The 121,896-nt window shown below is 40.3% G+C and overlaps 2 protein-coding genes and 1 pseudogene across 2 annotated transcripts; 2 read left to right on the plus strand and 1 right to left on the minus strand.

The window, feature by feature from the left end:
* Positions 1-51,063: 51,063 nt before the first annotated feature.
* On the plus strand, positions 51,064-100,649 carry ERCC6 (ERCC excision repair 6, chromatin remodeling factor). The gene is made up of 21 exons (XM_035539973.2): positions 51,064-51,336; positions 52,374-52,807; positions 55,210-55,330; positions 57,600-57,708; positions 59,616-60,342; positions 70,351-70,476; positions 74,874-75,032; positions 78,731-78,866; positions 85,600-85,770; positions 86,241-86,417; positions 87,753-87,869; positions 88,658-88,753; positions 90,512-90,730; positions 91,505-91,615; positions 92,115-92,234; positions 93,307-93,401; positions 95,262-95,407; positions 95,491-96,219; positions 96,824-97,025; positions 97,369-97,447; positions 97,820-100,649. The coding sequence occupies exons 1-21, from the start codon at positions 51,085-51,087 to the stop codon at positions 98,252-98,254; spliced, it is 4,761 nt and encodes a 1,586-aa protein (XP_035395866.1). The 5' UTR covers positions 51,064-51,084; the 3' UTR covers positions 98,255-100,649.
* On the minus strand, positions 54,667-54,817 carry LOC118247861 (uncharacterized; annotated as a pseudogene).
* A 5,249-nt stretch (positions 100,650-105,898) lies between the features above and the next one.
* On the plus strand, positions 105,899-110,806 carry LOC118246999 (bone morphogenetic protein 2-like). Its single transcript, XM_050711802.1, has 5 exons — positions 105,899-106,192; positions 106,250-106,387; positions 107,174-107,290; positions 108,496-108,697; positions 110,361-110,806. The coding sequence occupies exons 1-5, from the start codon at positions 105,899-105,901 to the stop codon at positions 110,804-110,806; spliced, it is 1,197 nt and encodes a 398-aa protein (XP_050567759.1).
* Positions 110,807-121,896: the final 11,090 nt, after the last annotated feature.

Genomic DNA, 121,896 nt, shown 5'->3' on the forward strand with positions numbered 1-121,896 from the left:
AAGTTTTAACATGAGCAAACTAACTCAAGAGCAACTTTGTTGCAGTTAGATCTCAAGTCTGATTGAAATTAAAATTTTTCCTTTTTTTTTTTTCTCACTGTATCTGCTCACTATACTCACAATGGCTTAGCTGAGTCCCTGCATCAGAAAACCAACTTGCTGCTCCAGCCCTGTGATATTCATCCTTCAGCTATCAGTGAGGTTGGTGTTCTGATGAAGTTACAGGTACTTCAGGGAGTGAGGTCACAGCCAACCTTTGTGAAGACCCAGGGACGTCATAGAACAGTACTCTCATGATATACCATACCCGATCCTCTTTCTTTTTCACCAGAGCTCAGCTATGGGTGGGAAATACACTGAGTGCCAGAGGTATGCAGAATACTGGAAGGATCCCAAAGAGCTTCATTTTTCATCAGGCTGCACTAAGGTCAATCCCAGCATCGCTGTCAGCTCCCTTTTCCTGGCTCTAGGAGGGTTGCAAGAGGAGCCATCTCAGTTGATCACTGCCCAAATCACATTCAAGAGCCCATAGAAAAGCAACAAAACTTTGGTAGGAAGCTGAACAGCATCATCTTAAAATTCTTTTACTGGCCTTTTTTTACTCCCTATTCAGCATAGTCCCAATGGCCTTCGCACACTGCCTTAAATAATCCCCCACCATAATAAAGGTTCCTTTCCATTGCTCTAGCGATAGCCTGTCAATTGGCTATGGCTCAGGAAAAGCAGGAGCTGGACACCCTCCAAATCTGCTGAACAGAGCACCAAGACACTGATTACAAGAGATGACTCCTCATAGCCTCTCCTTCAAAAGGACAGAGGCATCTGTGTGAGGGATCACACAGAAGGGTCTTACAGTCCTAGAACTGGAAGAGTTTGCACTCCGAGGTCCCTTTTCAGCCCCATCAATTACCCTCCATTACAGGGGCGATGATTCTCTGCAAAATCTGATCTGCCTCTTGTGAAAACCAGAGCTGCAGCAGCTCACTCCAGAATGAATTTCCACTTTACTGTGTTTCACTCAGCCCTGCAGAACCAAACACATAAAAATAATTGTGCTGGTGAGTTAACCAGCCCAAGAGCAGACAACCTGGAGACTATTCCTGCTTATGCACTGGCATGAGAATTGTCTGTTCAGTTTCGGTCAGGAAGAATGAGGAAAACCTGCCTCAGGAAACTGGCACATGTGGGTATAAGTTGTCTGTGCTCTTTTGTTGGTAACCTCTTTGTGCAAGCAATCAACCAGCTTGACTTTCAGCTCTATTTGCCTGACAGGTGGTTGGAAAGGACCGTATTTTCTTCCCAGTAAAGGGGACACAGGTGATTTGGGCTTCCTGGGAGCCATCCTCTCTGCCTCACTTTTCCAAGCACAACCTGAAAGCAGCCTCGATACCCTAGCCTCTCCCATCTGGAAAAGCCATAGAAGGCTCTGCAGGAAAACCAGCCACCCCACACAGAGGGAGCTGGTCTCTAAGAGCTTGCAAGTCACAGGACCTGCCATTCCTGCTGCCCCTCCTTGGCTATATTAAAGAAGGCCGCGTCTGTCTGCTCCTCTGCATGCACTCTGCACTTGGCTGCTGGCAAGTTACCAGTTGAAGCTGTGGTGGGAAAGCCTGAAATTCCTCCTTTCCATCTACATTTCCCCTTTGGTTTCTCATGCTCTCCAGACAGCCACTCCTACAGCTTTCCTTCCCTTTTGCCCCGACCCACTCAGCACCCCGTGAGGTGGTGACGGCACTCGGCCAGACACACTGAACCTCAAGGCTCTCCCCCTTGCCCAGCAGTCGCACAGGGAGGGAGGCAGTATTTATCACCACTCCATCGGCCTCGGCCAGACACTCTTGCCATTAAGATGTCAAAACAGGTTTCTCTCTGGAAATCCAACAGCCCTGCAGACTTACCCTCACAGGCAGCAGCCCCAGTTGGACATCTGTTCCCTTTCAACCTCACACGTGCACTTAAAATGCCGGTACTGTCCACTTCTTCAGGGCTTAGGCTCCTATTAAAGCTGCCTTCAGCATGATTCATTGTTATCTCCCAGTGTTGATCTGATTTATGGATTGGCTTGTGTTAATTAAGGTCATAAAATTGGGAGCAGGAAAAGGCTTCCAGCGCTGCGGTGCTGTTTAACATTGGGTTATTTTCCAGTCCCTATGTTATTTTACAGGGAATGGGAGACGGCAAAGCTGACAATCTGTGGTCAGCAATGAGACTTCAGTGGGATGAGCTGTCCTCAGCCTCAGGAGAGGAGGCAAGACACCAGGAAGGTGAAATCATCTCTGCTCATCACTGATTTGCAGACACCAGTGAATTGATAGTCCAAGCTGTTATTACGCAGATTAGCCTTGTGACTACAGCCTCAGCTGAGACTGGAGCTCCATTGAGTTAGGCACTGTACAAACATCTTGTAAAGCTTATCCCTGCTCTATGAAATTTGCTATCTGAGCACGAGAGCCCATGGGTTCTCTGCAGTCTCCTCTCCTCTGAGACTGCAGTGAAGACCATTTTGGTCAGCTTAGGAGTGACCAGCAAAGCAACCCTGGCCAAACACAGCTCCATGCAGGTTCCTGCTGCACTCCCAGGGCACGCTGGGCTCCGAGCTGCCGTGGCACAACTGTTACTCCTTCCTGAGCCACACAGGTTCACACTCGCTCAAGTGTCTAAACTGGTACAGTAGCACAAACCTGGTTGATGCACTTTTGGCCTCCTGCTACATACGAAAGGGACAGATAAATGCACACAGAAAGAATTGCTATGTATTTCTAGTTGTTTCACTAACATGTGGTAATTTGTATCTATTGTACTTTCACGAAAGTCACTTAACATTAATTAAAACATACTTGCACTCACTGGGAGTGCAGGTTTACTTCTGTCATGTGAACCTGACTTTCCCAGAAAGCATGATGTCTTCCTCTGTTTACTTTCCTCTTCTAGCCAATTTCATTACAAAGTTCCCATGAACTGGCTCAGAAATTCATGTATTGTGGCCATATTAGCCACTAGGGACTTCCTAAGCATATTCGTATTACAATTTTATTTTAACATCAAACTTGACCACTGTAAATCTGCTATGGTTCCACCGCCAGCTACAACAAAAATGTTTGCTTGATGCAAGCATGGTGCAATCACATATAATTCCAGTGCTATAAACAAATGCTTTATGTCCCAAAATAAAAATTAAACAATGCTAAATATTTCTATTTGTAATTTGTGAAATTTATTTTGTTTTTAAATCAAAAGCAGCATATAAATAAACTTAATTCTTCTGTTAAGTGTTTGCTGACTTTATCAGAGTAGGAAAACTAAACATGATAAATACTTCATCGCATGAAGTCTTTATTTAAAGAGTCTACATCTTTAAAAAAAAGGTACAATTTATAGACTTGTTGAAGGAATTTCTGGGCTAGCTTCTGTGACCTTTGTTATGCATGAGGTCAGATTGATTATCATAATGGTCCCTTCTGGCCATGAGCTATGAATCTGTTAATTTTAGCTCAATATCCTCTTTCTCTGAGGGCAAAGCTAACTGAAATGATATCACATTTTCCACTTTAGGACTAAAGGCACACATACGGTCACTACAATTGAGCTGGTGTGCACTGCTCTATTATCACACACTAACTTCTGTGTATATCTGAATCTTTACTCAGCTAGTTGGTAAATCACGTTGTCCTTATTGGAACATGAATTATTACTGATAGCCCAGATGATCCTATCCTCCAAAAACTAGGGCATTTAAAAGAATTAAATATTCACCTTCCTTCTGACACAAATGTTTAAGTTCCTGTTCTGGAGTTTCATTTGTATTTAATTCGTATATTACCATGGTTTCTTTCTGTATTTTAACAGCACCCAAAATTCTCTCAGTCACCCCATTCCCATAGGTGGAACTTAAAAAAAAGAGTAAACAGATACAATGGCACTTAGCAGTGCTGCAGAAAGCATTACAACTGTAGGTTATCAGAAAACAGATAGAACAATATTGCAATTAAGCACACCAATGTATTTCATGGCAGCAAGACTTCTCCATGGCCAAGTAAAAGCCACAAATTTCATTTCCAGATTCAGCTGTTCATACGATACAATGCTAAAAAAAAATATTTTTCAACACAGATAATCCACTGGCAGTTAGCTGAGAGCTGACTATTCCATTTCAGGCTCATTAAGCTGAAATCAAAACATTTCATCTTGGCCAGCTGAACAGAAGCATTCTGCATTAAGTCAACTTAATATTCCTTTGCCTTTGGCCCTGGTGCTTCCCAGCTGTTGTGCAAAATGGGGTGCAGCATGCTGAATGCTTTGCAGACTGGACCCCTCATCCACTTTAAGGTTTTTGACTCTACATTTTCCCTAATAGTAATTTCTGTGGGAAACAAGTTAATTATTTGGTCTCTTTCTCCCAGCTTTGAATGAAAACTAATATTGATATATAATTATTTCTCTTGAGAGAAAATATCCAATTTTTGCACAGTGTCTATCCAAGATGTTGAACTTGGATAGGGAAAAGCTTTGGTGAAAGCAGAGAGGAGGTTTTTAGCCCAGCAAAATTATATAATATTTAATACTGATCAGTTCCCCAATCTGCTCCTCTGCAGGGACATACAAAGAGCTATGCTGGTACAAAGGAAGGGAGATGGAGGATATGTTAGGGGCAGAAAAGAGTGGCATGAAGCCAGGGCAACTTAATCCACTCATGATACTACAGCCTCAGCAAAAGAAGGTCAAAATAGGGTTTATAACAGAAACGCAGACACAACATGATGATGGGGAGACAATCTGCTCTCCATAATATTCCTATTATCCTAAGCAAACAGAGGACAAGAATGAAATGTACCACAGGGCTGTTCTGTTGTGTTTGTGTAAGAATACCATTTTAATTCACTTTCACCAGTGCCTTTAAGTCAATACTTTTTTATAGCTACATTCTTATGTGAAATCTATATCCTGGCAATTTGAATCAAGATTGCCCCAGGTCAGACACCTGTAAAGCTGAACTGCAACAGGAAAGAATGGCACTTTTGTATTAATAGGCAGGAGACAATTCAGAGTCATAGTTTTTCCTGTTGTACCTTTAGGAGGCAGAAAGACAGAGTTGTCGTGTGGTTACATATGTCCATATCATTACACAATTTTTCATGAACTTTCCTCTTTCACTCGTCTCCATACCCACTTGTACAGAGGCAACTCAAGGCGATAGATTCCAGGGCAACAGGGCAAAAAATCAACTTCATGCTAAACATGTCTACAAACACGCTTGTAGTTTCAATCAGTTTTTAAAGACTTATGCTCCAGGTTCTTTCCCTTCTCCAAAATTTGGTCTCCAAGACTTATCTGGTGGGATTCCTGTGGCTTAGTCACTGAAAGCTGCAATCAGGCAGGGGTTTGAGAGGAAGGAAGAGGCTGGTCATCTCCAGTTTATGCCAGTACAAAACTACTGTAGATGTCCACAACACCCAGTAGAAGTCTGCCTTTATATTTAAAAAACCCTGCACTTTGACCTAATGATCCACAATTCAAAACATGTGCAGTGAATTCCTAACCATCTTCATCCCATCCAGTCCTTAAAGGATGCTCTCATGCACCCTGAGCTCCTGGATGTTTTAACAGCCAAAGTTAGGAATGCAGAAATTAGCCTTAGTGATGTCCCTTTACATCTGCCACCACCCCTGATATGTGTGGTGAAAGCTGGGAGACCTCACTCATGAGCAACAGTAAATGGGTTGGGGTGGCTGAGTGGGTTGCCCTTCCCCATCTTCCCCACTTTCCCACCCCCTTGTTCTCTCAGAGGTTGCAGCCACTGCAGTAGGAGTGGCTTAACTGCTCATGAAACTCTTCCTGAAGCACTACAGTTTACTGTCTGGTGCCTTAAAGTCTTTTCCAGATGCACTGGAAACAGCCTCCAATAGAGGGATGAGGCAAACAGCTGAAGACAGCAATTTGACCACCCATTCCAGCTGAACCCGTGGGTGCCCATGCTTTGAGGCCCACCCCAAAGCTGTTCAGCTTTGCTCAGAGGCAGGGGCATCCCAGCAGACAGCCCAGCAGTGCTTTAGTTCGAACAACAGCTCTTGAAAGAGCAGACAGGAAGGTGGCCCAGTGAAGTGCCAGTGACACCCTCCTGGTTGTGCATCTTCCAGAAAAAGCTAATGCTAATGGTTTGCAGGAAGAAGCTGCAGGGGAGTGAGAGGCTGCTGCTCAATCTGTACATCTCTGTAGCAGCTTTGAAGGTGCCTTCTCTTGCAACCAGTGGCTAGGATCCTCTGAGCAACTCCACTACAATTCACAGGAGAATTACTAATTCTCTGGAAGCACTAAAGAGTTACAGATCCTAAGGCATAAAACATCTATCAGTCTTAATTCAAACAAAAATTGCTGTATGTTATTACATAAGCTGAAGCCCTGTTATTTTCCCAATGCTAAGTGCCTCTTAATTGAAATCTATGATCGTTTTTTTCCAGGCCCCTCTCCAGCCCACGACCCAAAGATTAGCGTTGCATTTAGTAATGTGTCGTTAGCATGCAACACTGTGTGGTAGGGATTGCCCGTGATCATTCTACCAATTCCCTCTGTGGCCTGGTCTTCTTATAGAGGCAAAAGGGTCTTGCCAGAGCTAATTAAAATTAAATAAGAAGAAATTTTTCCAGAGGCCTCCCTCAACAAATTACAAGTCATATATACAACACTCAATTTTGCAGCCCATAATCACATTAGTAATGCCACTGAAGTGAACAGAGCTCCTTGGGTGAGTAAGAGTTACTTGTAAAAAATAGTACTTCAGATCTGGTTACAGCCTAAGCTAGACTCAGTCCAAACTGAGAGCTTCATACACCCTACTCCTATTCATAATTTTGGGGCAAAGTTCAAAGGACAAAGTTCATCCTTTTAAGAAGTGAAGCCAACTGCCTTTCTGATGAACATTGCTTTCTATTTAAAGATACATGAAGTGTTTCTAGCAACTTGATGCCACTGATGCCCTGTGATTACAATGTTAAAATGCACACCGTTTTTGCAGCTGACTGATCAGAAGTTAAATAAAACCAAAGTATCTCTTCAAGGTTGAGTCTTTTGGGCTGCACTGGATGGCATGCACACACACCTCCATGAGAAACAGTCAGAGATACATCTGCTGAACAGAACAGGACAGAGCCAGCTCTGGCACCAAATACTATTTGGCATAGTTCAAGTCCATGGAAATGATCAACCTGGGATGTTCAAGCTAAAATGAGAATTGGGCACCTTGCTTTCAGTGCAAATTTCAGACAGCAGAGCGTCCCAGGGCTGTGGGTTCAATGTTTGAAGCAAAGGCTCTATCTTCTATAGGCAGGATGCCTGTGGCATGTTTTGGGCCTGCACAGAGGAGTCATTCATAACACCAGAAGACATTCCACAGCATTTCAGTTGAAAATGGGACACTCATCTGGAGTTTGCTGACCCACTGAGCTCCTTTCCTGGACTTTGGCAGGCACCCCAGCAGCCCAGTAGTTCTCCTGCGCTACACCACTGCATATGGAGATGCCGTGGAGGTGGACAGGATGCTGTGATATAAACACAAGCCCTGTGGGCAAGATTCCATCTCCCTGAAGACCTTAATTCCCATCCCTATCATAAGGCATAGAAACCTTCTGACAGGGCTAACCGGCTGGCACTGTTGTCAGCAGTGGCTGAAACAGGGCAGAAAGGAGCACTTGGCTGTTTTATGGTGTGTTGTGGGGAGGAACTAGAGATACAAGATAACTCAGAGTGGTATTAAAAGCTAAAGGTAGTACAACATTACACAGAAAAATATTTTAAAGTGTGATTTTCATGAGAGCATAAAGGAGTTAAGTACCAAAGTCACACAAGCAGTGGGTCTTCTGGGAGCTAGTATCCAGCTCCTTTGGGATCCTTTTGTTCAAAGACAATACTGAAATAACTGGGCCATCATGGCCAATACCAGAGACTGTACAGAAACCAAACCACAAGGTTTCAGACTGACTTGAGCCACACAGTTAGTCTGCACAATGAATGTCTGCATACACCGCACATATCCACAAAGGGTCAGAGCTGAAAGGCCCCTGGAGAGTCATGAAACACTCCCCTGCTCACACGGACATTTGACTTTTGGTCTTAATTCATGTGCTCTTGGGCTAGGCGTGGTTGCTCTCTGAGGGAGAAACCCAGCACTGGCTCACACTGAAGGGAACCAGGCCCCCACAGTGTGGTCTCCCGTTCAGCACGAATTACATGTTATGCTACAGTTTTGGCATTCCTTGGTGGTTTGCCATACTGACATTGTATGGGAGCTACACATAGTTTCAGAAGAGAAGGGCTTTCCCCCACCAGAGGCAGACAGAATGGCCAGTTGGAGTTTCCAGAAAACCTACTACCAGGAGTGTCCTTCCCACACCCCAAAAGTCCTCCGTGATATTGCTACCTCCAGCAGAGCAAACTGACCAGCAAACAATAAGTAAAAGTTTACTTCCTATGAAGGATCTTTGAAAGTCCTTTGGGACTACAGTACAGATCAGGACAATATAAGTCCTCGGGATAGCAAGTGCAGGAAACAATGAAACAATGTTCATTTTTTAATTATTTTTTAATAAAATGAATTCCATATTGTATTGCAATATTTCTATGAGACTGCTCTTCAGCCACTCATGGCCCTTAGCACACCCTCTTCACCTTCCCTGGGGGCACCTGACATTTTTAACATCAGCAAATTTGAATGTGATTTATTCAGTTTCTTAAATATAGCGCTTACCTAGTTATAAAATACCGGCCCAATTCTTTTATATACAATAACCATTGTGCTTACGATGACTTAAGCCATGCATATTATTTTTTTAAAAAGAATTATATTTACATGGAATGTTTAAGAAAAGAATTTGCCAGATTCCGGAAGTACACCTTCCTTTAGAACAGGAAGGAGATCATTAATTTTTACCTTAAAACCCAACAAGTGTAATGGTTTATTACCCAGAGGGAAACCAGTGAGAGAGTTTCTTTTCAACTTGATGAGGTAGGTGTTTATATTAAGAGATTGTTCTGAAACCCTGGTGCCACCAGAGAGTAACAACACTCAGATCTTACCTCAAGCTCAAAGCATTTTAGCAATGAAGTCAGTCATATCAGGAGGAACACCTGAGGCACAAAGAAAGACAACGACTTACTCAAATCCACCTCAGAGGTCAGTAGCAAAGCTGAGCTTAAAATCAAGGCTCCAGTCCCTCTCTTCTACTTGTCTAACCATGATTCTTTCCTCACTTTCAAAGCATCAGTCAGAAAGCTTTTTTCTGTAGTGATTAACTCCTCCTTAATGGACTGAGCTTTAGGGATTTACTCTGTCATACTGTGAGGTTCTAGTATGCATTGTCCCTGGATTTTGAGCTCAGTACAAGGAGATTTGAAGAGATTGCCCGTAACTCAGAATTTGACAGCATTTTGGAAAGTCCTATTTAGAAATAAAGAGGAGAGGACAATAAAAAAGATCTATGGCCTTGCTGACACAGAACCACGATTTGCTCACGTCTATTCATGTCTCCCAAGTGACCCTATTTCTGGAAATGCCCAACAAGAAGTACAGGGATCTGAGGAGGGTGATATAACAAGGAGTGCATTTTTCAAAATAATTTCCAAATGAGTTATTGAAAAGGTGAACTGACCAAACTCCAACACAAATCAAGACTAAGAACCCATTCCTCTTCAGCCCTTGAGGATCCAGCCCACCATTAGGAGACTTGTGCCACTGCAAATACCTTCTTTCTGCCAATAAAGCCTTAAGTGTGCTGTCAGTGATCTTTTGACTCATGTGAGTAGCATGACACCAACATTGATATCCTGGCCACGTAATGATTAGGGAAGTGCTGTCTAGCCCCTTCCACATTCCTGCTGGTGATTCAGTTCCCTTCATACCCCTCCTTTGCTGCACAACCTTGCTGGTAAATAGGCTACCCTGCTATGTCCCACAGGTGGGGCTACATTTCAATAGTGGCAAAAGTAATTCCTGAACATAATTGTTTTCTTTTATTTCCAGGCTTCAAAGCAATTTGAGATCCCTCAGAAGCTGGGAAAATATTGCTCCTTCTATAGAATGTTACTTCTCCTGTAGACATGCACGTACGTACCCCTAGGACCCACTGGCAAACACAGGGGGAACTTCAGTCCTGGAGCTGAACTCCAGCTGCATTCATCACCTCATCTGTTATTTGATGGACTTTTGCCAATGGGCATTGTCCGCATGATAAAAAAGGAAAACAAGGAAGAAAGAAAAAAAAAAAGAAAAAAAAAAAAGAAAACAACTTTCCAGCTAGTATTTTAAGGTTGTGAATAATATGCCATTTCCAAGAAAGTAAAAGTACAGTCTTTTTGAGCATGTGTTTTGGCTCTAGTTGGACATGGAGAAGGTGTGCCCACATATGACTGGTCTTCCAGTACGGTCATTGCGTTTAGTCAGTGGGGAGGGTGGGAGAGGGGGGAGCTGCAGTTTCTTGGGCCACATCTCCCTTGGCAAATCTTCCCCTTTGGGAGAATGCAGCAAAAAGATAAGGAGTAGGGAAGATCTGATGACAGTGTCTCCTTCACATCCAGATATCACAACTTTAAATGATCTCCAGCTGATATGTGCCAGTGAAAGCAAGCTCCATGCTGGCAGTGACCCACCCTGTGCGAGATTCCTTGTGTCACCACTAACATCCATTCACTGCTGGCTAGGGAAATGGGTTGTGCAGCCCCTGGTCCCTACACTCAACTCTCAGACATCACTTTTAGAGAAGCTTCCCCCTGCCTTTAGGGCAAAATTGAACTTACAGCCCAAACACTTTCCTGGATGCTTGTGTTCACTACAAGCAGCACCTTGACAGATTTTTCCATTGTGAACACCCCTCACAATTTGTCACCTCGTACCAGTGAGTGGGCTGTCTTGAATCTGGTACTGGGCACGTGTATGCAGTTACAGACAAGAGCCTGCACCCTGGACTAGGTGAGAACAAGTCCAGAGAGCAGGGGCAAGTAAGATCAAACATACATTAAACTAGTGAGATATAATAGCCACCAGGCAGAGCTGAAGCCGCAGAGCAATATCTGCCTTCTTTTTCCCCCATCCAAACTGAGGAATTCTTGTCTAAGCAGAATTCAGATTCTGGGCAGAGACTAATCCATATTCATGATGCTCTGGGCTGGGGCAGAGTGAAGCAAGCTGCCAGATGCAGGGTGGAGGCAACTCCAAATGAGCTGCTCTGGGCCTCAAGGCCCCACAACTGTGCCACGGCGGTGCATGCGCTAACCTAGAGCTGCTGCTGCGAGCATGGTCACCCCTGGGCTCCCCGGGATCTGGAGAGCTGAAGTAGCACCCTCTCTTCCGCACTACAGAGCAAGTTGCTTGGGAGCTCTGAACCACTCCGTTGTACTTCTTCACAGGGTGGGAGAGGGGGCTTGGTAAATGGAGGGGGGCTTAAAATGGGCATTGCCCTTAAATGTTGCTCCCATACCCTGTTACTAAACCAAGAAACGCCTTCCCTTACCATGCTCCAGTTTTGACTCACTGTGGAATCAGAGGAAAGAATGTCTGTGCTTTCACCGGCAGATCCTCGAGAAACCACTGGAAAATACGTTTTCATAAATACATGCATTTTTCACAAAAGTGATAGGAACGTCTCCATCTAGTGGTCTGCTCAGGGAAGCCTGACTTCAGGCTCCAGCTTGCACTCCAGGCAAAGTCCACTCTGTTTCATGTACTTTGGCTTCTCCAGCTGTACATCGATACAGCAACATTTCCCAAACTTCCAGGGGGTCCCGCTAACGTCGGAGAAAGGCCTGGAGATTCTTGGCTGGATGCTCAGCTGTGAGCTGCAGTCCAGATTCCACCCACTCGGCTTAGCCAGAGTAGAAGGGGATCAAATTGTCATCCCAACATCTGTTTAGAATCCAGCAAGAAGGACACTACAGTGTCACACACATGCACACACACATCCTTGCGCAGATATAATGCCTACAAGTGTCAGGCCATGGTGACATCCCAGTGCTTTCAAAAGGGGGAGGTGTGGGTGAGGGGGAATTCTACCTGTCCATTAACCTCTAACTACGATTCGCTTGGTTCTAATTAACAGCGAGTACAGCAATAACACCAGCATTAATGTATTTATCTCCTTAGCATCCCTAAGAGGCAAGGGCAGTACTGTCAACCTCGTTTTACAGGGGGGGAACCAAGGGCCAAGAGTAGCCACAGTCAAGCCACACAGCAGAACAGAAGAGGTGAGTGTAGGCCCTCCATGCCTCAGTCTAGCCCACTTGCTGGCTTCACTTTTACCAATATCCCCAGAGCCTGCCAGAGGGTCCAGAGCAAAGTTGCAGCCCAGTATAAATAGAGCAATACAGCTTAATTCCCCAAGCTTTGTGTAAAGCAGTATCTCAGCCAGGGGACGCACTCGGATACCTCAACAGGAGAGCTTTGTGTTGTCACCAAGTACGGTGACGGATTGCCTGCTAGAAGGTCGATTTCATCCTGCGCGGCAGATGGGGAATGAGCCATAAAGATAGCTCACAAGAATGCAGAGGGGAGAAGGGGCCAGGTCCTCCTGCTGACCAGGCAAAGCGCATCGCCTGCCGCACTGTCTGGGCCCCAAAACTAAGCATTTTGAGGGGCAGCCAAAAGGGGAGAGTGGAAATGGACAGGGAGGTACAAAAAATGGCAGGGACTTCACACAATGTAAGCAGACACGTTTAAGATGGAAAAAGCAGCTCTAATCAAACGGAGCTCTGAATTTCCCTCTAGACACAGGGTATTAAAAATAATCCCAGCTGAACTTTACCCACCTCTCTCACAGCATCTTCCAGCAGCTTCAAAAATAAACAGCTCTGTCTGGGTGGAGCTGCAGCCATAGAGGATTACAGGCACTGGGCTAACCCAACATGAGTGCAGGGACCGTGAACAGCGCTTCCCTGGCCCAGCTGTCTGGGGGGTTCTGCCATGTACAGTTTGTGACTGCAAAGGCAATGGTCCTGAGGATAAGACACAGTGAAATGAAGCACGAGGAAAGGGCTGTGAGGCTACTCGCTGCTCCTCACAGCCAGCCCAGGCTGCAGGCTCACTCCTGCCCCAGCCCCAGCGCATCATGCCTTCCCACCCCGCTATGGGGCACCTCCAGCCAGTGCTGGGGAACACTTCATCCTCCCCCAGGACATTGGCCTTGTTTGTTCTCACTCCAAAACCCACCTCCTGCAGAAGCAGCCTCTGCTCTGCTCCCACATGCCCACATGCTCCCCTTTACACAGCGTTTCCAGAGCTCCCCCATCACGCCGGCACTCACAGCTCCCCGCAGCCCTCGGTCTCACACCTCCCTCATTCCCATGCACACATGCCCATGAGCTGTCCTCGTGCCCCCAACCTCACAAAGTCACACTCATCCCCCTTTCCCTGCAATCTTCACCTCATGGTGCCACTTTGCCTCAAAGCCACGGACAGTGCCCACTTGCTCACTCCCTGCACACCTCTGTTTCTTCCTTCTCTCCTCTTCCCAGGTTTTGGCATCTTGTGCAGATAGGTTTTATGGTAATCCTGTGTTTTTCCAGCAGTGGTGCTCCCCTTCATCCCACCCCAGCACCCACACGGGGCAGCACCTCGCCAGGTGTCCCAAGAAGAGGTGGCTTTGGACCTTACCCACAGTACCCCATGATAAAACCTCCACATTACAAGCTGCCAGGAAACACACACATCACATTTTAAGAGGCTTTAGCACAAGTTGAATAAATACCAGTGCCCCTGGGGTTCTTTTACCCACAGGCTCTCCAAGTCCGGGATGAACATTTCACCAGCAGGGCTGTGGTGCTGTGACATCAGGAGGACAAGGATGCCTGGTGGAATCAGGGGCAGGATGGGGCACAGGCTTGCTGGAAGACCCAGGGCCTCTCAAAGACCACATTTAACCACAAAACAGTTGTGACAGGCTTTGCATCTCTCCTCTGGAGTTGGGCCAGCAGCACATTCAGGCTAAGTCTGGCTGGGTGGGAGTTGGGGAGCACAAAACGGGAGCTGTATTGGCGCCAGGGAAGAGGACGCAGCTTTGGGTGTGAAACAGTTCCTGCCTGGCTCCTGAGTGGCTCATGCTTCAATCTCTACTCTTAAGCTATCTGAGGTTATTCAGGTAAACACAATTTCCTGCATTAGGCTCCACTGATCTTCAGACACCAGAAAGCTTTTCACTTCTCAACAATTTCTCTCCCAGGAACTGCAAGATCTAAGAGTACCTGGCAGATGACAAATTAGCCCATCCCGGGCTAGCACACTGCTCTCCATCAGTTGTCTTGCTGTTCCCCTCTCAGTCCAAAGACTGGAATCCCTTCCACCCTCGAGCCCTGCCAACTCCTAACACTGTACAGAAATGCCCAGGGGAGGTGGGAAGCACTGTCTCCAGCAGACTCCAAGTCTCTAGCAAGTTCCGAATTTTTAAAGGTGTTAACCTTGTTTGAAAGGGGAAGCAAGCAACAGGGCTAGGCTGCAGCAGAAATAATCAGACTGGGTGGGAATTACAGCTCCTTTTGGCTGGGCCACACAATCCACTCAGCAACAAAACCTTTGTTAATCTCCCACATATTTCCTGCCGTAACATTAATTGTTGGGTATTATTCAGGGGAGGCAGCAGGCATTTGGTAGGAATTCTATTCTGATCGAGCAATGGCCAGCACTCCCTCATTGTGCACAAACAATGCCTTTTTGGAAAGCTCCTTTCAAAGGGACTTGGCCAAAAGATTGTTTTCTAAACTGCCCTCCAGGCCGATTTTGACTGCTCTAATTCAGGCAAGACTCAGGCACTCACCCACTCAATATGTCATTGCAGATACCACCTTTTATCTCTCTCAGATTCTGCTCAGGCAAATTCTCATTGATTTCTGTCCTCCGGTACATCCTTCTCCCTTCTCAGAGGGGAAATCAAAGCTTACTGATGCTCTCAGGTGTGCTTAGGCAGCCTATGCCCTGCTCGAACTCAAGCTGCCAGGCAGCAATCCCCAAGGAGGCATCAGTTGGATGTGCAGCCACATGCTCCCACCCTGGTCTGCCTTGGGTTCACAGTGGGGGACTTTTTGCAGGGGAATCCCCCAAAGGAGGCTGCAGATGCTTCTCCTTCCAGGCTGCCCAAGTGCTGTGGGGGACAGGAACTAGGCCAGAAACCTTCCTGCTTCTAGAAGAGGTTTCCCCAGCAAAGACATGGTGAGAACACAGCTGGGCTAGCAAGACTGACCCAGCACAAGCATGCATGGATGTGCCAGGCCCGGCAGTATTTTCCCTTGGTATTTTTAGAAATGTCTTTCTGGCATGAGTGAGGAGCTTTTCAGATAGGACAGAAGGGGCATGGGAAAAAGCAGGCATACACATGAGAGAGAGCCCTCAGGCGGCATCTGACATGGGGCTTGAAGAATGTGGCAGAGAATGAAAATCTAACACTGGCGAGTTCACGAAGCAACAGAAAACCACCACTCAGTAACAATCAGTTCCTTCAAGTCCAAGGCCTCACAGATATTCCTGAGCCTGTCAGTCCTGCCAGCTGTATTCTGATGTGACAAACCCAAATTTTTAACATACCAGTGTGCTTTCCCCACCTTTCCTATATGGGTTGCTCATTGTTCTCTCACTCCTTGTGGCAGGCTATTGCTCCTTGCCAGGCAGTGTTCAGTAGATGTTAAAGAGTCACCAGTTTCCTGAAAACTGTAGCGAAGACTGTGAAACTAAACAACACGTGCTGCACAATAAGTCATAAAGCATGTGTGAGAAATAGTTGACACAGAAGCTGCCATGGAAACCAGTGCTACCAGAGAACACACAGTCACAGAGCTCCCATTAAAGGCTGCAAAGCTGAACTCCAACTCTAATCACTAAGGCAGAATATATTAAATTTACCCTCATGTCCCATTCAGCCTTCACAGCAGGTTAGCTGAAAACTGTAACCGTTTCCGCTAGCAGTGCTGGATGCTAGTTATTAGTAATTAAATCACCAGAAATCTTCTTATAGAGAAATTCTTTTCATCTTGCGTACACCAGAAACTGTTTTTACTGACTCGGCACAGCTCTTCTCCCAGCAAGCGAGCCTGTTTCAAACAGACTGCATGATTTCCCAGGTTTGGGTCGTATTCTACTTGGTTGCCTCCCAGCTTCCCCCAGCAACAACACCCGGCAAGTGAGAAAAAGCCCAAGGTGGAGTAAGAAACATGGTGAAACTAGATTAGGCTGGTCAGGCAAGACAGCGAGCGACGTCCTGAAAACTACACAATGCCCTGCAAGTATCACAGGCATCTCCCACACCACGATCAGCTGTGGTCATTAGATACTAGTTAGAAGGAAGTAAGTGACCCCAAGAATATTTGCATATGTACACAGCCTTTAACATCCAACAGGCAGAGGAGAGGTGTGGGAGGCTTTTGGCTGGCGCTGCCATCTGTAGTGGAGAAGAAGCCCTACAGGCTATCCTAATTCCTAAACCTGGAAGATTTCTCGGATGGCCTCGTTGGTTGGGTTTTGGACATGGCTGTTGCATATTCTGAAGCGATGGGGATATACCAGAATTTATCACCCACGGCAGCAATTATAGATGAGAACAACGCCGAGCTATTTGGTGTGGTCTGGATCTAGACGCAAGATTCTATTTATTCCCTCTGCCATTTGCTTCAAAAGATTTTGATGTATCCAAGGGCCAGAGCCGTGCATTTAGTGTATTTTTTGTGGTCTCTCTCAAGGCCTGGTCTTTATCTCAGTGACTTCAGAGAGCTTCAAGACTGCACTGGTTCAGTCTATGAGGAAAGCCAGCTTTTTTGCTGACTCTACAAACTTATAACAAGGCTTTTACTGACCTATAAAGGAAGCGTCTAGGCTAGACTTGTCAAAAATAGGGCACCAGCAAACTAATTTCACCTTATTTTAATCCACCTAAATACCATAGGTTAGAAAGTTCATCTCATACTCAGATGTTTATAGGGATCTTATTTTGCTCAGGAGGTTATAGAAACAGAAATGGTGGAGGAGAAAATAAAATCCTGATGAAGAAAAATTAGGACTGACTGAGAAACCCTGATGAAGAAAAACTAGGACTGGTTAAAAATTTGTAAAAATTCTTTTTTCTGGACAAAAGTTAGATCTTTGAGTAAGTGGTATTTTCTGAGTATGTGAAAAATGTGTGCTTTCTGCAGAAAACAAAGTGTGTGTCATAACATTTTGACTGAAAAGAAAGTTGGTCTGCAGGATTCTTTTAGCTAACATTTTTTGGTTTATAGGTGAAAAACAGACTTGTTCCAGAGGGAGAAGCAAGAGGAAGAGGAATGGTCAGGTAGGGAGGAGTCCAATTACAGCTCTGCAAGAAAAGAATTAAACTAGAGAATGCCCCACTACATATGAGAAAGGATGACAGATCCTGAAAAGGGAAAGAAACGTGAAAAACTAAGATTAAAGCACAGGTTCAGATTTAATGAGGCTCTTAAGAATGACAGTGTTCTTATAAGAGTCAGAATAAGGTCTTTGGCCAATGCTAAGGCCTTTTTTACACATTCGAGATCACAACTCAATTTTCCTACAGTGCTGTTCACGGTACATACCTTGTTATTATGCTCCAGCATATCAAACTACAATACATAAAGCTTTTAATGACATGTGGAAGGTGAAAGCCTATATAAAAGAGACGTGCATGACAGTCATGATGGGAAAATAACAATAATTGCCATTAAACAAATAGCCCTCAATGCATAAATATTGTGATATGAGATCAAATTGCAGTTCATCAGCTTGGGAAGAAACATTCATGGCATTCATGCAGCTTTCTCTTAGACTCACTGAAATCCAAAGTACTCCTGCTGACTCCAGGTTAGCCTAGATTTGTTTCTTCAAATGATGGACATGAATGTTATGGCACCAAAGAAAGCAACATCTCTTCATTTGCTCTTTCCTCACATGAGAAGATGGGGAAAAGGTTGTATTTTTGAAATTATCCATTTAATGTTAAAATACTTCCACTCATGCTGCCAGAACCTATATAGAGTATATGACATCAGGTCTACTGGTGTCAATTCAGTGGAGCAAATTTACACATAGGGAAATTATGATCCAAACTGATTCAGACCTCAGCATTCTTTCCTGTGAGATGGACCTCAGAATGCCAGTTTTATCTCCCAACCTCGACAAAAGCAGCTTAAAGGCTTTCCCATCACACTCAAAGTGAGAGCTGATAAGGCTCAAAATCCAGAAATTGCTTACTTTACAACTCTAAGTCCCTTTCAAGCTGACCTTCTGCCCTGAAAGCCTAAAATCCCTCACCAACAACTATATTTAGGCAACTGAAGAGCTGGAACATCTGGTAATAATAACAGCAGTCTCACTTGGAAATGGCATTTATATACCATTGTACAGAAAGCATCACGACACTGCAAAAACTTTGGAAAATCCCCTTTGTAGATTTCAGACTGGAAAATTACCTGCTAGACAATTTGTGTGTCACCAGAGGTGCAGAGTGACAATCATGTACAGGAATAATCCAAATATACGAAAAAAATTTAAACAAAGCTCAGCAATATGATCTGGCATAATAATTAATAATAATAATAATAATAATAATAATAATAATAATACTTTTTAAAGTATTTTTAAAAAGCATCTGAAACTTTATTTAACCAGAATGTCTTTCATGATCTTTCGAAGATGTATTTCAACACTTCTAGCACTGAAAATACAAAGCCATCAGCAATTAACCAATGCCTGAGAAAGGAAATAAAACTGACGGGTATTTTCACCTCCCAAGCTGAGCAGCATGTGAAAAAACAAACAAGCAGCCTTCAGGATCTCATGGTACTTTCTTTTGATTGCTTCCTTTTAAAGGGGGCTGCAAAGCTAAATGGAGCTCTGGGTCAATATTAGCAGCATTCATTGTTTGCCCTGCCTGCTCTTCATCACAGCTTGCCTAGGGCTATGCATGTTCAATACATAAATAAGCAAAATAACTAATCTCAGATAAAAGTTCTTTGTAGATATCCAGAATTCTGTTGGTCTACATTCTGATTCTTTGAGAATTCTAACAATGTTTTCGCAGTGTTGAAAAATAATAATTAAAAAGTCTATTTCATACAGCTGTGGCAGCAGAATTTAAGGTGGGATCTAGCGTGACCGAACACTAGATGCTCAGGAATGCAAGCTGGGTGCAGACCTTGTCTGCTGGACCTCTAACATCCTTGATAAAAATTTGTTAGGCTTTCTTTGCTATGCTGTCCTGTACCAGCAGTAGGTGATGATTGGCTGCTCCTCTAGACAGGACATCATATCAGTTGGCTCTCAAATGCAAGAGCATCCTTCCTCTGGTGAGGGCTAATGGCTGTATCTGAGATACTCAAACAGATTTACATCTCTGGCCCTGCCTGCTTGCAGTCATAGCAACCCATATGGTAATTAAGTGCCCATTACACTAGTGCACTAGTACTATTTCCTACACTAATGGGAACATCCTAAATTTAGCAGCACAGTATCAACACAGAGGGCAAAGAGTGTTAAGACTGCGATTAGTTAGCATTTGCAAAAGTCAGCACACAGGCACTTTAACGTACCAATATGTACTACATCTGAAAGTAAAGGCTGTGCTCCTCAGTCCAACAGCATGTCTACACTGATAACTGGGATTAACTTCAAGGTCACTGTTAAACTATGATCCAGTGACCAGCTGAGCTGGAAACCCCTATCTATATCCTTTGTCCAAGGCAGTCATGGGAGTTTTGCTGAATTCCCACATGTGAAGTTAGTACCATCCCCAATCTTGGTGCTCTCTGCTGTATTTGGAATTTACTCAGGAATGCAGGACCTCAGGCCAAGAAGATCCCCTGCAACTCCACCATCCCGGGTTCTCACTCCCAATCCCCCTGTACCTCACTTCTTTCACCACCCCACAGGCAGCAGCAAGTCTGGGAGGGGAAGTGAAAGATATTCGTAATTGCTTCCTAGAGGACAGCACAGACACCTTGGTGACTGTGCAGAGTCTGTGTGCTTGTTACATGCCTGGCAAGTGCTGAGGTCAAACTCAGTTCCTGCCGCCTCTCTGATTTCAGCTCTCGACTCACTTAAAAACCCAAAGCTGTATCATGTAGCATGCGTTTGTTAATTTGAAAATTAACTTCTGGGGGACAAAAGGTGAAATAAAGTAGGGAAGGGAAGAAGGACGGGGAAAGGGAAAGGAAATTGCTTTACTGGACCACATTTTATTAATTTTTGTGCTGTCTCTCTTTCAGCTGGCCAAATAATTGTCAAGGCTGTTTCAAATCCCGCAGAGGAGGTTGGGGAGCCTGGAGTGATGTGCACTTGTCACGACTCACCCAGCAACAAAGAGTTCCCAAGCACTGGACTCTGAGCCACCCAGCAGGACACTTTATGACTTGACTAACAAAACCAATAATTAGACTTACAGAGAATGACAGCTATGAAAAATAAACAGCAACAAAGATTAAAGACTCCAAAGCTGCCCAGCCAATGGGAGCCAAAGTTTATGTACTCAGACCTCTTAGAGCTCCCCTGTGGTCTTTTGGCAATTTGATTTAATTCAGTCTGTACTTCCAACAAATAATTTTAAAATTAAAAGAAAAAGAAAAAAAAAAAAGAACAACCCAAACACCACAATACTTTTGTCCAGTATGCACATTTAGTTGATTACAGCTCTACAGCTTCCAGGAAATCTTGGAAAGCTTTAATAGTCAGACAACTGTTACTGGATCCATTAATTCCTCTTTTTTTTTGCAGATGTTTTTTCCTTCACTTACAGCACAACAGGACTCACCACTTCCAGTCATAGTCAGCTAGGAAGATGGGAGTCCCCTGTCCCTGTGGGAAATGAACATACACACGGCCAACATACAGGACTCCACACATGTAAAGGAGGAAGAACTATTCCTGGTCCCGCCTCCAGCACCACTAAAGAAGTAAGAGAAGGATTTAAATACACACTTTCATCCCAAACAGTGGAGACATTAATTTCTGTATCAACTGCTACACACAGGTCAGTTAATAATACTGTTTTCCTCTGGTCCTCTTCTTTGTGCGCTACAATTTGCCTTTTTTTTTTTCTATTCATCCTCTGGTTAGACAAATCTTCTGCCCATTCAAAGGATTTATCTTTTTCAATTGTCTGCCTTTTGTAGCCTGCCTTTTGTCACCTCACTCCTCTGCAGACCTGTCCCCTCAATTTCCCCTTCAGTCCTGATCATGCCAAGGGGAATTCGAGAAGCCAGCCATGGAAGTCCCAGCTTCCTTCTGCTGCCCTTCCGGGTTACAGAGCGAAGTCACCTTTCTCCAGACCAAGTCTGCACCAATTTTAGTGTGGAGATAGGCACCGAAACCTTCTGAAAGGAGATTAGAGTCTAAAAGATAGAGTCCAGAAAACGGGTCTCATCTTGACAAGCGTACAAATCTCTGCAGATAAATATCACGCTGCAGTATGAAATCAAGCTCTTCAGATATGCTCTCAAACTGAAGGCTTATGCTAGCCTCAAATCAAGCAGGCTGAACTGTGTATGAGTGCTTGGTGCCTGCCAGGGAACTGGCACCAAGGGTGCTAGCCCACGGTTAGCAATAGCTTTGAATTTTCATGCAGCAAATTGCATATTGACTTTCATCCTCCCAGCCATGTTTTATGGACAAACACCAGTCACTCAATGTTGGATTGAGAAGTTTCACCTACCTGCACTCCCCCAGATCCTCCTTCAATAAATTTTGAAATATCTATCAGTATACCATTCTCCACTAGATATCAAAAATTCTTGATCTGTTTTGAGAACAATGTCAAAAGCTACTTGTTTGTGGTTTTTTTTTTTTGTGCTAATAGTTTAAGAGAAGGGAACTCCAATGCAATGGATCTGCGGACGGAAATTTAAGAAATGAAAACCCTGAATGATTTTTTTTTTTTTTTGAACTGGAATACATAGTATCTGTGTGACTCTGTAGTAAATTGGTGGTATTTAAATGATTGCTCATTTTATGCTAGAATGTACTTTTTCATATACTTTTTCTTATCGCTTCCTGCAAAGGAGATTCTCCACCCTTCCTTGTACCTTTGGTGATTTCAGGAACTTACTTGTGAGGATCTTAATTCTAGAGAAATGTTTTATCATGAGACCTCTCTCTCTCTCTCTCTTTTTTTTTTTTTATTCTTGTAATTTCCTTTTACTTAACTCTGGGTTTTCACACAATGAAAGGACAACAAAAAGACAAAAAAAAATTATGTTATCTTCCTGGTATTTTGTATATGGAAGATACCTTTCTACTTTCTAGATAACTTGGCAGTACTCAGAAGGCTTGCTGCTTAGATGCCAGCACACACACACACAGCTACTCTTTACATAATGGACCCAGCCCCTGTGTGTGGCCAGCTCCAGGCCAGCACAGGCTCAATAGTGGCTCTTAGGATTCCCACCATCCCTTGATTCTTACAAATTTATGTGTCTGATCCATTTGGCTAATGTTTCTTATAAACACATTTCAGCTTCCGGTCCGTTTGTGAGCAAATTGCACTGACCTGTTTTTTTAATCCTTCGGTATATCATCAGTCTTCTGAATCACAGAGCATTATACTAGCTACAGAGGGCAGAAATCAACAAGCAAACTCATGAGAAATTTTATCAAAACTTATTTGGCATGGATATTCAAGCAAATAAGTCTATGCTTTAAAAAGTGTGGTTTTCTTTCACCAGAGAAACAGGACTTAGGTGTTTATAGGTCTACCAAAGCAACTTCAGTAGCACAGTGACTGCAGCAGTTTGCTGGGACATTGATTTAATACATAAAATATCTCAATAAACCAACACCATTTCCTGAAACACCTGCTCTTGGCTGCTTCCCATCCAAGTTTTGGCGGAATTGACTCTTGCTTAGCATTGAGATCAGATGAGATAATAGCCCAAAGCAGTATGCTGAGAATTCAAGGGAAAAATCAACCAACATCATCAAAAGCCCTAAATTCTCATTCAAGTCAACACTGGTGGCCTGCATGCCCTTTGGAAGTAATTAGTGTATAGTTGTTGGCAAGGCACTTAAGAAAACACCTTTTGTCCTTCAATTCATTTTTATCAGGAAAATAACCAGAAGAGGAATGAGTTTCAGTTGTTCCAAGTCACTTATCTTTTTCTAGATTAAAATGGAATAAAAAGTGAAACAGTCATTTTTTGCAGCTCTTTGAAGGCTGCTCCATGCAGCAGGAAACAACGCCATCATTTTGAGGCAATGTTACAATAATCAAGTCCCTCACTATAGTAATGACTTGCATATAAGTATCACATTACATTCTCCTTCATATATTATATTCCTTACACCTAATCAATTCCACTGTGACCTCAATATAATTTGTAGAATCTCTTACTATTTGTTGGTGGGAGGGAAGGGCCACAGTCTCTGGGGATTGCTTTGTAGGCCATTAGAATACACATCAAATGGTAACATTTAGGAACTATTGCAATCAGTCTTTATAAATTCCACACTAATTGCTGAGCTGCCATTGAACATGCTGCATGCCAGCAGTTCCCTGTAATAGGCTTCTTCACATGAGGAGTGAGAGAGATCTGGCAGTAAGTGGTAGTAGTGTCAGTGGCTTTCCTGAGTAATTTCCTGAGTTCCTACAGAAAATGAACCTGTAAGACAGCTGTCTTAAAGTTCAAGAGATGTAATCAGACACAGATGTGAAACAAGGCCAGCTCTTTGGGCTCAGTGAAAGGAATACATCATTTTGAAGACACTCCTCCATCGACAGCTAATTAGTTCCAATAAAATTGGGTGTGTGCTGTTCGTCAGGGCTCTAAAAAGTGGTTCACTCCCTAGCACATAGGCAACAAAACACTCTGCCTGACCCACCTGTGCTGTTATGGCGGAAAAACTGCTCAAGCTGTGATTAATTTTTAAAGGTGTCTATCAAAACAACTATTTATTGCTCATGAGAACTATTTCCACCACTCTTTCTAACTACATCAGTCCTCCTCTGGCCACTAGGTACAGCCCAGTCCTGCTGCTGCTTCCTGTGTGGATTTTCAAAGACCAGACATAGCTGAGATAAGCAAGTCCAGTCCCAAGTTTTCTGAAAAGCCACCTTCACCTCTCCCAGAGATGGTGCACTGCTGAGTCAAATCAAAACCCCTTGGAAGACAGGGCACTAGGGTCAGAAATACCACTCTAACAAGGTCAAGCAGGCAGCTGCAGGGTCTTCCACAAGGGTCAGCTGAGAATTGCTTCTCCTTGTCTTAAGAAAATCTGCTATCCAGCATTTAATCAGGAAAATCAGAGGCTTGGAAGGGGGGGAGAAAAGAAGGACGGAAAGGACTGGTTAGGACTCTTTGGTACTTTATGGTGGAATTATTTTGTAGATAGGACCAACAATGTTCTATTTCCAGTTGCTCTCCAGCTGTCTATGTGGAGCTTCCATTTGTCTTTTCAACCATCCTGACAATGATATTGTAAAACAAATGGAGAGCCAGAGACACAGGACAGGGAGCTGAGTCCCTCATATCACACATTTGAACATGCATTTCAGCTAATTCCACTAGCAGGCACCACTAACAGTGAAACATTAATAATCTTCATGCAAACTGGCTGTCCTCCAATGAAAGACACCTGCAAGAGCAGTAGAGGAGAGGCTCAGACAAACAGAATATGCAGTGTCATACTTGGGAGATCCCTGCTGTCACAAAACAGTGCTTATGACCTCAGATAGAGGGTCTGCAAGCAATTCAAGTGTCTGAGACAAGTGTTGCCCACAGAATTTGATTTCTGATTATCCATGGAATGCTAATATAGCTGTAGCAGTAAGACTCATGATGATTGGGCTTTAAGCTCCTTTATATTAGTACTTTGGAAAAACATTGCTCTTCAAGAGCTGGATGGACAAAGCTTTTACAGAATGCCCAGAGGAACTCACTCTCTCAAGCAATTCTGATACTGAAGCAGTGTAGGAGGAAAACAGATTTTTTTTTTCCCCTGGTTTAATTTGAGCAGAAATTCACTGGCCTAAAAGGAGTGATCACTGGAGATCCCTGATCACTGATCATATGGGTAGTGAAAGATGATGTATGATAATAAGGATACAGAGCATCCTTCTGGATCCATGTAATAGAAGGTAAAGGTAATAAGTCTCAATAAAAACAAAAAAAAAGGTAATAAGTTTCAATAAAAAAGGTAATAAGTTTCAATAAAAAATTGTTATATAAAAAACAGACTGCCACTTGTTTTGCATAACCACCATATGTAGAAGAGAAGAAATAAAAAAACTGCAACAGAAAGATTTTGAGGAAACATCTGAGAGGAGTAACTGTAATGGTAGAAAAGCTCTCAAAAAGATGGCAAGGGAAACTGTGAAATCCCTATTAGAAGAGGTTTGAACAGCAGTTTAGCCAAATACTTTGAAGGGAGATCAAGGCAAACTTGATCCAGTATACAACCTGAGAGAGAGAACACAGCATTTTCATGCAAGCAGTCATTTGGTACACGGGAAGTTCAGATCCCACTGCCATTGAAATAAAACCAAGAACAAATACCCAATGATCCAGATGTTTAGATTCTACACATACATGAGCACTACGTTTTCACTTGAAATGATACTCAGAAAGTTAAAACTTTCATCCAACAAAAATTTCCCTAAATTTGGTACACCTACAAGATAACTTGGTTGCTACAATATTTTTTCTGAAAAGTTTACGGACAGCTCTAGATTAAAGTTTGTCATAGAGTTCTGCACCAAAACTGATAGCTTGTTTTCATTGGGGTGTTTTTTATTTTGCCTTTTCTGTTGTTTTGTTCTGCTTGTTGCTCATCCTTAATTGAAATGAGCAAAGATTTTTTCTAAGACTTGTTAGATTAAGAGAGAGAATTCCACTGAATATGAAGATTAAGGCACTTGGCTTTGTGCTAGGACACATCGTTGGTTTGATTCTAGTAGTATGAGCAGATTGAAGATGCTTAGTTAATATTTACAGAATGGTCTACTCCTTTGAAAAATTCCTGAATGAATCCTGTAATGCTCCACCTTTCTATGAAACTTACTTTGACATAAGAAAATTACTTTGATATAACCCCATAAAAATGTCTCTTCCTTACTAGAATAACCATAGCCTTGAATAAATATAATGAATTTGTACTTGGAGAAGAGATTAAACTTAGGTGTTTTGCTCTTGTTCAACCAGCACATTCTTCCGCAGCATTCCCCCTCCTCCCCTGCCTGTAAGTATAGGGTGGGATCTCTTTGCTGGGTTCTCTATTCACCAAGTAAAGGTACTGTTCAGGCACAGCACCCTGACATTGTGATCTTTTCACCGCAGAGATAAATAAGAGCAGAAGCTGCTGGCATTCCCTCCACTCAGTACTGCACTCCCTGAGGAGGCTAGAAGCAAGCCAGGTCAGAAGAGAGAAGCTGTGGTCATTGCAGGTCATGGGTGTACTTGGTTTCTGGCTTCCTCCCAGAGCAATACCTTTTCTTGGACAAGAGCTTATTTTGCGCTCTGAAAGTATTTTCAACAACACCATTTCCTTTTTCAAGTTATTTTTTGCCCAGCCCTTTGGGAAACACTAGCATGCCGGCCAGCATGTGTGCGTGAGCGCGTGCATGCCTGGTCTGACACCACCGCCCAGGACAGCCTCAGAGCTTTCCCTGCAGCTTCCGATCTCTGCAGCCCCTGTTAGGTTTTGAGTGGCTGCTGAGTGCCTAGGCAGCTGCAGACATAACTAGTGGTAACACAAACAACTGCTGCTTTAGCAGGTCTAGGCCTCTCCCTCAAACCATAATTTTTTCAAACATCACATACAGTTTATTGCATTGTAAAGTTAAATCATGCAGAATACTTGTTGCAGTGATTGAAAGAAAAGCAGTGACACTACCAATACAGGGCAGGCCTGTCTGGCATTCACAATATTGCTGTGTTCACACAGACCACATACATGAAGGGACACAGCACACCTTAGCCCTTCCCAGAGGTCAAACCACAGATACCACGCAGGGAGTGCGAAGAGCTACATGCCCATCTGACATCTTTGATCTAGGATCTCCAGGTCCGTTGCCATGCTCAAGCACCAGAGGATCCAGTTTGCATCAGCTGTGATAATTGGATCCCATCCTTTCCAATTCCGGTTGAGACACTAGACTTAGTAAACAGTCTCAAATCTTCCAGATGACAATAGTGTTGGGTCACAGCTGAACACTTCTCCATTTAGGAAACAGAAGATTAAACAGCACTCTGGTTCCCTCAGCAACAGAAACCCAGGACATTTCCTTCAGCCCCATGCTCCATTTTCTCATGGGATGTTTACCCATGTGCTGCCACATCTAGTGCTGTACTGCAGGTACACGGGGGCTTGTTGGGATCCAATTGCAGAATGAACTCAAGGAGCAGACTGCAGCCACATGGTGTTTCTGGAGGTAAAGCATGGCTCAGTGAGTAGGAGCAAATGGTTCTGATTAATCTTGCTTTAAAATGACATGGCCAACCTGTCCCTTTTAAATATTTTCCATAGCAGAAAAATCACAGTTTTACACGAGACGTCATATTCTGTATTTGAAAATGCCTCTCCTCATATTATTTTCTGTCAGCATAGGGCTAGATCAGTCAATGTTTTCCATGACTGTTGGACTGAACTTAAAATGCCAGGGATAATGACTTAGCTACTGCCCTCTGAACAATGATCTGTTTCCCTTTTAGAAAATAAAGAGAAAAAGTGAGCCTAAATCCAAAAGTTCATATTGATCCAACTTTGACAAGTATAAAGAGGCTTTTAGGTCAAGCAGCAGGATGAGCAGGGCCACTGTGGCATATACTCAGCATTCTACTGTTGGAAAATGTAAGTTTTTTGAACTCTAGATTTTCTGTTGAAAAAGTTGTTAGTAGGACTGACCGTGGAGAAAGGAGGGAAGCATGGAGGGAGTCGAGGAGAAACATTTCACTTCAAAAAATTCCCTGCACCCACTTGGTTCCTCATATCCCGTTTTCTCCAATGGACACCGTTATCTACCCAACTATCTGTCAATTCACTTGTAGTCAGAGACACTGTGCACTGCAGCTTCCCTTATTCTTCTCAGCCAAAAGGACCAGTTTAACGTAAAGCTGGGAGTATGATAGAACTCTTTCATATACTTTCCTGGTGGTTTATGTGTGTAGCACTAGTCTGAGTCACTGTACTGAAGAAGGATTGCGTAGCCTGCATCAGTTCAGGACCCTGCATGGTCTCTATCTCTGGCTCTGTTGTGTCATGAATGTCATTATCAGAGACCTTTCCCTGGACACAGCCCTTTTTCCAACCGCCTCTCAACTGCAGCTCACTTGTGCTTTTTTTCTGTTCTTGACTCTACCTTAAATGTGTACAAGTATTTCCAAACTGTGAAGAGCGACTACAGCAAAGGCTACACAGGTGACTGAGCTTGGTTCTTCAGATGCTCAGAGTGCCCCAGCCCAGCCAGACCAATGGAGAAGAGTGCAACAACTTCATCAAATGAGCCATGTAGAAGTACTGCACCTCTTTGACTGAGCCCATCCCTAGAAAGGACAAGTCCCACAAATGGATTTAATTTCCTATGTCTGTGGGCAGCTTCTCAACAAAATTAAAATAAATAAATAAACAAATAAATAGATAAATAAATAGATTTGGTTTTCTTCAGAAAGAGTGGGTGGGCAAAGTGGGGAAAATATAATTTTGGGAAACCAGTCTTCAGGACCACTGCAGAATCTGTGATCCATTAAGCTTTCTAAAAGGAACCCCTTCCACAACATTATACACCTTCTGGAGAAGGAGTTTTCCCCACCATGCAGACTGCCCACAGGTAAATATTGTACCTCCTTCACTTCCCAACCTCCCTGCCTCTGCATCCACACTGCTGCACAGCGAGCAAGGGAAAGGGCTGTTAAGTGACAGAAGAGGTGACACTTCTACTCATAGACCCTCCTGAAGTGGCTGGCACTTCTAAGTATCTGAGGAACAGTGAAGTCCTTCTGCTTGATATAAATTTCTTTAGCAACTGCTTTACTCGTACACTCAAGTGTACAGTAGAGGGTGGCCTTACTTTGACAAATGCTTTCCCACAGCACTCCCAAAGCTTCTCTGCCCAAATTTATGTTCGTTCTGTAAAATAAATACAACAACCTGCACCTCTAATAGTTGTTCTGTGTTTCAGTAAAGGTATAGTCCACAAATGGAGATGGTCAGATTATTATATATCTGGTGTGATCTGGGGAGTAATGCAATGTTAAATGGCTTAATTATCTGGAAGAAAGCAAGCTCTGCTTAACAGAGCTGTTTTTGTGGGCTTGCTATAATCTATAATTCACCCAAATAATTGGCAGATAAATGATCTATAGCAGCCAAGTAATTCTGTTCATTCCCATCTGAGTAGTAAAAAAAAATTAAAGATTAAACAAAAAATGTGAATCTGTAGGTGGCAGTAAATCTGTCTTGTGTGTTGTTACAGGATCTGAGCTAGCAGAGCCCATGGAGACCAGGGACACTCTATACTGGGTAGGACGTGCCAGGGCAAACTGTGGTTGGGCTGACACTTCACGTAGATACAACACTACCCTCAAGAATGAGGAGGTGGCAGAAAATAAAACACTAGTCTTAAATAGATGGCTTCACACTCTTGCTTGTGTATGGCTGCCTGGAAGGTAGAGCTGTGTAGCCTCCTCAGCCTGACCATGTAGGCTATCATGTGAAGTTCTGTAGAGACTGGGCTTTATGGAAAGAAGGATGTGCCCCCATGCCCCACAACTAGCTTCCAATAAGAGAAGCTTTTAGTCTTCCTTGAATAATGCATGAGGAAAAAGTATGTCAAAGGAAAATAAAACCATCTTGATTTTAGTGAAGCCTCTTAGGGCTACCACCCACTCGGCTTCAGGGAAATAAACACTACAAAGTGGACACGCAGCCTCCAATACCCAGACACTGATGGGGTGCTCTGGGATGTATTAAACTTTCTGACAAAGAACAGCAGCACCAGTGAACTTACAAGGTAACAGCAAAAATACACAGAGCTAAGCACTGGTTGTATGTGCTGTTCAGACAACCAGAGCTGGGGTTCCCTTTCTGGCACCAATCCAAGCCTTATAAAAATGCTGCTGCTAGATGCAACCCCAAGACAGCTGTCAACACCATCTAGCTTCTGGACCTACACACTGTTGCTTACATCTGCCTCTGAACAGGCGACCTGAGCCTCTATAAACTCTGGCGAATCTAGATGCTGACCAACTTTGTGCCTAGGACCAAGCTGCAGTTACAGTTTAAGAGAAGCACTAATGTGCTTGTCAGGCTAAGAGCAGAGTTTGCCATTACCAAGGCTCCATGATTTAAATTCACAAGCAAGACTTGACACTGCAGAGAATTTCCTCTCTTTGCCTAAATTACCTTGTATTCGTGATCCTTGAATCATTCCAATCACCTCTAGCACATCACCAGGGAATCAGGTGTATGTGAACCTTTTGGGCCTGTAACCAAGTAGAAAAAAAAAAAAAAAAAAAAGGGCAGGAAAACCAAATTGATTTCATTGCGATCTATTACTTTTGCAGCCAAATGGAAACTAAGGTATTCATCTACATGCCTCCTCTGAGGTTTTCAATTGGCCTAGACGACCTCAGACCGCTCTCTAGAGAAGCCCATTCCAGAGTTACAATGGTGCAATCCAGCTATCTTCATTTGCTCCCACACACGCTGTTCAAAGCAATGCTTCTCCCTGTTCATAGCAGCTTTCACAATGGAGGAACAAAGCATCATGGATGTGATGTGCACTTTCAACATGTTTCAACATTTGTTTTGAAGAAAAATCTGTACAAGAAACCTCAAACACTTCCTAAATAAGTTGCAACTCTGTTCTCTCCGCATCTGGTTTACACTTGCTTTCATTCCAACTGATTTCAAGTTAAGCCTCCTGGTTATTAACCAGAACAAATTGCTCTCGTGTTTCTTTCAGCTCGGTAATCAGAGGAAGATTTCATACCCATAAAAATGCATTAGATCGTTGTGATAACACTTTTGGGGGAAGGGGAGTTAGCAAGAAACTCCTGCCAGCTTGAACACAGTGGATACTTTCTCTTGAGCTAACACAGGAGGATGTGTTCCACATCTCCACTAGAGTGACTCAAGCTAGTGCTGTCCACATAAACCACCAACAACACATGAGGAAACATCCTGTCATACTTCCTAGCTTTGCATTAAACAGGTCTTTCATGACAAGGAAAAGTAAAGGAAGGAAGTTGCAGCTCGCATGCCCTTGATCATAAGTAAATCAAGAGGCAGCTGGGAAGTTAATCTCAGCTGTAGCATTTGCAGAGTATTGTCTTTGATGCAACACATCCCTTCCCTGTGATATACTGCTTTCCTGTCAAGCAGCTGTGAGTCCTTTAAAATATTGCTTTTCTAAGGGTGATGTACACAGACAACAGGTAGCTATTTGAAGCACATATTGGTATGTTTAACTCCGAGGAGGCATGAAACCTGTGCCTGTGCTGTTCTATATAACCACATGCAAGACTGGAGCCCAGAGGTAGCTCCTGTGGCACTCATGTCAGGTGGAATTTTGCTGGCAGCCTCAGGGTGAGCAAGATCAGGTACCTGGAGGCTCCAGGTACAGTTCCTTGAGCAACTAAACCGATCTCCAGGCTCACTGTTGCTGAAAGAGTGAAAGGGTCTCTCCACAGATCATTTTCACCTAGATTGGTGACATGAATCGGGTCATGGATGGACCCATGAAACAGCAGAATGGGTAGAAGAAAGTGGATGGGATGACACAGCTGGGCACAAGAGCAGGGGATGCACAATACCTCCCAGCAAAAGTGTGTTAGCTGAAATACCGTCAGAGAGGACTTCATGAAATTTGGTAAAACTGGGGAGCAGTTACATAGCAGCCAGCGTAAGCCCAGGCTGCTGAAGAAAAAGAAAAAAAAAAAAAAAAAACCACCACCAACAAAACAGGCCAATACAGTAGCAAAATACCATTTTCCTCTGCTAGGCCAGGCAATTGGGTGTCTGTGGGACAGACTGGGCCAGCTTGCTGATCTAGCAACTCTGCATCCAGCTGACCCACCCCAACCACTGGCTGCAGCACCAGCACTGCTCCCACAAGGAGGGTGCAGACACCCAGTCAGCAGCAGAGGCGTGCACGACGGCACCTTGTTCACCCACAGCACAACTCTCAATTATCTCAAATCAGCTGCGAACCTCTATCTCGAATGCAAGGCTCTAAAGGGCAAGGAAGGAACTATTTCTGCTTTGATTTACCTACCACCTGGTTGTATTAGTTTGTCACAATCTGATTATTTAAGGCCCTGGTAAGTTTAAGAGCATGCTTTGTTCTTATTTGGCAGTAGGTGTAGAAACGTGCTCCGTTCCTGTTTGGTACTGTAATGCCACGGGGTCGTCATTGTGTAATTTAAGAGTTACACGTTGTCAGGCTGCCAGCAGCACGCTGTACATGGGGGATGGTGTTTTTTTGTTGTTTAACCATTGTTTAAGTTTAAATAAAATCTTAATTGCAAATGGAAAAAGATCTGCCTAGTTAATCAGGCCAGGTCTGCTCTGAAGAGAGTTTCCGAAGCCTGTTCTGAGTTTTATAATTGGGTAGTTCAACTCAGTTCAGAAAAAAAAGCACCAGAATTAACAATATGAAAGGGTTTGCCTCAAACTGTTCCCAAACTTCCAATTCAAGCCACAAAATCAGCTGGAGAGCACCATCTGTTGGTCAGAAAGTTGCTGTATTGCCATTTCATATGCCTCAAATTGAAACACACCTCCCTCCACTGCCCGAAGCCATGGTGTCCCTCAAGCAGTTCCCCTAGCTATGCAGAGCCAGGTCATGCCCAGCTGTGCCACAGCCCTGCAGGGGGCAGGAGGGCAGAAGGACCAGCCACAGCTATAGACCCCATGCAGAAGCAGCTCATTTACACCTAAGGAAGAGGTTTGGGCTTCAACGAATGTGACCCAAGGGCCAGCAGCTGAGGGAAGGACAGCCCAGGCAGTCGCCATGGTTCATTTCTATGTCATTTTTCCGCCCTGGTGCGGACATATGGGTTTGGTGACTTCATGGCACAATCACACTACTGGTGTTCTCCTGTTCTGGCTTTACACAGCTGCTGGCCCCTCACCCAAATTCCATCCCACAGAGGAGCAAACATCCCAGACCAGTGATACCGATGTCAGGCTGCCACCTGGCCACCTTCTGCACAGTACTGAGCAAATTCTATGCCTTTCTGTGAGAAAAAGCTTCTGTGTTTTTCTACCCTATGCACACAACAGCATTTTCCTATCTGGCTCAACACAGACATGAGAAGAGCAGGCTGTTATTTATCAGCACCTGTATTTTTGTGACACTCCATGAATGACCCCATAAGCTGGCTAGATTTTTCTGAATGTCTATTTTTGACAACAGAATCATGTTTCTGAGGATTCCTACTCCAAACTGGTCTTATCTTTAGACTACCTCTATTTAGATGCCTAATTTTAGATTTCAGATGTTGGCCCATGAATCCTAGTTTTAACCACGAAAAACAACTCCCTCAGGAACACTTTTATGAGAGCTGGCCAAAACTTTTGGCCACAGAAACAGGAAAGAAATATTAAGTAGTTTTTCACTACTTTTGCCTAATTGCAATTTGTATTTATTAGAAATGCCATGAAGGCCCCAAAAGAAAATTAATGCTGTCCTTGTAACAAGGGATGCTGGCCCAGGTTAAGTCCAGCAACACAGACCACCACCACACTCGGCAGCACTGTGCTCCCCCTGAAATAGCTCCTTAGAGCTCAATCAGGATGAAAGGCCTCCTTCAGCTTCCACTACCAGCAAGGTCAGGACCTGGCTACAGTACGAACATAACGGGGGAGCACAGCCCTGCAGCAAAGGCACTGCTGCAGGTAACCTGATTTCAGTTTTCCAAAGTGACAGCAAAAGTTCAGATCCCCAACAGCCTCCAGCAAGGCTCTTAAATTCCCAAGAAGTGAGCCACAGGGGGACGCTCTCTACCATATGCATGCCTCTTTGGAGCATTTCCAGCTCCAGTAGTTTTCCACAGACTTTTTGCAGAAGTTGTACAGCGTAAAGTGGGATAAATAAAAGTTATTAGTGATAACTATGAACTAAAATATCAGTGACATCAGTGATTCAAAAAGCCAGCTTTGTTTCTGTTTGAACTAAAATGAGTTTCCTGAGAAAGAGAAACACTCTTCTGGTCAAATCGGTATATTTCATACATATTTTTTCTAGAAAGAAATCTGTTAGGACATTTTTTTATTATTTCTTTTTTTTTCTTTTTTGGCAGCGAAGGAGGGGGATTGATTCATAGCTAAATTCTGAGTGGATACAAACATTCAACTTCAGAGCGACCAAAATCTGGATCACAAGCAGAACATTTCAGCTCAAATCAAACACTGGCTGAGAAAGTAAACTTAACAGTGGCAACAGCTGTAGCCCCAGAACCTCTGGAAATGTCTGTCCAGCAGAGCAAATTTCCTGATCTGAAATGTTTACATGAAACAATACAAAACTAACTGGATTCTGGATGGGGGCTCCTCTTCTGTCACAACTCATCTTTATGATCCCCATGCAAACTGGCCCAAGATCTTCTTTCAGCCAGGACACAGCAAGGGACGTGGCAGTGCAAAAATGGAATGTAGGCTGGTGGTAAACTTTAACAAGTGCTCAAATAAGTTCCTACCAATAAGCTAAGTCCTACTACAAATTTCTGTAGTAGGAGACAATTAAATCAGAAACAAAATTTATGGCTGACAAATAGCTCGCTGCAATTAGCAGAAAGATAAATCAGCCTGTCAGCTAATCCACAGGAGGTAGGCGAGGGAACCTTGGGCAGACAGCACCCTGTCTGAGCTGCTTAAGGGGAATTCTCCTGGGAGAGGGCGGGCAGGTCTGAGGTCTCAGAGCCCAGTGCGTAAATTGGAAAATAATGAAGCTGGTCTGCTGCGATTGCTAGAGAGGTGACAGTGCTGAAAAACAAAGGGATTCTGGAGCCTGAATTAGGGCAGTGGGACAGATCAGCTTGCACATACGGCGAGGGGTTGGGTTACTTGTAATTGCTCCTGTGAAGAGTGGGTGGTTTGCAAGTGTTATGACAGCTGTGGAGCAGAGATGTCTCTGCTATGAGACAATACAAAGCTGGACCAGAAAGCAGAGAGGCACAAGTCACTGAACTTGGTAACACAGGGCAAGTACTTTGTCCCAAGGCACTTGCAACTGTGCTGGGACTCCAGAAGCAGTTATGTTTGCCAGCACTTAAGCTCATCCACTCAATCCCTCTTTGCATCTAAGCAGAGCACACTGACTCTACACAGACAAAGAAATAAACCGTGGTGTAGCTAATAGGTCCATTCGCTGCACAAATCTATGCATTAACCATATGAGTGGGACTTTTTCTTTCCACAACTTGCAGTGCTGGGCTGGGAGACTGATTTTTTAATCTTAATTTATTGTCTTTATTTGGTTTTCATCCTCATCACTTGAAGGCAGAAAGGCTTTAATTGCATGTTCTTAACATGACAGGTTGTCTTGCCAATATAATCAGTATTCAGAATTTCCGGGAACTGCACAGCTAATTACAACATGATTTTAACCTCTAAATGACTGACGCACTACCTCACCTTTAACTCCATCTTTACATCTTTTATCTAGCAATGCATTTGACAACCTGTCCCTCTCCTTAACTTGTCTGCATTTTCCATTCAAGTTACTTAATATGAATGAGTCAACAGCAGGGCAGCTAGCGCATTCCTACCCTAAAAGCTCTGCCGCACACAAGAGCTAGCCTTAAATCTCTCTGCTTTAAAACAGCTCTATATCTGCACATTGGTTTGGGCACAGTCTTCAAAAAGCTTCCTCTACCATCCCAATAAACTGGGCGCTGGTGCCTTGCAAATGCACACACAGGGAGCCTGGCACTCTGCCCTCGGCCGAAACACCAGCAGGCTCCTGAGCTGGGGCAGGCCAGCTGGCAATGCTGTGCAGCCTGCGGTGGGCCTCTGCTTGTCCCTGCACTGCTGTTGCTACTGCCTGCTGCTCGGCCAGCCCCAAACAGCCCCTCTGCTTGGCCAGCCCCACTGCTCGGCCAGCATCTCAGCCCCACTCCCCGTAGCAGCATCCCAGCGTGCTGGTTTCATTCCTACTGGGGTCAACAGCCAAAACCCTTTGGAAATACTTCACAGTGGATGAGTATGTGGTGTAAGTAGGGCACATTTTTGCCCTCTGATTTTATTCTGCTCCATCCAATTTAGCCTGTGCAGTGGTTAATCTCTTAAACTCTGTTAGGGTACTACTTGGTTTGCCTGTTCTGAGGAGACTGGCAATTAAAAAATGGAATTGATCAAAAGGGGCAAAAGTTATCCTGAAGAGCAGGTTGGCTGATAGCTTTCCCTCAGCCAGAGGGGAGCAGGACAGCATTTTTAACACAGAGAGAAAGATGAAACACCAGTTTTGACACTACAGCAACAAATGCTCTTCCACAATGCTTTCCATCCCAAGGGCTGGTAAGATTCCTGCTACAGAAATGAAGTAGAGACCCTTACCCCCACCTTCTTGTCCCAGGGCCCAGGATTCCCAGCGCTTGATGCCTGGGTGACTGTTTCCTATAAGGCACCGTTTGGCCAGACTTTGTTCAACACCATCCTGATCCCTGTGGTCATTTCCCCTAGGATATAAGCCCATTACAAACCCTAATTACAGAGCCCACTTTAGCTCAGACTGGACAGACACAAGTTTTCCAGCAGAGGAGGCCTCTCCTTTCAGTCCTGGGGGAACTGGCCTAGACAGCCACTGCCACAAAACTAGCAGAGACAGATTGTGCCTTTAAGGCCTGGGACCATATTCCAGTGACCACCAGGTCACTCATGCAAACACTGTGTGGAAGGGAAGGTGAGCAGGGAACCTGCAGCCTCAGGGCCAAGTCTGTACAGCTGTGTGGCCATTTCTCCCCCCTACCCACCCCATCCCACAATTATTCAATGGTGGCTCACCAGGTGTGTTAGAAAAACCTATTTGACCCTCACTGACGAAAAATCCCCTTTCCTCTGATTTAACAGATCTAACATTTTCAGCACAGAGATTCAGGCTCTTTGTCCATTTTACATTTCCACTTAGTTCTTTGAGAGTTTACCTATGTAAAGGCTGAGAAATTAACTTCCACTGTAACCCAGTATGTACAAACCTGGCTCCACTAAGAGCCATGGGAGCACTGTTACTGATTTTGCTTGGGCCATCATTCCACACTTTTTCTACTGACAGAGAAGAGAGAAAGCCCCCGCTTTTTCCCCTGCCCCCATTCTCACTAGTGCTTGCATGTTCTCCAAATCTACAGCACAATTTGCACGGGAAATTCTTTGTTATTTTTCCTTTCCTGTAGTAGCACAGATTTGACATGCAACAACCTTGGCCTTTTTGATGTCAGATATGACTCATGAGATAGACACTGGCTTTACTGATTAATCTTACTTATGCACGTCTTATTTCTCCCTTATGACTTGCCAAGAGCATTTATTTCTGCTACACTAGGAACAAAATCTCAGCAATGTCTCCGGAGCATTACATATTGCAGACTCTGTCTCTTTGGCCCTCTGCATTAATTTTCTTCAAATGACACCAAGGGGCCAATATGTTAAGTTTGCACTATTGGTCTGACAAAATTTTGGCTTCTATTTATAATCGTTTGTGTAAAATGCATCAGTTTGGGTTAGCTTAGACCTATTGTGGAGGGAATTGGTCTAGCACAGATCATTCTAAAATTGCTTTCACTTTCTGTACTTGCTGAGGTTTGTGTTTTTGATATGGTGCAAATTGTATCAGGGATACTGACAACTCTCTGATGTGCAATTGGAGGTGTACACCAGAAGGCTCTATTAATACTAGCTTTGGTCTCCTCTCCTTCTTAAGAGGATTTCTTTATAGAATTAGGTATTGATCCTGCCCTGGTTATTGAGGTGGATTCACAGCTGCATGACTCCATGGCCTATTGGCATAAACAGCCTAAAATCAGATGAATACTATAAGCAACAATATAAGAGATGCAAGAAGGGCAATTTCAATTACAGATGTGGGGAAAAAATCACAGAAAGGATAGTCAAACATTGTGGCAGGGATTTAGAGGGGCCCAGGAATCTCCATCCCTGGGAATATTCAAGGCTCAACTGGACATGGCTCTGATCTAATAATCTGCTTTGAGCGTAGATAACCTTCAGAAGTCCCTTCCAGCCTCAGCTATTCTGTATTATGAGAAGGGTCCCTTAGTTAAATACAAACTGGAGTGTATTAGGCAGTGTATAACACCTCTGTTCCACAACCGTGCTCAGTCTTTGTAGTTTTGTCATCTCTGAGGAAGGCCCATCAGATGTGCAATCTTTATAAACACGTGCCATCATACAGAACAGGGAAGACCCAGCTCCCCAGATCTGCAAGTCATACACCAATGCACATACCAATTCCTACTCCTATGAACCACGGGTTACACACCTCAGAAAGCTCTGCACACCTCTGCATTACAGCTGGACAGTGCTGGGCTGAGTGACCAGCGAATACAAAAGCACCCTCTGCCTCAAGAGCCCCTGCTGGCCTCTAGGCAGATGAGGTCTTCAGGCACCAGCACAGCCCTGCAGCCAGTCACACAACATAAACCCCAGCACAGGAGTCAGGCTTGAACCACTTGTATGCTGCACAGAGGCTGGCGATTCTCCACTGCCTGAGTAAGACTGCTCTGGAGCAAAGCAGTGCCAGGCTTTATTCATATTAGAAGAAAGACAGGGTAAAAGAAAAGATTTGGCAAATATACTCTATTTAAAGATAATATTTGTTCTATTTTTCTTAAGCATCCAGGTACAAAAATCTAAGATCACTCCTTACACAGTCTTCTCCCAGGTTTGGGAATATCCCATTTGTATATGACCCATGCTGCAGGGCTTCTGACGTTTCTTTAGGCTAACTAAACTCTAATAAATTTAGCTGTCATGAAGTTCTTTGATATTTAGTCTAAACTTTGTTTTGGTTTCATTTTGTCATAACACTTCTGGTTATAAATGAATGCTGTCCCCAGATATTCTACAGGGAGAAGGACTGTAAAGCAGTGTGTTTTTATCCAAAACATTAGGAGAACACCAAAGTTCCCTAACAGATAGAGGTACAGGTTGGATCCTATTCAATAACAGAAAAAAATCCTCTCCTCCTTACATGGTTGTTTCTGGATATGTCGAAACAAGTCTTGCAAGCTTCCTCTTGTTGCCAGAGCTGTGAGGAATGGCAGTCAGGTAGATCAGCTTGCTCATCTTGTGGACTCTTCCAGGACAATTTATTCAGACCATTCCTGGAAGAAACTTGGAAGCCTGCTGAATGCTGGCAAAGTCATACTGGTGTCAGCAGCCTACCCACAGACATTTTCTCTCCAATACTTCTGTACAGTGCATGTGAAGTGCTGCCATCTGCGCTAATCCAGCAGTGCTGGGAGCGCTGTGTTTCCAGCACTGCCGGATTCCCTGATGGTAGGGAAAAAGTTGTGCCATGCTACCATTCCATTACACAGAAAGGATACAAATAAAACATCAGATAAAAACCTTGGGCTCGGTAAGCCAATCCCAGATCTACTTTCAATTATTCTTGGTACAAGATGTAGGAATGGGGAAGAGTTGTGCCAAAGTCCTGAATGGACTGAATAAAGACTTATATTTTAATACAGAACCTAACGGCTTACAGTTCCTACTATGTGGCCAGACAGAAAGCAGAGCATTATCTTTTGTATCCAGCTAATCAAAGATGCTACTCTGCCTTGCTTTACTTAACCAAATAGCAAAATACAAACCAGAGCTCCTACCTCCTAGAGGTATAAGACTGTATACCCTACTGTTTATTAGGAATTAAACTAAGTAAATCTAAGTTAAAAACATGGGACTATTCACTAAGGAACCTTGATCTAAAGCTTTGGCTTTTGATCACTTCACAAGTAACTAAGAAAAGAAACTGAAGAAGTGATTCATCCATGTTCGGAAAAAATATTGTATTAATACATACAGCAAGAAAATATAGCCACACTAGAACTCTCCCTTGCAAAAATATACTGACATGGACAGGGTACCCCACACCTCACCCCTTCCTCTTTCTTGCTACATCATTAATAATATTTGGCAGCTTTTGGAATTTAGGAAACAAAAGCTTTTATATGTGTGCTTATGAAAAGCCCAACAAATTTTTGGAACTTTTAACTGTATCTTGCCATAACAAAAAGCCTCTTAGCAGAGACTCTATAGAGCCTGGATCTACTCCAGTGAAGTCTATGGAAGGTTGCTTATAGAGTTTAACTATCCGGGATCAAATCTAAAAAGATTCATTCACACAAAGAGCCTCAGTGAAGCCAAATAACTAGGCTTAATCTAGGCTGCCCTGAGATATTTCATTATAGATGTGACCAATTCCCTTTGAAGATAAGGGGATACTTTAGCTGATGGACTCTATTTTGCTTTTGGCTAGATCTGTGTAAATCTGGAGTAATGACATTGACTTCATAAGAATCTCAACCCAGATTTACAGTGATGTCACCAGGAGCAGCATATGAGCCCTGGTGGATTGAAAACGAACACTGAACCTTTGAAATGAAACAGAATCATAGAGTAACAAATGGGAAGATATTTTCTCAATTGCACTTGTGATTATTTTTAATTTGTAGTTAATTATTAATGTAGCCACTAAAGTCTAAGCATTCAAATAAATCAGCATAATTTATGTGAGGAGGAGACCATAGCTAATTAACTCCAATTGTTGGTGTGTTTTTCTTTCCTGGGTAACCAAGGCCCCTAATGCCTGGGTGAGCCAGAAAGTCTGGTCTGCTTTGATATTATATAGATATTTGGAATTTGTAGCATATTCCTCATTATAGGTCTTTACAACTCAAAAACATCCAAAAATGAGGTGCATGGAAAATTCTGCTTTTTCTTAGGTAGACTTCTAATTTTTTTTTTCCAAATTGTTTGAATTTTTGAACAAAAAAAGTACCAAAAACATATGGAAAGAGAAAACTTTAGATGTAAAATGTCCATATCCTTGAAAAGTCTCTTCTTCAGAGAGAAAAGCATTTCTGAGATACCTTTTTTCCACCAGATTTGTAATGCCAAATTATTAAGCCAACAGCGAATATGTTAGGGTTATGCCATACTTTTAAATGTTATTTAATGTACCATTAAGAAATCACTTGAGTTCCTGGCAAACTCTACTCATTCCTTTACAAAAGTTTAAGGCTTAGGGGGACCATTATCATAATCTAGTCTGATCTTCCACTAAACAGAGAGTCAAGCATTGAGAGGGAATATTTTGTGGATATCATTAGTAGTGAGGCTTTTTATACCCAGTCTGGACATTGAAGACTGCCTAGTGCCATTTGGAAGTCATACTATTCTTCTACTCTTAACCTACCAAACTAAATTGCTGGTGATTCTTACAGTAAATTTATTTACTCAGTCATCTTAGGAAATTAGACGATAGGGAGCTAGAATTATACAACAGAATAGCCATTTACCTCATGGATGATCTTCACCTTTTCACCCCACTCTAACTTGAATCAGATACTGCCTGCCATTAGATCATTGCCTCTAGAGGCACTTGATGGAGGTATGGTACATTTTAAACCTCCCAATACATGTAGTTAAACCTCTAGACTGAGTGAGATCCCTCACTGAGGCTCACCTTGGGTCATTATGGCACAGAAGGCAGTCTACAAGGGCATTACTATTTCATCAGAGGTGTCAGTAGCCAGGACATTTACCCAGATCCTATTTCAGCCTCCAACAGACTCTTTGCCTCAGAAGATGTCATGGTGTCAGGAGATCCAGGGAAAAATCCAGAGCTGAGGAGAAAGCCAGCCTTAGAACAGATCACATAGGGATGATACCAAACACATTCTATCACAGACAAATATATTAGCAAGCCATTGTAAAGCAGCAAGATAGAAGACATTTCCCAATTATTCCTACAACTGATATTCTGGGCCTAGCCTGTAATCATGAGCTTTACAACAGTTTAATCAGCCTCTTGGCCTCATCTTTCTAATTCCAACTTCATGCCCCCAGATTTATTTAAAACAGTCCAGCAGAAATGATTTTCTTGGCCTGTTATTTGACCATGTCACATACATTAAACCTGAGCCAAAGTCAGATCCAGTTCCGGACTGGTTTTAGGCCCAAAGAATGCTTGTGCTTTCATTAGACAGAACATTAACAACTAATAACAATGCAATAGTTTGCAATAACTAGTGAGCTATTCAAAAACACAGTCACAGATGAGACAAAAGAAGAAACTAATCCTCTTGCTGATATGGGCTTAGAATTGATATAGTATGAAAATAGTTTGATCATCAGAGACATGCAGACTGATCCAAAATGCAGCAGGGTTTGTTTGGCACCAAGCTTCCAACTTTGACTTCTTCCTAATGAAAATCAGCATTGTATATATTTCTGTATCTTTCCCCTAACTTACATAAACTGATTTTAACCCATTTAAAGAACAAAACCCTCTCAAACTACCAAAGTTCAGGGGCCTCTGTTTTTGCAGCTCCAACATTTTTACTAAGACATCTCCTACTTTGTGACATTTTAATTATTCACAGCACCAGGGCTCTGCAAGAGGAACATGCGGTGTATTCTCCATTCGCTCATTCATTAGTTTTAATTAAACCCTTTAATTTTATTTATGCTGTCATGGACTGATTAACAATTTGCAGCACAAACCAGGAAGTTTTAAACATCACCTTGAGAAATCTTCCTTGCTCTAAACAGAGATCTGCTATAATAACTACAGATCTGCAGGATTGTGTTCTGAAAGGGAAAAGGAACCACATCAGCAGCTTTCCCAGTGCAATTTTCTTTTAGCTGTTTAACAAAACATATCTCAAGGCCTTGAGGTGCGAATCACAAATGATGAGGTGTCCAAGGAGTTCCACAGAATGAAACTGCAGACAGGTGCTGTGCAAGCTCCTTTATTTAGAAGCAGTGGATGGCTGAGTTGGCGCAGCAGGATGCGTCAGGAACAGTGGATGAAGCCCCACTTCAGCAGAGACTCAGGACATTTTAAGTGTTGCCAAAAGGACAAAGAGCACTGCCTGGAACTTGTTAAAGGATAAATTCAGACAACAACATAAGACACTCTAAACAGGATCTTGATAGCTGTAACTTACACATTTTATTATTCTTTTAAATTCCTGCCATCCATTTGAAGAGTCTGTAACTTGCACCTTCTGACAACAGACCTGTCTCTTAAGACCTTCACTGTAGTGATCTTAGAGCACCTGGGCCCATCAGCATGTATGCTATACCTCACTACAATTCAAAGACTTAAATCCACTGAAAAGAGCCACCCATATACCTCCGCACTGCCCTGCTCAGCAATTAATTCTGGTCCCCAGATCCCGTAGCAGCCCTTCTTTCAGTCTTCACATTTGTTCTCTCCTCTCTGGCCACATTTCCTTCTCACAGCTGCTTCTGTTCCCATTTGTGCACCTCAGCTCTGCCTCTATTGCTTCTTCAACGGTGTTTCATCTCTGCTACCTGCCTGGAAAATACTACCTCACGGCACTTCTTTCCCCCTTTCCCTGCCAGGAGTAGCTGTGTTCTCCAGCTGAGGGAAGGGGATATAAATGTAGGAGAATAAGAAAAAAGCATCTCCATTGAACAGAGCTTAGCAGATAGTTTAGCTCCTGGGATTTTCCGACAAAGCTACTTCCCTTCTCCATGAACCATCTTTACTCCTGTGAGAATAATGCGTGAGGGAAAGAAGACACAATCATACTCCCTCCCCACCTTGGTGGAATTAACTTGCAGGATTTTTAGCTACCTTACTTTACTTTACTCCCTTACTTTAGAAATGCAACCCTCCACTCGGCAAAATACATGCCTTATACCCCACTACGTTACACCCACCGCTGTGAAGCCCTCAGATGAGTATTTAAATTTTTGTACGGTCCTTTCAATCAGCCTAGCAGTATGTAGTGTACAGACGAGGAAGCAGTCCTACTATGGGTGAGGAAGCCATGCACTATCTACCTCTTACATGGTACAGAATCTGTGCTGTAACCGGAGGAGCTAATAGGATGAAAGGGGAGAGGGAAAGCCTCCTTAGGGACCACAACAATCCCCACCTACCCACCTCCATTAAGTCAATCACTATAATTTTGCTTAGAGTCTTGCAATTAGGGAGAAATAAATACAGAGCGAGGCACAGACATCTCATCTTCTTGGCCTCTGCTTTGAGTACAAACCGAGGCCAGACAGGGAGATCGGTTTGAGTGTGTCAGTGTAAAGTGAACTAAAACAACACAAGTCTTTATCCTCTGGCACAGCCTTCAAAATCTGCTCACACAAGAATTCAGCAACGAGCTATTTATAGAGGCTGAACTACCTCCAGGCCTTCTGCATACGGCTCTCCCGGGAGAGCCCAGCTAAGACAAAGCAGAGCAGGGCGAGCTGAATCTGCCTGCCTCATCATGAAGGTTGAATTTCACTCTGGCCAAGAGCATTCTGGGCAACAAATGAGGCCTCCCATAACGTATTCCAATAAAAACAGGGGCTTTAAAAAGAAATCAGTGTTTTGTTCCTTTCCAAGAGACATAAATCGTTGCAAATTGCGCTATTTTAGAAGCCTTTGTGATTTCTTTTAGGCGATGACTCCCTCTAGTGTCAAAGCAGGCAGATGGCCTCTCTCTATTGGGTCTGTCTCCCAGCCCGGTTTTGGAGGTGACAGACTTCAGAGTACTTGAATATCTATACCCTTCTCTTCCTGACACCATCTGAGAGTTCAAACATGGTCTCAGCATGTACTTAAAACTAATATATGTTTTCTTTTTATACAGGGCCTTAGAAAGTGCTGAGAGCTAAGACAAGTGCTGAGAGCAAAGACAAAACATGAACCAGTGACCTGGATGCAAGCTCAGGAATGTTCCTCTACAAGCTGATTTGGCTAGGAAGTCACTTGTTCTCTTCCCCTGCAGAAACATGCAGCCCAGATAAGCAAAAAGATGGAGTTTTCCTAAGAATCTGTTATTCTCAAGAACTTTATTTTTATGTCCAGCAATGGACATATATTCCAGCAATGCCTGGTGGTAACATACCCAGGAGGAAATCCAGATGAGCAATTTAACTAGGGTAAAGTAGTACGAGAAACCTTGACTTCTGGAATTTGTTCTCACTTGCAGTCATGAATTTTCCAAATTACTAATGCATTAGGAGCAGATTTCTGCTATTTATTTCTTAAATACACCACGGTAGGAAGAGGAGGGAGAAAAAAAGAAAAAACAATAAAAAGATTAAAAAGTTGTATTTCTCTGCAATATAAAAAGCAAAAACTACTGTTGCTTGCCAACTACACAATTATTTTCAAAGGGCTTAGCAGCTCTCTTAAGTTGATATATTAGCTTTATTACACTGGCATGGCTCTGAGAGATACTTGCCACTCAACTTGCTGGTACAAAGAGATCCAGATGCTTTATTACTGTGGATGGAATTCCCATTTCTGCCAATGCTGCCAGCAATTCTGTGTCCTCCTGAGAAGTAATGCAGCCCCTAAATCATTTATTATCTATTTCCATCACAACTCCACAGCGTTAGCATTTTGTTTTAAAAGTGTCAGTGGGCCTCAGCGTACAGCATTTTCACCGCTAGAACAGAAACCTCCTAAGGTGTTGGCTCAGACCCACAGCTGATAGTTCATCGAGAAAGGACTGAAAACTAGAGAAGCTAAATCAATATGCACTAAAATCTGCCACTGACATCTGTTTTTTAAAAGAACAGTGCTGCCTTTGTGCACTAGGATACTCCATACCTGCCTAACCGAACCCTTTAGCATAGTGTTGGGATTTTCCGCTTTTAAAAGTTGTCTCAGGAAGGACAAGTGTTCCCAGGTGACCATGTCAACTGCAGTGGCAGCATTTCTAGGAACACGCACAGCACAGATAACTGCTCAGAGAAGTTCCAGCTGGAACCATGGGTGTCCATGCCACTGAAGACCTCTAAGCAAGTAAGGGAAAGTTTGTCCCCCTGAAATTCAGCGTCAATATTTTACGAAGTTGCATTTGAGATTTCTTTTAAAATTCCATTTGAGTTTTTCCCTCTACTATTATTTAAAAGGCCAACCTCTCATTTAAGCACACTTTTTCTTTTTTTTTTTTTTTTCTTTTTTAAATCTGCTGTGTTTCAGGCTACTTGAAGTGTGTTTTTCATAGCAAGGGGAATTAGTCCCTAGATTAACTTACTAAGACTTGTAGCGGATTTTCTGCTGTGTAGTGTATTGAAATCAAAATGTCATGTCTTGCTAAGCCATGTGTGCTACCTCCACTCCAAGACACAGGCTTGATGTAGGAATTACTGAGTGAGAATTTTTACTGTGTGTCATAGAAGAGGTCAGAAAAAATGATCTAATGGTCCTGTCTGGCCTTAGGCTCTATGAATCTATGAATAAATGAAAATCTTAGGCCTAAGCACTCTGGGACAAGGAAGGTCTTTAAATATTTAGCAAAGCACTGCCACCACTGGGACTGCTCCATAAATAGGAGTAGCAGTCGCATGCCTGAGGCTCAGCCATCTCAGATCACCTTAATGCATGTATACAGTTGTGTGATGACAGCTCAGAGAAGATGTTCAAATGCTGGGGTCACGTAATTCTGAAAATATAGAGGTTCAGATTAACTTTTTATTGGCTAGTCAGTCAAGCCTTTCTGTGTGGTGGCTCCTTTGCTATTAATTGTAGTTCATGTACAGGATTTCCTCAGAACAAAATAAATATCATGTCCTGTCCCAAAGTCCTTCCTTAGTCTTCAGTTTAGCAAAATACATACTGAAATCTGTGAAGGAAAGGCCTAATTAAAAAATCAAGAATGATGATTTGGCCAAGTGTCAGCAGGGCACACCCTTAACAGCATAACCAGGCCACTTAGGGACCTGAGAGAACCATCTCCTGCTAGAAACCAGGGGTTTATACACAGCAGGTTATTATTGGGTATGTTGGGTACATTGCTGGAACATGTATATACTCTGGGTGGCGAGTGGGTGGAAAGCAGCCCTGTGGAGAAGGGCTTGGGGGTAATAGTGAATCAGAAGCTCATCATGAACCAACAACAAACACTTGCAGCCCAGAAAGCCCGCCATATCCTGGACTGCATGGCCAGCATGGCCAACAGGGCGAGGGAGGGGATTCTCCACCTCTGCTCTGCTCTCATGAGACCCCACCTGGAGCCCTGCGTTCAGCTCTGGGGCCCCCAGCACAAGAAGAACGTGGACCTGTTAGAGTGGCTCCAGAGGAGGGTCACAAAGATGATTGAAGGGCTGGACCACCTCTCCTATGAAGAAAGGCTGAGAAAGTTGGGATTATTTAGCCTAGAGAAGAGAAGGCTCTGGTGAAACCTCACAGAGGCCTTCTAGTACTTAAAAGGGACCTACAGGAAAGCTGGGGAGGGACTCGGGGAGTGTAGTGATAGGACAAGGGATAATGGTTTTAAACTAAAAAAGGCTAGGTTTAGATTAGATATAAGGAAGAAAATCCTTACTCAGAGAGTGGTGAGGCACTGGACCAGGTTGCCCAGAGAAGCTGTGGATGCCCCATCCCTGAAGGTGCTCAAGGCCAGGTTGGATGGGCCTTTGGGCAACCTGGTCTGGCAGAAGGTGTCCGTGCCCAGTGCAGGGGGATTGGAACTAGAAGGTCTGTAAGGTCCCTTTCAACCAAAACTATTTTATTATTCTATGATTCTATGTTTCTTATAGTATTCCCATGCCATGACTCTCAGGATAACATTTTACAATAGGAAACTGAATAAAAATGATAGAATAAAAATTAAACCACTGCCCCTTTCCATCTCATCATTGACAATAGACTACAGAACCTGTTTTTTCATTACCCAGTTCAGAATCACAGAAACAAATTGCTTCCTTTCCAAGTTCTTATTCTATTTGAGCTTTCTTGGAAGCCTAGTTGCTGGTCTTCACAGACCACCAGAAGTAACAGCTGAGCACTGAGCTCTTGCTTTACAAACTCTGCCAGGATCCTTTCCAGCCAGTAATCCTGCAAAGCCAACAGAAAGGGAGGAGGTCCACACAGTCTAATTTGCCAGCCATACCAGTTCAAGTAAAAAAGCATAATTACTGTATATCAAAAGCTGCCAGAACCAGCTCCAGCAAGGATTAAGTGTCATCATTAATGCTTTCATGCTAGAGGGGTGAAGATTTGGACTACATTAACAATATTTTAAAAACTAACCAAACAAGCAGAACTTGTCCAGCCCAAAAAAACACACTGCCAGTGATTTAGCAGAGTAGCTGCACTGCAGCTAGCAGTCGTCTACATGTAAAAAAAAAAAAAAAAAATGAAGGTAGATACAATGGAATGCTATAGTAAAATACTGAGAAACATGGATGCATGGGACTCCGCCAGCAACTATGTGAAAGGATTAGAAACCACACATGTATGTAGCCGACAGCAGAACTGAACTTGTGGTTCATGGGAGGATAATTTTCTTTGTGAAAATGACTACACAGGAAATATAACTTCAAAGCCATTCTGTTATATAATACAGATTTTGTATTTTTTTAAAAACCTTTTTAGAGGACAGCTCCAGGAAATAGTTGAGGTTGGGAACACATTAAAACTATAGATCTCACCTGCTTAGGCAGAACTATGTGTTAAGGTAAGAGAAAGAAAGGCATAGTGTTGTAAATGCACCAAGGATGAACCACCGCAGAATAACTTCAAAGGTCTATAGGAATCTATCCTTTCTATGACTTTAACAGAACCACATTGATTTTCAGCTGCTGGGAGACTTGGTTTCGGCAGACTTCAGTCAAACAGACTACATACACACCACCTGGGAGCATGACTCAGTTTGCAAAAGACTAGTTGTACAACAGGTTTATTAATATGCTTATTATTTATATGTCATTGCCAGCGTATATGGCATTTCACAGACAGATGACAGTGATCAGTCTCTGCCTGAAAGGCCTGCTACATTTTTATACCATGGTTTCAGAGTACTCTCACAAAGACCATATATCCCCTCACTTACAGAGCATAATAGTGTTCTTGATGAGCAAGCTCTACCAGGGATGTTTGGAGTCCTAGTCAGGACAACAGCATAACTGTTTTGTTCTGCAAGTACCTGCCTCAAAGCCATAGTATTTAATGTTGGATTATAGCCTCCCGCTTCTGGACTTAATACTAACAACATCAGCAATCCGTTAATATATAACAAAATCTTTACTCATTTTCCTCTCAAGCTTGAGAAAGAAGCAGCTCTTCATTTGAAAACTCCTCTCCTGGCAAATAATACAACGCTCTTATTTTATTATTCCACAACAACTTGTCTTTCCCCCCTCATTAATCAGTTTCTGGAGAACTGAGCCTACCCCTCCATAATGCAGTTTAGTTTTGACAACAGTTTGATGTTGCTCTGTCCTTAAATGCCCCCCAGTTGCTGCCTTTCTCACTCTGCTGGAAGACTTTGCACTCCACATTTTCAGTTGTTTCAGCAATTACAAAACATCATTCCTTGTATTTAGAACACGGCAACAAAGGTTAAAAATAAGCCTCCTCATTCAAGTCTTTAAATGCTAAGTAAATGATTTTTGCAGTAGTAGCATATTTCAGAGCAAAAGAAACAAAGGAGTATTTAAATTAAGCACTTTTTTTTTTTTTTTTTTTTTTTTTTCCTGCTGACCTTTCAGGTCTTGGCCTTATAGACCTTAAACAACCAGTTCTGTGTTTCCTTGAGAATTCCAGAGATTGGGAACAGGATGGAATAAGGGAATAGATGGATGGGAAAGGAACATCTTCAGTCAAGGTCTTGTAATCTTTGTTCAGGATAAAGCCAGGCCAACAACAACTTTGAAAGTTATTCATTCAAGCTTGACACCAGTGACTACTAAAGGAAATGGTTTAATTTCACAGAGAGCGGGCACGTGGAAAACTCAGTAGGATGTAATATTTTTTTATGCAGCTGTCAGTGCTGGTGATTTATGAGAAAAAGTAACAGAACTCCTACTCTTGGAGCTAATGTGTAGGGACTCTGTGGGTGTGTTAGATATGCGACAAATTTGTCAAAAATGTTTCAAGGACATTTGAAATGCTTGAATCACTCGGCACTTCATTTATCAACATTTTTTTACCACAGCAGTGGTAAAACGCAGCTTCATCAACACGCTGTAGAAACATGGTTGAGAAAATGTCAGACAACAATTGCCTATTGTTGAGCCTATTGTTGCCTATTGTTGAGACTAGGACTTTCCCAGTACAAGAGACATCATGGAGCCACTAAAGAGTGTCCAGTGAAGGGCCGTGAAGGAGATGGCTGAAGGACTGGAGTATCTCCTGTGAGGAAAGGCTGAGAGCTGGGACTGCTTAGCCGCGAGTAGAGAAGGCTCAAGGGTGACCTTATCAATGTGTACACCCTAAAGAAAGGGTGCAATGAAGACAAAACCCAAAGTCTAATGAATATCTTCTCTCCCTGTACATCCTATGTCCTTAAGCATTCATGATTAAACATTATGTCATCATGCACAAACATGACTTTTGCTACTCCTCTAAACTACTGTAACATTTCTACAACACAATCTTGACAATCTTCTACACGCAGGGTGACCAATTGGTAAAAACCAGGATTTGTTTGGATCAAAGGTGCACTATAAATGCATTTCCAGTAGCAGACAAGCTTTCTTCCCCTGTTGGTGTGTAGCATTTTGTTGAAGTTAAGTGTGGGAAGGATAAGGCATTGTGACTTACTTTTACCCACACCTGAAAAATTTACAAAAGAATATTTCTTTAAACATCTGCATCATTTCAAGTCACTGCAAAGAGACGACAGTAAGTACACACAGAGCAGGGCAACTAACGGGCAGCCGAAGAAAGAAATTCTGTGTTTGATCTGAATGGCAAATTGTTCCCTGAAGCTGAGTTTAGCTCTTAACTGCTTCAGTATGTATTTACCAAAAAAATAAATATCCAAATCTACTACGTATTTGTCCTTTCTCAGTTGGCCCAAGGCTGAGAGGAAAATAAGTATATAAATAAATGAGTAAATCGGTCCTGCCGGCCAAAAGAGGAGGAGCTGGGTGCAGGTCCCTCATGGCACTGCGGTGGGGAGTCTGAAGGAAGGGGAAGAATGGACAGAAAGCCCAATGAGCCCCCCAGAAGGTTTTTATTTTCTGCTTTTGTCACTGTCAGAGGATCAGGGAGAAAACGGAAGGGCACGAGGAAGACAACGGACATCTTCCCCCTACTATGGCCTTGTACACCCACAGCTCCCTGCCGGGGCAGGCCCGGCAGCGCGGCGCAGGCGCGGCCGGCTGAGGAAGTGACGGCAGAACGGCGGCAGTGGGCGGCTGGCGGTGGCGGAGCGGCGGCAGCGGGGGAGGTGAGCGCTGCGCCCGGGGGTAGGGGGGAGCCCGGCGGGGGTGGCGGGGCCGGGCCGTTGCGTTTCCCCGGGGCCGGCAGGAAGAAGCGGGGGGAGGCCGCGGAAGGCCGCCTGCATGGGTAAGGTCTGCGCGTAGTTGAGCGCACCCTGCGCCCACCCGGAGCTGAGCACAAATGCGTCCTGGCGCAGGCTGGAGGGCTCCGAGCGGCGGCAGCGCCGGGTGCCCCGGTCCCTGTGCCGAGGTGTGCCATCGCCTGTGGGGGCTGCTGCTGCTCCGGGCTGGGTCCTCGGGCTGCAGCCTGCGGCGGCTGTCAGCGGTGCTGGGCTGGCAAGTGCCCTGGTCGGATGTTTAGGTACTTCTGTCTTCCCTTGACTGCGTTTCCTTGCGTTGCAGCACTGGAGGTTTCTCTCTTCTCCAGTTGCTTTCTTTGGCTTCTCCCTCGTAGTTTCTTATCTTGTCAAAAGGTAAGAAGCTGTGCCCCAGAGATGGACGTGGGTTTCTGGCTGTATTCTTACCATCAGCAAACAGAGAAACACAACTGCTTTTCCATTTGGGTTTGACACATCTCCACGTCTTCCTCCAAGAGTCAACTTGACTGTTTTGCCATTCCATCCCACTGAAAACTTATGTCAGGCTGTTTCACATACTCAGTAAATGTCAGTGGGGTTGTTGCTGTTTGCATCTTGGTTGGTTGGTGTTTTTTTAAACTAGACTCTTATCCTGTTTTGAACGCTTGTATTTTTGTTTTTGGGGTATGTTACGTTGCACGTGTTTTGTTGTAGTCTTCTGGAGCGTGACCGTTCAGGCAAGACTCGGTTCATTCTCTGATAATGAAGTAGTAGTTGCAGGCAATCTTCTTAATACAAGCATTTTCCAGGACTATTCCATGTTGTACTCTTCTTTAACAAGTTTAAGAATTTCTCGTAAAGAAATATGCGTATTGTTTTGCTTCTATTTGGTTGTAACCTTTGTGAGAAAGTGTGCAAATATTCTTATGACAATGTGGTTCTTATCATTCTTTGTTGCCTTTGAACAGAGGATGCCAACAGAAAACAACCACCTAGCAGACAATATTCAAGAACAAGACACTGGTACTACTGTAAGCAATAATCGCCTCCATAATGCTGAAGAATCAGGAACTGAACAAGAAAATGGCGTGTGCGACAGTGACCTGGGTAATAGTTCTGGAATTCACAACTCTCCCAGCCAGCCATCCACTTCTATGGCGGTTCCTTTGGAGGTGCCCAGAAGAGGACAACCCCTGTTACATATCAACAGGCAGCAGATTCAGTCCGTTTCTTATAGCGCACAGGCTGCTGAACTCAAAGGTTTAGGAGTTGATGTCTATGACCAGGATGTATTGGAGCAAGGAGTTCTTCAGCAAGTAGATAATGCAATTAATGAAGCTAACAAAGCAACAAAAATAGCTGATGCTGAGAAGGAGTATCAGTCGGTGCTGGATGATTTAAGGTAAGTTTTGTGTCCTTAATGTTCTTTTCTGTTACTGGCAATCAAATGAGGCCCAGTGTCTCATGTTTTAAAAAATTGGAACATAAAAAGGTGTTTTCAAAGCACTAGATAGAGCACATGTACTTTTCTGAATCATCCACCTTTTGGAAAAAAAAAAAACACATCAGAACAATGAAGCATAGCTCTTATTTGACTTGTTCAGTCATGCATCAGGGCAGTAGAGACATAAGACACAGAGCGCATCTCCTTTTTCTGCTTTGTTGCCTACCTTGCCAAGATACGTGTCTGTTTCCTGGCCAGTGGAGAGCTGCATTATACTCTGTTATTCAAAGTTATATTCAGAAAAGTACCACTTCTTCAATCCTGCATGCTTCATGTGGTTACCCGCTTCTGGTCGCTTTCTGTAACTTGTTACAGTTATTTTCCGTAGCTTGGATGAATTGGTAACATCAGTGTACTGCATCTAAGACAACCTTATCACAAATGTTTGCACAAAGTACTTAAGGACACCTTCAAATAATCAAATGCTTAACTAGGAGCCACAAGTCTAATAAGATTATCCAGTTACTGAAAGAGGGATGTACAGCACTGTTACTTGGTATTGTCTTGATTTTCTTTTAAAAGTGTCTTATAATTTTTTCTTACCCCTCTATTTTCAAATTCCATGTACAGTCTTAAAATTAGATTTACATGAGGATGCAAATGGTTTGCACAGACCTGCAGAACCACTGCTGCAGAAGAGTGCAAGTCTAAAAGTTGATTTTGAGAAAAAAAGCAGAGATATAGCTGACTTATTGAATAGAGGGACCAACAGAAGTGAAAATGTGAGTAGAGCATGATAGAGTTGATCAGAGTCCTCTAACACTGAGCGGTTTTTTTTGAGTAGTTGGTATGGAGTTCATAGTAGAAGCAAAATTTGTGTGAATGTTATTTCATAATGTAAGTAGATGAAGGAGAAGAAAAAAAGTGGTTGAAGTTAGAGTTAAATCCCACAGTTCTGTTAAATAAAGCTTTGTGGAAGAGGGTAGTAGCAGTAAGTGGTAAGAGACCTTTGGGCCAAGGAAGCAAAGGCCAATAGGTCGGACACCATCTGCAAAAGGATGCTGTACCTAAAAGCAAAAAAAAAAAAAAAAAAGAGGACGGAGAAGGGGAATGGTATGGTTCAGTAGTGTTGAAGGGGAATGGAAGGCTGAAGGTGTGCAGACAGCATTGATAGCTGGCAGAACGCATCTCCTAGGACATCAGTGGTAGAGTCCAGATTAGAGTTGAAGAGAGGTAAGTGATCTAACAATTCAGGAAGCTATATAGTGCATTTCTTTGCATACAAGGGGAATTACGGCTGCTTTACAGGTGTTGTTAAGTTTTCTGTGATGTTTTTCATAATGCTTTGAGATGCTTAATTGTATATCTTTATTAAATATTCTGCTGTTTCAATCGACAAGCACAGGTTTATTGCTTCTGACAGTGGGGCGGTACCTCATTCTTGCAAACAAATGCAGCAGCAGTAACAGATTATACTAGATTTTAGTATGTGGTTCAACCGGAATTTCCTATTGTATGGAGAGATATGGAAAATGGTTGTGCGTAAATAAAAAAAAAAAAAAAAAAAAAAAGTTTAATGTACATGTGCTGTTAATTCTTTGAGCTAGTTTGTCTTCCTGAAACTGTATAGGTAAAACAAATGGGCTTCCTATATAACAACGTGGAACTATTAAAACAGGTTTCCAAAATGAAAACATATTATTTCTCATTTAGATTATTTTATGGTATCATAGAATCATGTAGGTTGGAGAAGACCTTCATGGTCATCAAGTTCAATCATCCACCTGACCTACTGAGTCCCATTACTAAACCATGTCTTTCAGTGCTACATCCACAGTATCAGGACAATGCATGGAGTGGAGGGAGCAAGCTCCAGATCCAACTACTGAGTTCAAAAATTCATTTAATATTAAGTCCTCTCGTCGAGAACTTATCTAAGAGCAGATACTACACTTGATCTTAACTGATCCTGCGCCACTTCCGTCCCTGGCACTTGTCCCTGCAACCTGTGTTTTATTGCATTGTATTTTGTTTATCTTTAATGATGAAATCAACCACTGTCACTTCCTTGCGAGCATTATCATATTGTAACTTTTGAATACTAAATATTGCAGTGGTTTGTTCTTTCTTTTGAAATTCTAGTATAAGCAAAACTTTGTTTATGAATATTTAATGAAGTTTTTTAAGTGTTCAGTATTTCTAGTGATGTTTAACTATAAGATGCTTATTTAGAAACCTACCTTTAGTCTTTTTTAAATCTTCCCTTGAACATTCTGGAATTTCTGAACTGTCTGAATTGCAAATGTTCTATTTTTCCTTAGTAGAGCTGAACAATACATTGCAATCTTTTTGTTTTTCAGATCATGCACATCATCTCTGAAACAAATAAATAAAATTATTGAGCAACTTTCACCTCAAGCTGCCAACAACAAAGATATAAACAGAAAACTAGATTCTGTGAAACGGCAAAAATATAATAAGGTGATTAGATTATATTCATTTCCTGCTGACAATACTTACCTTTGACTTAAGTTTTGGCTTATGTGATATACTTCCTTTTTAATGATAGATGATCAGAGTCAATCAAAAATTGCTGCTCCTTCCCTTTGTACGTGGTTTAATTTTCTACCAAAAAATGTAAATAACTAAAGATGTGAAAGAGAGAGAGTTCTTTGGGGGGGGGCAGGGTGGGAGTGATTGTAAATTTCAGACCAAGCTGTAAAGCTGATGTTCCAGGGCTTGCTTGGATTTCTGATTTGCATTAATTTTAATTAATCCTTCCCAGTAGTATTTAGAGAAATAGCAATGCATTGTTAGGGTGTGATGTAGCTGATCTAAGTCTCTGCTCCTGTGGTCTTCGTCCCCCATCTTCCTTTCCCTAAGTCCTCTCTCACTGTCTGTATCTTTCCTGTACCAATATGTGTATTGGTATACGATATGTGTATCATTCCCCTCTGTGAGCTGTTCTGACTTACTGACTTGGCAGAAGCTGCTCTAGCTTTTTCCTGCCAGAATAGTAAGTCAAAGGAGCTTGTAGAGCAACCTAGCAGGCATCAGTGTAATGTAAGCAGTAAACCTATACAGCTGTGAATAGGAAGAAGACTTGAGAGAAGGAGAACTTGTCCTGGTCAGGAATATAGCTCTTAGATCTGCTCACTGTCTCATGGAAATGCACCCTAATAATTTCTCTAATGACCACCTAACTGAAAAGCTTTCAGACACTTCTTCCCACTCTCAGGCCATCTGCCACTGACTCCGTACAGTGTTTTTTTTTCTATTTTATTATTCTTTTGATCATTTCAGAAACTTGGATAATGTTGTGCTCACAACTTGTCCATTAAAGACAGTGAGGGGGGGTGGTACTGAATAGCGGTGCAGGACTAGAAATGAGTAGCTGGTAGTAGCAGAAAGAGATGCATTAAACTGCACTTAACCTCTGAAGTGTTATCAAGTAATTGTACACTATTTTCTTGTTTTCATATTACTTGAGTAATTTATGCAAGTGTTAGTTGCAGATGAAGTTCATATCTCGTTGGAAATCCATTGTTAGCCATCTCTAATGGCATTTGAACGGTAACTATCAATCCCTGTATGAAAACTAAAATGTGTAAAAGTGGTTCCAGTAACCTCATGAATCTGGTTAAATTACAGCCTGTTTGAAGGCAGGCACTGTATTTGAAGCTGGTCTCCGACAACTTCTTACATGTGGAAGTGACTTTTAGTACTTTTCCTTTTGTAGTATATTGTAGCATACAAGAATACACTTACACTTTGTGGTGTGAAAAGTACTACATGAGGGCATGGGCAGGCTAGTGAATCTTTATTCACAAAAAAAAAGTACTCTTTGTGCTGTGAACTTTTTTTTTTAACCTCAATTATGTGCCTATGTAGGTGAGGAAATATTTTGGGAGTGGAGTTACATATGTGGAAAGTTGCATTGCCTATGTCTTTGTTTTACTGTTTGGAATTTCTTGTTTATAAATGGAAGCTAGCAATACCAAGGAGTTGCAACATTACTGGTAAATACCCAGTTGAGGATATTGCAGTCAGATGAAAGGTGTAGCAGAAGAGCTAGGTATGAATCATTTTCTTAGTGTTAATGAGCTATGCTTTTTAAGACATCTGTAATGTTGAATTTTTCACTTATTTTTCAAAAGTATTTAACTTTGTGGGTTTTGCTGTTAAATTAGATGTGATCATTCATGAATTAACTGTATAGAAATGTATATTGACTGATGGATTTACATTTTCCGTTTCTAAGCAAGCATTCTAAAACTTCTGGGATGATAAATAAATCTTACTGAATCTTACAGCTGATTTTAGTGGCTGATTACCCAGTAATCCAGTCTTGCAAATCATGAACAAATTCTTTGATATTCTTTGCATATCTTGCAAGTGCAATTAATGGGCTTCCTTTGCTATCAACATAGTTATAAAGTGACTTTGAAAGATGGACATAAAAATGCGTAATGAACATGTGAAATCTGTGTGTTAAATAATCTGATCATACTGCATGTGTGTTTTAAGGTAAGTTACACACAAAATTGTTTGTGTTCTATGAGTCAATGCCCTACAGACACGTGGTGACAATTTTTTGCACTTCTTTTTTTAAAATTGAGTACTTTGAACATTTGAATATGACTTTCTGTTGGAAAATACTGCAAATATTCTAACTTAAGTATTGTTTAAAAGGATAGCAGGTCTATGAATCAGACTAAAAATTAAATGATGTATCTAATTCTCATTCAAGGAGCAGCAGCTAAAGAAGATCAACGCAAAACAAAAACGTCTCCAAGCAATTCTTGGTGGAACAGAGATTCTTGATAAAATAAATGAGATTGAATTTGAGGATGATGAAGGTATGGGAGAAAGCTGGAAGTCCTCTTTTACTTTGGTGTAATGCCTTTTGTTGTTTGAAGGTAACTTGCAAGATCCTTGCCAATAAGGAAATAAATTTCAGTGGTTTGTTTTCAAAGAGAGACTTAAGAACACTTATTCTCTGCACCTGCAGAATTGCAGATCTTGGCATATTCATGTGGGGAATTTTAAAAAATGGATGTTAATCCATGTTCAGCTCAGTAGGGATGGCTGATGCACATTAGAGTATTGGGCTTAATAAATTGGAAATCTTAACATTTTTTTCACAGCTAATTTGATAAAGATGACTAACATCACGATTGAATTACATTTTATATGCTGTGTGCTATCAATCAGCATTAACAAAATTGTTTTTTCTTATTGTTGGGAAATAGCATTAGAAATGGAGGGAGGAAGTGTTTCATTTTTTTCAGGCTGCATTACATTTAGGAATAAAATAAAAGAAAGAACTTCTTCCAGAACAATATATTTGTTCTCTCAGTGTTTCTTATGCAAACAATTTTCACTGTTTACTTTCTCACCGCCCTCTGCAAACTGAGCTTGGATTTTGTAACTCCAGCTTGGCTGTATCTTGCCCACCACCGTTACCTGCAGTATTCTACAGGGCAAGTTTGGACCCATACAGTGTTGTTGCCCTGTTCATTTACCCCCCTTCAGCTATCCTGTTGCAGAGGTGTAACACCTGTCTGCTGTGTGTCCACCGCAGATGTGGATTCCAGATCTCACAGAGCTCTTTTTTTCTCTACTGGCTCAACAAAATTTACTGGGTGTGAAAACCTCCGTAAAGTTTTCTTAGCAGAAAATGATCTTAAGCCTTTTTTCTTGTAGCAGGCTCATGCAGTAAGACTCTGGCACCCAGTGTGATGAAATGTAGTTAGAAAGTGAATGGAGTCCGTGACAGAAGAAATGGGGTTCAGCAGTTCCAGGGATTCAAGAAACTGAGGGGCTGGAAAGGAAGGGGTTTCATGCCTGATGCATTATTGTTACTCAGTAAACATGCTTTGGTGATAAATATAGTGTTTTTAATGGGACAGTAGCATGCCGTGCTGATGATTCTGGTATAGCTACTCTGAAATTTTAGACCTTTAACACATGTCAGGCTGGAATTTCCCTTCAGCTTCTTGAATTCAAGAGATTTCATTCCTCTATAACCATATGCTTTAGATACCGGTTATAACTTTAGTTAACTGTGTTAATAAGTATAGTAACTGTGTATGCAGTTTAACTGAAGCGTTCTTTTATGGCAATGCAATGTGCAGCCAATGTGACTTTTAAAGTCGTAATCCTAATGTTAGCATATTAGTATTGTAGAGTAGGAAGATAGTGTGTTGTTGGTTGGCTTGTTTGTTTGTTTTGAAGCATGTGGGAAGACAATCTTTTATGTGTACCTTAACATTTGTGTCTGTGTCCTGGTATGGTTAATGGAAATGTCAAATTTCAAGCTTATAAGTAGGACCGAAAAGTCAGTAATAAAAACAGAAATGGACAGCGTTGCTCCGTATGCAGTCTGTGGTTTCTTGCAGTGAACATGATATGTTGAATTGAAAGCATAGGGACACATTAGAGTTCATGTGGCGTTGAGGGTTATTCATTTATGGTTGGTTTTGCTGCTGCTGGGGTAGTTCCAATGGTATTAGCATTTTGATAGTGGCTGTAATGATTCCTATAAGAATTTTTAGAAGTCGTTTGAAGTTTAAAAAAAAAAAGTCCTTTGGCTTTCTGTTTTATTGCTTTCTGGCTTTTTTGAACTTCTTACATTGTATGTTAGCTTGGAGTTGTGTATAAAAACGGAATGGATTTAAAGTTTGAAAAAAAAAAGTTGTTCTTGTGTTTGAGTTATTCAGGACATGTGAAAGGTATGATGGATGTTCTGATTTTTTTGTTCCAGAACCTGGTCCATCGTCTCTTGGCAGTATGCTTATGCCCGTACAGGAAACGGAGTGGGAGGAACTTATTCGTACTGGCCAGATGACCCCTTTTGGAACTAAAATACCTCAGAAGCCAGAGAGGAAGGCACGACGATTAATGCTAAATGAAGCATCTGATTTCGAGAAGTATTTAGCAGACCAAGCTAAGTTGTCATCTGAGAGAAAGAAGTTATCCCTTCACAAAGGAGCAAAGAAGAAAGTTCAAGCCAAAAATGTTCAGTGCATAGCTCCCACGTCTACTACAAAGGAAAAAAAGGGTAAATCCCTGTCAAAAACAGATAAGCGGTTAAAAAAACACTTGAAGAAACTTCAGAAGCATGCCCTTCAGATTCAGTCAAAAGCAGGGATTCCAAAAGAAAAGAAATATCCTGAGACCAAGAAGTTGAAGCGTGAACAGGAGGACGATAGTGGAGAGTCTGAGTATGTACCTGATGAGGAGCTCTTTGATCCAGAAGAAGTCGAAGAGGAGGAAGAATGGGTACCTTCTCACGCTAATAACGATTCTGATTATGAACTCAAGAATTTGTCAAGAAAGGGAAAATATTTGGTGAAGAGAGATTCTAAAGAAGCTGAAGAGGATGCTGACTACTTTCCAAGCTCTGAGGAGGAAGAGCCTACAATAGGGAAGCGCAAAGTAAAGAGATGGAGAGATGATGGAGATGAAGACTATTATAAACAGAGACTAAGGTTAGTCCCAGACGTTTTATTAGTAACGTTAACAAATGATATTGCACATGTGAAAGGCAGTCTATAATACACAGGTAGGAATTGGAGTAAGGAAAAGGAGACGGTCAGAAGAATCATAGCCTTCCAAAAGGCAATCAGGCTTACCTCTTAATTATAACGACTTTGCTATTTAATTTTTCTGATTGTTATAGGGTCCTTCAAAAATAAGTTATTTCAGTATTCGATTTGTTTGTTATTTGCAGAGCTGTGAATGTGCCAACAACAAAGTGTATATATAAAGCAACATTTACTTGGCAGCGTTACTGTTTACTTAAGTGGTGCTTTTGTCTGCGGGTCTTTATATCTACTTTTCAAATATACATGATTTGTTCTGTTTGATAGGCAAAATTACATGCAGACTGACCTTTCAGAGGGAGACCACTTTTACAGTGTGAGAGAAATCTTTGGCTTGGTTTGGGATGAGGTGGGTTGTTTTTTTTTTTCAGCTTTAGTTAACAGCTAGTCAAGAAGAAATTCCTTGAACAAGTCATAGTTATGTACTATTTTTGTAGAATCCATTCGTTTATTAAATATGAGGCAAATATGTATAGTGTATCTGGCTAATAGGTTTTTTGAACATCAGTATAAAATGGATCTTGAACTTCTGAAAATTCATACTAGAAAGGACATCATGTGTATTATTTGATTAGCAAGTGATATTTCTTGCATAGTTTAGATAAGTAATAAAGACTGGATGTTCATATTGCTATGACTCAAATCTAAGAAGAGCTGCCCTGTTTGACAGTGATTTTTTCCTCTTTTTGCTCTTAATGAGGGTGATGTCCTTATCTAAAGAGGCAGTGGAAATAGTAGTAGTAGTTTTCTCTTGCTACAATAATCTCAGGTTGTAAACTCTGTAAGATTTATAAGGTAAGTCAGCATCTTCTATTAAATAGACTAGTATAATTAGGTGGTTAAGTGTAGCTAAAATGTCAGGAACACAAGTTACTTCTGAAAATGGCAGTTGAAACACCAGGTGCTTATCTGTAGTTTATGAAATTTATATAGCCTGGGTGTCGATGGTTTCTCTGTAGCTACAGTGTGCAGTTAAGATGTCTTCTCTACGGATAGCATAGCTGTTGAGCTCCTAACAATAAGACTGCAATGTTTCCATTTTCACTACTGCCTGGAAAACATTTTTAAGGGCCAACGAAGTGATGTGTAGTTTGTTAATTAATAGCTTAAAATTAAATTAAAATTAATTTTATTAATTTTATTAATTAATTTTATTAATAAATAATTTTAATTAATTAATTAATTAATATTAAAATTAATAGCTTAAAATGCTAACTAGACATGCCAGTAAAGTTAAGGAATAGTTTTTACACATTGGGAGCCGAAAGATCAAGATCAACTAAAACAAATAAAACTATTTTAGTGTTCTCTAATTGCTGGCATGTTATCTCTTCTCTGCTGTAACTGTTGAGCTTCATATAATGAATGTCAGCCTGTTGATAGCATGCTTACTTTTAATTCGTTACTTTTTGTGAATGTCCTTCAAGTAGTTTATAGCCCTTCATAATAGCATAGATTCCAAGTTGAAAACAGCTGTCCTAGAGTGAAAGGAACAATAGATATTAGGGCTGTTGGTGCAGAGTGACTCATGTAGTGAAAAGGCATAGCATAATGCCTAGTTAACGGTTGGGAGACTTAAATTTTACTTCTGTAAAACTATAAAACCCTACAGAGTTAAATGAAGCTGTATCAGAGAAGCAGAGGTATAGATATAAATCTTTTCATGTTGTGAGAGCCTGAGCTGCTTGGAGGAAGAGGTATATTCTGATAGCAGAAGTACTTGCACAGTTTCAGAATTGTTCCTGGTAACAGAACTGTAAGTAGGAAGAGCCCAACTTGACTTTCACATCTGAGATTACTAAGGCAGATCAGGAGCTGACATGAGGCGTTAGGCTGGCAATCCCAGGATACTGCTTTTCAAAGTTAAAGCATAGTTTTATTGCTCTTGAATAGAAGATTACAACAGGAGCCTAATCTGAACAGTGTCCATAGGGTCAAAAAGAAATGTGTTTTTATTGGGTGCATTAAAAAAAAAATAATTGTATTTAATTGGTAAAATATTTACTATTTTATTGAATAAAACTATGTTCTTCACATTTGAATTAGACCAGTATTAAATCATTTTTAATTCAGTGTTTTCATCAAGAGTCATTTATTTTGATTGAAAGTTTTAATATGACTCTCAGTTTAAATTCATTCAAACACGTTTTTTAATAACGTTAAGATTGTGACAATTTATCCTTAGCAAAGTCATATCGTAGACTACATTTCTTTTGGTTACTAAAGTTACAATAAAAGCCTAAATGAATTTTAGAAATATCAATAACTGTAATTGCCACCAAAACACTACATCTCTTAAAAATTTCATAGCTACAGTTATTGTGGCTGTTAAGCTGCAGCTGTCCACATTGACGTTTTTATGCTGACACCCCCAGGTAATCTTCATTATGGGAAATGCCATGAGAAAATAAAGTGTAGTGAATTAAGAAACATATTAAGAATGCTATAGAAATTCTGTCATTTGCTTACATTTATGTCTTATTTCACATCAGTTTTACTTTTGAATGCAAATGAATGGGTGAGATTATGGTATATTTTACCCCTGAGATAGGCAAGGGAAAGTCCTTTAGGATTACTTTAGTCCTCCGAACATCTAGTCTTGTGCTTGGCGCTGAATAAAGTCCTACACTCCTAAAGATTGAAAATGAGTTTCCTTAACATTAAAACTTTTCAGGGATGGGACTTGAAGAGATTGGTCTGTGTCAAGGGGAAAATATGGTGATGTTGTTAAAGCATGATAATTAGCTAACTGCAGGACTGATCAGCTTCTCCAGAAGAGACTGACTGCTTCCAGAAGAGGAGCTGGTGCATCCGCAGGAAACAGGGCGGGCAGGAGAGCGCCCCGTTCTTTGCTTGCCTCCTAAAGGCAACTTGCAGCAGTCAGCCTAGTTGTTGCTCAAAGCAAGGCATGATCAATGGAAAGTGAAAAGGCTGGCTTTTCACTAGCTTTTCAGTGCACATACTTAGTAATTTCAATTCTCTTCCCTTGCATGGGTCTTGCCTTTGCTGCTCCAGTAATGGTAAGCAAACAATGGTGTGCAGAGACACAGGGAAAAATCAGAGGATCACAGAATGGTCTTTAACATCCCTTCCAACCCAAACCACCCACTTCCAACCCCCCTGCCACAGGCAGGGACACCTCCCACTAGATCAGGTTGCTCAAAGCCCCATTCAACCTCACCTTAAACACTTCCTTGCCTTAAACACATCCACAGCTTCTCTGGGCAACCTAGTCCAGTGTCTCACCACCCTCTGAGTGAAGAATTTCTTCCTTATATCTACTCTAAATCTCCTCTCTTTTAGCTTAAAGCCATTACTCCTTGCCCTATCACCACGCTCCCTGACAAAGAGTCCCTCCCCAGCTTTCCTGTAGCCCCCATTAGGCACTGGAAGGCTGCTGTAAGGTCGCCCTGGAGCCTCTCTTCTCCAGGCTGAACAACCCCAAATCCCTCAGCCTGTCCTCACAAGAGAGGTGCTCCAGCCCCTTGATCATTTTTGTGGCCCTCCTCTGGACTCATTCTAATATGTCCCTGTCCTTCTTGTGCTGGGGGCCCCAGAACTGAAGGCTCCAGGTGGGGTCTCACAAGAGCAGAGCAGAGGGGGAGAATCCCCTTCCTCGCCCTGCTGGCCATGCTGCTATGTGGCTGACCGCACCGCACAGCTTGCCGTCATCAGGAGACTTGCTGAGGGTGCGCTCAGTCTCATTGTCCATGTCACCAGCAAAGGTGTTAAACGGTGCTGGTCCCAATACTGACCCCTGAGGAGCACCACTTGTCACTGACCTCCACCTGACAATTGAGCTGTTGACTGCAGCTCTGAGTATGACCATCTGGCCAGTTCCTTACCCACCAAGTAGTCCATCCATCAAATCCCTGTCTCTCCAATTTAGAGACAAGTATATCGTCTGGGGGACAGTGTCAAATGTGTAGCACAAGTCCCGGTAGATGATGCCAGTTGCTCTTCCCCTATCAACCGGTGCTGTACCCCCATCGTAGAAGGACACCAGATTCGTCAGATTATTCTTTGTATTATTCTCATTGTCAGATTATTCTTGTATTATTCTTTCAAGGTTTTACAGCTGTGGAAGCTGCAAACTACGCAGGTTTTTTACATATTAATCAACATTCTCCTTTGCTGTATTAAAATGGAAAGTGTAAATATAATCAAATAATTTTAGGTCCTTATATGTAGTTAACGTGTTACACTGTTAACATCGCTAATACAATAGCTGCACGAGGCAATAGCTTGGGAATAAAAAAAAAATAGCGATCCTAAGGTCACTGTTCCCATAGCAGCTGCCAGTATGTATAAGCCTACTGCTTCAGGGAAGGAATTATATCTCACATTGGGGGAGATAAGTGCCATATCTATGTTTTCTTGTGTATTTTGTATAGTTTTTGGAGTACTGTTATCTGAATAGCTCTTCATTCAAGTGCTGTCAAGTGCTGCGAGGAAAGGCTAGAAAAGCTGCTTCTTTCCATGTCTCCCGAGTGACATCCAAGCAGCTGAGTTGCTGGAAGTTGTGGCTATCAGTGCACAAAATAGTTGATAAAAAGAATAAAACAAAAATAAAATTAGCTAAAAAAATAAGTTGTGTTTTTCTCAAGTCAGATCAGTTTTCGTATGGTAGCTGTCTTCGAAGTATCCGTATCACTGAATCTCTCATTGTTTCAGAGTTATAAATTTAAAAAGGATTAAATATTACCTTTTGTGGAAGACATTTTCTTAGAGCATCCTAACTGCTCTTTAAAATGACAAATCCAAGACACAAATGAAGATATATTTTGGCTCACTCACTGAGTACACCTTTCATTCTAAGCTCAAGTGTGTAATTGTCTACATCAGTCTTAATTTACTTGCAGAGACTTGTGGTACTAACTGCATTTATTTCATCTGTTAGGACGTACCAATTAAATCCACCCATACAGACCATAAAAAGTTAGATCAGAAAAGTAATGCTGAATGCTTCAATTTAGCAAATTAGAATAATCTGTAAGGGGTTCTTAGCTGTCTAAAATAGAAAACATATTGTGCTTCAAAAATGCAAACTATATTAAACACTCAGCTTGGTTCCTGACTGTATTTTAAAAAGAAAAAAAATCAAATTGTGTTCATTACTGTTTTGGATGCAGAATTTCTTTCTAGGGTATTGCAATAAGTGGGAAATGGGCTTAGTATCTGAATGCAATCTTACAGTAAGGAAGATTTAATTGTATGATATATGGCTTTGATACTGTACTTGCAGGATGAAATTGTACTTACATTAGTGACCCATGGACAGCATAAAAGTAAATTTCTCAAGGGTCATGCTTCTGTTCTCAAGAGACTTTGGTGATACAATAAAACCTGTGTTTCCTGATTGTTAGGCACGTTAATGAAATTTAACTGAGATTCATAAGGATATTTTTAATTTTGTCAAAATATTACGTAGTAATTAAGTCAAATTATGAGCTACTGCTGTTTCTCCCTCTAAAGTTTGACTTAAGGGGAAGGGTACAGGAGCAGACTGGCCAACTGGTATAGCAAATACTGTCTTCCCATTTTTTGCCCATTTAGAATATTTTCACTTTCCTAAAGAAAATAGTGAAATGTTACTGTAAAATAGCTTAATACAATATCTTGTGTCAAGTTCACAGCTTTTCAGAAACTGAATAACTTCTTCAAACTGCAGTTTATTATAGTGGTGGTAAAAAAAAAAAAATAAAATGCTGCTTTCTCTTTAAACTTAGGGGAAAATATCAAAAACCTCCAGACCTTTAAAAGAGATGCAATAGCAGTCTTTAATTCTACAGTTTGTGTTATTACACATGTCAGTAAAGTAACAAATACAATGTGTATAAAAAAGGAAAATTTGGGTCAGAATTTATTAGTTCAAATTCTAGATACGCTTATTTTCTAGGTATCTAATGATTTCAAGAGATATCTCGACATTGGTCAAAATTACTGCAGAAAATGTTGGTGGAATTCCTGAACGGCTTTGAGCTTTTTTTTAACCTGAAGAAGTTTCTTCTTGGTTGTTTGTGGATCATTTTTTCTAACATACACTAGAGGGCAATCTGTTTCTTCCCAGGGGAGACTGAAGCTCTAGCGTTGGCTGGTGGCGATTCTGACACACAGAATTAGAGGCAGGCTCTTGTGCAAAATACTGCTTCGCTTGTCAGTTGTATTCGATTTGAATTTAATATGGATTCTTAACCTAGCTGTCACTTCAGAAGTTTTGTGATTTGAAATTGTTTTCGTTGTACTGTGATAAGTAGGTGTTTTCTTTCTTGTTTTGAGTCTTATCTTAACCCAGTCAGATAAAGTAACCCAGTTCTGACACGTGTCAGTTGTTTCTGGAGCTCAGAACAATAATTGATAACAACTTCATAGTACTGGACAAAAATAAATGTGTTTTTATGCTGTGCCTCTGGAATGTATCAGCCTTTTTGGATGAGTTAGCCCGTGAGCATGAATGCTATTTTCCTAAATCAAGGACTAGCAGACTACTAGTCTAAGAGAGAGATTTTCGTTCCTATGCTAGGCTATTTATGTAAAAGTATTTGTGGTGAAAAATTATTTCTTATACTTTTAGTAAGTTTTTTTTTTACTACTTCACTGGGTACATGATTTCATGTAATGAAATAACAACCTGAGAGCTTACAAATAAATATTTGCAACTCAGTCTTTAATCAGGAAATTGTCAACAGTTCTTCATATTTTTCCCTGCATATGCTGCTTTTTCTCTCCATCACAATTTTTATTTCTGAAGGTGACTGAAAGTAAGAGATCAAAACACATCGCTGTAAAGCTGGCTCTCTGAACTTGTCCAGTATTGTGTTTTCCTAGTTAATTCCTCAGTGTAATTTTTTTTTTGCAGTTATTGTAACTTTCATGTATTTGGAGATGGTGGTGTTCATTTTCACTTCATAAAACAGCACCACGGTTCCATGTTTGGAACTGCTTCCATAAAGGCAGGCTGTAAGTATTTTCCCAAGATATTGGTATAAAGCTGATTTAGAAAGCTACCATAACTACCTTTATCCCATGAGAAAGTATGTGATTGCTGTTTGTGTATCCAGTGTTGAATTTCTTCCCTGTTCCTAATCTGAGGTTTTTATACAAATTTGAGGGACACGGAAGCCTTGAAGTTAAGCACCTGAAAGTTTTGCCAAAGTAAGTGGTCAGAAAGAGAGAGAAACTTACTAATGCTGCCCCTAGGGAAAACACAGCTTGAGATTAAGTCTTGCTATGAGCTCACAGGTCCTGCGGGAGACGACTATGAATGACCTAACAGCAAGACGAGCCTCTTTTACGGTTTTCACCTTATGTAAAACTGGAAAATGCAGAATAATGTCCCTAGGAAGACAGGCACCACTGTTTTCCTTGCCCCCGGATCTGCTTATTTGTTAAAATAAATAAATAAAATACAAGGGGAACACTAGTCCTTCATTTTCATTTCATTTTTTCTTTCAGTCACTAATCAAATTTTATCTTAAACTGTTTTAACTGGGAGGGTTTTTCGCTCGTGGAGAAGGCATTTCTCATGTCAGCTGGAGGGTGTCACAGTACTGTACATGTCATTGTGCCAATAGTGTCTGCTCTTAACGTGATAGAGATGGGTAGCATGGGTGAAGTCTTAAAGACTTAGAGCAATGGATTATTTTGCCAAGTTTGAAGTGCAAAATACCAAGAAATAGCAGCAGTTTTATGGGCAGTTGTTTGAGAAGTTCTAATGGTAACTTGTGTCTCCATCCTTTTGGGTGGTTAGGTCAGGATGTAAATCAAGATAATGACAGTGTGTTTAAATTTTTGTTTCAGCAGCTGATGATACTGCCAGCTATGGGACAGAAATTAACTGACAGCTTTAAGATTGTTTCTTTTTTCCTGCCATAGATAAAATTGGACCAACAGCTTTGAAAACGCTCACTTAACCCATAACCTTAAAGTGCGTTGCGTTGTGTAGCAAGGCTGGAATTAAAATACTCTTTACATCTCCATTGATGCAGTTTATGTCCTTCAAGTATTCAGCTTTGAAGATTATATACATTTTTTCTCTCCCTAAAAATATGTACTTCTTTTTTGCATATATTTTACAGAAAAATCAGGATTAATAACTTTTAAAAAAAGGGAGTGAATCTCCTCACTTTTTAAAATAGCTCATAAATCCTTCTTCCCAGAAGATGGATTTTTCTGTAAGAACTCTGATAATTCATTTACCTTGCCATCTTTCTGCTGCTACAGCTGTCCAGCCAACAGCAGGAGCCTAGGCCGTTTTTGTAATGGGTAAATGGGAGAGGTAAGTTGTTACCAGGAGGGAAACAGGACTGTGCACTCAGCTGTAATGTTTGCCATCCAGAAACTGGAGGTGTACTGGAAAACTGCTGCATCCCACTAAGCCCTCCTCCATCTAAATATTGCAGGATTGTTCTGGAGTGTATTCTCCAGGGTTTCTTCAATGTGGAGTTAAGACTGGACAGATGAGCTTTCTAGCTTCTCACTCAGGAGGTAGTTTATAGCTCAGTGCTTTGGATTTCAGTGCTAGGAGGCTTGTATTAGGTTTTCGGCCTAAATTTTTCACTTGCTTCTTCTCATCCCATCAGTGCTATTTATAGTTCTTTGGGACCTGAACAATTTCCATCTTTATATTTTATGTTTTGCGATGCTTTTCGACTGTCAGGGCTTCTCTTTCTTCTTCAGCCTCGTTCAGGCTAGCACCTTTATGTGTGAATTAATTATAAATATGGGAAAAGTATTCAAATAATGATGGCTTAAATTGGAGTGCACACTTGATTTGAAAGTATTTTGGCTGGTTTGGGGAGGATGAGGCTGTTCACTTGGGAGAGTAGAGGGTTTCAGTAAGAAGAAATTGTACTGGCCCATATATCTAGGGTATCTGAAAGGAGGTACACAAATCATTTCATCCTTACAGATGCAACGATCTTTTTATTAGATGAAATCTGTCTGCTTGCAGAGCAGTAGCACAAGGACATTTTCCATCTGTTCTATAACTTACACTTTCTGTAGGGATTTTGTCAGGTTATACAATGAGTTTGTTGTGTCTGCAGTGAATGCACTTTCACGGGAGAATTCCAGCAAAACCCAAGTTGTCTGTGAAGTGCTGTTGGTGGTTTGGTATTTACTTGTTTTGGTACTGCAGTCATTTCCTCCCAGCTGGCAGTAAGCATGCACTTTGCTATTACAGGTAGATGGATTTTTGGGGGTCGCTAAAACAAATGCATCCTGGACATTGAAGATCCTTTGGTACCCTTTCTAAAAGGGGGCACAGGGCGGGAAGGCAATTCTGTAGCCTGCCTAGAGTCCAAATACAACCATCAGGCTGCATAGCATAAATCACTCTGTAATTTCAAAATGTTAAAATACTCAGTGACTACTTAACTGCTTTTAGAGCACATCATCCCTAAGACAGTGATGTTTCCAGCTGAGTCCTCTGTATACAATTATATGTTGCTAAACATTTCTCTAGGTGAAAGAAATTATTTTAAACATTTGTTTAAATTGAGAAAAATAACTTCAAAGTACTTCAGCTTTATTGCTTTTTTTGTTGTTCTGTTGTTGATTTTGATGTTTTTTTTAAATGGAGGTTTAGGAATTTAAGGTAGCCAGTTTCTTTTAATGGTGCTGTTGATTATATTGTATTTAGTATTTCTGTCTGTAGATAATTGTAACTAGCTATAAAACTCTGAAAGCTTTTAACTAATCAGGATTGCATGAACATTTTCATGTAAAATATTTTGAGTTGCGTAACTCTGTCCTCCAATGGGTTACTATTTCAGATCATCACATCTGAGAGTGTGTGTATATATATATATATTTAATTTATTGTTTTCTACTCAGTGCAAAATTCTGTGTAGTATTCACATAGGTTTTTTTCTATTCCTTGTGTAACTGTAGGAGGTGGCAAAAAGAACGCCTGAAGGACAAAGAACATCAGGTCTCTGAGGAAGTTTCTGATGAAAGTGACACTGAATTTGAAGAGGGTTTCAAAGTTCCAGGATTTCTCTTCAAAAAGCTTTTTAAGTATGCATTGTATACTTTATTTTAATGTTAAGTTGCCCTATGCTGTTAGTAATGATATTAGTAACAGTGATGCTGATTTCCAGATACCCTTTGCTGCAACTTCTGGTACAACTGTTTCTATTAAAAAAGCTGCAGGAGCAAACCTCAGAGGTTATTTATTGTAAGCACAAAATGCAGCTTTATGAAAATAGAGTTAATAAGTGACTTGTGAGCATTGTGTTTATTAGCCAAACTAAGGATTGAGAAGCTCTCCTCGTCTCTTTTTGTAAACTTTTTATTAGCAAGTGCTTTCTTTTAATCTGTGTGCAGAGTGATAGGAGAATCACTTTACTTTGAAGATGCAGTGTTGGCAAATTGTGATAAATGAAAGCAAGGAATATAGGTGTTTCTGTGATTGGGTAGAGAGCGATTGAAATTTTCTGCCAGCAAAAAATATAGTCAACTTTTTCTATGAGTAGTTCTATAATCATATTGTAAGATCTTTAAAACATTACTGTGGTGTCCAATGACGCTTTCAAGCAACTCATCTTGATCTCAAAAAGCTGTATACAAAAGGCAGCCCAAACAAGTTAGCAGCTGACAAGTTAACTTCATCCATAATCTTTCCCTAACTTTCAAGCATCGTTGGCTTGTATTCATTTTTGTTGGCAACATTTCACACAGAAGGAAAACCATCTCCTCTTTCAAAAGCTAACTCTGAAGTCTTATAATTAGTCCAGTAGAAAGCTCTGGTTTCTAACAGGCACGCATGGAGTCCCTTCCAACAGGACCACTTAGTCTTAACCTCAGAGAAATTATTACTGTTGTCCTGCAATTCTTCAGAAGGAAAGCACTAGCTCTGAAATGGAATTGAATTAATGACTTGGTTGCCAGGACCATACACAGCCAATATGTGGTTTCCAGTTGTTTATGCGAAGGTACTGCAGGAGTAATCATCCTGAGAACGGATGTGTGGTCTGAGCAACCCAAAGGGAATCGAAATAAGGCAGACAACTAGAAATTAATCTTAGAGATATCAGCCTCACTAATGAAGGGTATCCCTGTAAGCATGAGTCAGTTGGCAAAACTTCCTAAGTGGTTAGAAAGATCAATTGAGTTGAATGATTTGTCTGACTTCTAACTTAAATGCTGAAATCTCCAGCGTAGGAAGGCCCATAGTCAATAGGCATTAAACTTTTGAGTTCTGAATAAAGTTTAGTAGAAAACATGGAAGTATATTGACCCAAGCAGGAGGTGTATAGCACTATTCTGTAAGTGATCTTTCTGCATATTTGAATGGAAATCCGAAGAAGTTATATCACAGTAGAAACAGTAGATCCTTAAGTTTGTTGTGGTGGTGGTTTGGTTCTGTTTTTTTCTAATGCACTTCTCTCTGCTTTGAGGAACATTCATCAAGATGTACTTAGCTAGTATCAGTGGTGCTGCTATGGAGCAGAACTAAACACAGTGAGCAAGACTGACTTAAAAGCATTGCCTTACACTGTCTGCACTTAGCCTGAGAGAAGTCTGTGCAAACACGAAACAAGCTTTCTTCCTTACATGCTTTCAGTGCATGATTTCCCTAACATGACTGCAATGCAATTTTGTCTCAGCACCAATGCAAATAAACACTGTTAGCTACAGTGGTAAATTTTGAGGGATGCATCAGAGGGTAATGGCTGATGTGAAATTCAGTGCAAACATAACTGTAGAAAACTGGGCAACATTTGTCTTCGACTGTATTTTTTCAGTGAAAAACAAACAAAAAAAAGTCTAATGAAAGCATAAGATTAGAGAGAATTGATTCTCTCTCCATATAACCGTAAAAAATTATTTGGGACAAACTTTTAAAGTTTTTCTTAATCTTTTCAATTGTTGCAATTTTTGCATGCTTAGATGTTTTTACAAAGAATTGGCATAGCAAATGACCTTTATGTGTTCCTCACAAGCTAATATTAATGTTTTTCTCTGTGTACTTTCATAGCCATTTAAATTAATGTTCTGTCCTTGAAAAAAAAAAAAAAAAGGAGCTTTAAAAATGTATTTACAGGACGTTATTTAAAAGTATGTTCCTGTTTTTGTTTGTTCCATGTTCTAAGATACTTATCTCTGGCCTTAGCATACAGCATTCTTGTGTAGGTAAGGTTCTGGGAGTTGAAATCATCTATGTAGCTTCATGAATGCTGTTTAGTATCATATCCAGTAAACAGAAAATAAAAATCTATGCAATTAAAGTTTCATATTTAAGTAGACACTTGAAATCTCGTGTAGGGCATTGTTCCTGTGTAGGGAATGGAAAGACACCATAGGTGGATACTGTATTTCCTTAATGAGTAATATTCAGAGCTATTGAAGTATGAAGGGTTAGAAGAAGAAGAAAAAGAAGTCTTAAATTACTCTTCAGGCTTGTTTGCAAAGCCTATGGAAGTTTGTCTTAGTGCATGAGATTGACTTAGGAAAGGGAAGCACTTTGTGACCCAGAATGACTGAGAATTTCATTTCATTGCAGAAAGTTGTGTGATTTTTTTGCTATTATCTTTCCATCCTTTAAAAAAAACAAAGCTTTTGCTTTTTTTAATCTTCAGGGTCCAAAGGTTTTCCTGGTAAATTTTAATCTATTATTGTGCCTGTTTAAACCTGTTACGGTTAGTAATAGCTATTAATTTGCTCTTTACATTTTGTTCATCTGAATCTGTTGGGTGAAAGCGCCTGTGTCTTCTCTATTTTTAGATATCCTTGGAGCAGAATTTCTCCCAAACTTTATAAACGGTATTCTCTTTCTTTTTGAGAAGAAAGGGGAAGATGGAGAAAAATGCTTATAAGTGCAGCTGGCTTTTAAACACTAGATGTAATCCTAAGAAATAATACAAAATAACATCAGGAAATTATTGAGTAGTTGTCCTCTGAAGATATATGCTGAAAATGAGTCTGGAGTAGCTTCTGACTCAAATTAAGATTCTTTTTTTCTCCAGTTTGTCAATATTTCCATCAGAAAATGTTCTGACCTTCATAAAATATTGTAACAAGTAGCATCTTCACCCGGTTATGGCCAATCCTGAAAACGATTTTGTAGTTGTTTAATTTAGATTCCTGCATTCATTAAGGTGAATTCATCCCTAATAAAGGGGTTTTTAAGGGCTTCTTGGTATAATGCATTTGAGATATCAGCAGTTAGAATGATGTCTGAACCATTAGATGTGTTCTTTGATCATCTTTTTCTAACTACTCAGGCTGTTTGTTTGTTTCCTTTCAGCATTCATTTAAATCCATACAGATCACAACATAAATTGATTTTAATAGGGCTTTGTAGATACTAGTGTCATTAGCTGTCAGTACTCCTAAACATTCTTTGCTGAAAGAAAAACATTTGAAATATGCATACAAGAGAATGCCCCCAAAATGACCAATTCCTATTTTACAAAAAAAATGTTTTGCTCTTTGCTGTGCTTGGCACTCCAGCAATGCATGCCATCAAGAAAATAATACTGGTAACCTTGGTCTTCTAAATTACAAGACACAGAAATGCTGAAACATGGATTTTCTTTGAAATTATTTAAATATGCTGTTGCTTCACTTTTTTGATGTTTTCAATTTAACCCCCTTCCCTTTTCCAAAAGGTTATATTCCTGCTGCTGACACTATTTCGTATCATTGTAAAAAAGCATGTTTTAAAATTATTCTCAGTCCAGCACCCTACCTCCACCTTTTTAGCTTGCTGTTGTAAATGTTGGTTTCTAATCTACTGCTTTTAACTAGAATGTATTTAACATTGTTGCTTGTACAATTTCCAGTGGGTGACTGGGAGTAGAAACTACCCTGATATTCTCAGATGATAACAAACTGCAGCATCCTGTTCACTGGAATAGCTTCTGTTGTTTTGCCTTCTTAAACGTTTTGCCTTGTTGACTTATTTATTCATTAAAAGAGATTAAATGTTATTAAATGAATTTACGTGAAAAGAAAGCGTAGTGTGACAGATGTGATCAGTTTTCAGTGTGGAGAGTGAAGTCAAGCTGTAAGTTAAGCTTCTCCTTCAGTTTAAGGTATATGTTCCAAATAATATAATTCATGAGACCTATGCATGTCTCCTTGTCTGAAAAGATAATTATGCTTTGTTAAGAGTAGCTTTCCAAGTTACTTTTAACACTTAAAATATACATGAAATAAAATACCCTCTAATTACCATGACTGTCAGTTTAATTAGAAATGTTTTAGCATTGCATAAAGAATGAAAGTCACATATAATGTTTGAGCACATCAAAAATGTATGACCTAGTAAATACAGCACTCATGTAAAACATACATCCAGCATGTTACTGTAACTAGTATAAGAACCTTGCCGAATGATTAATTCATGAGTACTTTCTGTTACGATCTGTATTATCAAACATTTGCCATCTTCTTTTCCTTGTTTTTAGGTACCAGCAGACAGGTGTTAGGTGGCTCTGGGAATTGCACTGCCAGCAGGCAGGAGGAATTCTGGGAGATGAGATGGGATTGGGCAAGACCATCCAGATAATTGCCTTCTTGGCAGGTCTGAGCTACAGCAAGATCAGGACTCGTGGTTCAAATTACAGGCAAGTGCTCCTCTGCAGACTGTCAGTCTGTGGAGCTCAATTAATATTTCATCAGATGTATTGCTGGTGGAGGAGGGTCCTGTGAATTATTAATGACATTTCAATTACAATATTCCTTTAATTCTTTTAGTGGGGGACATCAAAGGAAAAATTTTACGAGACAATGGAGCTGTAGGGCAGGAAAAATTAAACATGTAACACTTTTAATGAATTCCAGGCATTGATGCTTCATTTTGCAGATGAGCCGCACTAGATATTTTGGGTCAATACAGTGTCTAAGGTTAGCTTCCACAAATGGATTGTTTACAAACTCAATTACATTAATATCAATAGTTTACACAATATGGAATTTTAAATTAGATGTAATACCTTTAGTTTCATTTATTAAATTTTACATTAAAATATTTGTTCTGGCAAGACACCAGGTGAATGCTTTACAGGAAGCAGCAAGCTGATTTGCGATGAAAGTTGGAGTTTCTGATCGGCAGGGAATTATCTATGCCAGAAAAATAGTAGTAGTAATAAAAACTGTAACTTACACAGAGGAATTTCCATCTTTGTTGTTTTCAAAACTATATTCAAGTGACTGGCTTACAAAAGCTATCATATTCTTTTTTTATTATTGAACAATACTATGAAATTCTTTTTTATAGGTGAAATTACCGGAAAGGATACTTGTTGGCATTCTTGGATTTACAAATGCATGCATGAATAATACTTGAATTTTCTAGTTTTTGGTGGCTCTTTATCTGATGTGAATTACGACATGCAATTAAGCAAATATTGCAGTACTATACTGAACAAAAATGTTAACTATATATAGAGGGACATTCAGATTATGTTCAGCATGTACTTGAATTGTAAAATAATGCTTCAAAGAGAAAACATTACTGTCTTTTGGAAGAATTGTATTCTCCATTTGCTTTCAATTGTAGCCTTTCTATACAAAACTGCCATGCTGTACTCCATCGCTCAAGCCAGTTGATTTACTTTGATGTGACTGCCTGTTTTAAGGATGCTGCTCTACAGATGACTTTGTGCAGGTATATTACCTGCCCTAGTTGGAGGCCCACTGGGTTGATAAAATTCCTTCAGGAACACCTCTCGACATGGTTACACAGTTAGAGTCACTAGGACAGTGCAGTGAGACTACAATGAATCTTTGAAGAGGCCAAAATATAATCAAACACCTACGTTGCAATGTTCTTCCTGCACATGAAAGCATGCATTCTGTTCTTTCTGGTGCATCTAATTAGCAAGTCCACCACCAGAGTAACTCCATGGGAGAAAACAAGCTTTTTTTATTATTATTATGAAACTTTTTATTCTCATTTTGCCTGTGTGTCTAAACAATTTGGTCTTTGCATGTTCAAGTAATTTCCACAGCTGCACTCTGAACTAGGAAAGTACTAACAGTAGCTGGTTAGCTTCTGTCTGACAGTTGTGTAGTCTAGTAAGCAGAAGACCTCCTGGTCAGTGTGGTTGAGAAGCAGGCTTTGTTAAGAGTGGGCATAGTTGTGTTGTTAACATGTCCAAGGGACTTGATACCTCATTGCCTTGATGTGTAGAGGGAGCTAGTGTACTGCTGTATGGATCTGGCACTGCAGCCTTTCCTGTAGTTTCTCTCAGCCTCGGCTCTCATTCTGTAAAATGGAGACAGTCTTAGTGTCATTACTGTGCAGAAGACCAAAGATTGTTGTATTTGGTAGCACTTGGCTATTAAGACAATAGGGCCATTTTGGAACATTCGAAATACATGGCTATATTTTTTATTCATGAAATTTTCTGCAGAAATATCCTTCAAAATAAAGGAGTAGAAATTTCCTTTTGTAAACTGATTCTGATTCTGAGATTTATAGAGGGAAATGTCTCCTACTGAACAAGTTGAGGTAGGTGCAAGAAGCAAGGGGGCTTTCACACCAATGGTCTGTTCACAAGAAGAACAAAACACCAGCAAGCTTCGCATAACCCATTTCTAGCTGTATTTAGATTGAAATCTGTTGCTGAAACCTGATGAACAGCTTATGGGTCCATGAGCTTGTGTGCTTTTTTCCAGGTACATTACTGTGTCTAATGAAGAGATCGCCCTTCACTACAGACCCTCTTTCATTTATATGAGAGATCAGATGAGAAACTCTGCCATAAAGTTTAGACATGGATTGCTTACTCATATATGCTCTTCAAGATACTGAGATATATAAACATTAAGGCTTGATATGTACTATGAGTGACAGAGAGATTAATTTCCACAATACTGATACAAATAAAAGTCTGTTGCCCCTGATTTTTTTTATTACTATTTTTTTGCTCATGTTGCCTGTTCTTTGAGTACTTGTAAACACACTAGGTTTACAACTTTCTTTTTCTTGGTAGTAAGTTGCAGGAGTAAATCTTATGTGCAACTTTAGGTAAATCCAGTTAAATAAGAGCTAATAAAGAATACTAGCTATGAATTTGGCTTTTATAAATTAGAAGCAACAGAAGAAGAATTGAGTATTTTTTGCGTTTCCAACTTTTAACCTCCCCTTGGATTGCTGGGAGTTCTTATCTTTAATTAGACTTTGGAAAGCTTTTATATAATACTTTTTTTGATGATTAGAGAGATGAACGACATCCAGGTTGTCCTGCGCATGTATAAGCTTTTAATAATCGAGATTATTTCTAAATGTCAGCAGTTTCTGAAGGTGCTAACAGTTTTGTTTTGTTTTTTAAAGCAGAGCATTGCAGGTGTTTGGGATTTTTTTCTTTATTGCTGTGTGTACGTGATCTTTAATTTAAACTGTGATCGTTTGAAATGCTTGTTTACTACCACTTGAATAGTGCATAGTTGGCTCGTGACTATTTTGTATCATATGAAGACACAGACCAGGATGTGGTAATTGTAGCTATTGCATTTGTTTCCAAAGTAATTTTGTTCTAGTTTTTAAGCAGCAAGTATATTTGAAAAATAACCAAGCTCGTATTTTTGTTCCTGCTCTAGTATACTTCCTGCATGGTTGTTGGTATTTGTTCCTGATGGTAATATTTCTTGTTTGGCTGTCATGCAAGAGATTTTGTCCTCTTTTTAATCGTAAAAGTGTCTCTGAAATTTATATACAGAAAGACTTTATTTCAAACATTTCCTCAGTGAATCTGAGAAACAGTCGTCTGAGTATGAGCAGGAAATGGATGAGATGGTTTTAGCCCAGCTCTGACCTCAACTTATTTGGATGTTGTATTCTGTTTCTTTATAGTCCTTGTATTATCTTGTGATCTGTAAATTGTGATGATAATAGTATAGTATATTATCACCATGAAGCAAAACACATGTGAGACCGTATGTGCACTTTTTTTTTGGTGTAGAAGTAATAAAATGGTTGTTAATAATTTCTTTTTCTCTTAAAGAAACATAGTCACCAAAACCTGATTTGTATTACCGCGGGATGCAGTATGAAGTTCCCTTATGCCTTATTGTTTGGAGCTTTTCTGTTTCTGTGTTTATGTTGATAGATTTTATCCATTAACTGCTCACTGCATTCAATAGATAGGCTGTTCTAGCTTTTTCCTTGTTATCTACCTCTGAAAAAGATTATAGAAAAAGAGTGCCAGTTAATTTCCGTAGCTCTTGTATTCCACTGAATAATCAAGTGTGTCAGATTATTTTAACATAGGGTATTTATTTCATGTTGAAGGTTTGGTTTTTGCTTGTGTGCTTTTAGGTACCAGGGATTGGGTCCAACAGTCATTGTTTGTCCAGCTACTGTGATGCATCAGTGGGTAAAAGAATTCCACACTTGGTGGCCTCCATTTAGGGTTGCCATTCTCCATGAAACTGGTTCTTACACCAACAAAAAGGTAATAATTGACATACATTTTGTAATTCCAGAAGCTTGTATTTTTATGTGCTAGCCAAAAAAAAAAAAAAAGAGTATCCTCTGTTCCTGAATGTTTCTGTGCAAGCTTGTGATCTTCCTCTGATTGTTTTAAAAAGTTACAAAATTCACTGCCTTGTATAGATTTGTTAGGAAACAGGACAAAACGGGAATTGTCATTCCTGGAGTACAATTACATTATAATACAAAATAACATTACTTGAACAAGTTAAACGTAACAGGTTCGTTGTTCAGAGCACTTTGCTTGTGCTGAAATCCACGCTGCCATGACTAGACTGCTTGTAAACCAGATTGCAAGTAGTTCAAGCTTGCTATGGGGCCCCTGCAGGGTGAGACATAGCTCAGCTTTTTATGGAATTGAAGTGCATAATTGTTTTAACATGTTATTTTCCTTTAAAAGTCTATCCATTTATAGTAGCCAACATAGTATGATACCTAATCTACTTTTACAGTGGTGCTCATGTATTAGTAACTGCCGTACATGATTTGGTGTGAGAAGGTTTTAAGTCTTTCTGCTGAAGGTAGACATATCAACAGTAGAGCTGATAACTGAGAGAGCCTCTCTGAAAGAACAGAAAAGCTTCAGAAGACTTCTTGAGTTTAATGAGAACTTTACTGCTTTATCTCAATTTCCATAAGGCTGTGCTTGCCTACTGGTTATTTAAAAGCATGTAGTTTCTGCTAGCCGCCTCTACAGTGCAGTGAAAATTTAAGCCCATTTATTCTGTAAATAAATAAATAAAATGATTGGATGCAATCTGTAGTTTAGATACTTAAACCAGAAAGATGCTATGTATCCTCAATTCTCTGAATTCATTGTGGAGAGCCCCCTATACTATTGATTAGTTTGCAAAGCTTCCCTGTAAATTTCCATGAAGTTTCTCTTCAGTATGTCTCTCTGTCACTCAAAGGCATGATCCATCTATTCCTAATGTCCACATTATAATTATGAAGCAGTTTGCAGTATTATCAGTTGCTTTTGCTGCAGCTGATCAATGTAGGAACCTATTAGCATACATATATGCTTCTAGTAGTGGTGAATTCTTTCCTTGCACATTCGTGATATTGATAAATATTTAATACTTTCTGTTTGCACAGGCAAACTAATTTCTCTTCAGTTGACCAATGTGTCAGTTCATATCACCTAGTCTCCTTTAATGATAATGTTACTCTGTTGGTTTTATTTTCCTCAAGCTGTGCCTTTTCTGGCTTTTAATTCTATTGGCCAATGTCTTTATATACATGTTCTTATTCCATTTCTGAAGTTGAAGCTTCAGACAAGTCAGGATTTTCAACCCTTGGTACCTTGCTTGAAGAAAAACAAGGAAAGCTTTTTATTTTTTTCTCTTGGCCTCATATTTCAGGTACTTAACAGGATTTGCAGGATTCAGCAAAGCATTTTTTTAATTTCTCTTTAAATGTTTATTGAATTTCTTGTAATAACATTAAAATGATACGGTGCTTAATTGCACTTGATTAAACATATTGTGAGGTAATCGATGCAGTTACAGTGCATGGCAAAAAAGGAATAGCACACTCTAATGTGCTAATAGCTTCCTGATGTTCAATTAACTTGGTATGTCTTCAAGCCCTAAAAGTCTGTTGACCTCAATAACATGCTTGCACATCTTCCTAAATAAAATTAGTGTGCATGTATTTTGGGGGTATTTGTCAATTAAAGAACTTAACAAACTGAATCTAATTTTTTCCATCTGTGGGAATAGTCAGGTTTTCGTAACTTTACCTCCCCATTGTGCTCCTAAAAATACCTACTCAGTAACTTAAAGAATTTGGATACCATACGATCACCTTAGATATGTTCAGTTCTCTTATCCTGCCCTTTTGACAACTGCAACAGGATGCTTTAAACGAGAGTCACTGCTAATGTGGTCATCACCTCATGCTCATTTATTCAGTTATTTCTTAATCAAAAGAGGCAAGGCTTATGTCTAAAGTAAATTAAAAAAATAGGATCATTAAATCATCTATGTCGGAAAAGACCTTCAAGATCAAGACCTTCAGGTTGAAGGTTGGACCTTCAAGTCCAACCATCACCCTGATCTACTGAGTCCCCTCGCTAAATCATATCTCTTACTGTCACATCCACGTGTCTCTTAAATACCTCCAGGAATAATTCCCTGGGCATCCTGTTCCAATGCTTGACCACCCTTGCCATGAAGAAATTCTTCCTAATATTCAGTCTAAACCTTCCTGGTGCAACTTGAGACCATTTCATCATGTCCTGTCACTTGTCACTGAGAAAAGAGACTGACACCCTCCTTGCTGCAAATACTTTCCCATCCTAGTAGTAGTCTTCAGAGATAGCTTGAGGCCATCTGGAAGAAATGTAACACTTGATTTTATTTTATTTTTTTCTGCTTGTGGTCACAGAAGATCGTTTGGTTCTTCTGTGATGATTAATGTGTGTAAGTTTAAAGTGGAGAGAAGAATCAAACTGAAGTAGTAGTCCTCCACCATGAAGTCAGCTTTCAGTTTGAGTATGGTACAGCAATTGTGGCCGAGTCTTTTGGTGATGTTTTATACTATTAACCTCTCGCAGTAGTTTACACTCAAACCTGACGTAGCTTAAAAGTGACTTGCAAATACCAAGTGCTCTGACGCCTCTAAGAATGTGAGAAAATAAAGAAGTAAATCCAGCTTCTTGGATTTACACGAAGACAACATGAACTTCAGTTATCTTGGCTTAACATCTCAAATGTGGGAGGTGGCTGCATTGCTAAGATCAAGGCTGAATTTTTAATTTCTTGATCTTTAGAACAAATATCATTGTGGTTAATTATTCTTTCTGGTGGTAGTCAGATTCAACCTGTAAAGCCTTAACTACTTATTTATTCTAGCCAAATGCTGGACAAAATGCAGCCCTCAAAAGCAATTGTCTCTTCATGATGCTTGCACCTATGGAGCCATCTGTTTAAAGATGACTTTGCACACTGTAGATTTTAAGCCTTCTGCCCTCACAGTAGAGTACATAATCTACATGCAAAGAAAATAAACTCAAGAGATTACAGTTCTTGGCATGACTGGATATAGAACCTTTATTTTAGCCAAAGACTCTTTCTGTGTTACAGATCAAACTTGGATAAACTTTTTATTATGCCACAACAAATAACATTCCTCCTAAATATGTAGTAAGTGCTCTAGCTCTTTTTATTGCAACATTTACATTATTAAACATTGTAATGTGTTCTTGTGAAGCTTCTTCATGGTGCCATTTAGATTGTTTTGTTGGGGGCGGGGAAATAGTAAAGAGGTTTTATAGGTTGAATTTATGGATCTCTGGACTTAATGGTTGGTTATGAGATAGTGAAAAGGCTGCTGAACAATGCATTTTTGATTGACAAATTATATATAGTTGTGTAAGTGACCAGGTAGGTATCATCTTGGTGAGTTCACACGTGCCTTAAAGGCATCTGAAAGTTTAGAGAATTTCCTGGCTATTGTTAGTTAAGTTCTTTAAGTTCAGTCTTACGTGCATGTTTCTATTTAAGAATATTACCATTATAACGCATAACGAGTACAGGTTCCCTTAAGTATTTTTTTAAAAGGACTACTTTAGCTGCTAAGAAGATAAATATTATTTCTCTATGCATTAACAGTTGTGGGTTTGTATCTACAGCAAGGTAATCAACAGGAAGAAAAGGTTTGCTTAAAGGCTTGTCTGTAGAAAACATCACTGAAATTTTTTAGCCTTAAGAAATGGTACTTGCTGAAAATCTTTTAGCCTTTGTATGTTGCGTGTGTCCCAGTGAAGAAGGGGCAACACAATCTATGTAATGACCACAATGTTAGGTGAAAATACTGTCTGTAAATTGCAAAGGCCTAAACTATTGTGCTGAACAAAACCGTAAGATCAGCCTAATTCCATTCATTTGCTTGTTCCCGTGTTCATTAGGAACACTAGGTCTTCTTTTTAAAGACCAGAGTTCAGAATTTCAAAGCTCAACAACAGCTATGTTCTTTTGTCATTAGTAGGATTTGTCTCTAATCTGAACTTTTTTTTTTTTTAGTTTAACAGCATATGCCCTGAAATATTTCATTGAAGTGTATTCCTAAGAGAGAAAAATAATAATAAAATAAAATTTCTGAATCTAAACAAATGGTAATTGTGAATTAAAGACTACATCATAAAATAGTGCAAATTCTGAAGTGACATGGTATTAAACAGCGTGTCCAACATTAAATCCATTATCATATTTTAAAAGATCTGTAATTATTCCAATAACTGCAACAAAAGCTAAAGCACCCTCTAACAAAGTCTCTAGTACAATAAAATGATAGTTAATAGGTGTTGTAGTGTGAGTTGTTAAAATTGTGGTGTTGTATTTCTTCATTGTCAGCACAAATCCTTGTTTATTAAAAATTTAGCTTGAAGGAAACTTTAATTAATTACAGGTTCAGTAAATCCTGACTAGGATTCTGCTGTGGTGTGTTTACAGTGAATGGCCTTCATGTGCCTGCGTTTCACTTCTGTTCTTTCTGCTACCTGACAGCGTGATTTATGGCTGTTGTTTTCTGCTAGTCCACTGCTTGCCCTCTAGGAGGGATTGGTCTCTTGAGCCTCCATAATAACAGCAGCACTTTCACAAAACATCTTTTAATGACAACAGTGTAGCATTCTGTAAGTCAGGCTAATTGCAGACATACCCTATTAATTGCAAAAACTAGGAGAGGTTACATATTTTACAAGCTTTTAATTTGAAATCGCCCGAGATGATTTGTCTGAAGTGTTTGGGTAGAGATGCCTACAATATTCTATGATAGGCCATTGCCGAGGCTCCAGGACACTGTTGCAGACTGTGGGCAGTGCACCAGCTCGAATTAAGGTTTGGATGTTCACACCTGCCTAGAACTCCTGCTATGTCTGTAATACGTTTTGTTGTAAAGATTGCATATCCTCTTGAGAATCACAGCATTGACATTAGATGATGTGTTATGTTTTTACTGGGAGATGATAATCAGAAAGTAAAAGTTTTTGCACAGTTAAATGCAGAAAAACATTTTGAATCTTGGGTTATGTCTCTGAGCAAGAAGTCATAGTAAGAAATTTTACGAGATCGTGTACTCTTAACACCATATGATTCTTTCAGAAATAGTTTTTTTTCATTTAAAGCACTTCTAATGTGTTCTTAATGTTTTTGAATATGCAAATATTTTAGGAATGTGATTTTTTCATTGTTGTCTTTCTTTCCTTTAGCAAATTGTGCAGTGGTTCTACTTTAAATATATATATATATTTATTTTTTTTTACACTCACTATGCTTGTTTAATACAGAATTGTCCCCCAGCTCATCATCTTCTGCTTTTGCCCCTGCATGCTGATACAGTGTACATTAAATCAGTGATAAAACTCCCATTCATTTTGCCACATTTTGCTCAGGTCCTATGTCATGGACTAATACGTGCAGCTCTTGGAAAACTACTGAATAACTAGTCAATGTACTCTAGCAGTGAATTCATGTGTAAAATAGGGTATGAAATTCATGAAACTGTAAATACGGAATGGGCTTGAGCTTCCACAGATTTTAAGGTAGTTTTGACATCCTCTGACTAAAAGCAGGGATTAATTCTGAGCGCAGCTTGACTATTTTGAGAGTAATCTAAAACAAAAGGTTAGAATTGGTGGTTACCAGTTTATATGTCTTTCACACATATGGGATTGATGCTTTTATTTTTTATTGGCAATGCAGTAGCAGCTAACGACAGTCCTATTTTCCTGCTTGCTGTGTAAACACAATATAGCAGAAAGAAAGATTATCTTCATAGTTAGGATGCCCCTCTGGGAAAAAGGAAATTTGGTTTTGTTTTCCCTTCCCTATGTAAGCTTCAGTGACCTCATTTATGTCCTGATATGCAAAGATGCTTAAGCACCTAATTCCAGTTGATTTCTGTAGCAGTTAAGCACCTTGATCGAAATAACCAAATAACCAAATCCATCCAAATAAATAAATAAAAATTGGTCCATGCTCTTTCCCTTCCTGTATAGCAGAAGATATTATCACTTTTCTATTAGATTTATATGTTGAGGACAAATGCAGGAAAGATGCAGTTCTCGAATACTGTGGATGATGTGAAAGTATTCAAGGAAGGCGATGTAGACTGCTCCTGCCCTAGGTAATTTACAGCTAAGAAGGCTAGTTAAAGACATGGGGAAAGGCTATAGCTTACAGGAGAAGCATGCAATTTGGTGGTTAAATAAGAAATTATTAATTCTATTAATGAAAGGGGTAGGACAGAATTTAGGATTAACCAAATATTTTTTTGTGATTGTTTTTGTTTTTCATTTTATTTCTAGCATTCTATTATATCTTGGATGCAGTACACAAAGGTAGATTTGTGATGCGAGTATAGGAAAACTTGGAGAAACTAGTTACTTTGATCAAATTTCATGTTTGAGTTTCATATGCTGCCTTTGGAAAAAAAAAATACTGATTCCTTCTTACCAGGCTTCAGGTCAAATTCTGATCTGTTATACCACAATATTCAGGTGCTTCATTCTTTTATAGATAGGTTGAGAGTCCTATGATCAGTTTATTTTACAGTGATTTTCTCTACAAAATAGATTATCTGCTCTTTCAAAACTTTTTAAGCATACCTTGGACAGCAAACCTGTACTTCTGCAAGTCTGAATTTTCAGTCTTGCTCTGTTACTGACAGCATGCACTTTTTGCTTTTAGGTGAAACTAATTCGTGAAATTGCTTCATGCCATGGAATTTTAATTACCTCTTATTCATACATTCGACTGATGCAGGATAACATCCACAGCTATGACTGGCATTATGTGATTTTGGATGAGGGTCACAAAATCCGAAATCCAAATGCTGCAGTAACACTTGCGTGCAAGCAGGTACTTTATCAAAAACAGGTGAAAGTTTTTCAGTGTGGCGGGGAGGAGGGCCAAGATCTAATAGCCTTATTAAGTTATCATAAAAGCACACATTTGACCATTAAGTAAGAGTAAAGCATAAATCACAATGTTCTATATTTGACTATTTAATTTACTTAATATTTTAAATGAGTTTACATTATTTATAGAGATTTATAGAGAAAAATATCAGAAATGTTAAATGGAGTAGGAATTTACCATTAGGAACAAATGTTAAATTAATGTTAGTCTTTATTTTCTGCTAACAGTTTGTGGGCAGTATATTACAGAAGGTTGTTTATTTCAGTAGCGTGGAGCCATATATTATAACATGATAATTCATTGGTGGTAGAATTGAAAAATCCTCTGAAGCAGGAATCACGTTATACCATAAGCCATGAAAATGACTTACTTCTGTCTTTGTTTTAATTTTGCTTTGTTTTAATTACTAGTTCCGCACACCCCATCGCATCATCTTGTCTGGTTCTCCTATGCAAAATAACCTAAAGGAGCTCTGGTCCCTCTTTGACTTTGTATTCCCAGGGAAACTGGGAACGCTACCTGTGTTCATGGAGCAATTTTCTGTTCCAATAACCATGGGAGGATACTCCAATGCCTCTCCTGTGCAAGTAAGTGCATCAAATATATCAGTTCAGTAGAAAAATTATGTTGTTAAGAAACTGACTTTTGAATGTACCTCATGATTTACATTCTAGACACTTTTTCAGTAGAGTCACATGTATATGTTTTACTTATGCGTATGTGAAAAAAAAATTCAACTAAATGAGACCATTTCTTCTGTAGAGAGGCATAGCATATACACAATTGTTTCTTGTCAAGAAAGTTGAAAAAAATATAAGTACTCTCTGATATAAAGTAAAGTTATGCAAGTTGGGGGAGTGGAGGACTAATCTCATATTTTGATATATTTAAATAGAACTTTCCTCCTTGATTTCAAGCTTCAGCAAATTGTTTCAGATGCTATTGAGGAATGCTTAAAACAGAAAGCTATTTTCATTTTTTAAAACAAAAATAGGTATCAGAAGTCTGAAAGTATATAAACTAATTTGAAAACAAAAATTTTTTGGAATATCTTCTGAATAAATGTTCCTATTAATATTTGCACTTACGGTTCTGTATAACTTCGTAAACACATTTCAAGCTGCCTAATAGATAAATCATATAGTAATCTGTAGACTAAAGTTGTATATAAATGCTAACAAATTTGCTTTCTATTAAATATTATTTTTAATGTTTTGCACATATGCATTTCTAAAGTTTTTTCTTTGAGCTTAAGTGCCTCCCTTGTCCGAAGCTTAGTAATTTAAAATTGGACAGCTAATTTGTTTTTTTTACATATCAATAATTTATTGTATTCTTTGTTTTGCTTTAAGAGAAATGAAGGTATTTTTAGCCATTACGTACAGTTAATACCCATCTCACACATCCATTACCCATTATAGAACCATATGCTCCATTTGAGGCCAGAGTGACCTTTAGTTTCTGTGATCATGGGGATTTTCTTGTACCGATTTTTTTTAATAGTCTCAAGCGGACACTAATCTTCACTTATTGTCTAGTAACCACCATTGCTTCAGGCCTTTTTTTTTTTTTTTTTTTTGATCTTTGGTATGTATTAGCATTTATTCATGTGGGTTTTTGGTTCTGTGCAAGTTTATACTCAGGTCGGTTTTTAAAAGAAATCTTATTTTTGGTCTCAGATTCCACTAACTCACTAAAGATAAATGAGTGGTATCTGAGAAAGAGTTATTTATTCAGTGTTGTTGTTGCTATCATGAATTTATTGCAATTCATGTTGTATTGAGTAAATAACTGTAGGTCTGCATAAATCATAAAGCATCTCATTTTATGAGGACTTTCCTATTACTAATTATTGAATTTTCTTTTTTGCTAAAATTAATATCAAGAACCAAAGTAGTTTTTGCTTTTTCTTCCTTTTTCAGGTAAAAACTGCATACAAATGTGCATGTGTGTTACGGGACACCATAAACCCGTACTTGCTGAGAAGAATGAAGGCTGATGTTAAAATGAGCCTTTCGCTTCCAGATAAAAATGAACAGGTTTGCTTATCGTTACTATTAAATCTGAGCCCTCTTCTTCCCCCAAATCCAGTCTCTCAAGAACGTTTGTCAATAATTTGTGCTAATAACAGTTGAAATGCTATTTTAACTGTAGATAACCAAATTTTGAATTTCCATATACTTTAAAGAGTCTGGGCTACTGTTAAGAATGCAATCATAAGCAGATCAAACAAATTATGTTTTTGTTCTTGTCAGTCACAGGGCCCTATGTAAGTTTGACATAAAGCATAATATTGTGTGCCTTTCAGGATGTGAATATGTGATTTTTTTTCCATTTTAACTCATCAAACCACCTGAAAAATCATTATAAGCTCACACTCAAATGCTAGTGACAGTACAGTTTACATGTACTAATCTGTTGTTTTCACAGGAAGTTCTGAGAATTTGCAATTTGTAAGGGACAAATTTGTAAGGCACCGTGAGAAGTGTTTCCTATAAAAGTAGCTTTGAGAGAATGTCAGCACTGCACAGTTACCTCATTAAAGCTGAAAAATGGCAGCTCCTCCAAAACTAACATTTGAGAGGAAAAAACAACTGGGAAGTGGCACAGAAAATATGATGAAACCCATCTCAGTGTTTGTATTCATTCTCTAAAATTCTAACAAATGTTTATTTCTAGTGTTGTCTATGCATTATCTGTTAATTCAGTATTTCAGTATGTTAGATGCTTCTGTGAGGTTTATTTGTAGCATTGTAAAACTTTAGAACTTGCTCAGTCTGGAGTTTACAGGTTGGGCTTGAGCTGTTTGTTTGTTTTGTTTTGGTAGGTCCTCTTTTGTCGTTTGACAGATGAGCAGCGTCAAGTCTATCAAAATTTCATTGACTCTAAAGAAGTCTACCAGATTCTCAATGGAGACATGCAGGTTGGTATTAATTAAGGTTGATGACAGGTAGAGATTGATGGATTGACTTCCACATTCTTTTAGCTGGATTCTGAACAGAAAGGAAAACACATCTTAGTTCTGCTTTTGTGGATGTTTGCTTTTTTTCTTTGAACTGTTTCATGGAATACATAGAGTTAGTGGTTCCTATGTAATGGCATGACCAGATAAAAGTAGGAGTGGAATGGGCTTCAGGATATGTTTGTGGTCCTGGGAACAAATTACAGCATGTTAGATGACCTGCACTAGTTAACTGTATGCATGCTTTCATCCAATTGCAAATGCAAAGCAAAGGAAGAGTAATTTGCCCTGAAAGTACACAACAGCTATGGTAACTTCTTGATGCAACAGGTGATGATTTCAGTCTTAGTATATACCAGAGCAAATAGTAAGCATCCTTGTTATTGTCTTCATAGTCGCTTCAACGTAGTTTGACTCAATCCTCACAATGTAGGTGTTGAAATTGCTGTGGCAAGGATGACAGCAGTAATAGAAATATAGTTTCAAATGCCTGCTGTTGCCTGTGTAAAAGGTCTGCTATTCCTTGTTACTCTTATATTTCACACATTTGGTCCGTTTGACATTTGTATACATGCAGTGGACACTTTTCACTCGCATTTTAGCTGTAGGGCACAGATCTATTTTTTTGTAATAGGAATATTTTGTTGTTGTTATAATGCATTATTTACTACATTTTCTTGTCTTGTGAGCTGTGAAATCTTTTCTCCCCTCATCCTCAGTGGCTCTAGCTAGTTGCATGGTCATTACAGCCATGTATATTGCAGTGCCAAACAAAGCAGATATTTACCTGACCCTTTTTTTGACTTCTTTTTCCAGATCTTGCAATGGTACAGGGGACAAGTTTCATTGAGTGGATAGCAATTTTAGTTATCACAATGAAAATTATTTTAAGGAGCTTGATCTTCAAGAGGCAGCTTGTACAAGACTATCTGCAGAAATTTGCTAAGGTGTTACAAAATAGGCTCTCATATTTTCTAGAGATTTGAAAATTTTGTACAGTGAATGTCAGTGCTTTTGTTGGATGTTCTGTGATGTCACCTGTGAATCCCAGCTGAAAAAACAAAACCCCACTGTTGTACAGATAGACCATAGATTATGTGCTGGCTCATCCAATTTTTAGTGATGGAAGATTGATTCTTTCAAACCTTTTTTTTTTTATGAGTGCCCATTATATCAGATGAATTAATAACACTTGTAATATTATCGAATAAATAACTGAATAGAACTCTTCTAACATGGCATCAAAAGTGATGGTTTTCAACATCATGTGTTTGTTTAAATGTGTTCACTCATCTGTTCTTTGTTACCATGCATTCCGGTGGGTATGCTTCCTAGTAAGAATTTTAATATGTTCCTTTAATAGAACAAACTTGATAGATTTTTTTTTTTTGAATAGGAATAGTCTGACCATGAGCTGCAGCTAGGGACTGCTTCTGCTAATGTGGAAATTGTTGCAGAATACACTTAACCTTGTCATCAGAATAGGTTCACTGTTACATATTTTCATTGACCTTCTCTTGTACTGCTTTTTCCCAAGAAGTTCCATGATACAAGTGTTGGCATCCATTGGTCTCTCTAAAGAGCAATCCCCTATTAAAAACACTCTTCTTGATGATGATTAGATTAATACGTTATTATTTTTCTTGTTCTTAGCCACAACTCACATAGCTACAAGTATTTGTCAAGAAATAAAAATATTCTTTCTCCTGTATTCTTTAGGTTTTCTCAGGATTAGTAGCTTTGCGGAAGATTTGCAACCACCCTGACCTCTTCTCTGGTGGTCCCAGGATTTTGAAGGGTGTACCAGATGCTGAAGTAGAGGAAGCAGATCAGTTTGGATTTTGGAAACGCTCTGGAAAAATGATAGTGGTAGAGTCTTTGCTGAAAATATGGCACAAGCAAGGTCATAGAGTGTTGTTTTTCACTCAGTCAAGACAAGTAAGAGGACCTAATTGTTTTTAGTTTAGTTGTTAGTAAAACTGAAAAAGTGTGTGTTTCTTCCAACAAGGCTTGTAATTAAAAACAGAGTTGTTCTTTTTTTTGATGTCCTTCTCATAAAATTAATATTATGTTATTGAGAAAAAAAAAAGTGTAATGTCTTTGGAATAACTGGAGATCAGTTCCATAGCTCATAAGCTTCACTGGAATGACAGTGTTGTGGCAAGTGTTGCCCAAATTGAATATATTGGGCCAAAGCTTCTATCAGTTGTACCCATATAATACCAGGCTGAAGCAGTGGTGATGTATTTATTGTCCCTTCTGAACAATTTCAGGATAGAACTGGTAGTCTGTTACATCTAATCCCGAGAATTGCATCTTTTGGGCCGGTAGCATAGCCAGTGACCTTCATTCATCTTCCCTGTATATTCATGATTTTGTCTTGGTTCTGTGGATTCCCTGGAATGCTGCAGCACTTACTTATTTAAATTATCTTGAGACCACAGCTTATGGTTTCCCACACCAAGTACAAACATTCCAGTCTTGTATTCAGCAATGAAATAACTATTCTTTTCTTTACCCCAATTACATATGTTGATGAATTTTCTGCTCACTTTATATTCACAAGTTGTTGGTTATTTTTCTTGTTTATTTGATTGGCACTGTGATTCTTGTGACTTCATTCTCATGACAGAAATTCTCATGACTTAATCAGAGAGTTGCATAGTCTTCACATCTGGATTTCATTAACTTTTTTTTTTCCCATCACAACAGATGTTGCAGATCCTTGAAGCCTTTGTGAGAGGCAGAAGCTATTCCTACCTCAGGATGGATGGCACCACAACAATAGCTTCCAGACAGCCCCTTATAACAAGATATAATGAGGTGAGATGTTGTATCCCATATGCTAATTAGTGGGTATAATACCTAGGCTTACCTTGAGTTCTTGGCACTCCTTTTTGGTCTGTTTTTAGAATCATAGATTTATAATATCCTGAGTTGCAAGGGACCCACTAGGATCAAAAAACATGCTACTGCAGGTTTGAGACACAAAACCGGGGAGTTTGGTCAAATGAAACCACTTTCTTAGTGTAAGGGGAAAAGTATCATCTTTTTTTTCATACAAGTTGGGTTTTCTGCTAAGAAAAAAGGAAGAAGAAAAAGGATTGAAGGAAGAAAAAAGAATTTTTGTTGGGCAACAGTAAATGAAATCTAGATCAAACTACTTTTATTTGTCAAAAGAGATATTAAATAAATGAGGAAACTTCTTCTTCTTGGCTCCCTTTGGATTTTTGCAAATAATAATAATAAAAGAATCCAGGAAATAATGAAAATGATCTTGTGCTTTGGTAATTCTTTTAGTAAATTCTATCTTGCATTATAGGACAAATCCATATTTATTTTTCTTCTGACAACTCGTGTTGGTGGTATTGGAGTTAACTTAACTGGTGCTGACCGGGTTATTATTTATGATCCTGACTGGAATCCCAGTACAGACACACAGGTAAGTTTGGTCCATTGCATTCCATTTACTAGCTAAGTTGAAATAAAACTGAAGGTGATATGATGTCTATAGCGTTAAAGCAGTATGTTGCTCTTCCCTAAGTTGCTGTTGCCAGCAGTGGTCAATTAGGGGACAGCTCCACATTATGATTGCTCTTGTGGCAAAGCCAATTTAAGTGGTTCCCACCACATCCCCTTTATGCTGTTAGGTCTTACCACTCTTCAGTATTGTCGATTCATATAATCAGAGTTTAGCAAAACAAACAGTTGAAATGGAATGGAGGTTTTTGTATTTTTTTTTCCCAAATAAATAAACAGACTAGATGTTTCTCAAGGAAGAGTACAACTGTTCAGCTGTTGAACAGGCATGACTGTTTGTGGTGGCAATGCAGGGTAAGAAAAGGAGAACAAATAAATGTTGCTTAAATTGGGTTTGTCAATAAATAATGATATGTAGCTGTGTCCTTAGGAGAAGCTGCTTTTAAGCCAACACCTTAACGGAATTGTTCTTTATTTGATGATGCTATGAGACTCTGCATTATCAGATCCCTTAACAGTATGTGGAGCTTACACATACTTTTTTGAGAGTTAAAAATGATTTCTGGTGGAAATCCTGCATAACTCTGAGATCTGCAAGTGTGCAGTCTGACCTAGAGTGGTCTGTTTTAGTGGTTGGTTCAAGATGTTCAGTAAAAGCTTTCAGTCGAGAAAAAGGAGTAAAATTCAAAGGAAATATAAGTAGATCTCTTTCGGAACAAGCTTGTATAAAGTATATATCTGGGATATATACTCAGAACTCAGACATGAGTTCTAATTTTAAGATACTAATTTATTCTTTGAGATTCCAAATAGAATTCTTGGTACAATTGGATTCTTGACTTTCTACATAGGTAAACTTTCTAAATTGTTTTCCTCTCCTTCTGAATTAGTTGTCCTAATGCTGTAGAAATACCACAGCTATTAACTTTTTGAACTATTTGTTAGATGTCCAAACTAGGTTTGAAACAGTGGTATCCCTGTCGAATACTTGTCTAGGAGGCTAATGTCTGGTAACCAAACCTTTTGGGTTTCAGGCTCGGGAACGTGCTTGGAGAATAGGCCAAAAGAAACAAGTGACCGTGTACAGGCTTCTCACTGCGGGTACTATTGAAGAGAAGATATACCACAGGTCAGTCAAAATGATTCCTTGAATACAGACCTGTGCTCAAGAAAATGTTTGCAGCTAATCTGAGGTTGTGTAACAGTTAAACACCTGTGTATGTGCTCACATGGAATGTAACCCCCAACGTTGGTCATGATAGTCATGGAAAACTTTACAATTTCTGCTGAGAAATAGGCTTTCAATATTACATACACTGTGATACTGCCTCTCTGGCTCCGAGACCCCACATGCTAAACACTCCTCGTAAATCTGTTCAGGCAGCTGTGTCCCACCCATTTAGAATTCACTGTAAATTAGAGTATGAGGCATAGACAAGAAAAATGAGCTGCTTATTCAGAACATGAGACTTGATGAATCTGAGGTGCAATTTGAAATCAACAATTTTTTTGTTATCCAGAGGATATGTAAGGATGTATGCAGTATGTATGTGTGTTTGCTACTCTTCAAGCCAATTTGATTTTATTCCCAAATTGTTCCAAAATGCAAGAATTAAACCTCCAGAACTGCCAGTCATGATTGTTATTTATTCCAAAATATAGCTAAAGCCTTAAAGTGCTCGCATTTCTGAATCAATTAAATCTTTTTGTTTGCTCTCCATTCAGCTTTCTTAGTAGTTAGCTTCACTCGTATGAATTCCAAATGAACAACATACATGGGAGTCCTCTGGCTAGGCATTGCTATTTAGAACAGGAGTATCCTCTTTGAAAATGCAGATGAATGGAAAGCTCTAAATAATGAAGTACCAGCACTTATTGAGTTCATTTTTTTTCTCTGCTTTACCACATTGACACAAAGCATCCGCTGTTGGTTGGCTTGCATCCCTCTGGCATACACGTGTTTGAGCAACACTGACCACATCAAGGAAGTGGGTTCTAAGGGTCAGGACAGCCGTCAGAAATAAAATTAATTTCCAGACCAGTCAGTGGACTTCATGCTTTAAGCAAGTTGTCTTTTCCCCTTGCCTTGTTTTCCTCCTCGCAAATATGTGATTGCCCTTGCAGGAAGCTATGAAGCTCAATTAATTCTGGAAGACTAAAAAGATGGGTGCGCTACAGTACCTGGTACCTATGTTTGAACTTAGTTTTTGCCAGTTGGATTTTAAAATAGCTTCCCTGTGTAAGGCCAGCAGAGCTAAAACAATAATAAACATTTTCTGAGAAGTGATTCCCATCCCTTTTTGGGGATGCGTTTTTTTGTAGAGGAAAACAATGCTTATTGTAATCAAAAGTTACATAGTATAAACATGGCATAAAAGTAGATCTACCAATACTAGCAGACTTTTTGCAGCTTAATTCCCCTCAGAATTTGTTTTGTTCAGTCCTCTATAAATGGGCTGTTTTTTCTCTTCCTTGCAACCCCAGTTCTGCTTTCTCTTTTCACTGGCTATCATCCAGTCCTCACCATCAGACTGTGAACTACACTGCTGCTCTTGATTTCTTCAACCAACTGAACTATGAAAATGTCATTTTAACAAGAAATTGTTTTTCACTGAAAGAGCTTTTGGATAGTTTTATTGTGATATATGCAAGCTTTTCAATTTTAATGGACAAAAAAAAAAATCTAGCTGTGAAGTTATTTATTGCTTAGTTAATGGATGCCTCACAGGACATTTCAAGATGGTGGTTACCTGTTGTGTTATGGGATTGTTGTGAAACAGTAAATCCCCGTGTTTAACAATTTAGTTGGTTGTTTGAAAGTTACTAACTCAAGATTGTCTTTTGGAAACTAACATCATCTTCCCACTGCTTAATCATTCTGCAGGGTAACATTAGTGCTTATACAGTTTTCTTTTTAAGTACTATATTCAGTACTTAAACATAGCTAGACACTGTTTCATGCACAAAGTACTTTTTTTCCTTTTTTTAGACAAATCTTCAAACAGTTTTTAACAAACAGAGTGCTGAAAGACCCTAAGCAGAGGCGCTTTTTCAAATCCAATGATCTTTATGAGCTTTTTACTCTGAGCAGCCCAGATGTGTCTCAGGGGACAGAAACAAGTGCAATTTTTGCAGGTACACTCTTTTCTAATCTCTTTAATAGAAAAAAAATGTTTGAAGTGTTTGATAAATTGATATTAATTTTATTCATCTCTCAGGTACTGGTTCAGATGTTCAAGTCCCAAAATACCAATTGAAACGGAAACATGAAAAGCCATCTGATGGTGACACTTTGAAAGGTGGTCTCCATCTTGGAAGAAGCAGTTCACCAAAGTACAGCAAGTCATCCAATTCCTACTCAACCAGCCACATGACAAATTCTTCTAAAGCAATAGAAACAAGTGAGGAAACCAAAGGAAACTTGGAAACCTTTAATCAAAATAGCTTTGCAAAAGATAATGCACAGGCTGCTACTAATATAAATTCATCAGATAAAAACAAGGAGGAAAGCTTGGAAACAGATGACAAATGTATGTCTCAGTCATTGCCAGGTGATGCAGGGTCTTCAGAGAATGTCAACTCTCTAAACAGCATGGTGACTGGTGAAGTACATGGAGCAGCTAATGTAAATATCGAGGGAGATCTTACCCTTGCATGTAGCGCAGCTGGCTCTTGGGAAAAGCAGGTTGCTAAAACTGAAGATGGGCAATTGGATAATAATCATTATAAATGTACCTCAAAAACAAAGCATAGGGTGGATGTGCTGTCACGTGAGAGCCACAAAGATAAGTCTAAGAAGAAACATCACAAAGATGCCAAGTTTGAAGGGGAGCGTATTCCTCATCTAGTGAAACAAAAGCGCTACAGAAAGGATGACAGTGAAGAGAAGGAGGAAGATCCAAAGAAAAATGATGATTATGTCTTGGAGAAACTCTTCAAAAAATCAGGTAACTGTTCAACAGTGCCGGACTATTTAAACAGAGGTATACAGAGCTTATGCAAATGAGGAAGGGAGTCATTCTGTTACTGTGGTGGTTAGAGTTACAATACAAAATGTATTGTATCTGTTCTGTTACTGTAGTGACATGTTAAAATGTTCATTGTCAAAATGCTCAGGTTATGAATGTACTAATTACCTTGGCACAAACAGCCAGCCTTCCAGAAACTCTTTTGAATGTGAAAGTAATACAGTGGTTCTTCTGGAAATAAGCGAGTAACCAACCTTCATTTAGACAAGAGTTTCACTTCTGTCTGTCCTGTCCATAACAATAGTAATGATCAATTTACCCACATAATTGCTAAGTCTTTTGTGAATAATGACCTCATCAGCACACCAGAAGTGGTTTGCTGTCAAATTGATTGCTCAACTTATAGAAGGGGGATTTCTTACTAGAAATGACTATACTAAAGTGCTGAATGTGATCGATCTGAAAATGAAAAAAAAAAAGTGATTGTGGCTTTCACTTAAATGGTAAACGTTTAATTTTACAAATTAATGTGTAAATTAGCAGGTGTCCTCCTTCATCTTTTTTTGTGTACTCTGTTTGCTAGGAGTGCACAGTGTTATGAAGCATGATGCCATTATGGAAGCTTCCAGTGCAGATTATGTGCTGGTAGAAGCAGAAGCAAACAGAGTGGCCCAGGATGCCCTGAGAGCCTTAAAAGTCTCTCGACAGCGATGTTTAGGAGCTGCTTCTGGTGTGCCAACCTGGACAGGCACAAGTGGTCTTTCAGGTGCACCAGCAGGAACAAAGTAAGTTCACTTCTCACACTGCTTACCCAAAAATCAAAGAGTTCCTTAGAATGCTGTAGATTTAAAAAAAAAAAAAAATTTTGCACCTGGTATTTGTAGTAACATGCATCAATGTTGAGTTTCATTTTTTATGTTTAATAAAGACAAAATAACGTATTACTAGGTTAGGAAGTAGTCCATCCTGAAGTACAAAGAAGGCATTCCTGTTGCATGGTAGAGGAGAGAGAGGTTGGCAGAGCACTCTGGAGAACCCTAGAATGCAAACCCAATTGGTGGCTTTGGCAAGAGAATCTTAATCATTTTGAGAGGGATGTTTATGGAGTTAATTCTTTTGCATGTTTAGGAGTCGGTTTGGTCAAAAAAGAAACCCTATGCTGCTTTCTTCGCGTTCTACTTGTGCGTCACCTGGTAGGAAGAATAAGGTAAGAGACACAAGCTAGTGTTTCTCTTTTAATAGCTGATCTATGTGAAGTTCTGATTCATGCAACAAATCTGATTTATACTGTAGGTGTGTGTCACATACCTATTTGTCACATGATTATGTATACTTCTAGAATTTTTAGTCTCTCAAGAATGTGATTTTTCATTTTTTGGTATAGCATCTTGATAAAGTCTAATCAGGTACAACAAACTGCAGCATGCTCTGAGATGAGAATATACTGCCTCTTTATTGTGTATTTCGGGTGTATAGCTTCTGTGTGCTCACATGTGTTGTTTAAGTCTAAATGGCAGGCAGATTTTGTTCAACAGATTCAGCGTATCTCAAAATCCATAGTCTGTATGTTTATTTGCAGGATGCAGATACAATAAAGAAAGAAAATGTAAAGAGTAGTAGTTCCAGTGCACACTTTGATGGAAAATCAGAAACGGGAGAATCGTCATCCAGTGCACTAGAGTCTTCATCCTTATTAGCTAAGATGAGGGCAAGAAACCACCTTATTTTACCACAAAGGACAGAGAGTGAGGGAGATGAGAATCTTCATCAAGCACCCGCTCCAGCCACAGGTTCAACAGAGTACGATGAATTGCTGGTGGATGTGCGGAACTTCATAGCATTCCAGGCCCGTGTGGACGGTGAGGCTAGTACTCAGGAAATACTGCAGGAATTTGACTCCAAACTGCCTGCGGCACAGTCTTGCGTCTTTAGAGAACTTCTCCGCAACCTCTGCACCTTCCATAGGAGCCCTAACGGTGAGGGTGTCTGGAGACTGAAGCCAGAATTCCGCTGACCTCTGTCGAGAGAAAGCACCTATCTGCGCTTGACCAATACTCTGCTTTCAGAGACTTGGTGTTTGTCTCTTGAAATGAGAAATTATTTCATGTTTGTGATTTAATAATTGACTTGAGCGGACAGTGAAGCAGCATTCGTTGCAGGCTTAGATCTGACTTCATTTCTGATTTAAGCTATTTATATGAAAGTGCCATCTACCTCATAGGTGAAACAATACAAAATATCAGCACCTTTTCTTTAAAAGAAATCTTAATATAAACGGGATGAAGAACACCTACTGACGTTTTACTGCAATAAAAACCATGGATGTTGCCGTGGGCTATAAGACTTTTATTTGATTTCTGTGAAATACCAAGAACTACTTTCTCAATTTTCTATATGTTACTTGAGTAGTCATTAGGCACGTAGTGTACCATCCAAATTAAATAAATAAATAAAGATAGTGGTCAGCATGAGAGATTCACTTGTACTGACAAAGGTATCTAAATCATTAAGAAGCTTTCATTACTAGTGAAAATTTGCTTTTAATGTTGCTGCTTTCATTGTTGCCAGCATCTAACAAATGAGTGTAACTTACATCACTAATTAACTTGGAAAATAATTTTTTTTGCCACAAAGGTTTAATCACAAAAATGGAAAGTCCGGCAGGATATTGAGACAACTGAAAGTTGCTAATTATGGAAAACTGATTAGATTATGGAAAACTCATTTACCCCATAATCATTGATTTGGTCACAGTCCTGTACACAGTTAGCAGTTGCTTGGTACTGTACTTCTTACCAGTGGGGTAACAGTAACTATTGTGTTTATCACAGGTTGTGGACTGATAATTGAGATCGAATGAAAAGTTTGCAGGTCTCATTGTAATTGACACTGAAAATTTTCTAGTTCCCTGTTAGCACTTAGTCTTCATCAAAGTACAAGATTGTGAAATGTTATTTGGTCAGAGAGGGAACAATTTCACTGTATTTTGCTGCACATAATCACTTGTGGTTAGACAGAGTCATAATAGGAGCATACACAGAAGTCACAGGTCATACCTATTCTGTAGATAGGGAAAAATCTTGGTCTTCCTGCCAGTCAGACAAGCTCTAAGTCAATACCTGTTTTTTTCCAAGGAAGGAAACAGTGGATTATTTGTGGCAAACCAAAGTACTATGCTGGGTCTGTCTTCAGAGTGCTGGTGTGCTAGGTGAAGAAATCCTGAGGGAAAAAAAAAAAGGTTATGAGAGCAAAATGATGGTCTTACACATTTTTGCAGCAACATTAAACTACTGTGTGATTTAAACTAGCAACAGTTAAATGTGCCTAATGTCCTTCCTGTCCCTAAACTATTGAGAAAAGGGAAACCTGAGTTACCTTTATTTTATTTTGTACAGTATGAAATTATCTTGTTTATTTCAAGTACAAATATTGAAAGGTGAACAGTGAAGCAAGAGTACAAATTGGGTTCCTTTGTGCTAAAGAAGGGTGGTCTTCAAGATACTTCCAATGGCTTTTCTTCCTTTTACTCTGTGTTAAAGGTTCTGTGAATATTTGTAAGAAAAGTGGCCCCTCACTGTTTCAAAAACTGGTTAGTTATCTTTTCACAGATTGGGATTGGAGAGGACAGACAGGAGAAGAATCTGATTTTCTTCCTGATGGTATTTGAAAGTGGGACTGTTGCACCTTTTCCTGACATCTTTTTCTGTTTCCATTTGTATTTATTTATATTCTTTCTTTCAGGGGAAAGATGAAACCAAGAATCTAGGTTGCAATCACAAAACAAAAAATGCTTAGAAAATTGTAGATCTGTTGATATGACTTAAAATGGATTAGTAAAAGAGTAAAACCAACCCAGTCTTGCTTTTCTCTCCAAAGCTACAGGGGATTTCAGTTGGATTTGTGTAACATTCCTTCCCCCCCCACACACACACATCCTTATCCATGTCCCAGGAACAATCCAGGAATTCCGCTGACAAAGCTGCTGTTGTCACCTTAGTTGTCAGTTCTGGTGTCCTGTTTTATTTACTACTTTCAGTCTTAAAGACATAGTTTCTGTACTAAGGAAAGTTTGGAACTTCTTACTGATGATCTGTTGATGTAAATGGACTTGCATGTGCTTTTATAAACCCGTGGCTTTTATGGACTTATTAAAAAAAAAAAAGCAAAAGCAAAAATCTGTTCTAGAAGTCTTGTGTTGTGGGGAGGATGGAGTGGGGGAGACATCTTTTCCTGCAGTGTGACTCTGTGACTAAATGATTCTAATTATCTTTAAGTACAATTCCATTTTTCATACAACTTCAAATTATGCATCCTAGCAACTAGATTTTTCCAGTACTAGTGGATATTTAAAAGACTGAATGAATATTGGTATAACACTCAATTATATGTGTATTTTTAAGTGATTCATTAAAAAAAAAAAAAGTGTAAGATTAAAGGTCTACAGACTGATTTTTTTGGTGAAAGTCATTCTGGAATAGCTGAGACATTTACAGTAGAAGAGTTATTTAGAATAATCCTCCTCTTATTCTAGAATAGATGTTTTATCTGTTTTGTTGTTATTTCTTTAATTTACCTGTGTAACATGAATTCCCTTCATATCTTTACAGAAGATCTGAAGCAGTTCCTGACTAATATGATGTAGTCAATGTGTTTACCGTCAAATAGTTTATAAATATGTAATATTTTCAAAGGCTTGTACTTCTACCTTTTCAGTTTTCAAGTATTCAATGCTGCAGTCAGTAGTTGTTAGTTTATTTGTGTTATAATTTTTCTTACCTCAACAAAAAGGAGATAAAGATCAAAATACAGATGTTAATTTAGGAATGAAGTTGAAATCATTAAATCTTATTAAGGAAAGCCATTTCAGCATGCAACAGCCTAATCTTCAGTAACAAAAAACAAACAAACAAACAAAAAAAGCTACACTACAAGGAACTACTGAAAATTTATTTCCTGTAAAGACACTGAAAGCCGCTATGCACCATGGTACAAAATTGTCGTGCATTTGCATGCATGACAGGTCATGCCAATGTAGATAATGTGACTTACTAACTACACAGCTCAGCAGGGGAAAAATAAATAAAAGGCTAGAAAGCTAAATAGCAAAAACTTGGATTGTTCCATAAGCAGTTGTGGGGACTGTGTACACATTTTCCTGGATAAAATGTTCCATATTGGTATCTCAACCGCAGAAGTTAAAACTTATAGTTATTCTCCTTCTTATTTCAAGCCATAAGTATCTGTAAGGGAGGTGAGCTCTAGTGTTTTTTTATGATGTTTTGCTTACCACTCTTTCAAGCAATTATTCTCATTTTTTCATTCTTTTGCTGAACAGTTGAGTAGGTTGACTGTACAAAACTTTCTTGGTGTAAGAACTAATGCCCCACCAAACAAGAAAGGTTAGCAAGATGCTGAATGCATAGGATAGAAATGGTAATTAAAAATGGAGAAGAGTATTTTTAAATACTTAACTTAGTGCTCTCTCAGCCTCTTCTCGGAGGGCTACACCACGTGGAGGACTGAGTCTGCTACAGCAGTACTACATGTTATCCTTGGAAGTAAAGTGAGATGCTGCATGTACATGATTGAAGTAGTCATTGTTAATTTTTCTCTAATTTCTGTGTGCTCATGGATACTGCTATATGGAAAGGACAATTACAGGTGAGTTGTGTTCCTGGAAAGAGAGTCTGTTGCACAAGTTTTTTTGTTTGTTTTCAGGAAGAATAATGCTATGGGCTCCATTTTTGGCTGAACTCCAGATACAATTTGAGATGTTTAAAAAAAAAAAAAAAAAAACGTGGAGATAGCTGATGGCAACACTTTTGGTAGCCATTTGAAGACACTTTCATGTCTTGGTTTCCTATTCTTGGTAATTCCAACATAAAAAGCTAAGTAGGAAGTACTCTTGGTCATACTGATGTTAGTCTGCAGTTGAAGCGGGGTGGATGTGTGTGTTATTTACCTGTTAACTCTGATGGTGAATGAATACTGCCAGGATCAGTAATTCCCCATTATTAGTATGTAAGGAAAAAAAAAAAAACTTTAGGAGGGAGAACGTTTGGCATTTGCTAAGATTGCACAGACATAAGATCTATTGAGTACACCATGATACCATTGTATAACTGAAACCAAGAAAGGAAGCCTCATAACAGCATTAGTGAAGAAGTAGGGAATTTTCCAATGTATTTTAAAATACTACACACTGAGATCTTTTTGTATGAGATCTTTTTATTGATTTTTTTTAAAAGTCACACTTTCTCAGTGGAGGAAAAAAAAAATGCCCAGGCAGGCATCGTACAAGTAGAAAAAGCAGTGTGAAAGTTATTGTTACAGGTTGTGTCCTTCAAGGAAAGCTGTCACAGGAAGCAGCATTTATGCAATTAATTTGACAAGTCTTTGAGAAAACAGTAACTTATGTTTTTCAAAATGGTAACACTTTGTTCCAACAATTATCTAGCATGATGCAGTTTCTCATGTTGATTGTAGCTGTGCTTTCTCAGATGACACATAAAGACGGTGAAAAGATGAGATGTTAAGAGACCCTGTAGAAACTTTATCCAAACGGCTCACTCCCGATGTATTGTCCAAGAAATCACTTCAACCATCAGGAAAATCTAGGAAGGAATAAAATTTGGTAGCATAGTCACTGAGATAGTTTAAAATGTGGAGCAATCTGTTTGGTTTTGTAGGAGCAGGGAGATCTGGATTCTACTGCTATAAACTGCCGAGTGACTTTGGATGAGATACTTCACTGCCCGCTGCATTGGCTTCGTCTGATTGATGCAGTCTTTAGGGGAAGGCAAGAAACCTTTCACATCCTTTGGAAATGGTTCAGGCAATGATTGCAGAATACAAAGAAGTCCTAGCTGGAATAACAAAGGTAATATGGCATCTTATTGTCTGGATCATGAATTCAGCAACTGTAGTTTACACAAAACTATCATACAAAATGCTGACAGTACAGTTTTTGGAGGGCTTGAGCAGGACACATGCCTTGGAGTCAGGATGTGCTGGCAAGTCTGCACTTGGGAGTTTTTCTCCCCCTTGGGAGAGGTATTTATATATTAGATACATGGCAAAACCTCTCTGCTACTTAGGTCCATTTATAATTTCCCTGTTCCAACATTCAAGCTAAATGCTGAATGCACATTTACTGACTCAGTGGCTCTCTCCATCTATCCATTCCTCAAGGGACTGCTATTCTAGGCTCTGAGGTGACGTCAGCGCTCCTACTTCACACGGTATCGCTGCTGTGGTACAGTTCCATTCCTTAGCTGACACTGAGAAGATGAAGTTTTCTTTAGTAATTCTAAACTTTGGTTGGTGGCCCTGGTTTTGCTCCTCTACTAAGATCAGAAGTAAAGGGGAGTCTAAGCCCGTTCACACAAAGGTCATTCCTCTTTTCCTTTCAAAATGGGTCTAAGGCAGCTGCTATGAAGCAAGTAAAACAACAACTTGGTGTTCCTGCTCCCTGCCTGAAAAAGCCACAGGGAAGACTGCAGTGCATTATGCTGTACTCAGGGCATGGAAAATTACCCTTTTTATCCAGAAAGAAGAAATTATTGTGAGTCTCTGAACCAGGAACTACAGAACCTAGACAGAGAAGTGTCGGGCAGCTGTGCTGAGAAAGATACAACTTCCAAGCTGCTCTATCCACTGGCTATGAAAATTAAACAAATACTGGTAACTTAAGGGAGAGAGGGGAGTATATTCAGAGCTGAGCTCTTCATTTCTGGATGGCAGGGTTGGACTTACATTTAAATCCAAATTTGCTACGGCTCTGAAATATGCAATGAAGACTTCCAAGTAAACTTTGCTCTGCCCACCAGCAATACACAGGATAACCACACTGTTTCAGTATTGACGTCCCATACTAATTGTAATGTCATCACAGATGAAACAACAGGCCACATAATAAATCCCACTGCTCTTACCCATAAGCTATGCCCGTAAGTCAGACAATTTTGAACTCTGCAGACCCTCCAAGCTGTTTATCCAGTCGCTTGAGAGAGGGAGAAGGAAAAACAATGCCAATGCTGAAATCTTTAGAGAATCCACCTATAATTTTACGTTGTTAACTATCTATCATAGTTCCCTACAGATTCCCCACTTTTCCTGGGCTCCCAGAGCCACACTGCTCACAACATGTAAGTTGAGAGAACGTACTATTTTTATGATACAGTATAGGGAGGTTGAAGCCTTGCACTAATTGCAAACTAGTATGTAGTATCATCAGTGGAGCTATGACCAACTCCTCTATAAGGCTTACATAAGTGGTGAGTCATACAGCCTTACGAAAGAATAGGGAGCGAGGCTTTCATTATGTTGTTTGCCTAATCAGAAATGTGAAAATAAAAGAACACAGCACTCAGTGGGTTATCTTTGGCTAACAGTAGGCTGGAATTTCTGCAGTTGCACTACTATGATTGAGGCATTTCATTGTTTGTGGTCCCAGCTTATATTAAACAGAGAGGATTTTTTCATAAATCTTTGCCTCTAGGGCAGAGTTAAGGTTGTTTGGGAACCCTAGCTATGCGTTTCCAGGCATTAATGTCTAGAAGCAGCACCACGGGAGTAGAAATGGAGGTACATGCCTAGGGAGGATACTAGGAGTAAATGAAGAGGCCCAAGGGCAGGGTAGGGTTTGTGAGGATGAGCATGTAAAGAAGCAGTGGAGTGGAAGCTGAACTATTAGGATGACTGAAAAACGGTCTAGTGATGATTTCTTTCATCTTACTAGTCTTTTTTCCATGCTCTCAGGCAAGTAGTTGCAATAAATGGTATTTCAACCACCACTGCTGTTACCCATGAGCCGAGATACCTACAGACCATAGAAGACAACTGGAGAGTTCTGAGGATCAAAGTTGGCTGTAGCTTTTCGTGCAGCAACAGCGCTCTTTAAACTGGCCTGATTAACCCATTGCAACTTCTCATTTTCCTCTGTCAGCCCTCTGCACTTTATGTGGTGAACTGGACCAGCAAATCGGTCTCCAGGTAGAAAACAAACAAACAAACAAATAAATAAATAAATAAAGCATAGCAACAATAACTATCCATTTTTTTCCAAACATTTGGCTGCAGCAATCGCTGAAGACTGGAAGGAGTGACAGCAGGAAGGAGTCTGGAGCTGAAGAGCCACACCACTAACTGGCTCAGGAGCTTCAGAGCAGCAAAAGGTGAGTGTAGCAGAGCTGTTTGGATGATCCAGGTTGTACCTTTTTATTACTATTATTTTAAATGGGTAATTTGGGAGGGGGTGGGGAGCCTAATTAGTGCAGCTACAGCCTCTTTGACACCACCTCCTTCCCCCATGGGCCCATATTCTTGCTCAGTGCTAGTACTGCCGTCCCACGTAGCCTAAGCAGGGAAGGCCAGACTTCTCCACCTGCCCCATATCTTTCCTCTCCTTTCTGCCCCTGGAAGGGGAGCGATGGCCCAGGCGGCACAACCACCACCGGCAGCGCAGGGCGAGCCCTCAGCAAGGTAAAATCGCCCCGGGGCGGCCGCTGGGCGGGCTCGGGCTGCCCGTGCCGAGGGCGGGGGAGAGGCAGCGCTGCGGGCAGGCGGCCCTCCGCCGCTACCGCCCCCGCGGCCGTGCCCCGCGGAGCCGTTCGGGGCCTCGACGGCCCGGGCGAGGCGTGGGGCCCGTCCGCCGGCTATGGCGGGCCCTCGGCCGTGGCTGGGCCTGGCCTGGCTGCTGGGCATGGCGGCGGCGAGCGCCCTGCCCCTGGCCGCCGGCCCGCGGGACGAGGTGCTGGCCGCGGCGCTGCAGCGGCTGCGGGAGGTCTTCGACATCGAGGAGCTGCCCCCCGACGTGCTGCCCCGTAAGAAGCCGCCGCAGTTCATGGTGGATCTCTTCAACAAGGTGGCCGACGCCAACGGCATCACCCGCGCCCCAGGCCTGTTGGAGGGCGACGTGGTGCGCAGCTTCGAGGACCGGGGCGGGCCGGGGGTGCCGGGGGGCGGCGGGGCCGTGGCCCGAGGGGTGCCTCGGGCAGAGTCTTGCGAGGTTCGGCTGCACCAGCAGCGCTTCTACTTCGACATCAGCGCCATCGAGAGGGGCGAGCAGATGCTGAAGGCCGAGTTCCGAGTTTTCAAGCTGAAGAGGAAGCGTGTGGCCAGGTCCGAGGGGCAGCACTTCTGCAAAGTAAGTGGGGAGGCAACCGCCTGGTTACGCGTTTACTGCGGTTTTGTCGTTAATAATACTGGGAGAAAACGAGAAAGGAAAGGCGAGCGGAACCACTTACTACAACTTACTACATAAACCTGCTTTATTTTTATTAGATTATTGTCCTCAGTGTGGAATAATACTCTCTTTGTCTCAAGCATGCGAAGAAGTAGCGGCAGGGTTTGGCTTGGCACTGTTCTGGCCTTTTGTCCCTGTGGCAGTCAGCTATCCCTAAAGATGCCCTTGTCAGACCTATGTCAAACCGCACCATGCTTTTCTGGGGTTAGATATTTTGAAATTCAGATGGAAATTTGACTGCTCGTCTCTTAAAATACTGCTACTACTAATAGCAGCATAGGATTTGTGGAAAGATAAGGTTTTATAGAGGACTCTTGTTAATGAGTGTATCTGTACCTTTGGCAAAGGGCATACTCAGACTTCTTGCAAACCTGAGGGCAAAGGTGCAGAGTAAGGGAAGATTTTTGACAGTATCAGATGTTCCAAAGAGAAAGGCAAGGGACAGTCGGGTTCTTCTTCTGTAGTGTCAAACATTCTAGTAATTGCTTTAAACAGTCCAGTGTCCTGCCTCTGTACACATCTCAAAGTAGGTGTATGGACTGATACTTGTTTTTCTGTTGAACTACCTAACAACAACTTTTTGGTATGATGTGACAAAAAAAACGTGTATAATCTTGATCCTTCTTGTTTTGCTGGAAAAACAATTACTGTCACCTCTTACTGTAATATTGTATTGTTCTTTTCAAGGTGGAATTGTACGAACTCTTGGAGGGTGGAAGTAAGCCGCAAAAAAAACATCTCATTGCATCAAGATTATTGTCTCTGTACACAGAAGGCTGGGAAGTATTCAACGTCACACAGACAGTAAGCAGCGATTTCTGTCTTCAGTTTTTAGTTCTAAATCTTTTGCTACAGCAGCAGTCAGCTCATAACTCCAGCATTGCCCTCAGTGCTGGGTTCTGTGCTCAATTCAAACGGAAGGACAGCACCAGTGGGAGAAGCTTTCTCTCTGTCTACCTCTGAAATACACATGGTGCTGCCTGGATTAAAGAAGTGTTTATTTGCTGCTAGCACCACAGACATGATGAGAATTGAGTAACCCAAACCTAGTCAATAGGAGAGACATCAGGCCAAGTATGTCAGTGTGATTAAAGCATGTTAGTCCGTAGGCTGTCAAAGGAGATGGCATTGATTGTGGAGTAAGAGTAGGTTTTAATTTCTCTCTTTTTATCCTTGTCAAATTATCGTAGAGCAGAAGTACAGTGTACTTTAACATTGTGTTTCTGAAATTTATCATGGTTGGAATGCTTTTTGTTTTAACTTTGTCTGAAGAATTCAGTAATTGCTAGTTTGAAGATTTGTTTTGTAGATATCCATAAACTATATCAATATTTGAATGCTTTTCCATAGCAAAAACACAAATAAGGTTTAAAATAGCTTCTGAGGTTTAAATCTGTACTCTGACCATGGTTTTAGTTGCCTAAGCTTTATAATCAGATTGAACAGCATGCTCGAATGATTGGTTTAAGTTGCATCGTAGTTCATAATAGCCTTGCTTGAGAGGGGCCTGGCCTTATCTATTAGGCTGTAACTATAACAATTAGATGAAGTAAATTTGCTTGATTTCTTCAAATATGTTTATTTCTTCAAATGCCACGTTTGTGTTAAGATTTAAATGAGTTTTAATAGTATGAAAAGTCTGGAGAGTTCATATTATTCTGTTAATAAGATTACTAGGAAAAATAAGGTTCTGGCTAAAGTCAGAGGATTTATTTCAATGTTAATTTTAACTCCTAGACTCATCTATTCAGTAGTAAATTTCCCTAAAATTAATTATCTTCATATAAATGCATCTTTAGAGAATGTATATGGTATTTTTAAATGCTGAATTATTGGTTTAAATATTTAACTCAATTCAGCCTTTACTATACAGTTACCTCGCTTATATGATAATATATGTTCTTACACTCCCATAGACTGTTCCCTTTTCTTGATACAAATGATCCTTAATCACAATGCAGTAGTAAGATTATTGAAACAATATTTTCTCATTTTGTTTTCATTACCAGGTTTCCAAGTGGGTCGGAAACAGCAACTCCAACCACGGCTTTTTGATAACTGCAACACATGCATTCAGCAATAAAATTGAGCACAACCTGGTTACATTTGCGAAGAGCCAGGGCAATTTGCAGGAGAGTAGAAATGCCCTCCTTGTCCTCTTCACCAACAGTAATAAACGAAGGTCTTCTAGCTTTGTACCCTCTTCCACAAGTAAGTTCACACAACAGCAGTTCTATTTTAGGATATGAGCTGTTATCTTCTGTTACCTTCTGTTGCCTCATGTATACCTCATCTCAGTATTTATGCTCAGGGTTGAGCCTAGTGGAAGTTCATCTTTATCACTGACCAGAGTTTGCTTTGATAGTTCTTGCTTGTAGTTCAGCTGACATAACTTCTAAGTCACCTCTACTCAAAGAAGTTGTGTTTTCAGGAAATACTCAAAGCCTAGAGGGAGCTTGGTTTATTTTGTTTGTAGAGAGGTGGGAGTTCTCACTCTTTCATAATTATTATTTATTTTACCTTTGTGGTGAAGTTTGCACGAAAATTGTAGTTTTTGGTTTAGGCTGAAAAAACTCAGTGACCTGGAAAACTGTGAAAATGCTGGTAAAGCAACTGTTAGTACAGTTATTAAGTGCAGTTTTCAAGAGTAGAAGAGGTTGTTAGGTAAGCAATTTAAACCTTTCTATCCTTGGCTTGGTTTTTAAGCACCTGTTTAACTTCATTGACTAATTAGCATTGTGACTAAAGGCTTTTTTCCATCAAAGACAACACCCTCAGCCATTAAATTACAAAACACTAGTTTTACCTCTCCCGCTGGTCTTCTAGTAAAACCAGCTAAGGCTGTGTTTTAGAGTCTGAGATAAATGCGAGGAGCAAAAGCTGGAAGGAGGGGAAAAAAAATGATTCTGTTTTGGGTTTGGAGGGTCTGTTTGGTAAATCATTGCATTTGCACATTAGAAAGAAACTAGGTAGGACTTGTGTCAATATTAAGAACTAGATGGTGAAACGGATACCAAAAAGAAATAGGCTGGACTGTTCATTTTTGTTCTCAACGGGAAACTATTGTAGTGGAATCCTAAATCCCAATTTAACCAATATCAACCTCTGTTGTATGTGATACTATGCCAGAATCAAAAAACCGATTACTGTTTCTCAATGAGAAAACTCTGTAAACCTACCTGTTGCTTGTGATCAGTGCATCTACAAAGATTTGTTCTAGCAGCCTATATGTCAGTGGTTTTCAGCCTGTGTTTATGGATCTTGAGGTCTCCGTGAATATTTATCAAGGGTTCTCAGAAGATACCTTAAGAAAGCAAACCAATTGTCATGGAGCTACATTCTCTAGCAGAGTTCTCTAAGCCTAGTTTTATTTTTTCAGATCTGAAAATTGAAGAGAAAAAAAAAATTTCAAAAATACTCCCTTACACTTCCAAAATAGTGCTTTCCTGTATGGGTAGTTACTGGGAGAACAGCAGTGAGAGAGAACACCTGTGATCTCCACCCTTTGTTAGCACTTCTCAGCACGTGTGATGTAGGAGTAGCCATACAAAGGCCATTAATTACATTCTGACCACAGATAGTCCTGAAAGGGGCCTGTGAAGTTTAGAGAATATAAACTTAAGTGTATCAGTAAGCTTTTGTTTCTGTTGAATTGAGGCCTTTTAGGCCACAAAAGGAACAGAGATTTGGCAGTTTCTGAAATGGCAATTGAATACACACCTCTTCCAGTACTTTCACAATTTGTCATTTTAAAATCTGCTCTGAAGACTTTGATGTAAATTTCTGAAATAGATTTTCTTGCAGAATGCTGTACTTAAAGAATAAATGAACTTACTGTGAAAAAGATTAACACACAACTTCCTTTCTGAACCAGAGCTGAACCCTGCCGAAAATGACGCTTTGTTAGGTGTGCCTCATGAACCTCAGATCATTGAAAACAACAATGCAAGCAGGAGGAGGGGACCTCGGGCTGCAGCAGTGTCTTCTACCAGAAGCCAGGTTACAGCATGTCATCGGAGGGAACTCTACGTTGACTTCCATGCTATTGGCTGGTCAGGATGGATTATTTACCCAAGTGGATACAATGCATTTTACTGCCGAGGATCTTGTCTTTTCCCCTTAGGGGAAAGTCAAAATGCAACAAACCATGCCACTGTTCAGTCCATAGTCCATACGCTTAAACTGTCTCAAGATGTCAGCACACCCTGCTGTGTTCCAGATGAACTGAAATCCCTCAATCTCCTCTACTTTGATGACAAAGAGAATGTGGTCCTTAAAAATTACAAAGACATGGTGGCAACAAGGTGCGGCTGTCATTAACAGAACATTTTTTGGTACGTATTTGGCATGCACTTGGATTCAGTTTCCCATTTGCCACTGAAGATACCAAGGTAAATGGCATTTCAGATTATGGGTCAGGAGAGCCAGAAGCTTGCCAGTGCTTCAAACCCTTCTTCTTTCTCCGTGGCAGTGCAGAAGGGAGTTTAACACTGGCTTTCCAAGAGCTATTGGCTTCTAGTGAGTATGCTGACCTGCATGGAAAGCTCTGTGCCTGTAAACCAGAGGAAAACATTAGAAACAATTTGTTATGTGAAAGAGTCCAAACACATTAAGATCCTGTTCTGTATGTTGAGGCTCTGAATATGCTAAGTAATAGGTATGTCATGCTGCCTCAATCCACTGTGGAGGTGCAAGTCTCTTAGTAACATAACCTTATTTAGCTTTGGCTGTTCATGATCCAGTGGGGATGTATGTTCCTATACAGAGCTTTGAGGATAAGTGTTTGCCCAGAGCTAACCTCAGAGGCCTCTTCTGAGTAATGCATAAACTACAGATGGTAATGCACTTCTTCCCCCTTTTCCATCTGCAGTTCTGCCAAATGCAGGGACCTCCTTGTAAGTCCTTCTGGGACTTGCTAGTGCTAGGCAATCCAAGGGAAACAGGTCAGTAATATATCTGGGCATCAGCAAACTTGGCTTCTGACTCAGTGCTGCAGCTCTGTATGATGGAGGGTCAACCAGTCCCATTCTGAGTCAAAATTCTTCCACCATGGTTGCTGTGGCTGTTATGCTCTCTGGCAGCAGAGGTTTCCCTTGAGTGTGCATTGTACAGTGAGTGGCTGTACAGTGGGATCCTAAGCTTGGGCTGGAACTTCCCTAGTTCAGTTGGATGGAAAAAAAAAGATCAAACTTCGGAGGTCTGAGAACATGCTGGATGCTGCCCTGGTCCTGCGCCAAAGGCAAGTTTGATGGAAAGTACTCAACCGATTCCCTTTCATTCTTCCTTAAAGCATAGGACACAGGCTTAGAAGGGGTTCCCTGAGGTCTTCAAGTCTTGCTACTACCTAATGCAGGCAAACAGCCTGCAGTTCTTCAGTCAACTCATTGAGTTGTAACTTAAGGTGGCCTTGAAGGAGGCCAACATCTCACAGAACTTGGATAGAAACTTCAAGGAGAATATTTTTACTCCAATGTGATACATGTTAAATATTTTTTCTGTTATTATTTTTTTTATGTAAATGTTTTTTCTTTGTGTAAATACTGATGACTGTAATTAAGAAAATTATTTTATTTAAAAACAAAATACTTGGAGTATATTAACTTAATCTGTAATACAAAACATTAATTTTCAAATAAAATTATGCAGTGTAACATTGCATTTTTGTGTGTGTGTCTGTGCTGTATTTGAACCACCTTCCCAAAGTCATGAATCAAATACTTTGCCAGAAGAGAGGACATTCTCAGTGGCCTCGATGGGCACTGAATCAAGACCTCTGACTCCATGTCAGGAGTAGAATGAATAAACAGAAGCGTTTCCCTTCAGGCAGGATCCAGTAGTTATTTCTGAAGTGAAATTGGCATTGAAGCTTCTTGTAACTCTCAATGTAGTTAGGTGTAGATACTAAAGTTCTTCAGGGTTCTTCACACATGGTGTTTGTAACAAAACCTGCCTGAAGTAGGTCTTGACCTTCATACCTGAGATGCTTTCAATTTTCTTGGTCTGTAAGGCCTTATTTGTGGGTGTGTTGTGCTATCTTGTGATGCCTTTATTAACATTTCAGTAAATTAGAAAGCTAAGATGAAATAAATGCTGTTATTCACATTATAATATATGGATGGGAAGACTGTACCCCATATGTGTAGACCAGGGACGTACTTACCAGAACTACAGCCTGGAATGGGTCGGGTAGGGGGCCCTGAGCAAGACAAGAATTTAGAGAGGATGGCATGCATGAGTCAGTGTGGAGAGAAGGGTTTTCTCCTGCCTAGTTACTTGTGTTAATAAAAGATCGCAGAGGTTGTTGTAAGTGGCCAGCAGGGCTTAGATACTGATGTCAGAACAGCTCTGAGAGTAACCAAGAGCAGAACTGCCGTTCTGAGAGAAGCAGTAAAGGCAAAAGTGCTCAGTCCAGACTAGAACAGGCAGTGGAGCATTCAGGAAGCTCATTTCTGTTGGGGACAAAAGGCTCGATTCCCCCAAGCTGAGGGAAATAAGCTGTGATGATGGGATTCCTGTGTTTCCCTCCAGCAGACTGCGGGATGAACTGTGGGTGTATGAGCTGTACAGTGCAGGCAAAGGGAATCCAGTAGAAATGAAGGTTTCAAATGGACTGTGTGTACCCAGCATGACAGAACAAATGTGTTTATGCTTTCTGCAGAGCAACTTTTCATTGCCACTGCCATGCTGACCACATCGCTGCATGTTCAGAATTCCTAGAGAAAAAGCCAAATCTTCCTAGGTAAGATTTCTGTGTTTTTTTGTTTGTTTGTTTCTTAAAAAAAAAAGTTTATAGTAAGCCTAGTAAGGTGGAATAAAAGTCTGATAGCAGGCTGGTGCTACCTGCTGCATTAGCCACTTTCAGCTGTTGGATTCAGTGCCACTGGCAAAGGCACCTTGGAAAGAGAAAAGGGTCATAATCTGGCTTTACTGGTTTATTTCCCGGGTTGCTGTTTTGCATTATTTCCCTTTCACCACAAAGTATCTGTGGCATTTTAAGTCTGTAGGAGCCACACCTTGGGAGTGGGAAAACACACCTATAGTGAGAGTCCAGACAAGGGTGTTTCTTAATGGTGACTTCAGCTGATGTTATCTATGCTTGTTTTAGTAGGGACCCTTGGAATTGAAGCCAGCAGTTTTCACTGTCAAGTAACACTGGGAGAAGGACTGTATGTGGAACAAACTGGCTGGGGCAGCTTCAGCATACAACACATTCCAGTCTTCTGTCCATAACCTGACAAATGTTTATAGAACCACAAGCTGCATAGCAGCTGCATCATAGCAGCAAGCTTTCATTGCTCAGTTCAGAGAATTATCCTTTTTTTTTTTTCCAGGATATCCTAATGGGTTTCCTTGTGTTTCAGATGCTAGGAAAAAAAGAAATTTTCCATTGAAATGGAGGTAAAATTGATAAATAAATGATGGCCACACTGAATGTTAGTTAACACTGTGCTGCACCACAATAGGTTAAATATGCACAGTCAAGCTAGGAGCGCTCAGTAGTTTTGCACACATTAAATTATTATTTTTTTCTGCGCCACTCAACATAGTCTCATTATGCCCCATTAAACCCTGATAATTAAAACAAAATATATTGGAATTGTTTATCCTGGACTTTGTAAGGAAATGAGGTTCATAATAATGCCAGGGGAAAAAATTTACACTGCACCGAAACTTGTAATTAGAATAACAATTAAGCATAAGTATTCTGCTGCTTTTTTTAATATATATATATATATATATATATTTTATTTAAGGGTGCATTTTCTTCCTATTAGTCAACAGAAATAAATAAGAATTCTGGGAAAGAAATGCAACAAGCAGAACATGGCATGTTTAGGTGGCATGCCAAAAAGCAACAGCTAGGGGTTCAAAGGGAATGTAGCTAGTCTTCAGAATGGACTGTCTGGAGCAGGACTGGTGGCACAGATTGTGTTGTTACTTCACATTACATCGCAGCAGCACCAAGAGAGAGCAAGATTGGGAGCAAAATTCTCTGATAAACACTGTACCAGTACTGATGAGGAGCATATCTGGCCCTGACAAGCTCACCTTGTAAAGAGCTGAAACAAAATGGAATGACTGCAGGTTTTATATGCAGGGTGCTACACCTCAGACGCCCAAATTCAGAGGTATGCAGAGGAGAGCCCTGCACTGAAGGAGTGAGAGCCTTGCAGCATCTCCACTGCCGCCAACTCCAGGCCTCACCAAAGGCACGGTGACAGCACACGTAGGGCTGTCTGCACTGGTTCAGCTGGTGGCTGGAAGCGGGGTCCCCACTTTGCCATTCTTGGTGGTGCATCTGTATGGCATCCAGCTCTGCAGCTTGAGGTTTGCTGGCTTGCGTCTCTGACAGACCATGGGGCTCTGCATCCTCTCAGTTGCACGGCATCAGTGTGATTCTCCTCTGGTAAATAACACAACTTGTGTTTTACTTCCACAGGCATGTGGAAAGCAGGATTTCAGAGGCAGAAATAGATGATGAGATCCATTTCTGAGACGATGCCTAGGAAGTAAATGCAACCACATGCTAAAGCTGCAGGGTTGCGCTTGATGCCATGGCACAGAGTTCCAGATTTGGAACTGAAGAGGTCTGGGTGAGTGAGGTGCACGCAGTCATGCTCGTTATTGTGTGGCATGAGGAGGGCACCAAACCCGGCCCAGTCACCTCTGTGGTGGGATGTTAAGCAGGATCTGGGTATGTTCTAGGGGAGAGCTAATGGTAAAGAGCACAAATCCATAAGAGATCCGATTTCCACAGTCCTCTGTAGAACAAGTGGTTCCACAAGTGGGATTTTCTACAAGTGGGATTTCTGTGGTGCTCCTGTCATGAGGAATAGAGGAAGGTGCTTCTTGGCGCTGAAGCAAGAGAGGGGTATCCTATGCTGGGGGTGTCCTGTGGATGATGAGGCAGAAGGGATTGGCCTGGAGGAACTGCTCAGGAATGGTTTCCTTTGTGAGGGGAAGATAACTGAAATGTGCCTGGTCTGAGGAAACTGGAGCACAGCGGTGCTGCATGCAGCTGCTAGGCCTCTGCTCTGCGGGCCTTTAACATGGTATGAGGCACTCAGTTAGGAGTGAGCTGAGTTGTCTCTGCTTCACCTGGGGTGTTTACTACGGGCCCGTTCTCCTTGTAGGAAAAGTGGCATTTCTGTGTTTTACTTAAAAGATCTCCAGAAGTAGTACGTGGTTCATAGTCCTGGAGCTTGTCTCCTGAAAGGAGGGGAGCAGAGCTGGGTGCCTGGGCGTTTCCACAGGTACTGAACACTCCAGATCATCTCCAGTCCAGCTCCTTTAAGATCCCATGTGCACCATTTACAAATACATACATGCAAATACTTCACATGTGGGTTCGTTTTTATACACACCCATGGGTATATTACGTTCCTGTTTGCACAGAGGCAGCCTTCCTCCTGGTTCATGAACCAGGATGGTGTTACTTATCTGAGATGGGGTGCTCAGGGCTGATTTGAGAACATTGCCACTTTCAAGGGAAGCATTTCAATGGCTTTGAAGAAAGCTATGTCACACCTAGGCCATTTCTCCCCTTCTGGTGTTGAGTGTAGCTCACCTTCAAGGAGAGTAGTTAGCAGGTGTGAAATGACCTGTTGTGAATGAGACAATTGTGCCTTGAAGCACTAATTGAACATTTTCTTTCTTCTTACTGGCTTTATTGCTAGAAGCCATTCAGAGAACAAGAAGGACTGCTAACTTTTTGTTGTCACAAGGATGCGTGCAGTTATAGATTCATGCAGATACTAACTGCCCTAATTCAGAGCGAGATCACAGCCTGTTTTAGTTGTGGAAAACAATAGCTTTGCATCTAAGTGGGAAAATGACCTGTTCCTGAGAAGTGAAACTGGTGATGCTGTAAATCCAGGCCTCATGACACAAAGCAGTGTTATGGCATAAGTCCCAGTATACTGGTTCAGATCCGCTCACAGAAATCGTGGTTGGTTAACTTTGAACTATCAGGTTAGATGGAATCATCAGGCAGTGTAAAACCAGTGTCTATAGCTGCAAGTCAGTATAAGTTCTGTTCCGTGTCTTCCAGGTAGCTTGAAAGCAGTCATTTGTTCCCTCTCAGGTGCAAGACTTTGCATTTCTTGAACTCTGTGTGGTGCTTGTTGCTTCCCATCCTGAGTAGCTTTACATTTCCTAAATGTGGTATTTAGCTTTAGCACTGGGTTTTGACAGAGTTTCTCTGCTTATTTTCTTACAAAGATTTTGTCTTGTTAAAAACAAACAAACAAACAATAAACAAACCTCACTTTTAAGATTATGGCAATGCAAAACCATTTCTAAATTCTCAAGACTCTATAGAAATCCACTGTTCCTGAGTGAACCTATTTACATTTATGTATTACCCTGGGAATTTCACACAGGTCGGCTTGGTAATTGCCTAGCTTGTGAAATGAAAGTAGTTGACTTATTCTATTTTCAGTTGGTACTGTACAATTATGCAAAATTTTGCTTTCTGTTTTTCTGGTGGAAAATGGGTCAGCAAATCACTAATACATCCATATCACTTCTGAGATGTCTTGAGGTCTCCTAGGATTATTTCTCCCAGAATATAATAATCTCCTGCTTCCAAATATCATTTATAGTTATTATTGTAGTAAGTCTTTCTGACTTACAAGGGTACGTTTTGTGAGGTGCTGCATATTCAGCCCTTGTTTTACACTCTTAGAGTCGAACCCAAGACTGATTTCCAGTTGGTACAACCCTGGCAACGAGTTGTCCCCAAGTGATGTTTTCAAACAGGCCTTAGAGCCTTGGGAGCTCAAAATTGCTGTGCAGGTGGATGGGAGTCAGAGGTTGCACACCGTGTCCATTTCCAGCTGCCCACCAGCTCCCTCCTCTGGAGGATGCAGCAACCACTGGTGTTCTACACATGAGGCAGGTCCACAGCCACCAAGTTCCCATCTGGTTCCTCCTACTGGTTTACAGATGTTTACAGAAGCAGCTCAGAAGCTGTTTCAAGGACAGCAGTCTTTGGTGAATGAACAGGACAGAGCACGGCATGGGGTCACACCTGAGGGCACCACTGGCTTTGTGACTCCACACCTTCCAGCCTCACTGCTTTCCTCCTGGGCGCAGGTACCTGAGGCTGTTCAGGGTCAAGCAGTCAAGTCAGCTGTCATAATTTTTGCTTGACAAAAAGCTAAAAGAAGCACTTTACACATTGAAATGTTCCAGAGTTCCATAATAATTTATTTTTATTTCAACAACATTATTTTTACATTTGTAATTTGAAGTGATTTTAGCATTTTCTTCATTGCAAGTGCCTTTTGGACATTTGCAAAAGTTTTATGAATTTTGGAACAAAATGTCAAAAGGGCTTTTTTTTTTCTTTTCTTTTTTTTTCTGTGAACAGTTTCAGTGTTCAAAGATCAACATTAAATCTTCAAAAAGAAAATAAAAATATTTTGAGCAGGTTTCTACTAATTTTGGGCTGCAAAAGAGATGCATTCTGACATTTGTGATTGCAAATCAAATGCACCTATAACATGTGAACGTAAAGTTTGAAAATATAAATGTAATTTGCTCAGGACAGGCCAAGAAAATAAACCTAAATTTAAATAAATAAATAAATGATGGTTTGAACATTGCAAATCCTAAATAAACTCCAGAGAATGTCAGGCAGTGTAAATAAACTGATTAACAGCAAGACTATGGGCATTCCACTTCTCCTCTTGTTTCTCAAATGACAGCTCATGCATATATCACTTCCTTCCTGAGCAAGGCCAGCCGTAGGTACAAGAAGTCCATCAGCTGCCCAGAGCTTTGTGCTCCTCAAGGTTACCCAGCCTTGCCTTTTTCACCACACACTGTCTTGAGATCAGCACATTTTTGTAACTTCTGTGTGCTATTTATCTATACGTAAGACCACAAATTAGTTTATACCTCTTTCATTGATAGGTAGTGACCTTGCAAGTACCATGATGTGTGATAATTTGTTCCTGCCTGAAGCCTTTCAGACTTATTTCTTATGTAGACCAAGTGCTACAAAGTGCCTAAAACTGTGAAAGGACCTGGATTTTAGGGTAAGAAACTGAGACAGAGGGCACAGAAGGGGTGGAGGGGGGGCTTTGTGGTCCTGATTTAAGAAAATATGTTGGGAAAGATAAGATTCATTAAACTAGAGCTGAAAGTTGGTGTGGATAGTCTCTCAAGCTGAATTTTTTTTAGAATGCTGTAGGACCCTGCCTCTAAATTTTGCATGGCACTGCATTGCCTAATTCATAAGCTCGAAGAACAAATTATGATTTCCTCCTTTCCTTCATTCATGTAATATTCAGCTTGTTTAAATGGTTCCATCTCATTCTCTGAATCAACAAATCTCTGGATATCAGTGAATACCATTATCAGTGTTTCAGCAATGCCTTTCCTTAGAAATGTCTAGTGCAGAGCATCCAGATCATTCAAAATAACTCCAGGGGGATTTGGATGGAGACAGGCCTAGTTCTAGTTTCCCATGAAATCAACTACTAAGTATTAGAGCAGGAATGAACTTGGCTTGAACTTAAGAATGGTTAGAAGGGTAGGGCTGAAGGACTGAGGAGGTGTTACATATAAACTGTCACCCATCCATCATGAGAAGAAGAAAAAGGGGGAGAGGAATTTCATCGAATAAGCACAAGGGTTTACCTTGTTGATATTGAAATGAAGATTTGGCTTTATCCCACTTGTCGAGGAACAAGGCCATGACAGCAGCAAAATACCTAAGTATCATAAACACGGTGCTGGGCCATCTCCATACTAACCTAAAGATCTAAGGCAAAGTTATTCTGCCAGAAGTTCAATTATCCTGTCCTGTTCACACAAGGAGTCATGGAGAAGTAAAGAGACCATGTCTCTGGAAAGATGTTTTCAGGGTTTTGGAAATCACAGATAGTTTCTTGACAATAGTCAGCATCTTTGAAAAGCAGGTATTTGTTTTATGGGCTTTACATGGATCAGTATATATTTAAGAATATTATATTCCTGTTCCTAAAAGTACTTCTTTTAAACAAAGCAGGAATAAACAATAGTATGAGTGATGTATATATAGGTCAAAGGCCAGTTCTTTCCAAACATCTGAAAAATTACAGATAAATTGTCAAGTTCATGGTAAAATAGACATGTGTCATTCAATTTTTAACTCTGACCTCCATAGCTTTCAATCTTCTATTAGTTCTGTGTACCTTTTGGGATAGGAAATCACTTTTCTGCCTTTGACCAGGGTAAATAGTATCAATAATCATGTCATCCATATTTATGTAAAATCTGTTGAATTTTAAAAAACAATGGATTCTGGCAAGCCAGAGCAGCAGCTTCTAGGGAAGAACAAAAAACAGAAGAAAAGAAAAATTTTTTTTCTAAAGCCAAGGTCAAATGATTAAGATACTGACTTATACACTCTGAGTCCACTGCTCTCTTCTGCAGTATTTGTCCATCATGGACAACTTGAGGAAATTGTCAGTCTTTCTGTACCTCATTTTCCTACCTTCAAGTATTGCTACTACTTTTTTTCACTCTTATAGCTGCTCCCTTGGAAGTCTTTTCTCACAAATCTTGATTAGAAGACTCATTTTAGTGGGAAAGAGCACATCTGGGAAGAAGCATCTTCATATGATGTTTCCAACAAACAAACAAACAAACAAACAAACAAAAAACAGAAAAACAGACAATCCCCCTGAAAACCGGTATTGTTTTGCCTCAACAAATCCCGGCATAGTTCCAGCCTCACTGAGTCACTTCAAACGGTGACAAGCACAGGGACCAGGCACAGGTTGGGTGAAGGCACAGCCCCACCTAGAGAACTGTTGCTATTGAATGGGCCTCCTGGCAGACGAATCATCTGTGCCTCTAGAGATGCCTCAGAGTATTTTCTTGTTCTCTGTGGAGTGTGAAGGCAAAGCATGGGTTATGGGCTGCCTTCTGCATGTTTTTATGGTGCTGGCCATGGGGTATAGTTCTGGGCAGCACTGAAAAGCAGTGCACAGTTCTCTCAGATACAGTAATGGCATGGAGGAGGGAGGGTTGGGAGGAGGTGTGATAATGGTGTGACCAGCATTGAATGAGTATAATACTTGTGGAGACATAAACCAGGGAGGTCATGGAATCAGGCCTGGCACACTGAACGACTTCTCGGTGGTATGGAATTTTAGCTAATATCCTTCCCTCCCATCCGCTTCCTCTGCCATGTCCTGAAATTTCTATCTAAGTCCATTGATTGCTCAACCCTGTCCCACACCTTGATTAGAGACTTTCCTCTTCTGTGTTGCATGTTCCCATACCTAAGGATCATCTAGTTTCAGTCCAGACTGAAGCTCTCAAATGAGAAAAAATATATCCATCATATGCGCTCCCCATTAGAGGGAAAAAAAAAAAAGAAGAAAAAAAAAGCTTACTTTCATTATAAGTGGGACCAGGAACGTAAAAGTTCAATTACCAGAATGCATTTGCTTTGTACATTTTAAACCTGCCATAGCTAGTATAACCGGCACATGCAGTTCGGTCTAATTGCTGCTTTCCAGCTTGGCCTAATTGATGCGCTGATTTGCAGTCACCTACCTCTACATGAGCCCGTGTTTCATTACATTTTACCCTTGCTCCCGAAATCCTAAAATCCCCATGGGGAGAAATAGATTACAGCAATACAGAGCTTTTGTGTGTGAACTGACAATTCTTTCTCCCCTATACTTTTCTTCATCTACATGTGAACAATGAAAACACAGTGGGCTGACTAAGGGATGTATTTGTTACACTCAAATGCTCCTTATTTAGGCAGGCATAACTCTTCTTGAACTCAGTAGGAGTTTTAAACTCTGAATGAAAACTGCAGTGGGATAAAATCAGCTCAGAGATATTTTAATAACCTAATTGGGATGTTTATGTTACAAAACTGTGTTATTCAATCTCTAGTCATAACTAGAAAGAAAGTTACTTGCTGAAGAACGTGTCGGTATTTTCCATGGAGAATGATTTAAATAAAACCTTTAGAAATATGGAAATCTCATGGTTTTAGCTTTAAATAAGCATTTCAATCATAATTTTTTAAAGAAAAAAACACCTAATGTCTCCTGCAGCTTTGATTTCAAACACGTCACATTCTTCATTAAAGCAATCATTGTTAAAACAGAGGGACATAAAGCAACATAGGATTTATTCCTTCATTAAACTGATGATCCGTATATGAAGCCAATTAACATTATGAGTCTGGTGAACATCAAGTGTAAAGAGGTTACAGAAAATTAAAAGCAGTCACCTTGGTCTTTAGATAAAGAAAGAACACTTTTACATTATAAATTATAAGAGTGTCCAAGCGGGACAAATCGGCAAATTTGGTTAATTGGAAAATACATTTTACTGCACATGAATTAGGGTAAAATAACCTTTTAGCTGCTAGCTTTTTTTGTGGTCAGGTA

This window comes from Cygnus atratus, chromosome 7 (assembly GCF_013377495.2).
Source record: "Cygnus atratus isolate AKBS03 ecotype Queensland, Australia chromosome 7, CAtr_DNAZoo_HiC_assembly, whole genome shotgun sequence".
In the NCBI taxonomy this organism is placed as follows: Eukaryota; Metazoa; Chordata; class Aves; order Anseriformes; family Anatidae; genus Cygnus; species Cygnus atratus.

What these genes read in the sequence shown, in the direction of transcription:
- LOC118246999 (XM_050711802.1), top strand. Translation starts at nt 105,899, where the DNA reads ATGGCGGGCCCTCGGCCGTGGCTGGGCCTGGCCTGGCTGCTGGGCATG. An exon ending in AGGGGCAGCACTTCTGCAAA is followed by an intron (nt 106,388 to 107,173) that starts GTAAGTGGGGAG and finishes GTTCTTTTCAAG; the next exon opens with GTGGAATTGTACGAACTCTT. An exon ending in TATTCAACGTCACACAGACA is followed by an intron (nt 107,291 to 108,495) that starts GTAAGCAGCGAT and finishes TTTCATTACCAG; the next exon opens with GTTTCCAAGTGGGTCGGAAA.
- ERCC6 (XM_035539973.2), top strand. Translation starts at nt 51,085, where the DNA reads ATGGACAGAAAGCCCAATGAGCCCCCCAGAAGGTTTTTATTTTCTGCT. An exon ending in ACTCGTGGTTCAAATTACAG is followed by an intron (nt 75,033 to 78,730) that starts GCAAGTGCTCCT and finishes GTGTGCTTTTAG; the next exon opens with GTACCAGGGATTGGGTCCAA. An exon ending in TTTTCACTCAGTCAAGACAA is followed by an intron (nt 90,731 to 91,504) that starts GTAAGAGGACCT and finishes CCATCACAACAG; the next exon opens with ATGTTGCAGATCCTTGAAGC.